The following is a 144179-nucleotide window of genomic DNA, read 5'->3' as shown; positions in this document are numbered from 1 at the left end:
AACAACAGAGAGACCTTATTCCAAAGTTCCACTGTGTTCTTCTTTCACAGGGTTTCAAAAAAGAAACACCTTTCTTCAAAGAAGAAAACTTCTCCAAAATTCCACAGTGTGTTCGTCCACTGTGTAGTTCTGGTAACTCAGATAAACTTACTTCATATATTTGAAATTTAATTTTCTAATTTGTGAAATAAAAAATAATTTTTGCAAACATTTAATAAGTCAAATCATAGACCTTTTCTAGCCTAGTGTCAGGGAGGTAACTTATTACTGTAGTTATTAATTTTCTCGCTATATTTATCAAACTATTATAGACCACATTATAGTTATAGTGACTATAGGGGTAAAAAAAAATTTGGATATATTTTCATTCACATTCCCTCACACAAAATACAACTTTTTGGGAATTTACATCTCTTAGGTCCAGCTTGATCACAGAGAAAACGCTAACAGAGCACTTTTGAACACAAAAGATAAGGAAAGATGGATGTAAATATTTACTTTCTATTCATTGCCCATCCCTATGCATACATTTTTCTTTTTGAACCTTGCTCTCAAACAGAATCAGAGAACACTTAGGGCAGCCAACTGCTTTCCCAACCTAGCAACCACCCCGGGAAGCTCTGACTTGCTCTTTGGCTATCACTTTGCTGCTGCTGTGATGTGCTGCGTTCCCTGGAAGCACTTCAGAACCTTTGCCTGGTGGCTTAGGCAGCAGTGAAGCAGAGAAAACAGGCGGCCTTAATGGGTAACTTAATGGTGTGTTAAGTGTTCCTTTCTGCTAAATTGAACACAGGCTTTGGTGTGAGTGTCTAGTTTTATTGGGTCACTGTCAACCGACATGCATAGAGCGCTAAATTTGGAGGAAATTTGGGGTTCGAGTGGAGCACAGCATGAAGAAACTAACGACAAGGATGGCATAAGGTGATCATAGGCAGCAGGGATAGAATATATATCTCCTCTGCCCCCAGGTATTTTTTGAAATTATAAGCATGTATCGGGTATTCTGCTGTGAAATTATTTCCTCCCATTGGATTAAGATTATCTAGAAATATCAGGTATTTGGCTTCCCTGGTGGCTCAGCTGGTAAAGAATCTGTCTGCAGTGTGGATGACCTGGGTTCGATCCCTGGGTTGGAAAGATCCTCGGGAGAAGGGAACAGGTACCCACTCCAGTATTCTGGCCTGGAGAATTCCATGGACTATACAGTCACCAAGGAGTCGGACAGGACTGAGCGACTTTCACTTTCACTTTTCAGAAATACTGTCTATCTTATTTTGCTTTGCTAGGCTTCTCTGAAGGAAAAAGTATCCAGTAATTATAAAAATTTTAAAATAGAAGTACTCCTTGTTTAATAGAAGAGGAACACTAGCATATTTATTATTTTATGAAATGCTTTTAAATATGTGATTTTCAAAACAAAATTAAAAATATAAAGAGTCTTAGTATATGAAGTATACTTCATACACTTAAACAATGGTAAGTCCATTGCTACTATATGGGCATAATACTTTTTGAAAGATGAAGCAAGCCATGATTTCATTACCTAAGCACCCCCATCTTTGAAAATAGACTGCTGATATGTTAGTGAAACCATAACTTTAGGATTTATTTGTGATGTTTGAATAATAAGAAAAAAACATTAAAAATATTAACAGTGACCTTGGTGTGATTACCATATTATGATCGACAAAGTACTGTTAAAGGAGAATGACACATGGGAAAAAAATACATGCTGTATTTCCGCTCATATTCTCCAAGCCCAAAATACTGAAAATACAAGCCCAAATACTGAAAGTCAGTGCTGTCCCCCATGATTGTCAGGTGAAAATTATAAATAAAATAATCATGATTATATATATATTTGATGCACTTTTTTTCCACTTGAAAGGCTCTAATTACCCACTGAAATCTTAGTATAGATTTATACTAATTGCAATAGCAGTGGAGTGATGGGAATTTTTATAACAATAGCATGAAGATACTGAGTATACTATGAAAGAAAAGTTTATAAATTCTAACTCCAAGATTTTAAAAAGCATAAAAATATAATGATAAATACTCTTTTCAATTATCTGATCAGAGTAATGGTGTTTTACATAGACACCTTCATGAGTAGTCACTCCCTCTTCCTCAGAGGGAGGTGGGATTCTTCTTTCTTTCCTTGAAAGGCTCCAGGGTTGGTGAAAGTTCTTAGAAAGGTACCAAGATCCTAGAAAAAAAAGCCCAGGATTTATTAAAGTTCCCTGAAGGGATCTGGGCACCACAATTGGGCTGCGATTGTTATGTTGGAAATATTACTATACAAAAGAAGGCAGCTATTGGGGACTCAAAAAGTTTTGAAGTAAATCCACAGCCTAAATCGCTGGACAACTTGGGAAAATAAGACAAGAAATTTGGACTGTTTTGACCATCAAAATCAAAATCTAAGTAGGTACAAGTCAATTAAAAGCCATCAAGGTATCTGCTACTATTAAAATGAAGAAATCTTTCTGTGAAAGGAATAACAGGTGTGTTGCTAATGGGGATTTGCAGCCAAAGCTGCAAAAGTGGTGGGCATGAGTCAGATGCTTAAAAGCTCTTAACACACTGGTTACCCAAACTTAAGGCTCCTGAGCTAAGACAAATTGGTCATGGAACCAATTTGTGGTTGGTTAACCACAAATTGTGGCGAGGTTAACACTAGGTCACCCCACAACTTGAAGAAAATTTCCATGCAGTAAGGTATACTGTTCAGCTCAGTTCAGTCACTGAATCATGTCTGACTCTTTGTGACCCCATGGACAGCAGCATGCCAAGCTTCTCTGTCCATCACCAACTCCTGGAGCTTGCTCAAACTCATATCCTTCAAGTCAGTGATACCATCCAACAATCTCATCCTCTGTCATTGCCTTCTCCTCCTGCCTTCAATCTTTTCTAGCACTAGGGTCTTTTCCAGTAAGTCAATTCTTCCCATCAGGTGACCAAAGTATAGGAGTTTCAGCTTTAGCATCAGTACTTCCAATGAATATTCAGGACTGATCTCCTTGAGGGTTGACTGGTTGGATCTCCTCTCAAGAGTTTTCTCCAATACCACAGTTCAAAAGCATCAATTCTTTGGTGCTTAGCTTTCTTTATGGTCCAACCATCACATCCATATATGACTGCTGGAAAAACTATAGCTTTGACTAGATGGACCTTTGTAAACAAAATAATGTCTCTGCTTTTTAATACGCTGTCTAGGTTGGTCATAGATTTTCTTCCAAGGAGCAAGCATCTTTCAATTTCATGGCTGCAGTCACCATCTGCAGTGATTTTAGAGACCAAGAAAATAAAGTCCGTCACTGTTTCCACTGTTTCCCCATCTATTTACCATGAAGCAATGGGACTAGACGCCATGATCTTTGTTGTTTGAATGCTGAGTTTTAAGCCAGCTTTTTCACTCTCCTCTTTCACTTTCATCATGAGGCTCTTTAGTCCCTTTTCACTTTCTGCCATTAATGGTGGTGTCATCTGCGTATCTGAGGTTATTGATATTTCTCCCTGCAATTTTGATTCCAGCTTGTGCTTCATCCCATCTAGCATTTCATATGGTATAGTCTGCATATAAGTTAAACAAGCAGGGTGGCAATATACAGCCTTGACGTACTCCTTTCCCAGTTTGGAACCACTCTGTTGTTCCATGTCTGGTTCTAACTGTTGCTTCTTGACCTGCATACAGATTTCTCAGGAGGCAGGTAAGGTGGTCTGGTATCCCCATCTCTTGAAGAATTTTCCAGTTTGTTGTGATCCACAGAGTCAAGGGCTTTGGCATAGTCAATAAAGCAGAAGTAGATATTTTAGAGAAATGAAAATCAAAACCACAATGAGGCACCATCTCACGCTGGTAAGAATGGCTGCTATCCAAAAGTCTACAAACAATAAATGCTGGAGGATGTAGAGAAAAGGGAACACTTTCACACTGTTGGTGGGAATACAAAGTAGTACAGCCACTATGGAGAACAGTGTGGAGATTCCTCAGAAAACTGGAAATAGAACTGCCATATGACCCAGAAATCCCACTGCTGGGGATACACACCAAGGAAACCAGAATTGAAAGAGACACATGTACCCCAATGTTCATCACAGTACTGTTTATAATAGCCAGGACATGGACGCAACCTAGATATCCATCGGCAGATGAGTAGATAGAAAGTTGTGGTACATATACACAATAGAATATTTCTGAGCCATTAAAAAGAATGCATTTGAATCAGTTCTAATGAGGTGGATGAAACTGGAGCCTATTATACACAGTGAAGTAAGTCAGGAAGAAAAACACCAATATAGTATACTAACACATATATATGGAATTTAGAAAGATGGTAATGATAACCCTGTATGCGAGACAGCAAAAGAGACACAGATGTATAGAACAGTCTTTTGGACTTTGTGGGAGAAGGCAAGTATGGGATGATTTGAGAAAATAGCACTGAAACACGTATATTATCATATGTGAAACAGATCGCCAATCCAGGGTGCTCAGGGCTGGTAACTGCGATGACACTGAGGAATGGGATGGGGAGGGACGTGGGAAGGGGGTTCAAGATGGGGAACACATGTACACTCATGACTGCTTCATGTCAATGTATGGCAAAAACCACTATAGTGCTGTAAAGTAATTAGCCTCCAATTAAATAAATTAAAAAAAAAGAAGTAGATGTTTTTCTGGAACTCTCTTGCTTTTTCGATGATCTGATGGATGTTGGTAATTTGATCTCTGGTTTCTCTGCCTTTTCTAAATCCAGCTTGAACAACTGGAAGTTCTTGGTTCACATACTGTTGGAGTTTTGCTATGAGAATTTTGAGCGTTAGTTTGCTAGCGTGTGAGATGAGTGCAATTGTGCAGTAGTTCGAACATTCTTTGGCACTACCTTTCTTTGGGATTGGAATGAAAACTGACCTTTCCAGTCCCATGGCCACTACTGAGTTTTCCAAATTTGCTGGCATATTTACTGCAGCACTTTCACAGCATCATCTTTTAGCATTTGAAATAACTTAGCTGGGATTCCATCATACCACAAAACCCCCAACTCAGAGCCTCATCCCTCTTAGGTATTAATATGGCTCAGAAACCTAACACTTAGCCAAGGAAATAGGGTTCTTAAGTTTCAAAGAATTGAGCATGCCATCTTCTGGCACACATCCTTATTTTATATCTAAGAACTGCGGTAACAGAAGCTATAGATAGCCACAGAAATGGTAAAATCTTATAAAGAAAACCTGAAATTATAATGGCTATTATGGAGAATGTTCCATTTAGACAAAATTGTTCATTTAAGTAATGCACTTGAAAGCAGGGGTTTCAAATGAACAAGCAAATTAACTGACATTCAGAAGCCACTGAAAAGCTTAAAAATTCCAAAATAGCTTCATTGATAGATTCACTGCAAAAGGCTTAAGAAAAACTAAAGATACAGAGGTATCTAAAACAAAAGACTAAGACTGATGTGACTCCTACTACTTGCCTCTACCCTCCTAATCTTCTGTCTGAATTGCCTTTCCACCTCAAAGAGACCAAAAGATAATGAAGAAAAGTCCACCAAGTTAGTGGCTTGACAAATGCAACAGCTCCAAGACCAGAAATCTGAAACACCTGGGACTCCCCTGCTGCACCCTCCTGGGGTCTGCCGTCTGAATCCCGGCCCAGAAACCAGTGCCTCCTTTGCATATAATGGAGACACTGGCTGGGGGGTGGGGGAGTTCTGAAAAGATTTTGTCAAATTCTTTCACACTAACACACATGCTTTCATATATATCTACCCTCTAAAAAGGGCTCTCATATGGGCCTCTCCCAGTATTCATGGGACTCTGAGGGATTTCCCCGTGATTTGCTACCAGATATTCTTTTAAATAGCCAAGGGGAAATGAAAGTTAAAAGTGATGGAAAATCTCACCAAATCCTGGTAGATACAAGGGCTACACTCTCTACTTTACATCCCTCTAGCTTTGGAAGCCTACAGATGAGATCCTGAGAAAACTGGGAGAAGTCAGTGAAGGGTGAGAATTCTTACCAGAGTCAGCCCAGATGGAGCTCTGCAGGGCTGGTGGACAAAGGAGATGATAAGGTTCGTTAGTATCTTGGAACCCATACAATAGAGGCTGGCCCAGTGGTTCAGTCTACATCACAAGACTAAACCCAATTCAGCCTGCACTTAAGGGAAATGCCTGTCGGCGAATCCTAACATACACCAATCACAGTACTCACACTCAGCTAACCTAGCTCACGGTACCCTAACAGAAAACAGGATCTGCTAGCCTTACAAGGAAATCCACCTCCTGGCCAGTCATGCCCTGTTCTGCATTTCCTCTTCCAACACCTATAAAACTGGCTCTTGCCCAAAATCCCCAGGGGAGAGTGCTCCACTGCTTGTGAGACACTACTCCCCCAGTTAATGGATTGCTTTCCCTTAGAAGAAGTGAGGCAGAAACTGTTAGACAGTATAAGACTTTGAGAACTCAATTTCTTTTTTTAATTTAATTTCAATTTTTCTCTTCTCAAGTACGCATCTCACTCTTTTTTTTTTTTTCATTTATTTTTACTAGTTGGAGGCTAACTACTTCACAATATTGTAGGGGTTTTTGTCATACATTGCCATATGACCCAGCAATCCCACTTCTGGGCATACACACTGAGGAAACCAGATCTGAAAGAGACATGTGCACTCCAATGTTCATTGCAGCACTATTTATAATAGCCAGGACATGGAAGCAACCTAGATGCCCATCAGCAGATGAATGGATAAGGAAGCTGTGGTACATATACACCATGGAATATTACTCAGCCATTAAAAAGAATTCATTTGAATCAGTTCTAATGAGATGGATGAAACTGGAGCCCATTATACACAGTGAAGTAAGCCAGAAAGATAAAGACTAATACAGTATACTAACATCTCACTCTTTGTTCCAATTTCCTGGCATTCAGAGGAATGCCGCCCTGGTCTGGAGGATCATAAAACATTCAGACCCAGGACTAAATAATCATTAACTGCTGTTCAGTTTATCAAAGAAAAAAAACTCCAAGAAGACCATTAGCTCTTAAAACATACATTTGGTCCCTAAATGATAGTCTGGAGTCTTGAAAAAGTGTCAAGAGATGGTGTTGTGATGTCTGGAGAAACTGGGGGATCTAAGAAAGCCATAAAATTGACAAACTGGACATTGCAACATTTAAACTAATTGGTCAAAAATGACATATATTAAAGTCATGAGCCAACCAAAAATGTACAGATCAATATGTTAGGTAGTTAGAATAAGGAAAAAAGAATCCAAAATAGCAGTGACTAAAAGACAAAGAAAGGAAAAAGCCCATGAAAATAGAATAAAGGAAGGTCTGAGGACCAGAGTGAGAACCTCAGGTGAAACAAATAGCCCTCCTGGCTAATCCAATTTAATAGAGCAGGCTCAGGGGGAGGAGTAAAAACATATACAAAGAGAAGACAAAATCTTCTCTTTGCTGGAGAAGAAAATGGCAACCCACTCCAGTACTCTTGCCTGGAAAAATCCCATGGACGGAGGAGCCTGGTGGGCTGCAGTCCATGGGGTCGCTAAGAGTCAGACACGGCTGAGCGGCTTCACTTTCAATTTTCACTTTCAAGCATTGAAGAAGGAAATGGCAACCCACTCCAGTGTTCTTGCCTGGAGAATCCCAGGGACGGGGGAGCCTTGTGGGTTGCCGTCTATGGGGTTGCACAGAGTTGGACACGACTGAAGCGACTTAGCAGCAGCAATAGCAGCTTCTCTTTGCTTCTTTTCGGTCAGCCTGCCCTCACGCCTCAAGGATGTATTTTCCTTTGCTTGCCAAATAAAACTGAGCTGTAACCAAGCTGTAACATGGGTCTGCCATTTAATCTGAACTGTAACCGAGCTGTAACACTGGTCCATATATCACTTCAAATTTTTGCTGCAGTGAGACAGAACCAAGGATATCACACACTCCCCCAACAAATACTAAAGATATAAAACTGCTGTAATCCCTGCCTTTTGGGGGCTCTTCACTTCCTCTCAGTGACTATGCTGAGGGCTTTATGTCTCTATCTTCTAAAATAAACTTTGCCTGTGTGAGTGTTTGTGAGTTTTCAAATTCATACTTTGACTCCATGAACAGAACTCGGGTTTCACACCCATTTCAAAAGGACATCAAACTTGTTACTAAATTGTTTTAGTGTCATTTGATGGGAGGTAAAATTTCACCTTTCCCCTTCCTCTGGGGTTCCCATTAATCATTAATCCTTCCTATCCCAAGGAAAGCTATTGTCTTCCTGTTTGTCTCATTTGTGTCCTGAGTACTTGGCTTGCCTTTCTGTCTGCTTAGGGCATGCAGGTTTTTGGTTCTTGCATATGCAGGCAGCTCAGCTGTCAGTGTGAGGGGCCCAAAAATACGGCTAGACAGAAATGTAGATTGAACTACGTTTGCAGCCAGCATCCTATCCATCATTTTGCTGCCAGTTCTTTAGGGCCTAAGTCTGTCTTTCTTTTGGCTATCTTTGGGAGTAGATCTGGATATTGGGAGGATAGTTTCTTCTGCATCCTCTCTGGGAATGCCTGTTTCACCCATGGGGCCATTCAATGCTGCCAAGAATGTTTACTATTTGTACCAGCTGAAATATGACAGGATATTTGAAGGAATTTTAAAAAAAACTTAAATAGCTCTATAGTCAGGATTTAGTAAAATTGGAAGTTGATACTCTAGAGACTGATAGAAACATTTTTAAGGCCTTCTTCCCTAGGCTAAATGAAACTATGTAATCAGAGGGAAAGAAAACCTTTCCTAAGACAAATGGCTCTAAATTTGGAACATAGGAATCTTTTTATTTCTATCTAAATGAAGATGCCCCTGATATAAAGAAGCAAACTGTAGATAATGTAGTTAGATGGAAGGATCAGTGCCTTGGAATCATTCAGGTTGCAATCCTATTCTTTGAGAAATTAGAAACAGCTGTTCTTCTCTTTTATAGAACCAGAGGTGTGGCTGCAGAAGCAATCAAAATCCACTTTATTATTTTTAACAACTTTCAGTCAGTTCAATCACTCAGTCATGTCCGACTCTTTGTGACCCCATGGACTGCAGCACGCCAGGCTTCCCTGTCCATCACCAACACCTGGAACTTCCTCAAACTCATCCATTGAGTTGGTGATGCCATCCAACCGTCTCATCCTCTGTCATCCCCTTCGCCTCTGGCCTTCAATCTTTCCCAGGATCAGGGTCTTTTCCATTGAGTCAGTTCTTCGCATCTGGTGGCCAAAGTATTGGAGCTTCTGCTTCAGCATCAATCCTTTCAATGAATATTCAGGACTGATTTCCTTTAGGATTGACTGGTTGGATCTCTTTTCAGTCCAAGGAACTCTTAAGAGTCTTTTCCAACACCACGGTTCAAAAGCATCAATTCTTTGGTGCTCAGCTTTCTTTATAGTCCAACTCTCACATCCATACATGACTACTGCAAAAACCATAGCCTTGACTAGATGGACCTTTGTTGGCAAAGTAATGTCTCTGCTTTTTAATATGCTGTCTAGGTTGGTCATAGCTTTGCTTCCAAGGAGCAAGCATCTTTTAATTTCATGGCTGCAGTCACCATCTGCAGTGACTTTGGAGCCCCCCAAAATAAAGTTTGTCACTGTTTCCACTGTTTCCCCATCTATTTGCCATGAAGTGATGTGACCAGATGTCATGATCTTAGTTTTCTGAATGTTGAGCTTTAAGCCAACTTTTTCCACTCTCCTCTTTCACTTTCACCAAGAAGCTCTTAAGTACTTCTTCCCTTTCTGCCATAAGGGTGGTGTCATCTGCATATCTGAGGTTATTGATGATTCTCCTGGCAATCTTGATTCCAACTCATGCTTCATCCAGCCCGGCATTTCACATGATGTACTCTGCATATAAGTTAAATAAGCAGAGTGACATTATACAGCCTTGACATACTCCTTTCCTGATCTGGACATACTCCTTTCCTGATCTGTTTTTCCATGTCCAGTTATAACTGTTGCTTCTCGACCTGCATACATATTTCTCAGGAGGCAGGTAAGGTGGTCTGGTATTCCCATCTCTTAAGAATATTCCACAGTTTCTTGTGATTTCAGCCCTCAACTTCCCCTATTCATTACAAAGGCTCAGAAGGTATTGTATAAATTCTAGCCTTAGGAAACAAAAGTTCTTCTTGGAGAACCAGCATTCTTTCTCTGTGTTTTTGAGATGCAAATATTCTACCTGGTGTTCTATAGAAACCAGGGTTCTCTCTTTGAAATGCAGACTTCAGGAAGGTCACTCTTATCAGAAGGGGGAAGAAGGGGAAATGCAATTTGGAAACTAACCAGGGACTTCCCTGGTGGTCCAATGGTTAAGAATCCGCCTGCCTATGCAGAGGACATGGGTTCAGTCCCTAGTCCAGAAAGAGCCCACATGCTTCAGAGCAACTAAGCCCATGCACCAAACTATTGAGCTGGAGTGCTGCAACTACTGAAGCCATCAAGCCTAGAGTCTGTGCTCTGTAACAAGAGAAGTCCCTGCATGCCACAACTAGAGAAAGCCTGTGTGCAGTAAGACCAGAGCAGCCTAAAAGAAATAAAAAATAAAATAATTAATTGAAAAAAGAAACTAGGCAATGAAAAACCTTAAGTCTTCTCTACCAAAATTAGTAAAAAATTTTAAATCATCTGAGCAGGTAACCTTAACTTCTTCCATCTACTAGAAACACAACTTGGATTCAACTTTTTAAAAATAAATCAGTGAGTCTTGCATTATCATACCTGTTCCATGGCTACAATTTTAGGCTGAAAGCTATAAGATCTTTTTTGTGTGTGTTCCTCTGTATGTTTATGAAACTGAACAGGACCCCAGTCAGGCCCTCCTGGGCACAAATGCCTTTCTGCCCTCCACTTCCCTTTTTCTCGTTTGTAGGAAATGAGCTTCATTCAGCCTCCTTGACCTTCCCTGATTTCCAAAGAGCAGATGTAGGAAGACCAAACGGAATGTAGGAAGAGCAAATAACGCCATGATAGGAGGCAAAAGCAGGAAGACCAGGCCCTCACCCTGGCAACTAAGGCGACTATCAGGTCACCAAGACACAACCAGTCAGAGACTATCAGGCCACCCAGATACAGCCAATCAGAACTTGTTTACGGAAAGATCCCGCGCGCGCGAATGTCTGACCAATGAAAAGACCCCCGCGAACATGTAACCAATCCGCTTCGCTAAATGACCCCTGCTTATGTTTGAAATTGGATGTTCTATAAATATGGGTAGAAAACCGGGCTCGGGGCTCTCAGCCTGTGCGCCACTGCGTTGGACACAGCGGGGGCCCTAGCTCGAGCTAGCAATAAACTCCCTTCTTGCGTTTTGCATTGTCTCTTGGTAGCTTTCTCTCTTCCCGCTCGGGGATTCGGACATCGGGCATAACACAGATTCAAGCTCTTTGCTGGGGAAGACTGAAGGCAGGAGGAAAAGGGGACGACAGAGGATGAGATGGTTGGATGGCATCACCAACTCAATGGACATGAGTTTGAGTGAGCTCCAGGAGACGGTGAAGGACAGAGAAGCCTGGTGTGCAGTCCATAGGGTTGCAAAGAGTGGGACACAAGTTAGCAACTGAACACCACCAACAACAAATCAGGGAACGGAGGGAATACAGAAATAAGGGAGGATCAGTCAAGGAAAAAAAAGCACAATCTTGAGGCAGGGTCCTGGTTCCTCCTCAAGGAATATACATAACAATATCTTTGATCTATTCTGTAGGAACTAAGGCCTCCACCCAAGTGGAGGATGGTGACTTCAGGCTGAGCACAAGATTTCTGGAACACCACTCTATTACTTACCACCAACCTATCAGAAAAAAGTCACAATATCCTGCAGCCCTCACCCCAAATTTTGCCTACAAAAACTTTTCTCTCAAAACCATCGGGGAGCTTTTGGTATTTGAACATGATCCACCCATTCTCTTTGGCTCTGCAATAAATCACTCTCTTCTCCACACTCCTTTGTTTTGCTTTGTTTGGCCTCACTGTGCATTAAGCATTCAGACATGTGCTAACAAAAAGAGCTAAATTTGTTCACACTTATGTAACTTTTTGTATTTTTAAAACTCTATTTTTATTACAGTTAAATAGATAATTAAGTATTATCTCATAACGACCTGTGATCCTATTGATCAAATAAACCTTTTGACATTTTGACTACTTCCCCAAATCAAATTCTAAACAGACTTTTTGACTTCAAAGTCACTTTGAGATTTCCCAGAGGACCCCTGGAAAATATCAAAGGATTTGTCTCTTACCCTGCTAAACTAATTTGGTTTATTTGATATGTTAAATTACATAGGATGCACTGTCAAGTAAAAAGTGATGTTTAATCTTCTTAAATAATATTTGTATAGGTATATGTTGTTAATATAAGTTTTCCAAAAATATATAACATTTCTAAAATTGTTATTTCCTAGTATAATGTTATCAGTCATAATTCCAGTTATCATCTTAAAATGTGTGTTACAGAAACAAGCAAATTCCCTTGTCAATTCGATTACAACAAACTCTTAATAGATCTTTAACAATGGAAATTTTCAAATCTTTCATCATTCACAGATTGTTAATGTATCCAATTGTTTTGCAAAAGTGAGATTTATGGAAAGAACCTACCCAGTATTTTTGACCACTGACACTGCTGCCAGCTTACAAGGTATCAAGCCTTGGGTGCATATTTCACAATTGAAGAGGGCTCCACTTGCTATCTGATTCTGTGCAAATGCTGAGGATTTGAAAATCAAATTGACTAAGAAGAGAAATAGCCCACATCTAGGTAGACCGATTCTTCCCAAGACATCAGATCAAGAGGATCAAGAATGCTTCTTTCTATTCCCCCTTCCCTTTTTGACCATCTTTTTCTTAATTCTTTTACTGTGAAGGTCTTTATAATTCTTTGTCCATCACCTTCTTCCTTGCCCTGGTCTACCTTGGGGACTCAGTCGGTAAAGTCTGCCTGCAAAGTGGGAGGCCTGGGTTCAATCCCTGAGCCAGGAAGATCCCAAAGGAGAGGGAAATGGCAACCCTCTCCAGTGCTCCTGCCTGGAAGATTCCATGGACAGAGGAGCCTGGGGGGCTGCAGCCCATGGGGTCGCAAAGAGATGGGCATGACTGAGTGACTAACAGTTTCACTTTCCTTGCCCTGGCCTGAAAGGATAATGCTGTTGTTTAGGTATCTCTGGCTTTGCAGAGGAGAGCAATCTAACCTCCAGCTGACACACTACTATGTTGGTGATCCTATAGTTCTTTCTGCCAGTGATAAACTATTTCCTGATTTCTAATGCCTCAGTTTCTCTGGAACACATTCTGTGGATAAACAATTATGGAGAAATAGAGAGATGGTTACACAATACACATAAACAGGCCAACTGGCTTAAAGAAGTAGCCCCTGTTTGGGATCATTTTTTGGTTTACTTGATTCTAGCTGGCTTGGGTCATGGGGACTCTGGCTCAGGAATGCTCTCTAAACCACAGGCATGGTTTTGTTGCTAATAATTATTATTGTCTCCCTAATATATTACATTCTCTCATGTAGGCAGCCATTGATCAGCCTACAGATGGTTTCCAGCTGACTGGAATGAAAAAATAGAACAGAAAAATGTAACCAGCTCTAAGAATAGGAGCCTGACATCATCTCTTGTGGATGACACACCAAGACCCAAAGAAGCAAAGATAATCAAGAGTCACAGTAAGACCAATATTTCTGATCAAATGTCTCAAATGGTCAAGAGAATGATCATAAAAAGGAAACTTGAAATAACTTTTTATGACCAATATGAAGCCAACTCTGCCCAGGGTACCACATCAACAGAACCAAAACTGAGATAATTTTTGTGTTCTTGTAAGCACTCAGAGCAGAAATACAGTATATTAAATCAACCCAGATGCCAGCCTAGCTCACTTCAGACAAAGTTGACTACGTGGCCTCAGCAAAGCAGATTATTTTCTATCTGTCTTTTCCTTGTTCTATATTCTCCATCCTATAAAGGCTTCTTGCCTTGTGCCCCATTGTTTGGTTCTCAAAAAGGAGATTGTCGATTTTATGAAGTGTTAAGATTTGTTTGTATCAACTAAACTGTCTTTAATCATTCTTCTAACCAAAGGTAACTTATTAATTCATATATGAAGAAAAATAATATACATATAACAAGTCACTATAAATCTGTCTCAGAACTCCACATTTTGAGCACCACTGCTCAGGACTACTTTCCCTATCTGTGAGGTGTTCACAAAAGGTGAGGTGAAGTCAGCGAGTCTTTAATTGAAATGAACACATGCTGGCATTTCATATTAGCACACAATCTGTTAAAATTTGCACTTTTGGCCCAACAAATATTTTCCACAAGATTTCAGTAAGCAATTTCCTTTAGCCTGTACCTCAGAATGAAGTGGTTTGTGGATAGTTATTCTGATATCATTGTGTTTGATGAAGCAACCATTTACACATGACTTGGGGTGTATTCCGGCATTTTCAGAGTAATTCAATTATTAATAGCATTATGAAGCTTTTCACTACACAGGCATGACTTGTGTCTTAATGAAAATAAGACAATCCCCTTGTGGTACACTGTCCAATTGCCTTATTGTTGAATAATGTCAAGGAATGATGCCTTAATGATTTGCAAGCATGAAAGTATAAAAACTCCAAACCATAATTTAAATCCACTGATTGAATTTAAGGAAAATTCCATGAGGGATCCAACATAATAACCATAAGCATGATATATTTTAATATTTATGGGTAAAAGTTATGAATAGAATATATACACACATTGTATAGAGCAAGGCATGAATTATGTGCCATTTAAAATATTTATAAACATCACAGAGGAATCTCCACAAAATGTCAAATCCTAGGAATTAATTTAATTGTCTGAGTAATCAGGGTTAAACTACCCTAGGAGGGAAATAAAACATTTCCCTTTTAGCCTAGATAAGAATCCGAACTTTTAAGTCTGTGCCCAGTGTGTGTGTGTGTGTGTGTGTGTGTGTGTGTGTGTATGTGTTCATTGTTTGTGAGTAGGGGACATGTTTTAGTAGCAAAACATAATAGTAAAACTGTTCTTCTACCCATTAACAATAGGACATGAACACTTGCCTGGAACCTTTCTATTGTGGAAAACTATCAAATCTCAAATTTGGGGAATACACTGTTTTCCTTACCAACAGTTTTTTTGCAGAGTGATGTTTCTGGTAGTGTTGACACAGCACAACCATTAAAAAAGATTGGCCCAGCTAACCACTACATTTTTTTGAATTTTGATCTAACCTCTATTACCAAGGAAGGAAAATGATAATTCTCCTTATTCTGGTTTTAAGAAATTCCAGCTGGGATTCATCTGACTTTCCATGTCGTGTAGAGAGCTTGGCTTAAAATATAATCCAGGAACTTTCAGTGGTTAAGGCTGTGCTCCCAATGAGGGGAGTGGGTGGGATCCCTGTTTGGAGAAGGAAGATCTCATATGCCACCTAGTACGGATGGAAAAAAAAAAAAAGAAAATGTAACCCAGCTTGTACTGCCACTAAAAGTCTCAGGATAAAATAAATGAATGAAAGTCCTTGGAATTTTTCTAAATCAGGGAGACTCTATTACATATTCAGAAGTAATGTTTTATTACTTAAGTATAATATCTAGTGAATCATTATTTAAATATCACTCCCATGTTTACCTGAAAATTCCTTTGTTTAGAATACCAACTCTGAGGCATTTTATTTATTATCAAAATAATACATGTTTATTCATAAAGCATACTACATTTACAATGGAAGAATTCTTACCTTGACATCTATAAGCATGTACAAATTGGTGTTTAGAGGTTTAACAATAAGTAAACCCTAGTGATTTTAAAACATACAGTGACAATGCTGTAGTAGTATGCATTTTGAGTAGGAGAGAATTATGCAGCTAAAAATTTAAAATTACTCAATGTAGCCACTAGATAGCAGTATAAGTCTTTGGATGCTCTCAATATGAAATACAACCTGAACAATTTAAAAATTTTATGTTTCATAACAGCTTTCACTAAATCACTCCAAAAGGAAAAATCAGAGGCAAAAAGTCACTCGTACAGTATCAAGTATTTCTGAGAGTTGTCCCTCTCTGATTCGGCATTTTCCTTTGTGAAATTAAACAGATAATTATCTAGTAAATTTTAGCTACAGTTAATAACTTGGGCTTCTCTGGTGGCTCAGATAGTAAAGAATCAGCCTGCGATTCAAGACACCCAGGTTTGATCCCTGGAGCAGGAAGATCCCCTGGAGAAGGAAGTGGCTACCCACTCCAGTTTTCTTGCCTGGAAAATTCCATGGACAGAGGAACCTGATGGGTTACAGTCTATGGGATCCCAAAAAGTTGGACATGATTGAGCAACTAACCCTTTATTTTATTTTACTTATTCATTAAATATAAAAACAGTAGAATGTATTCATTACTGGGCATGATATTCAACAATGATGTCTGAAAAATTATTATTAAGGATTATCATTCCTTAATATACACTGTCATTAAATTATATCAGTGAAAAAAAGTTGCTCATTTTAAAAATGTATGAGCATACTAGTTGCAAGTGAAGTGTTACCTTATACTTATATGGTAATCAAATGTAAAGGTTTAGACATTTGGTTCAATGATGGACAGAGCTCACATTCTCCAAATCCCATAAAAATGATAAAAGAAACAAAAATGAGAATTATCTAGAGCACTGTTGGAAAAATATAAGATGTTGCTAGTGTGACAGAGCTAACTGATTAATTGTTGAAAATTATAAAGTAGATGGAAATCAATGGAAAGAAAATTTTCTAAAATATATACAGTTGTCCCTTGATATTCATGGGGGATTGGTACCAAGACTCCCTGCAGATAACAATGTTTGTGGATGCTCAAGTCCATTATATAAAACAGTGGTGCTGGCATACCACCTACACACACCCGCCCATACATGTGAAATGATCTCTGTATGCTCACTCAGTCGTGTCCGACTCTGCGACCCCATGGACTGCAGCCTGCCAGGCCCCTCTGTCCACGGGGATTCTCCAGGGAAGAATACTGGAGGGAGTCGGTTGCCATGCCCTCCTCCATGGGATCTTCCCAACCCAGGGATCAAACCCAGATTCCCCACACTGCAGGCAGATTCTTTACCATCTGAACCACCGGGGAAGCCTGGTGAAGGCTTTGGCATATGAATGAATTCTATCTGCCAGTCCTCTCCAGGATGTCGTCCTGTATGCTATCAGCCTGGGAGAGCCAAATGGTTGTTACAGGGATTATTCTTTTGACAGACTTCACATCCTTTAACAATTTGGCTTATAGTTTTTACTAATCCTTTTCCCTTAAAAGACTCTTAGCAAGTTGGTAACCATTTTCAATTCTCAAATGGAAAGTTTGATGTAGAGTTTTAAGCATTTTCCATTGGGTGCTAGAGGACAATACAAGTTTTTCATCTTCTGTTTAAAGCCATCCAGAGGGGAGTAAGCTATCTCCATGAGAAGGAGAGTGTTGAAGTTCCTTAGGTTTAATACTGGGGTTTTATGTCAGTGGGGATCTTATCCCAGAGGAGGGGAGCCTGAGTGTTAAAAGTCTGGGTGGCTACCTTTTTCGCTTGTCGGTCAGCTCACCTATTTCCCTCTGCTATGTCAGAATCATCCCATTGATGGCCCTGGCAGTGTGTTACTGCCACTTCTTTGGGTAGTTTAATTGCATCTAAGAGGTGCATAATATCTTGGTAGTATTTTAATGGGACTGCCATCTGAGGTTAAAGTTTCTTTCCTTCCAGATAGCAGCGTGAGCCTAAAGGACTAAGTACGCATAGTTAGAGTCAGTATAGACATTCACTCTCTTATCAGTTCCCCAGCTCTAGGCTCTGATTAAAGCAATCAAAATGATCTAGAGAAATGATCTCTAGATTACTTACATTACCTAATATGATGTAAGTAGTTGTAAATACTATAAATAGTTGCCAGCATGAGGAAAATACAAGCTTGGGAATTTTCTGCTTTTTTTTTTTTCTTTTAATATTTTTGATCTGAGATTGGTTGAATCCTCTCATGTGGACCCATGGATATAGAGGGCTAATGGTATGTGCGCTGAGGAATCAAAGATAGGCCAAGAACACGGGCACCAGGGAAGTGAATAGTTTCTTTTCCCCAACATCATGGAAAAAGCTGAGTCTGGGAGCATGAATGGGGAGTCTAACATTTAAGTGGATTTTAGAGACTGTGGAGCTATGAGGGTATACAGTCACATGCAAGAATAGCTGGCTGTGGGGTTTAGTTACAGATTAAAGCTGGCCCCCCAATTTTCTCTGTGTTAAATAAATGATGCACCTTGGAAGATCCTACTTTGGGTACTGAAGTTGGAAGGAGACTCTGGCGATATATAAAGTATTTCAGGACCACTACAAAGTATTTATGAAATGAAATTACTTCCATAACAAGAAGGGAGAGTTCCAGAGTTTAACACAGGCACTTATTTTGTAGTTGTAACAACTGTGTTCTGGGTCAATAAATATTGTAGTTCACACTTCTGTGAGTGACAATGCTAAGAGAACTTTGGTTTCCTTAAAAGGGCAATGTGGCAAAGCAAAGACACTAAGTCTTTTACAGAATATTCTTCATTAGAAGTGCTATGCTTCAAAATATCTTCATTTCTTGAATTATACAATTCAACTTTTTCTTTTTAAAAACTTTTTAAGACTGAGTTAACAACTTAACTATTCATTACCATCATATGTAAAATAAGAAATAACTTTAATCAACGGATTTGTCAAAAAATTTAAGTACTACCAGGAGATTACTAAATTTTATTATTAGTAACAGTTTTGAAAACATGTGTGTGTGTGTGTGTGTGTGTGTGTGTGTGTGTGTGCGTACGTGCTAGTAACTTTAGTCACATCTCTTTGCAACCCTATGGACTGTAGTCTGCCAGGCTCCTCTGGCCATGGGATTTTCCAGGCAAGAATACCGGAGTGAGTTGCCATTTCCTCATCTAGGGCACTGCCATCCAGGGATTGAACCCATGTCTCCTGTGTTGGCAGGTGAGTTACCACTAGTGCCAACTGGGAAGCTCCTTTTGAAAGCTTATTTTGTGTCAAATATTATGCTAAAAAAACTCTTCAGATTTATTTTTAAATTATATAAATTAATGACACAGGTAGTATACTATCATCATAAGAGACATGTAGTAAAATCAAGTAAATTCTTACTGAGTTATAATCCAGTTATGTCAGTTTCCCAGTCTATGCCCATACAATTTGTGGCAGACAGAGTAACAGCCTTTCAAACCCCTGCCAAAGAGTTCTATGCCCTAGTTCCCAGAACCTGTGAATATGTTACATTACATGGCAAAGAGGAGAGAGGGTTGCAGATTGAATTAAGGTTACTAACCAGCTGACTTTACAATAGGAAGATTATCCCAGCTTACCAAAGTAGGACCAATATAAGCACAAGTGTTAGTAAAACGGAAAGAGGGAGGCAGAAGAGAAGCAGAGATGGCCGCATAAGAAGGACTTAGCCCACTATTGCTGGCTTTGAAGACAGAGCGAGAAGCTATAAACCATGGAATGTGGGTGCCCTTTAGAAGCTGGAAAAGGCACAGAAGCAGATCTCTCCCTAGACCCTCCAGACAGGACACAGTCCCGCCAACATCTTGATTTTAGTCAGTGAAGGAAACTTCGGATTAGTTAACTACAGCTCTGTAAGACGATAAATTTGTGTTGTTTCAAGCTATTAAGTTTGTGGTAATTTGTTCCAGCAGCAATAAAAAAACTAATCCACTCTCTCATTTTCTTCCCCTCTCTCACCAAAACAAATTACTGAGTCCACTAATACACATCAGAGGTGCTTTGCAACATAATTACTGCATCTGGGAAATTTTCCTGTGATGACTTTACCTACATAAAACCCTGAACCTTCCAAATGAGTTGTGCTTCATGAAGAAGCCCAGCTAATAACAAGTATCTATGAGAAAATAAGAATTATGCTCTCTAAGCACTGCTTGGTAAGAACTCTTGTTCTCCCATTACTGGGTTAAAGTACAACTTGAGTACATTAACACTCACCCTTCCAAAGGTCTGCCCACAATCCTATGTTCACAAACTACACTGCTCCATGGTCCTGGGCTGCTGGACTCTCTCAGACTGGTGACCGGAAGCAATCACTAGGCACCCCTGAGGATCAAAAATCATGTCTACTGAAATCACGGAACCTGGCTGTTGCCTCTTCATATTTGATGAACAAGTTCAGTTCAGTTCAGTCAGTCTCAGTCGTGTCTGACTCTTCATGACCCCATGGACTGCGGCACGCCAGGCCTCCCTGTCCATCACCAACTCCTGGAATTTACTCAAACTCATGTCCATTGAGTCAGTGACGCCATCCAGACATCTCATCCTAGGTCATCCCCTTCTCCTCCTGCCTTCAATCTTCCCCAGCATCAGGGTCTTTTCAAATGAGGCAGTTCTTCACATCAGGTGGCCAAAATATTGAAGTTTTAGCTTCAACATCAGTCCTTCCACTGGATATTTAGGACTGATTTCCTTTAGGATGGACTGGTTGGATCCCCTTGCAGTCCAAGGGACTCTCAAGAGTCTTCTCCAACACCACAGTTCAGAAGCATCAATTCGTTGGTACTCAGCTTTCTTTATAGTCCAATTCTCACATCCATACATGACCACTGGAAAAACCATAACTTTGATTAGATGGACCTTTGTTGGCAAAATAATGTCTCTGCATTTAATATGCTGTCTAGGTTGGTCATAGCTTTTCTTTCAAGGAGCAAGCATGTTTTAATTTCATGGCTGCAGTCACTATCTGCAGTGACTTTGGAGCCCAGAAAATAAAGTCTGTCACTGTTTGTCTGTCACTGTTTCCATTGTTTCCCCATCTATTTGCCATGAAGTGATGGGACCAGATGCCATGATCTTAGTTTTCTGAATGTTGAGGTTTTTTTTTTTTCCAAGCCAACTTTTCACTCTCTTCTTTCACTTTCATCAGGAGGCCCTTTAGTTCTTCTTCATATTCTTCCATAAGGGTGGTGTCACTTGCATATCTGAGGTTATTGATACTTTTCCCAGCAATCTTGATTCCAGCCTGTGTTTCATCCAGCCCAGCGTTTCACATGATGTAGTCTTCATATAAGTTAAACAAGCAGGGTGACAATATACAGCCTTGATGTATTCCTTTCCTGTTTTGGAACCAGTCTGTTGTTCCATGTCCAGTTCTAACTGTTGCTTCTTGACCTGCATATAGATTTCTCAGGAGGCAGGTCAGGTGGTTTGGTATCTCCATCTCTTTAAGAATTTTCCACAGTTTGTTGTATTCAAAGGCTTTGCCAAAAGCAATAAAGCAGAATTAGATGTTTTTTTCTGGAATTCTCTTGTTTCTTTGATGATCCAGCAATGTTGGCAATTTGATCTCTGGTTCTAAACTTTTCTAAACACAGCTTGAACATCTGGAAGTTCATGGTTCTCATACTGTTGAAGCCTGGCTTGGAAAACTTTGAGGATTACTTTACTAGCATGTGAGATGAGTGCAATTGTGCAGTAGTTTGAACATTCTTTGGGACTGCCTTTCTTTGGGATTGGAATGAAAACTGACCTTTTCCAGTCCTGTGGCCACTGCTGAGTTTTCCAAATTTGCTGGCATACTGAGTGAAGCACTTTCACAGCATCATCTTTTAGGATTTGAAATAGCTCAACTGGAATTCCATCACCTTCACTAGCTTTGTTCATAGTGATGCTTCCTAAGGCCCACTTGACTTTGCATTCCAGGATGTCTGGCTCTAGGTGAGTGTTCACACTATTGTGATTATCTGGGTAATGAAAATCTTTTCTGTATAGTTATTCTGTGTATTCTTGCCACCTCTTCTTAATATCTTCTGCTTCTGTTAGGTCCCTCCATTTCTGTCCTTTATTGTGCCCATCTTTGCATGAAATGTTCCCTTGGTATCTCTAATTTTCTTAAAGAGATCGCTAGTCTTTCCAATTATATTGGTTCCCTCTATTTCTTTGCAATGATCACTGTATTATTCATTTTGAGAAATGAAATTGGAAAACAACTAACAATATGGAAGAAACTTTAGTTAGGAAACCAGGAGATGCAAATCCTGGTTCTGATTCAGTCATAAGTAGTTCTGTCACCATCAGTAGTTATTTAATCTCCTTAAGTGAAAGACAGCACACTGGAGAAGAGCAGCTGTTCTAAAATTTTCAGTCGCAAGGCTCTTTCTCCTTGTGAAAGAGAAATCACAGGCAAATGAAACAGAGAGAGGCTGACATTTTCTGGCTGAAGGAAGGAGGTACTGGCTGCCCGGGTATCCACTCCCTCTGCCTCCCCTTGCACCTGCCTCCCAGGCCCCTGTGGGAACGTGGAACACAATTTGAAAGAATCACTGCATTCTCAGCTCCCTCAAATGTCTCCCATGGAACAATGCTCATGATACACAGGTGAAATGGAAGGATGCACAAGTTATGCTCTCTGTTACAGTGCATACTATGAGCAAGAATTTAGTTCTTTAAATATCAACTAAATGAAGCAAAACAATACACATTTTATTTAGAAGGTATTTCTTCTAGTATCAATGTAGAGAAAACTCTAGGAGAAACTGAATGTCAAAGGTAACTTCAGAATTGAAAATATAAATGTAAAATGTAGAAATGGAATAAGACACATGAAAAATTCAGTCAAGCGCACATAAACAGTGATTAAGTTGAAAAAACAAAACACCTTTACATTCTCCTCAGCATCTTTATGCTACTGCTACTAGCAACCACGCTTATTCCTCACATTAACCCTCCAATCTACCCACATAAAATCTGTATTGTTCCTTAAGGGTAGGACTTTTTAGTGCAGATTCTGACCCTACATTTGAGAAGATGCAAATTCACTGAATTGGAAAATGTCACCTTAAGGCTTGAGATTTTAATATAGAGAACAAATGTTTCCTAAATTATTAGCACTATAAACATCATTTTTGTGTTATTTCCTCGTATTAAAATAAGAAGAAAACAACAGTAAGAGGAATCTTGTACAGTCCTAAAGAAATATAGTTTAGAAGGTTTTGTGTGTGTGCTAAGTAGCTTCAGTCCTGTCCGACTCTTTATGATCCCGTGGACTGTAGCCCACCAGCCTCTTCTGTCCATGGGATTCTCCAGGCAAGAATACTGGATTGGGGTGCATGCCCTCCTCCAGGGGTTCTTCCCCATCGAGGGATCAAACCTGCGTCCCTTATGTCTTCTGCACTAGCAGGAGGGCTCTTTACCACTGGTGTCACGTGGGAAGCCCTTAGAAGGCTTCAGAACCACAGAAAAGTAGGTCGTTTTAAAAACATTATTTTAAAAGGCAAATATATTTATATCTCTATATTTTATCTGAGGTAGCAATCCCTATGTCTGTGAATTTATTACAAAATTCTAGGTTTAAAATGCACATATATAATATATGTATGACTTAGTTCTCCTTTTGATATTTTAAGGGTATATATAATGTTACCTAAAAACAAAGTATGATACTGTTTGAACATCTCTCTCTGTGAGAAATTTAGGAATTATGATCTCTAGGCACTGCTCAGTGTTAAGAACTCCATTCTTCTGAATACTGGGCTAAAGGATGACCCTAAAATACATGAGCTTTAAGACTTGAGCATCCATGGAATATGTTCATATGTTCAGAGCATATGCATATGTTCAGAGCATAGAACCCATTGCACTAAGTTCTGGTGAAACAACTAGCTTAACTCATGCTAGACATCAACATGAACAGATTAAATAGCTGGTTAAGTATTTTGAAACTTAAATGGATTTCCAAGAAAGAGGTAAAAGACTTCTAAAAGGAAATGGGGGGCAGAATTTGAAAGAATATATCAAGACTTAGGGTTCCCCGGCAGCTCAGCTGGTAAAGAATCTGCCTGCAATGCAGGAGATTCCAGTTTGATTTCTGGGTAGGAAAGATCCCTGGAGAAGGGATAGGCTACCTACTCCAGTATTCTGGCTGGAGAATCCCCATGGACAGAGGAGCCTGGCAGGCTACAATCCATGGAGTCACAAAGAGTTGGATACTACTGAGTGATTAAGAGTATACACAGAACATCAAGACAAGGTTACCTAATAAAAGGGGTCAGATATGTGTACGCCAGATGGAAATTTTCTAATCTTAAAATAAAACCTCCTCAATATGATGATGCCCAAATCAATCAATGATGATAACCCGATTTGGGTGTGTAGATTTTAAAGCTGTGATTTTTCTTTTTCTCAGTCAAAAATACTGTAAGCAAGACCCTTGAGCACTCAGAAGTCATCTAAACTACATTAAGAATCTCAAATCTTCAACAAATACAAAAAAGACAGATCAATATTTCAAGGCGTGTAATATATATTTGAGCTTAGAATAACATGTAAGAAAAAAACTGTACTCTGGACTCTATTTTGAATCATTTGAATTATATTAGAGAGTCTAACAACTATCATCATTAAAAAGAATTTAGTAAGTAGCTGTATGTATCTCTGACTATATACAAGAAGTTACATGAATAATGTAAGTGACAAAAGTTTGAGGAACTGACAATTTAAGATTCAGTGGTTTAGTTCCATGAACAGTACCTGAAGAGATTGATGAGGACTAATTATGTTATGGTTCCTACATATTTCCTATTAGAATAAAAGAATCATGATTTCTGAATAGAAATTTTACTTTATGTGATTATTTAGTTGAATCTCAATAGGAAAGGAATACTAAAATATCTTAGACCTGGAGTCCTGCGTCTATTTTATATGAACCTCAAGCTAGTAGCAGCAACTTAAACTATTTTTTTCTTGTGTACAACACATTGTCAAAACCATCCTGCTGTGAGAACAATGAAAAGTTGTAAATGGAGAGAGATTTTACTTTCTGCTTTCTATTCATATATCTGCATCTTAAATGCCTGCCAGAGTCTTTGACTAAGAAGACAACTAAAGCAAGATAAACAGGTCAGTAACCTGACCTACTTTCTTCATCATGCTGCCTAACAATGCATGGCAAAGCTTAAGAAAGTGAATCTCAGTCGTTTTAAAAATTTGAAAACTGTAGAAATAGGCAAAGAAGATGTACTCTAGCCTCAGGCATCATTAGAAAACAAACAAATGAGAAACAACTCTTTAACATTATGGTACTAGGGAAGATTTTGAGTGATGGAAATTTATAAATAGTTTTTTCAGAAAATAATTTATTCAATTATGTCTACTTAAATGGAGCAAAGAGAAATTCTAATTACTGGTTATTTTCTTTCTTAGTTATAAACTTTTAGTATGGAAACCTAATTCTTTTATTCATTTAACATAATTCGTTGAAAGAACTGTAGGACACTGGCTAAATATTAATTTATCACATGGTCTTAGTTCTGGAGAATTTTTTCTATGTAGTTACCATAATCACAATTGTGGTCCACATGATGAATGCTGATATAAGTATAATAACAGAAGCTGGGAACATTAACCAGTGTTAATATTTGAGTCAAGTTATAAAGATGACTTGCAATTTTCCAAGCATTTTAAGGTATGCAAACTGATGAATAACAAATTCAATGCAACAGTGATTGAGAGCACAGGGCTTTGCAAGATGATTTCAGAAGCTGGATCTACATGGGCCAGAAAGACTACTGAGTTGTGTATTAAAGTAATTAACAATAGCTGTTACAGTGTGTGTGTGCAAGTGTGTCTGTGTGTCTATGTGTGATTCACTTGTAGTCCAAAATGTTATTGCAGGTTGTGGTGGTAAGGGTGTCTGGTAAAGGTTATGTTTTGGGGATTTGGCTACTTTGAAGATCATTTAGGTAGAATATATAGAATATGATAAGGTAGGATAAGACTTGTAGGAGGGGAGCTAGGTCAGACACTGGCAGCATCATAGGAAAACAGAGGTAAAATACTTCTGAAATAGAATAAACCAGATTTGGCTACAGACTGAATACTGAACTGAAATATAGAGAAGGGTAGAAAATGACTGAACATTTTACTGAGAGAATGTACCAATGGTGACACTATTATATAGAGTCAGGAACATGTCAGTTGAAGCAGGATTACAAACGAAAAAAGAAAAAGGAGAGCAGTTTGGAAATGGTGAGTTGTTAGCATCAGCAGGACGTCTGAGTGGAGATGTCCAGAGGGAGAATGAAGTCATAGATCTGAATCTTAGACAAACACATGAGGTGTGCTTTTTGGGGGAAGAGCTTTCAACAAACAGTCTATAGCTATGGGATTAGAAGCAAACACCCAAAGAGATATCATGGAGAGAAATGAGAAGAATCCTGCAGATCTGAGTCCTCCTAAGTCTATGAAAAGTTAAAAACACAGTACTTTCCCTGTTGGAAATTGAAATACTATCTTCCTCATTCAATTGTTGTGGGGACTAAATTAGTCACATGATGAATTTAAAATACTAGTCTTGTAAATCCATGGCTGATTCATGTCAATGTATGACAAAAACCGCTACAATATTGTAAAGTAATTAGCCTCCAACTAATAAAAATAATGAAAAAAATAAAATAAAATACTAGTCTTGGTGTCCGACAAATGGGAAGAATTTAATAAATGGTATATGTAACTACTATATGAACGATAGGAAGAATGGCAATCACCAGTTGACTCTGTGTGCCTTTGACTGTGTGGGAAGGTCTCCACTGTTCTTGACATCTACCTCTGGTTTTTACTAATTTTGCTCTGTTCTACAAGCAATGCTTTTCCCCACACACTACACATAATTGTTCTGTAGTGATTTCTCTTAAGCTCAAGGCAACTGCCCCCTCACACTGATTGCAAATTCTAGACAATTATTCTTCACAGTGCTGCACCTACTGCCTGGGATTGTAATGGCCTCTCAGAGAATTCTAATGATAATATTCTTTATCAAGTGATTGCTTTGTCCATGGTTGCCACATTAAAAAACACAAAATTAAAGTGAAAATGAAAGTCAAAAATCTATGACAAATGTAGCAATAGTTTTTGTGATAGAAAGAACAATGTATCTAAAAGAGCTTTCATGCTGCTGTACAATGTACCTAAATTAGATTCCTCTTGGTGTTCAGTTAGTGTGGAAACAACAAATAACCATTTTATCTCCTTTCTTGAATTTTGCTATTGCACTGACCACTACTGATGCATTTTTTTGTTCTACCCAGGCTTCTCTCTGTTAAAAAAGAAATAAGCCATTCTATCATGAGATAATACATTAATAAAAAATAAGCTGGTTTTAAAGTGTTGTTCAAATTTTTTTTCATTTCAATGACTCACTGATGAATTCATTTGAGACAGTGATGATGATTTTGCCCATCTACTCAGTAAGTCTCTGCTGGGTGTAAAGAATATGTCCCCAGGAATTTGACCGCAGGGAAACAGAAGGGCTCTTCACTCTAAAATTATGTAAAGAACCTAATCTGAGATATATGAAATCTTGAAACTAACTTAAAAACACAGATTGACCCTATGAGCACAGCAAAACAAGACCAAAACTAGGGACTGAGTGGGTCATTCAGAAGAATGGATGCAGGCAGAGTGCCAGTCAGATAAGTTTATTTCTCCAGGTGACAGGAGATCTTGACAAAGACTATCTCAGTGACAGATATTATGTAAAGTGTGAAGACTGCTATCTCTGGCTATGGCCTGATGCCATTAAACATACTATGTACTTTTCTTGTTCTGATGGCATGATCATTCAGCCACCTTCTGGTGATAATTTGGCTTCTTGTGAATTTTCTGACAGAGAAGGGAACATTCTGACCAGAGGAGGCATATCTTTATCATCTATCCTCTTGGCAGATACACTTCTCAATATAAGTTAATAAATGAGGCAATTTAGTTATAGTTCATTTTATATGAGTGAGGTTGTGTGAATCTGTTTGAATCATCCTTTCTGTGATGACAAAAACCAAACTTCCGAGGCTGCAAAATAGCATCTCAAACCAAAGACCAAGGAACATACGGTTCTATAGGGTTTCTTGGGAGAAAGTCAACAAAGAAACTACCCTTCTAGTCACCCCTACAACCAAGGCCATTGAAGCATCAAGGTTGATAATGGAATAAAGTACAAAGGAATATTCAGTATAAAGGAATATTAACAATTTGCAAACCCAGGTTTAATTTCAGCATTATAATAGCCAACACTTACGGAATCTGAGCAAAATTAACTGCGTATCTCAAGCAGTTAGTAGAAGTTGCAGTTTTATGGGCCTGAACACTTCTCACAGCAGAAGTGTTTATTACTTCCCCAGCCAGAACATGGGCTTCCCTGGTGGACCAGACAGTGATGAAGTGAGAGTGAAAATGAAAGTCGCTCAGTCATGCCAGACTCTTTGTGACCCCACGGACTATACAGTCTATGGAATTCTCCAGGCCAGAATACTGGAATGGGTAGCCTTCCCCTTCTCCAGGGGATCTTCCCAACCTAGGGATCAAACCCAGGTCTTCCGCATCGCGGGCCGATTCTTTACCAGTTGAGCCACAAGGGAAATTTGCCTGCTGTGTAGGAGGCCTAGGCTTAATCCCTGGGTCGGGAAGATCCGCAGAGAAGGGAACAGCTTCCCACTCCAGCATTCTGGCCTGGAGAATTCCATGGACAGGAGCGTCTGGAGGGCTACAGTCCACGGGATCGCATAGAGTCAGACAGGACTAAGAGACTAACACTGTCACTTTTAGCCAGACCCTGGGCCCAGTTCTTAGTTCTCTCCCTTCCTTCCTTTCACCTGTAGCGAAACATGATTCTAATGTCTCCGGAAACAGCTCTATTACTTCGTCTAAAAACATTTTTTAAAAATACTCACCAAATATAAATTATTTTAGATATAACTGATTACTATCTCATTCACTTAAAAAAAACCCTCTTAAATTACAGTATTTAAAACCTTATTTTAAGAGAGTGAAAATACACAGAGTTTAACATAGCTCATTTATTCTTTTCTCTACCATCCACTCAAAACTGATAGCACAACAGTTGAGTAAAGACTCAGGAAAAAAAAAAGACTCAGGAAATTTCATAAAACTGTTTTGATCCATAATTATTGTTTTTCACCTTAACGGAATGTATTATATATAATTAAAAATTAGTTGAAGTACATTAATTTTAAATAAAACTGTGATAGGAATAAAATTAAGTTATTCTGATCATGTGTAAAGATGGAAAAATAAACATAATGGGTCTGATCTCTTAGTCTCCCAGTACTAATTATTTTCAGAAAAATTGTATGTACCTCTGATCACTGCTACTCAAGAGTCCATCTCATGCAGTAAACAGCATTCAAATAATCTAACAAACACATACAATTATATTTTTAATTTGTAGTTTTCAACAATTACCAGAATGGAAAAGCCAAACCTTTTTGGTATTTTTTGCAGGTGGTAAGCATTAATGTTTAATGCTTATAATATCTTTGAATGACCACAAGAATATAACACAAAGGAATTTGAAAATCAGATACATATTTCAGAATCATTGCATTTGTAATCTTTCATTTTAAGATCAGGTGGAACATTACGTTATATATTGTGAGGTTAAAAAATTTAATGATTCACATAGTTCTATTTCTCAATATAATTCTTGGATTTTAAAGTGACTACTTTGCCATCATTGCGTATTGATCTTGAAGAAGAATATTAATTTTGCATGAAAATACTGAGGGGGAAAACTGACATATATTTTAAAAATGGATACCAGATAATAAAAACAAGAAACTACAGTTATCTCTCAAACATTCTGACTTGTGACAGGTGGAAATGTGCCTGTTGTTAAGGTTTGGCACCAAGTTGTTTTCCAGTGTGTGTGTGTATATACATATTAGAATATATATTATATATATATTTGGTATCATTTATACAGCAATTCTTTCCTCAATTAAAAATTGTGAAATGAGATTTTAGCCTACTGATCTTTTTTCTTACTTCAAAAGTCATATATTATCTCATTTTCATAGAAATAATTTATAAAAATTAAAAATCAACTATTGTAATTATTATTCTTTTATTTTCAGGAATAAATCCTGAATACACAAAAGTGCAGTAAAACTTGCTGTGAGCTGTTTTTATATTCCCATTGCATCCTTCAATCGAAACATGAAGCAGTGTTGTGTGCATCTCAGAAACTCAATATTATACTTGAGGGTGGTTTTGTTACCAAATAAGCTATTGCTTGAATTCAATGACTAGCAAGTATGCATAGGGACAAACTAGGTTGTTTTGAATGTAGGTATATAAAGTCATTTCTGTTTCAAAATATATCTTTACAAATAATATCAATAGCTATATTTTGTTAAGTATTTAGACAGCCAGACACTGCATTAAGAGTTTTATAGGTGTGTTTTCTCATTTAATTCTAATAAAAGTTTTATAACAGAGCTCTTATTCCATCCCACTCCACACCCACAGTATGGTGGGAAAACAGGATGCCTAGAGATTAAAGTGTTTCACCTAAAGTCACGGTGCTAAGAAGTGAATTTAACTCATCCTCATTTCTGTGTACCTCTCAGCATGAGCTCTTAACGATGACTGCATTGTATTCAGATCTGTTACCAATGTCTCCACACACTATATATTTGTTGCATCTATGCATAAACACAGGTAGGGTATATTGAAAGAAAGATTTGTGTAAGTTTCAGAATCATTCCCATTATTTTGTATGAGCACCTCATATATTAGTGATAGATACAAAATGAATTTCTAAATTTCTTTCCATTCTTGGGGATGTTTTCAAAGAGCTCAGGGAATTATTACAACAGCAAGATACATGCAACATGGAGCAAAAATTTAGGTATTTGATGACTGAGAAATAACTAAAATCTCCCCAGAATATTATCTCTTTTCTTATAGGCAACAATTTACAATGTAGCAAAATTATGAAAAAAGTGCTCATAATGTTTAAAGTGAAGAGCCTTCTAAAGAAACAAGGCATGTGTATTTAGAATGATATCTCTTCTAAAACATACTTAAAATTGTCCTGCCTATATTACTCTTTTTTGAGAAAAAGAAAAATAGAAGCTATAGAGGATCACAGGGAAAGTAGAACAATGGGTGGGTGAGGGAAGCTTATGGGTGAGCAAGAGGGACAGAGAAAAATATATTCTCCATTCAAACTCTCTGCTTGCATTAAACCTTTGTGCCTCAAACAGAATCTATCACTGAGTCTAGGAGGGCGATTCTCAGTACATTCATTGTTACCTGCTCTCTAAATTGTGGCAATGATCAAAATGCCTGTGTACAACTCTTGACAAATGGAAAAAGAATTCTGTCACAGAGCTTCTAAATGGCTATTAGAAATATGTGTGAGTTGTATTGTCACACTGGCTTAGATTCTAAATCCTGTTGGGGGAGGGACTGATGTCTTTCCTATGAGGCTGACAGAATATGCTGCAACACTTAATAAAAATAGTAGCAGAAACACAGTGGAGGCAAATGAACCCCTCAATCCCAGATTACAAACTCTGAACAAAGCCCTGTACCTTTCATATAATTCCATTAACAGTGTTGGTATGAGTTTCAAGGGGAGCCTGCACTGAAAATCTATTTTCTGTGATACACATTCTAGTATAAAATGTTCACATGAAGCAAATAAGATTATTCACAGTAGAATTCTTAGTGGCTAATAAAATTAATCATTCTCTTCAGTGATATTAATCAGTAGTTGTTCCAATATGCTTGAACAAACAGAGCACCTGACTGTAGATTAACTGCACCTAAGATGGCTTGTGAATATTAGCGTATCTGCAAACCATATGGTAAATTAGACTTCTCTCTGGTAATTCACTGGAAGGAAGTCACAATAATTAGAAATCACTCTCAATAACTGCAGTTGCACACAACAACTCAGCCACTGAAATGAAATGGTTCTCAGAAATTTCTGTTTTGCAGGTGGGTTCCAACAACAGGCTACAAACTGTCTGCTGGCATGAAACATTATCATGTAAAATGGGCTTGCAGAATGAATGCTAATCCATGAGGTTGTTTGCCATCTGCTTTCTCTATTGATTTGACTTTGGAAGGTTTTATTTTTTGTTCAAGAAGAAAACCTGATCATGTCCTGATCATGAGGGTTGCCAAAAATGGTATATACATTTCCTTATAAGAGGTATCTATTGGAGGGTGATAGAAATCAAATGTCAGTTTATTCTTTCCAGGGATGTGCTCTCTTATATTGAGAATTTTAAAACAGTTTTAAATAGTTAATAGCATAAATATGAAGACACAATGGATCATTCCTTCTCAATTTTTTTAATATGCTTCTGAATCACTTGGGGACCTTGTTAAAATGCAGATTATGATTCAGCAAGTCTGGTGTGGGGAGCTCAGGAGCCTGCATTTCTAACAACTTTCCAAGCACTGCAAAAGCTGCTTGTCTGTGGGTCACAATTTGGGAAATAAGGCTGTAGATGCGCCATTCTCTACTAAACAAATAGAAGTGGTCACCAAAATGTGACATTTGCAATGCTTTCTTCACTAGAAGCAGTAGGTGGATGTTTTTCTATTTATTAACTTCCTGGTCTTCAAATTTTGTTGAGAATCAAAGATTACCTTACCCAACTCAAGCCCTGTATGTTACTAACCCCAAATGGCAAAGAAGTCTTAAAGTACTATTTATTAATGCATTTATTCCATAGAAAAATTGTCAGCTGGCCTAGGTGAGATACAGGAAGTAGACACACATGGTTAATGAACCAATGAATCTTATATGTAGTCTAGGTGAAAAGACGGATTAAATCTATAGAAATATGTATTTATTCTGAAAGAGGTTGCAGAATACTAAAGATGCCAGAGGACCTAACTGGGTAATGCTCCCCTGAGAAACTGACATTTAGCTAAGCTCTGAGATACACAGAGGTGTTATTCAGGAGAGTGGGAGTAACCGGGAAATAAATCCACAATCTTTTCAGTCATGCATGAGACAACTGACAAAGTAAGTGGCGCAGAGATGAGACTGGGATGGTGAGGAGAAATCCTGTCCTGGAGACGCTATACAGCCATCAAAGATTTTAGAGTGAAGCTGAGCGTAAAGGAAAAATGTTTTTAAGTATAAGCATTGTAGGATATACATTTTGAAGCACTCTTTCTTGTTGCAATGTACTGGATTGATTAGGGTAATAACGGATGTGAAAATTAGGCTACCGAAGTGCCCCAGGCCAAAGATAATGGAATTCAGAAAAGGTGGTGGTAAAGGAGATGGGGGTGTGTTGTTCTGTGCTGAGTCGCTCAGTCGCTCAGTCGTGTCCAACTCTTTGCGACCCCATGGACTGTAGCCCGCCAGGCTCCTCTGTCCATGGGATTCTCCAGGCAAAAATACTGGAGTGGGTTGCCATGCCCTCCTCCAGGGGATCTTTCCAACCCAGGGACTGAACCCAGGTCTCCTGCATTGCAGGTGGATTCTTTACCATCTGAGCCCCCAGGGAAGCCCAAAATGGGGATGGAGAGACAACTGTATGTATATGTGGGAGGTGTTTTGACTGATTAAGTGTAGGAAGTGAAAGAGGGAACTCAGTGATGTCTCCTGGGCAGAAGCAATTTTGATAGATGGTGGTACCATTTGCTGTGATGCGAACACTAAAGGAGAAACAAGTTTTGTGGGTAACACATTAAGATAATTTTTGGCAATTTTTTGTTACAGAAGTCTATCGACGCCTCACTGGAGTTTTCCTACTGTGATCATTAAACTATTGTGTAAAAGAAATAAATGCTTTGTTGAAACAAAAACTGCCTGTTTATTGTTTTTCTGTCACTTAATAATAACTATACAAACAATGAGTTGATCTTTTTATAAGAAGGAAATTTAGAACAAAAGACATAGACTTGAAAAATTACACAAGGATGGTGATAAAATTGGTCATAAAAATCTAGATATCTCAGTTTAATACATATTCCCCTATTTTACTTGTGAGTTTGATTTCTTAAGAAACAGTCATGGTGAAATATGGCAACATCTCAGAGAGGTGTCCAAACCCTCCCCACATGGGTTATCACTGATTTACTATGTATTTTATATTAAAGTCACCTTTCTTATTTAGAAATCTGGGGCTTTAACTTTTTAAACCAGAAACTATAGTCATAAGGATCTTTAGTAAGCTACCTTATATACTATAAATCTATGCTGATATTATAGCTATAAAGTGTATGTATGCTGGCTAAGCATACACTGATGATAACTAATCATTCTATACTGGCTGAAACAAGGGTATCCAAGTAAACTATTCATACCTAACATGGACTTTATCATCAGCTATGATACAATAAATATTTAAACTCCATTGTCTTGCTTCAACTGAGGAAACTTTACTGCCTCAGCATTTCTCAAGTTGCATGCTGCTGCTGTGGCTGCTAAGTCGCTTTAGTCATGTCCAACTCTGTGCGACCCCATGGACAGCAGCCCACCAGGCTCCTCTGTCCAGGCAAGAGTACTGGAGTGGGTTGCCATTTCCTTCTCCACAAGCTGCATGAATCGCATGTAATGTTAATACGTGCTAATAAGCATCCTCAGCAGCACTTCACCCAGTTGTGGATCCCCAGAAACAATTGTCCTATAATTGTTTACCCCAGTGTTTACCCCAGAAACACTGATGGCAGTTTTTCAAAGCAAGGTGTGAGTTTTGCGCTGATACATATAGCTCATGTATTAGATATATAGTGAAAGTGTTAGTCGCTCATCAGTGTCTGACCCTGTGATCCTGTGGACAGTAGCCTACCACACTCCTCTGTCCCAGGAATTCTCCAGGCAAGAATACTGGAGTGGGTTGCCATACCCTCCTCCAGGGGATCTTCCCGACCCAGTGATCAAACCAAGATCACCTGCAATGCAGGCAGATTCTTTACTGTCTGAGCCAGAGGTAAAGAATCCGCCTGCAATGTGGGAGACCTGGGTTCCATCTCTGGAGAATTCCATGGCAGGTCACAGTCTATAGGGTCACAAAGAGTCCGACACAACTGAATGACTAACACACAATATGAAATACTATACAGTCACAGGAAGTTGAAAAAAATGTACAGGACAGGCTATAAGGTTCAAGACGGTGGTGCAGAGAGACACAGAACTCATTTCCTCCCAAAGACAGATGGAATTTACCCCTACATATACAGCATTTCCTCCTGAAGATGAACTGAGGGCTAATTGAAGAACTTATGCACAACATGAGAGAGGGACCCCAAAGAGAGAGGTAGAAGAGACAGAGATAAGGTATCAATGGAAACCCCTCCCCATTGCCTATAACTGCAGGGAGGGACATCCCTGAGGGGCCCACACACAGAGCTGTTTCAGAAAATTCCCAAACTCTAAGTGAAAAGGCCAAGAGAAGAAAGGAACAGAGAAAAACTACAAAAACCCAGTAAAACAAAACAACCTAAGCAGTTTGAAGGGCATCTAGACTACAAATGAAGGAAACCATTTACTAACTTTAGCACATCTGCCAGAGGAACATGGAACTGCTAGAACTATCCCCAGGGTTGGAGGTCAGACTCCCCCAATCCCCCAAAAAAGTGATAGCACAAATAAATAAAATAAGAAATGAAACAGGAAAAGTTACAATCATACCATAGAAATACACGGAAGGAATCATAAAAGATTACTTTAAAAAATTATATGCCAATAAACTGGACAACCTAGAGGAGATGGATAAATTCACAGAAACACACATCTTCCAAGACTGAATCAGGAACAAATAGAAAATATGAACAGAGGGATTTATTACTAATAAAATTGAATCAGTAATCAAAAAACTCCCAACAAACAAAAGTCCAGAACTAGATAACTTTATGTGTGAATACCAGCAAACATTTAAAGAAGAGTTAACACTATTTGTTTCAAAGTATTTCAAAAAATTGAAGAGCGAAGGAATGCTTCCACATTGTTTGAGGAAATCATCACCCTATACCAAAACCAGACAAAGTATAAGAAAGAAAGAAAAGTACAGCCCAGTAGCCCTGATGAACATAGATGTGAAAATCCTCAATAAAATATTATCAATCTGAATTTGATAATACATTAAAAAGATCATACAGTATGATCAAGTGGGATTTATTTCAGGATGCAAGGATGTTTCAGTGTTCACAAATCAATCATTGGTAGATACTACATTAAGAAAACAAAGGATTAAAAGTATATGATTATCTCAGTAGATGCAGAAAGACCATTTGACAAATTCAACAAACATTTATGATAAAAACTTTCAACAAAGTGGGTAAGGAGTGAACATACTTCATAAGAAAGGCCAGATATTAAAAGTTCAAAGCTAATATCATATTTAACGGTGAAAAGCTGAAAAGTGTTCCTCTAAGATTTAGAACAAGATAAGCATGCCTATTCCTGTTAATTTTATTCAACATAGTATTGGAAGCCCTACCCAAAGAACTTAGGCAAGAAAAAAAAAGGCATCTAACTTGAAAAGAAGAAAAACTAGTTATTTAAAGATGACATGATACTATATGTAGAAGACTAAAAGGTTTCACACACAAGCACACAAAGTCTATTAGAACTAATAAATTCACTAAAGATGTAGGATACAAAGTTAATAGAAATACTTTGTATTTATATACACTGATAATAAACTATCAGAAAGAGAATAAGGAATTAAGAAAACAACCCCATTTACTACTGTATCTTAAATAAAAAAATTCCTGAAATAAATTTAACCAAGGAGGTGAAAGACCTGCACTTTGAAAACTATGAGACACTGATGAAAGAAATTAAAGATGACACAAGTAAATGGGAAGCTACACTATGCTCATGGATTGGAAGCATTAATATTGTTAAATACGTGCACTACCCAAAGTATTCAATGTAATCTCTATCAAAATACATAGGACATTTTCATAGAACTAGAACAAAAATCCTAAATTATGTATGAAACCACAAAGAAAAAAACCCTCAAATAATCAAAGTAGTCTTAAGGAAAAATAGCAAAGCTGGAGGCATCATGTTTCCTGATTTTAAAATACACTACAAAACTATAGCAATCAAAAAAGTATGGTACTAGCACAAAACAGACACATGGATTGAAGGAACAAAATAGAGATCCCCAAAATAAATCATCTTATATGATAAATTAACCTAGGACAATGGAGGCAGAAATATACAATGAGGAAAAAGTCTCTTCAATAAGTGATATTGGGGAAACTGGGCTATATGCAAAAATAAAGAAACAATATCACTGTATTATTGACACACCATATACAAACACAAATTCAAAATGGATTAAAGACTTATACATAGACTTGAAATGATAAATGTCTAGAAGAAAATATAAGCCATATGCTCTTTGACACAAGTCAGAGCAATAGTTTTTTGAATCTCTATCATTAGGCAAGGTCAAAGAAAAGCAAAAATAAACCAATGGGACTGTATCAAATTAAAGAGCTTTTGCATAGTGAAGGAAACAACAAAATGAAAAGGCAACTTAGTGAATAGGATAAAGTATCTGCAAATGATATATTCAATAAGGGGTTAATATTCAAAATATGTAAAGAAGTCATACAACTTAATAAAAACAATCATATTAAAAAACAGGCAGAAGACCATAATAGACATTTTTCCAAAGATGACAGACACAAGGCAGATAGGCCCATGAAGAGATGCTTGACATCACCAATCACCAGGGAAATATAAATAAAAACCACAATGAGGTATCATCTCACACTTATTAGAATAGCTATTATCAAAAAGAGAAACAAAAAGTGTTGGGAAGGGTGTGGAGAAAAGGGAACACTTGCACACCATTGGTGGGAATGTAAATTGTTACAACCATTCTGGAAAACAGTACGGGGGTTCCTCAAAAAATTATAAATAAAAGTACCATATGATCTGGAAATTCTATTACTGAGAATTTATCCACAGAAAATTAAAACATTAATTTGAAAAGATACATGTACCACAGTCATTGAGGTACTATTTACAATAGCCAAAATATGAAAGCAACATAAGTGTCCATTAACACATGAATGGATAAGGAAAACATATGTATATATATGTATATGTACATATACATACATACATATACATATATATGTATATATATGCATATATTGTATATATGTATGTATATACATATATGTGTGTGTATATATATACAATATATATGTATATATATATATATCTTATCACTGACTTAATGGACATATATATTGTATATATGTATATAAGCCTGGTTAAAGAGAGACTGTCCCCTGGCAGCCATTCTGTCCATGTTGCTAGACATTCTGATTTTTCTAAAACAATTAAAGTACAATTTTTCATTGGACACTCTCCTGATGTGTAAGTCAAAGTTTGAAAGAATCCAGCCTCCACAAAAGTCCCAAGGACCAACTTTGGCTTAAAGACAAATTACTTGAGAATTATCACTTAGAGAGGTGAGTAACCCACTAAAAAAGAAAATAAATGTTTAGCACTTTTAGACATCAGGAAGTTATTTTAGATTGAAGAAATAAAAAAAGCCTTTATAGAGTAGAATCGTGCTTCTCAAACTTCAAACTGCTTATGAATCATCTGAGGATCGGTCTTATTAATTGGCTTAGAAGGAGGGGATCAGGGATGTGGGCTGGGATTCTGCCTCACCTGGTGATGCTGCTGGTGCAGGGACCACTCTAAGTAGCAAGTATACAAGTAAACTTTGAGCTGGACCCTGCTGGTTGGGTTATGTTCTAGATGCAGAAATGGATCCTGGTAGAGAGAATGGTGCCACCAGTCATAAAGGTAGGAAAACTTGGAGACGAATGTGACATTGCAAAATCTTCAGTTCATGTTGTAAATAGTTTACACAAAAAAGAGCAGGAGGTAAACTTAGCAAGGTATATGTTGATATGGGACTGTGCTACATATTACGTTCCAGATTTCAGCAGCCTGTGAAACACATGTAGTTAGACCACTATCAGTAAGAAATGTCCATGATTCCTATGATCCCTCCTTTTGATTATAAATGGGTCTCTCAGTTATAATCATCTAGTCCCACCCAGCCACATGCCTTTCAGCTTAAGTCTTCTTCCCCAAATTTAAAGGCATGTGCACTGCCTCAGGGCTCACTGATGTCTGTAATGAAGTTTCTGTCTGTTTTATCTCTCAAATGCACTGCTTGCAAACCTAGCTGTGCTGGCTCCATGCTAAGAAGGGATACTTGCCTTTTTGTCTCTTATGGGAAAAGATTTTCACCTGAACTCCAAATTCTCTTAAAGAATTCTGAAAACTGATATTCGCTCTTCTGGTTGTCAGCGTATTTCTATCTATAGGTGCTCCATCCCAAGGGGTCCACTATCTTCTTTGCTCCTGTCAATTTGCCTCTCTTTGACTAAGAAATTTTAAAAGGCACAAACAAAATGAAACATAGAACACTTCTCTCTCTTTGGTCCAAAAACTGTCAAAGGCTATATGTTTATTAAATTATGCAAATACTTGTTTTCAGGAGTCCACTTGGTTCACATACAATCAAAACAAGAACTTCCATTCTCAGAAATAAAGGGATAAGCAAACAAATGAATGGGTAAATGGATGCACGTGTATTTTAATAGGAAGATGATGAAGGGATATAAAGGAGATGAATAACAAAAGTGAGAAGGACAGATGGAAGAGGCCTTGGGAAAGGGAGGAATAATTGACAAGGAGGGGCAGAGAAGGGAGATGGGTCTAAGAAGATTTCCAGGCTAGAAATCACCTTAGAAAGATCTGAAAAACGAAACCAGTGAAAAGCTAGGTATCCCTGCTATACCTACAAGCCCTGATCATCTGTGTTGCCCGATATCAGGCATCAAAATTATTTTTTCATTCTTTCTTTGTCTTACATTTTAATTAAAATATATCCTTATTAATTGTTCTGGGTTATTATATGGTTCTATTGTATGAGATGCTATAGAAATATTACAATAAAACTTTAAGGAAATTATTAAACAATATATTACAGAAATCCTTCTAAACAGATATCTTCTTTCTTTTCTAGAGGTGGCCTGGGATGCCCGCCATGACTATGTGGATGTGGCTACAGTTCATCGGCTACAGCAAGCGCAGATGACCAAGGAACCTAACAATTGTCTTGAAGTTCATCAGCACGTTTGCACGCAGGCCATGTTCCCCATGAGCTGCTTTCAGCCAGGGACTGAGTGTGGCAGAGAGAGTTTCATTTTTTCCTGGTTGACATGGCCGCTCTGATGGCTGAACTTGACTTGAAAATGCTGATGACCTTGCTGAGCGTTCCTCAGACGGTAGGGCAGTCCAGGATGCCGCCACCCAATCACCTCTCGCTCTCTCCATTCTGGGGGCCCACTTGCTTTGCAGCCTGATGGCTCTCCCAGCCTTATCGCCCTCCCAATTTCCCTTCCTACATGCATTTCCCCTAACGAAATCCTTGCCTTCCGCACTGCGGAAGACCCAGACTAAGCAAAGCCTACTCCATATTTTGTGAAACGTTCCCTTATTGATAGGCATTCAGCTTATTTTCAAATATTTTTGTTAACACAAAAAACATAGTAATAAATATCATCCACTTGTATCTCTATATCCTGGTGACTTTTTTCTTCTATTGAGTAAGTTCTGAGAATGGAACTGCTTAAAGTATATATATATATTTGAAATTTAAGCAAATGCAGTATAACTAATATAATGAATACAAATAAAACTTAGAAAAAAACCTTGGTTTTAATGAAGTACTTTTCTCATATAAGAAGAGACAATGTAGCAAAACTCCAGACTAATGAAATTAATCTCCTAATATGGTGTCTATAATCTACGTTATGGCTTAACAATAAAAACTCTGTAGTCTGTAAAATATCAATTAATAATTGATGTGTCTGTTAATTATCTTTAATATGGATTACTGCTTACCTTCTGATTGTAAGCACTTAAAGGGAAAATCAAGAAGAGATGTAACATGGAAATAAGTATAATGTTTATTTTATTCAGTAAGTTTTATAAGTTATTAATGTTCAAATGTGACATCCAGATGTTTGTGTCATCTTTATCCATATTTTACTCATTTTTCTGTTTTAAAATTTTCAAGGATTAGTAAAACTTGACAGTAGTTTCAAGTTTAAAATCCACTGGATTACATGGTACCTTAAAAATTATATAATATAAAAATTCATTGTGTTACATCTATCTCATCAGTATGCATTATCTGGAAATTTTCATTAACAATTGATCATATACATGAATTAGACAAATAGAAACCATGGTTATCTGGAACAAATATAATTTTCTATGATGTCTGTTGCAAACAGTACTGGTTAGCTAAATTCTTAGACTAAAAATGAATACTAGCATCACTGCCAACACCATTTGTGTTTAAATGGAATTCACATTTAAATTCCATTTGTTTTGTACATTTCCGAAGTAATTTTTCTATTTTTTATCAAAAAAGAATATCACACCATTTTTTTTTTCCTCTAACAGGCAAAGATAGTGTAATACAAGATCAGGATGTCATTTGATAACACTTAAAAACAACTACATGCATGTGTATGTATGGCTGAGTCCCTTTGTTGTCCATCTGAAACTATCACACCACAAGCTATATCATAATTAAAATAAAAAGTTAAAAAAAAACATAATATTTATGAGTTCCAGAAATAAAGAACAGGATTCATTTTAATACAATGTTTTGAGGCATGTTTTCAAGGGAATGTTGTGAAGAAACGTGATCATAAAATTTTATTTTTCTATAAAACCCTAAAATAACATGTTCAAAAACCTTTTAAAGTAATATATACTGCTTTGCAATCAGAGACAAAGATTAGTTTTTAGAAAACCACTACAGACCAATGGTCTTTTACACTAGCATTTCTATAAGTACTTCATATATTCTGCTAAAACATTAAAACACCATTTAATATATACACTTACACTATATCAAGTCAAAATTAAAATCTAATATATAATTCTACAGAGGAAGAAGAAAAAGATTTTAAATGTTCTTTTAAAGCTTGCTAATCTGGTGAGTTAATTAAGGGCACTTTAAGACACAAACTTTTACATTTTCTTAACCATTTACATGGTTAAGAACTGAGATGTATTTCACACTTACATTAAAAAATGTTTGAGAGGAATAATTCACACCCACACCATCTTATGTGTAACTAGATATGAAATTAACCACTAGCTATTTGAACTTTTTCTGGTTACAATGGACAATAGAAATAAGAGGGAAAAGTGAATATCCAATAGATTTGACACTGGAAGATTATTTCTATTTAAGCAAAACCACTCAAAGCAGAGAGCAGGAAATCATTAACATCTTTTCATTTTACTTTGGACAGTATGTATCCTTCCATCTTAAGTATTTTATTGGAAGTTCAAAATAATTATTTTAAGAGATACCATCTAGGACTTTCCTGGCGGTTCAATGGTCAACAATCTACTGCCAATATAGGGGACACAGGTTTGATCCCTGGTGTGGGAAGATTTCACATGCTGTGGGGCAACTAAACCTATGTGCCTCAACTGCTGAGCCAGTGCGCTAGAGTCCCCGAGTCACAGCTACTGGAACCTGCTCACCCAGAGCCCATGCTCTGCGACAAGAGAAGTCATTACAATGAGAAGCCCGCAGACTGCAACCAGAGAAAGCCCACGCACAGCAACGAAGATCCAGCACAGCCAAAATAATAACAAACAAATAAACAAAAAGATATCATCTAGACAGATTATCTTAAGTCCATGAAATGTACTTAGATCTTCCATTCATTTCATTTTTTCTTTCATTAAAGGAAAACTGGCAAACATAGCTATACACTATTTCAGAAATGGTCAGTCAAGAGCTTTCCCACCCCAAATAAACTTAGTAAACACTATATAAAATCATAGTGCACATACAATGTATATATATGCTAGACAAATATAGAAATATCTATATGCTAGATACAGAAATACACACACACACACATACTCACACACCACTCACTGTGCCAGCTGTCTTCTCTGTGCAAATCCATACCTACTCTTCAGCCTTATTTGTTCTGCTCTGTTGGGGCTGAATGAATAAGCTGCATCAATAGGTTGCCTTGTCCTCTGGCTTCTGGTTAGTTTCAGCTGATGGCTTTTGAGGATTTCTAGTGGGCCCGATCCTTTCAGCCATAATCTAGTGGGAGAAAATTCACAGTACCTAATAGAAAAAATAAAGGTGAAAAAATATGCATTGGGACAATACTTTCTAGTAATTGTTCACAATGCTTCAATTAGTCTCCTTCTAATAACTGTGGTATCGATCTACCTAGGCATTTTATTTTGATGTTACATGTTCTCAAATGCTTCTCAAGACCTCCAGAATTAGATTCCTATTATTACTAGCCAAGAAGCTGTTGGATCAATGCCAATGTATGCTGTTGTTCTTTAGCCACTAAGGCACTTATATCTTTTTATATCTTGGAAAAATTCAAGAGTTTTTAATTTCCCTATATATTCCCAAGAAGATGTCCACTTAATAGGGTCTTACTGCTTCATAAAATCTCACTAATCCCAAGGATAAATGATTTTTTATCAAACTTTAACATGATTTCTGATAGATGTTAAGTTTTTAAGGTACATTAAGATTTCAACTTTTTTAAAAAGCAGGAACAGTTATTTGAATATGTTAAACACAATTGGAATGGCCAACTTTAATAAAAACAATTAACAAATTAACAATTTCAATACTCAACCCCCCAAAACATTTGTATAAACTATGTAACTGTGAGAAACACTGTCACATATGCAAGAGCAGAAATCAAGATTTAGTACAATTTATCCTCAGTAATGAAATTAAAAGACACTTACTCCTTGGAAGGAAAGTTATGACCAACCTAGACAGCATATTAAAAAGCAGAGACATTACTATGCCAACAAAGGTCTGTCTGGTCAAGGCTATGGTTTTTCTAGTGGTCATGTATGGATGTGAGAGTTGGATTATAAAGAAAGCTGAGCACCGAAAAATTGATGCTTTTGAACTATAGTGTTGGAGAAGACTCTTGAGAGTCTCTTGGACTGCAAGGAGATGCAACCAGTCCATCCTAAAGGAGATCAGTCCTGGGTGTTCACTGGAGGGACTGATGCTGAAACTGAAACTCCAGTACTTTGGCCATCTCATGCAAAGACTTGACTCACTGGAAAAGACCCTGATGCTGGGAGGGATTGACAGCAGGAGGAGAAGGGGACGACAGAGGATGAGATAGCTAGATGGCATCACCAACTCGATGGGCGTGGGTTTGGGTAGACTCTGGGAGTTGGTGATGGACAGGGAGGCCTGGCGTGCTGTGATTCATGGGGTCACAAAGAGTTGGACACGACTGAGCAACTGAACTGAACTGAACTGATCCTCAGTAATCCAGGGTGTGGAAAGGGCAGGTAACTCAGCAGAAGGAGCCATAAATGTGCATGTGAATGAATGATCAGGTTTGCAGTGACATATATAGTGTATAATATACCCAAGTTCAAATGTGAAATGTATAGTGGAAGTGGCAGGAAATGAAGTGGTGATGAGGAGTTATTTTTTAAAGCTTTTTTTTTAAGCACTTGTTATATTCTGCCTCTGGGCATTCTGCCATACTACTCTCATTTATTCCAGAGGGCTAGTCACTACATGGGAAGTGTAAAATGTGTGCTTGTAAAACATACACCTTATCAAAAAGTACACCTCCTCATTGAATAAACTGATCAAACAATACCATAATCTTTCATAATTTTTTCTACTGTAAAGTTTTCTTGGAAGTTTCAAATTATTTTAGGGGTAAGTTTTCTAGATATTCTACACTTAGTTTTTCCAGCTGTATTGAGGTATAGCTGACAAATGAAACTGTAAGATATTTAAAGAATACAATTTCAGGATTTAATATACATACATACATACTGTGGAAAGATCCCCATAGAAGGAGTTAACAAGTCTATCACCTTCTTTGTGTGTATGTATGTGAGAAGATTTAAATTCTACTCTCTTAAAAAATTTTAATCACACAGTAATGCAGTGTAGCTATCATATAGTCACCATGCTATATATTAGGTCCTCAGACTTTACTCATAACTGAAAGTTTGTACTTTTTTTCACCAAGCTCTCCTTATTTCCCTCATCCCTAACCCCTGTCAACCACTCCTCTACTCTGTTTCTGAGTTCAACATTATTTTTTAAAAAAGATTCCACATATAGGTGACATCATTTTCTTTCCATCTGGCTTATTTTATGTGCTGTAATGCCCTCCAGGTTCATCCCATTGCTGCAAATGACAGGGCTTCTTCCTTTTGCCAGACTGAATAATATTCTATTGTTGGTAATATATATATATGCATGTATATATATAAAATGTCTATATATATATATGTATATATAATGGCTTCCCTGGCAGTTCAGGTTATGTACACACCATATTTTCTTGATTCACCCATGTGTTGATGAACATTAGGTTGTTTCTGTACCTTGGCTACCATGAATAATGTTGTGATGAACATGGCAGTACAGATTAGACACACCTCATTTCATCCAGAAAACAAATTCAATGACTATTCAGATTACTGTCAACCGTTAACCTCAAAGTCACTTATACAGTGAAGTGACTACAGAAGAGACTTATTCTAAAATAAGCTTAAAACAATAAAAATAATCATTGAAAAGTATGTATATATTCTTATATTTCTTTTTAATTTTTTTTTGGTTTCACATTATTCTAAAAGCAAAGATTTTAACTGTGGTCCATGTTCAGTGTTTTGAAATTAAGGCATCTCTCAACGAGCAGCAAACATCAATGGTAACTTTCCCACTGCTGGAAATACTTACTCCTTCCAATGGTATCTGTGTAAGGGAGTGCCCTTATCCCTCCCTGTTGCAGTAATGCCTATTCATTTTGTAAGGCTCAGTTTCAGTGTATTATCCTCTAGGAAAATTGCAGGGACCAATTAGGTGGGATTAGGTGGTTCTATTTGTGATCCTTAATGTCCTATACATTTAAAGATCAGTTGTGACCTCATATTCACACCTCCACCTACCATGTTATTTAATGATTTTTTACATGCTTATTTTCTCACTAGGGGGCTTCCCTGGTGGCTCAGATGGTAAAGAACCTGCCTGCAACACAGGAGAACTGGGTTCAATCCCTGGATCAGGAATATTTCCTGGAGAAGGGAATGGCTACCCACTCCAGTATTCTTGCCTGGAGAAGTCCAAGGACAGAGGCGCCTGGTGGGCTACAGTCCATGGTGTCGCAAAGAGTCGGACACAACTGAGCAACTAACACTTACTTTCTCACTAGAATGTGAACTCGTTAAAAAAGGACAGAACTGAATTTTATTTTTATTCATATTTCCAGTGCTTAGCATGATGTTGGTTACTTAGTAAGTAATCGATAATATATATTTCATAAATGAATGGAAAAAAAAAAGAATGAATTTCACTTTTCCATATCAAGACAAAGCCTTAAACAGTTGTCCAGTTGAGCCTAAAATCTCAGCAGAATAACTGACACTGAAAGTTGTCAGAGAACAATTCTAGCCTCATTCCAACAGTTAAATCTTTCTGGAAACCATCAGTTCTGGAAGCAGTCCTCAGGAGTTGCTGGTCCCAAATACAATCTAGTTTTGACCCTCTTTTAGCAATTTTCATTTATCTTACTTTTTAAATACAGTTTTTTGGTTTACTTTAAAAGGTACCTTGTTAACAAAACAATCCTTGATTAATTAATGATTACTAATTCTCATCTGATGTGAGGAACTGCGACCATGACACTAGGGAAATTTCACAATTAAGTGTCTGATTTCAGGTATCACGCCACTAAATCATGTCCCACCTATGAAGTATAATGGACTCATGGCTTCTCTAACCCAAAGAACGTTCTGAGCAAAGTATTACAGAATATAATAGCTTACTACTTGAACTTCTTTTTCATGTCTTAAGTACAGCTGGGCATAAGTGAAATAATGTAGCTAGCATCATTTCTCCAGCTTTGCCTTTTCTTTCCGACTTACTTTCAACTTTCTCATCCCCTGCACTTGTTTCTGACGACCCCCCGGTCATGGTCAGGGATCCCCTGCGGAGCTGTCCTCATGCAGACTTGACCCTAAGGTGGCCTCTCGGTGCCCATTCATACTCCACCATCACTGGGACTCAGCGTGCTTCACCTCCTATGACCCGAGTCCATCACTGCCAGGCTTTCTGACTCTGTTAGGGGAATGTTAGCGGGACTGTTCTGAGAAGGGAATTCCTTTTTTGGAGGAAGATTAAGAAGACATTTAAGGATTTATACTGTTGCAGTTGTTTTTCCAGTTCTATGGAAACCTACGTCATCATAACTGCTCTGAAAAGCAACAAGCCCTGTCAAGTCTAATTCTTGTCTCTTAAGTGTCTTCTCCCTTGCACCCGAACATGGCTGAAGAAACACACTCATGCAAAGCAGTCTCACTTTAAATCTTTCATTGAAATCTTTAAGTTGGCCCTCATTGCTGCCTGCAGTGCATTTTCTATTGCCTCAATTCATTCACTCTCCCACATTCCTCTTTCCTACCTTCTCATCTCTCTTCATTGTTTAAACATCACTTTCTCAACTGACTAGTCTTTTGTTTCATTGAGAAATGTGAAGCAATCAGGAGAGAAATCCCTTAAGCTCTCATACAACACTTATCCACCTACCAGCATTTGTAACAAAATCCTCCTTTTCTTCCTATTACTAATTCAACTGTATCATCCCTTCTTCCCTTCTACTCATTCATTCACATCAGCATACAAATATGTTATTATTCCTCAAATTAAAAAAGCAAACAGAGGGAATTCCTTCGTGGTCTAGTGGCTAAGACTCATTATGCTCCCAATGCCGGGAGCCCAGGTTTGATCCCTGGTCAGGGAACTAGATACCAAATGCCACAAATAAAGATCCCATGTGCCACAATTTAGGCCTGGCACAGACAAAGAAATAAAAAAGTAAACAAATATTTTTTTTAAAAACCCAAACAGATTAAAAAAATGCTTTCTATCTCCCCATCCCCCTCCTACCAGTTACAAATCCATTCCTCTGCTCCTTTTTTTTTTTTTTTTTTTAGAGGTTAGCTTATCTACATGTGCTGGAGTAGGAAATGGCAACCCACCCTAGTATTCTTGCCTGGAAAATTCCATGGATAGAGGAGCCTGGCGGGCTACAGTCCAAGGAGTCACAAAGCATCGGACATGACTGATCAATTAAGCATATATGCTAACTACACTTTCTTTCTATTTATTCTATATTAAAATTCACACTAATTGCACTTTCAAATTCAACCTTCCTCGAAACTTCTCCATATTACTAAATCCAATGGTTATTTTTAGCCTTCATCTTATTTATCAGCAGAAGCTGACCAATCATTCACTCCCTCCTTATTGAAATACATTTAAAATGTACCTTCCTAGACAACATGTCCTTCCGGTTTCTTTCCTTCCTCACTGGCTGTCTTTTTAAGTGTTATTTTCTGGCTCCTTCTCTTATTTATGAACATCTGGATATTTGATGATCTTATCCAGGTTTATGGCTTTGAATAGCATTTAAATTTGATGAGTACCAAATTTATATATTCCACTATAGCACCTTCCCCAGAGTTACAGATTCCTACATCTAATTTTTTACCGGACATTCTTACTTGGATATTCACCAGACATCTTAAATTTAGCATGTCCCAAACTGAACTCCTCATTTTCTCCAAACATGATTCTTCCAAGATCTTTGCCATTTCAGCTTATGGGAACTTCAATTTCTTAGACCAAAAACCTTGGAGTCATACTTAATTTTTCTGGTTTCTTCTACCATATATTCAACTAGTAAACCCTCTTGGTTTACCTTCAAAACATATCCACAGAATGACCACTTTACTGCCTAGCATCTTGGTCCAAATAAAATGGTTTCTCACCTAGATTATTGAAATAGCCTTCTAACTGGCCTTCCAGCTACCACCTTTATCCAAAATTTGTCTCAAAGCAGTGACCAGAGTGATACTCTTAAAGCAGGGTCAGATTATTTCTCTCTTCTGCTCAAAACTCCAGGCTTCACATCTCACAAGAGTAAAAGCAAAATCCTTATGATATTTTAAGAGGCCTGTGTGATCTTTCTCCCTTAATGTTCTGTCTTTGTCTCATACTTTTTCCCTACTGCTCACTTTGTTCCAACTATTCTAGATTTCTAGGCTGTGCTCAAATACACCTGTTACATACCTATCTCAGGGAATCTGCACGTGTTAATTTCCATTTCTAGGAATGCTGTTCTTCCATATAACAAGACTCACTCCTCTCACTCTCTTAAAATCTTCACTCAAGATTTTAAAGATCATTTTAGTGAGGATTCCTGATCATCCTTTTAAAAATCACAATGCTCAGGACTTCCCTTGGCCCAATGGCTAAGACTCTTTGCTTTCAATGCAGGAGGCTTAGGTTTGATCCCTGGTTGGAGAACTTGATTCCACATGCCACCACTAAAGGACCCACATGCTGCAACTAAAATCGAAGATCCCACGTGCCACAACTAAGACCTGATGTGGCCAAATAATAAAATAAAAATAAAAATAAAACACACAATGCTCTCTTTTTGCTGGTAATCCTTTTACCCTGCTTTATTTTCATTTACTTTATTATTGTATCTTTCCATGCACGAGAAAGTAATCATCACAAGAGTAAGCCCTTTTTTTTTTTTTCTGATCTGTTGTTCACTGCTCTATACCAAGAATCTAGACAACTGTCTAACATATACTGTTTATTAGTATCTATTGAATGAATAAATGCATAGAGGTTAATGAATAAAATATTTACACTTATGTAGCTTTTAGTCACATTTTTGACAAGTTACATTCTTTATATATATATATTTTAAGCTTTTCAGTTACTTTAGGCTTTATTTCTCAAAATATACAAATTAGCTGAATATTACTTTTACTATTCAGTATACTTTCATAAGATCACTCTGTCTGTGTTTCCTATGAATGTTAGATCATGATGCCCTATTATTTAATTAGATGTCACAAACTATGTCATTAACTAGCCCTTCTCTCAACTCTCACATTAAGTGAGGCAACATCAGAAAAGCAGGAATAAAATTATTTCCATGACAAAGCTCAGTAGATTATGGAATCACTTTTAATAAAATACTGGGAAAGTTTGCACATAGTAAAGGGGTAAAAGTTTTATATCCTACAAGTAACATTAAAGTAAATGCATTTGGGAAGACTTATTTCAGGCATTTTCAATGGACACTTTTATGAGGTGCTGTTGATCAACATTTCTAAAGTATCACATTGAGCAGTTTCATTTCCTATCACATTTCTTTTTTTAAAAGTAGTAAATAGCTATGATAATTCTTATTTCATCATGCCTGTCACATGTAACAAGGGATAATCCATCTTGCTTTCATTATTGAGTACGGGTACTGAATATTGAAAGACTAGCTATAACAACTCTGTCAAAGTCTTCCTCCTACCAGGGCAGTAATTTGTCTATGAGTAACAGCTGGATGTAAAAGAAACACATAATTTAACATCAGCTTCAACCAAGAACCTGCTTTTTTTTTTTTTTAATGTAACTATGGTGTTTCCCAAAATGTGTTTTGCATTCCCATAATTGCAAGTAAAATGACTTTTTAGGTAATGCATGGACAGACACTATTAATTAGCATCTTTATTGCAATGTCTGTAAGAAAATGTTAAGTAAAAACAGTATTCAGGAAATACAAAGGTGCTAACTTATATGAATGAAGTTTGGAAAATCCTTGTTTTCTGGTATTCGATTAGATCACCAACTAATACCTAAATATTATCTGGTTACAGAATGTTGACGCTTCCCAGGTGGTGCTGGTGGTAAAGAACCTGCCTGCCAAAGGAGACATAAGAAATGTGGATTCAATCCCTGAGTCGGGAAGACCCCCTGGAGGAGGGCATGGCAAGCCGCTCCAGTATTCTTGTCTAGAAACTCCAAGGACAGAGCAGCATGGCGGCTACAGTCCATGAGTTTGCAGTCAGACACAACTGAAGCGACTTAGCACATAGCAGGTAGCACAGAATGGTGACATAATTTTTATAAAAAGGGGCTTCCACCTGATATCCACTCTCCAAAGAGAACACGTATGAAAGTATTTGGCTCCTCATTAACAATTAAATAAGCAATAATGAGCAAGATAAGCATTGGACAGTAGTGCAATTTAAGACACACCATGTTGTCTCAGTTTTACTATTCCAACCCATTATCTGGCTCCTGCAAAATAAAACTTGGATATTTCTAACAGAATACCCAAGTTTTCTAAGTAACACTTAAAAAGAAGTAGTTGTCATTTTTCTCTCCTTTAAAAGTTAAATATGTACTCTGAACATACTCTGAACATTTTTCAATATTTGTGTGTGTACACATACACAAAAATAAACAGGAAAAAAATCTATTTCTCAAAACTCAGCATCTGTATGTACAAAGTTTAGTCACATCCACACTTTAGAACAGGACAAAAATATCCTTCTTCTGCTTAATATTTTTCCTTTAATCTTTCTTATGTAAACTCTAAGTAGAGTTTAATAATCAGATTCCTTGTTTGGATATTTTGTAACCATATTCTATAAATTCTGAGATTAGCACATCTTTGTTTTATTTACTTTCACACTAAAAATTGCCCTGTTTCTTCTATCCTATGCTTAAAATGTTTAACATGATGGAATAGGAAGAAAACAAGTGATTACTAGCTTAAGTTTAGTACTTGCTTCTCACCTTCTACTAATTATGTAATTTGTAACAAATTATATTATCTCTCAGAAAATTATTTTTCTCACATGTAAATTAAGAAAAAATACTTTCTTCTCGGTTTGTTTAGATATTATGTGAAATGACATCAAAGAATTTCATAAACTGAAGTGCCATACAAATGTTATTTTATGAATAAATGTATTTTGATAAATTTTAAAAAATGTATTTAATTTAGTTCAGATAGAATTTTATGCTTTTCTTTCTTCCATTTTAAGAGTGTTTATGTACAGTTGTTGGAAAAATTTTTTTTTCTTAAAATGTCTAGTCAAATATGTGTACTAATTATAAAGACTTGCTGGCCCTTTATTTCTGGTTGAAAACATTCAAAACCTTTCCAAAGAACAATGGGTCTCTAGTTTTATCTGTGTTGGGTTAATAGTTATCAGAATGAATTAAATTAGCTAATCTTATAGGGCTAAAATCAATCTTTATGATTTTGGACTCCTTAATTACATTAAGAAATTTCATTTCTTTTATTTGCTTGTAAATATATGCGATTCTAGAGTCAGTGACATTTAGGGCATACATCTGTCACACTCCTTGATTGTGATCTTTAGGACACAACTTTGTGAGCACTTTAAAATTGTTGGAAGAACATACAGAAGGAGACCTTTAAGATCTTAGAGTTGGCAGAGATTTAACAAAAATAAAGATGAAAAATCACAAAAGTCCAGGTCTGAATAAATTAGAAAAAATATTGCTGTTGTTGAATCACTAAGTTGTGTCCAACTCTTCTGTGACCGGGTGAACTGTAGTCCACCAGGTTCCGTTAAGGGATTTCCCAGGCAAGAATACTACAGTGGGGTGCCATTTCCTTCTCCAGGGGATCTTGCAGACCCCAGGATCGAACCCACGTCTCCTGCATTGCAGGCAGATTCTTTACCATTGAACCACCAAGGAAGCCCAGAAATAGTATGTTGAAAGTTAAGATGTCCTAGGAAAAGTATTCATGGAATACATAGCAAAGATATGAAACTATATTAAGAAAATCTACAAATCAGTATTTAAAAGATACATTTAAATATTAGCAAATGATTTGAACATAAAATTAATCAAAAAATAAACTCAAAAGTTCAGTGATTTATGAAGTGTTGCCCAATCTGAGAAACATAAAAACATGATGAAATAAAATTCTCAATCCATCAGATTCCTAAAAACTAAAACTTCAGATTAAAAAGGTTGGATGAGAATATAGAAATATTAATTTTTTGGAAGGGACTTTGAGATATTAATTAGTACAGGTAATTTGGAAAGAAATTTAGCAGTAAGCTATTAAAATAGTGCGTAATTTATGACCCAACCATTCTCTTTTAGGTATGTACTTTACATAAAGTTTTTCATCTATGTAAAGAAAAATGCAACTACTAGACAATTCACTCAAGAACTGTTTATAAATCAAAGAACTTCAAAATAATTTTCATTTACTTTGGAAAATAAAAGGATATAGAAGCTATCATATAATTAATAATAAATGGAAAATGTAGACAATATTCTATCTTTTACATGCCTGCATCTTAAGAACACACTGATTGGAAAAAGTGATTGTAAAATTATTTATGTACTTTTAAAAATGCATAAATTCACAAAATGCTAATTTAAAGGGCAAGTATAGTATTGGAAGGACAAATCAAATATAGGATAGTGAGTGTCTATGGGCTGAGGAAAGAGTAGGGAAAAGGGATAAATAAGACATAAAATAATAAGGCTGAATTAGATGATTACATGTCACTAGCAAATTATTCATATCAATCTGACTTTAAGATTCCATGTACAGAAAAGAAAAAAGATAAATTTAATTCAATGGGATTATATATGTAAAACACAGTACTTACTATATCACGGACACTCAATTTTAATTTGTTTCATTACTTTCTTATAAAGTTTAGTCACATTCAATTCTAACTTGATTTTCCAGTTTCTTAAAAATTACTATTTTCTCTCCTAACAGAATATCCCAGTTTTACTGAGCCTGTAAAATAAAATATGTGCAAAATATAGTAAATTTAGAAATCAGATTGCTCATAAGAAAATATTATTTTTCATATCTGAATGATAAATATGTGAAGATGAATAGCATTGATATTGACAGCTCCCTGAAATTAATAAATAAATCTGAAATTTATTTCCTGCATTAATCAAAGTTCTTTGTGCTTAGAGAAAATTTCCCTCAAGCTGCCTCAGAAGGTAAAGATTGAGTATCTGTCTCTAAGAGGATGGGAGTCAGGCAAACATTTTTTGTCCATGGACCAGTGTGAGGACTTTCCCACTGCACTGAAGATCTTTTTGAATTGATAATCATAGCTTGCCTACTTCTACACGCCTAAGCTTTCACAGCTAGGACCCTCCATCCTGGGTGAGTCTGTGAACTGCTAAGGGATGGCTGTTTGTAAGCAAATTGGGTCAGTGGAGGGGAGAAAATACTTCCTTACATACCTTCTGAGTTACTATTCAATTATTTTCCCTTCTAGGATCTATAAAGAACCTCAATCTATGCCAGAAACTGCACAGAGACAATTTCCCACAGAGTACAAGCAGATACTTAAAAACTATTATAAGAGAGAAGAAAATGTCAATGCCTTAGTAATGATCTTATTGTGCATTTCATACTTTCAGACCCTCATACAAAATGAATTGTGTCCCAATAATTTCACAAATGTAGAATTACAGAATTTTATCTATTAGATAATTTAGTCAAATCTTTATATTAAGGTGCCCAAGTTAATTGTTGAAGATTACATAGCATATCTCTAACATTTCTGATCCAAAGAAGAGTACTATTTGATTTTTGTCTTAGAACTACAAAAAGTAGAAGTATAGGGCTTCCCAGGCGGCGCAGTGGAGAAAGCATCTGCTTGCCAACGCATGCAATGGAAGAGATGCAGGTTCGATCCCTGGGTCGGGAAGATCCCCTGAAGAAGGAAATGGCAACCCACTCCAGTATCCTGGCCTGGAAAATTCATGGTCCAAAGAGTCGGGCAGGCTGCAGTCTATGGGATCGCAAATCAGACATGACAGAGCACAGCAACAACAAAGGTGGCTCAGTGGGAAGGAATCCGCCTGCGTGAAGGAGATGCAAGAGAGGGGGGGGGACTGGAGATGGGGGCTTGATTCCTGGGCCAGGAAGATCCCCTGGAGTAAGTATGGCAACCCACTCCAGTATTTTTTCCTGGAAAATTCCATGGGCACAGGAGCCTGATGGGCTGCAGGCCACGGGGCTCCAAAGAGTGGGACACGACTGAGCGACTGAGCACACACAGAGATAAAGACGATACCGACCCCACCCCACACACAAGGCTCATGGATCTGCTCCTCTTCACGCTACCAAATACTTTCATTAGCTCAGGATGAACTGTCACCATCTCCAAAATACAGACAGTTCAAGACATGACATAAAAAGTTTAAATATTGTATATTTAGCAATAAACTGGTTTCTTTCAGGTTTCCAGTCAAACATTCCTGGCAGGGACTTCTTTGAAGGGAAGGATTGAGTCACATTAATCTTTCTCTCTTCAAAATCTAATATGGTGCCAGGCTCCTTTTAGAAATTCTATAAATGTCAGATGAGAAGGAGAAAAAAAGGCAGGAAAGAAGGAAAGATGGGTTTGGTCCCCCTCTTTCTAATACTTCTGAGACTACTCCTGCTATTCCTTCAGCCACATCATACACACATGCTTGCTACCTCCTTACAGGTCTCACTCCACAGAGAAAGACCTGGTCTATACTTAGCTCTTTCTTATTAAAACACTTTCTCAAACAAGGACCCGTCTTTGGATATTCAGTAATTGCAACATACAGCCAAATTTTGAGTCATTGCCTAAAATTATTCAAATGAGATGCACATTTTTTCCTTTATTAAGCAGGCATCACCCTGGATTATTCATATTGCAAGCACTAGATGATTTGAACATTGTCTTTATTATATATTAATTGATATAATTACTATATACTTTTACTTATTTATTATACATCTAGTTGCCAGGCATAGAGTTAGATTTGGGGGTTAAATAGGTGAAAAGAAAATAAGACTTGATTAAACAGAACACAATACTTATTTTAGGGGACATCCTGCTTAGCCAGAGATGCATATAAATATCCATATATGGAAGTTATTATTGTTCAGAGAAAAATATCCTTTTACCACAGACCTTAGTGCTATGCAGGCCAGCTGTCCTGGAAACTATTTCCCTCTGGTCATAAAAGAGGCTACATAAAAATATTCATGTCACTACTAATTTAAAAATTTATTGACTGCCTCATGTTTCAGGCACTGTGCTTGGCACTTGGAGATCATTAATGAATGAAATGCATTAATTTATGCCTTTAAAAGTCTGCCTATAACCCAGGGAGAATCTGATATATATAAAAGATTATTTTCAGTGTGGAAACAAGAAAATCTGATAAATTTTTATTCACTGGAAAAAAAAAAATCACCTGGCATTATTTACTTAAATAAAATGCAAGCTTAGCAACAATTCCTGGGAAAAAGGTGTAGTTCTGAGTGGCTTAACCTTTTGGTAAGGAGTGCTAAATTTTAATGTCATTCCTTTTTCACAATTTTGTTTCTAATTATTCCCAAGAATGTCTTAGTGCTGCAAAACAGAACTAATTTATATTTAATGATTTGATATTTGCTTTCATTTTTAGATTAAAAATCTACAATATTCTAATATTGGTAAAATATCTCTCTATATTTTCATGTAGCTATGACATTTGGTGTGAAACAGTTAAACAGAGATAGCCCTCAGTATGGCAGTGGTGGAGGATGGGGTTGGAGCACCTAATGGTTCCACCTGGAAATTCTTATTGCAACAATGTTTGCCCAGGGCTAAGCAGAGGAATCAATTTAGCCTGGACCCTACTTAGTATGTGTAACCTTCCTTTCTTTAATCTTCCATATTTACTCCAGGGGCAGGGAGTGGTAGAACACAGAAAAGAACAGGAAGAAGACTGAGGTATGTGGCACAACACTTGGATATGAAAGAGACTATCCTAAAGCTATTAGGTAAATTTTAGCAGACAGTAGATCAGATGACGATAGCTCCTAACCAAGAATGCACCCAGTCAGAACTCTGGGTAGAGGGAATGAGATGAAAGTGAAAGTGAAAGTCACTCAGTCATGTCCAACTCTTTGTGACCCCATGGACTATATAGTCCATGGAATTCTCCAGGCCAGAATACTGGAGTGGGTAGCCTTTCCCTTCTCCAGGGGATCTTCCCAACCTAGGTATCGAACCCAGGTCTCCCACACTGCAGGTGGATTCTTTACCAGCTGAGCTATCAGGGAAGCCCAAGAACACTGGAGTGGGTAGCCTATCCCTTCTCCCGTGAGTCTTCCCAACCCAGGAATCGAACTGGGGTCTCCTGCATCACAGGTAGATTCTTTACCAACTGAGCTATCAGGGAAGCCCTATAAGAACAAATGGCGAAACCAAAAAATAATCAGCAGAACCTGAGAAAAATTGAAATTAGATTAAGACTGAGACTGACAATATTTCTAAATGTTTCTAAACATTAATTATGGCCAAGAAACTGTAAGTTTTTATTCCAATTTCATGCACCAATTTAAAGGGAAGGATAGTATTTTTACTTTGATTTTTATTTGTAGAGCAGAGCATTCTACATTCCACAGTCCACGAAGTGCACAAACAACTGATCCAAGATAACTGATAATGGGCCTGTAAGATTCTCTCTCTCACTTTTTGTCCTAATGATGGAAATGATATTTGTTATCAGCTTGAAAGAGATGATGGACTATTTTTTAGTTTAAGATAAACAAACAATGAGAATGCATTATTCCTTTAGTCATCACATTCCTTGAATATTACATGGAATTTCAACTTCCCTTTGCTATCCTAGTTCTTATACATTTTTTATTGAGACATCAAAAGCTGCACCTCATTAACTAAATAGTTCTTCTTTTGTATTCAAAATGATTCAGGGCCACAGCCAAGGATGTATTTCAAGTTGACTGCTGCACAAAATGTATACAAAGCTGGACCATAGTTTCTCAGAAACATATTTAAGCCAAGAAATGTACAACATTTCAAGATAAAGAGATGGGCAAATAGATTTCAGGCAAAAATATACAAAGTAAGAAACCACTAACAAGATAATATAAAACATAAAATTTAAGGTGACAAAAGAGAAAGAGTTATAACAAGAACAATTTATGATAAAGGTGTATGAAAAAATCTTACTGTACCAGAAACAGAATAGTCAAATATGTAGTGTAATTATTGTACATGAATGAAAAATAGCACAAAAAGCAGTTATTATGGGTGGTTTTAAATACACCTCTATCAACATTAGACAGATCTAGTAGATCAAAACAAGTACAGAATAGATAGGGCTTTTGTTTCTAGTAACATGGCAACCTAATATTACCTAAAATTCCAATAGAAAGTATTTAAATGCTGGACAAATTGTGAAACATTCTTGTAAGCGATATGAGCTTGAAATAAAGGTAAATCCCTAGGGACCAAAAACAAAGAAAAGACTGATTAAAAAAATTAGAAAGTATCTCTTGCTCTGGAGGTACTCGCATTGATAAAGAAGAGGCTTTTGTTTTGATGACCATGGAGAGCCAGGAAACAAAGCATTAAATTTAGGACAGATTCGTGTTTGTACTGAAAACCCTGGATAAAGCTGGAACCCACGAAGACCTACATGATGAAAAGCTGGATTAAGAAAATGTGCCCAGGAACTTCTCTGGTTGTCCGGTAGCTAAGACTTCACACTCTGAATGCAGGAGGCACTGATTCAATCCCTGGTCAGGGAATTGGATCTCGCACGCCACAACTAAGTCACACTTCAAAAGACCCCACATGTCACAGCCAAGACCTGGCACATCAAATAAATACGTACTTAAAAAAGAAAATGTGCTCGCCTAAAAGATAACTTGTTTGCCTAACCCAAGCCATACGTGTAAATTCCTCCTCTGAGAGTTTGTATTCACCATCCTGTCATCACAAAGATTAAGATTAAAATTTACACTCATCACACTTGGCTGAGGCACCACCAGCCTAACAATTAACATAAGGCGGGTAACACATTTGGAATACAGTTGGCAGGAAAACATGCTCCAGGAGATGGTGAAGGACAGGGAAGCCTGGTGGGTGGCAGTCCATGGAGTTGCAAAAAGTCAGACATGACTGAACAACAAAGCCTCAAGGTGTAGCCAAAACAAGGAAAGAAACAGGTGAAGAGGAAAAGGTGTGCTCAAACACTGAATAACAGAAATTACTCAGAATGCAGCAGAAAGAGAAAAAGGAAAAAGTATAAAAGGGTTTAGAAGATAAGGAAGGATGAGAGGGTCCAAAATATATGCATTTGTAATCCTAGAAGAGGAAAGTAGAATAAGAGAAAGGAATATCTGAAGAGATTAGGTTTGAGAATTTGCCAGAATTAATAAAAGAATCCTTAGATTCAAATCACATAAGTAAAATGCTATGCCAATATAGCTACGGAATCTATGAACAAGAAAAGAGAGAAATAATATCTTAAAACCAACTAGAGATAAAGACAGATATCACTTTACTCTTGTCATTATTGACAGTTAGATTCTTTCCTGCCTCCTGAGAAATCTGTATACAGGTCAAGAAGCAACAGTTAGAACTGGACATGGAACAACAGACTGGTTCCAAATTGGGAAAGGAGTATGTCAAGGCTGTATTTTGTCACCCTACTTATTTAACTTATATGCAGAGTACATCATGAGAAATGCCAGGCTGAATGAAGCACAAGCTGGAAGCAAGATTGCTGGGAGAAATATCAATAACCTCAGATATGCAGATGACACCACACTTATGGCAGAAAGTGAAGAGGAACTAAAGAACCTCTTGATGAAAGTGAAAGAGGAGAGTTGAAAAAGCTGGCTTAAAACTCAGCATTCAAAAAATGAAGATCATGGCAACCAGTCACATCACTTCATGGGGGAACAAAGGAAACACTGGCTGACTTTATTTTTCTGGGCTCCAAAATCACTGCAGATGGTGACTGCAGCCATGAAATTAAAAGACGTTTACTCCTCGGAAGAAAAGCTATGACCAACCTAAACAGCACATTAAAAAGCAGAGACATTTCTTTACCAACAAAAGTCTGTGGAGTCAAAGCTATGGTTTTTCCAGTAGTCATGTATGGATAACTGAATGCCAAAGAATTGATGCTTTTGATCTGTGGTGCTGGAGAAGACTCAAGAGCCCCTTGGACAGCAAGGAGATCCAACCAGTCAACCCTCAAGGAAATCAGTCCTGAACATTCATTGGAAGGACTGATGCTGAAGCTGAAACTTCAATACTTTGGCCACCTGATGTGAAGAACTGACTCATTGGAAAAGACCCCGATGCTGGGAAAGATTGAAGGCAGGAGAAGAAGGGGACGACAGAGGATGAGATGGTTGGATGGCATCACTGACTTGATGGACATGAGTTTGAGCAAGCTCAGAGAGTTGATTATGGACAGGGAAGCCTGGTGTACTGCAGTCCATAGAGTCACAAAGAGTCGGACACAACTGCGACTGAACTGACAGTGTCTATGAACACCTATGTAGTTCATATATCACCTCTGCTGCTGGAAAAGAAGAAGTTCCAGGGAACCTCTGCTCATTAGTTTTACATCAATCAACCAATACATAATCTTTTTTATGTGTGTTTCTATTGAACAATACTATTGAATGATTTAATATCCATATTTTTTTTACAAATTATTAATTGCATATTCTTTGAATGTTTTATAACCAGGTACTTTGAAGGTTATTTGTGTGCTATAGGTACATTTGCCAAGGTCCTTATAAAAGAAGCTAGTCTCAGTGGGTACTACAAAACCTTTAGAGGAAAATATAGGCAGAACACTCACTGACATAAATCACAGCAATACCTTTTTTTGATCCATCTCCCAGAGTAATGGAAATAAAAACAAAAATAAACAAGTGGGACCTAATTGACCTCAAAAGCTTCTCAAAACAAAGGAAACCACAAACAAAACGAAAAGACAACCTACAGAACGGGATAAAATATTCACAAATGATGTGACCAATGAGGGATTAGTCTCCAAAATTCACAAACAGCTCATGTGGCTCAATATCCAAAAAACAACCAATCAAAAAATGGGTGGAAGACCTAAATAGACAGTTTCTCATAGAAGACATACAGATGGCCAAGAGGCGCAAGAAAAGATGGTCAACATTGCTAATTATTAGAAATTGCAAATCAAAGTTATAATGAGATATCACCTCATACCAATCAGAATGGCCATAACAACAACAACAACAACAACAACAAATCTACAAACAACAAATGCTGGAGAGGATGTGGAGAAAAGGAAACCCTTTAACACTGTTGGTGGGAATGTAAGTTGGTATAGCCACTATGGAGAACAGTAAGGAGGTTCCTTAAAAAACTAAAAATAGAGATACCATATGAGCCAGCAATCACACTCCTGGGCATATATCAGCAGAAAAACATCATTCAAAAGGATACATGCAACCCAATGATCACTGTAGTACTGCTTAATAACCAAGTATGAAAGCAACAAAAATGACCACCAAGAGAAGAATAGATAAATAAATGGTACATGTGTACAATATAATACTGGACATGTGTGCTAAGTTGCTTCAGTCGTGTGAGACTCTTTGCAACCTTATGGACTGTAGTCCACCAGGCTTGCTCTCCATGGGATTTTGCAGGCAAGAAGACTGGAATGGGTTTCCATTTCCTTCTCCAGGGGATCTTCCTGGCCCAGGGACTGAACCTGTGTCTCCTGTGTCTCTTGTATTGCAGGCAGATTCTTTACCACTAAGCCAGCAGGGAAACCCAACATAGAACATTACTCAGCCATTGAAAAGAATGAAGTAATGCCATTTGCAGCAACATCGATGGACCTGGAGAGTATCATACTAAGCGAAATAAGTCAGACAGGAAGACAAATATCCTGTGATATTGCTTACATGTGGAATCTAAAAAAATGATACAATTGAACTTATTTACAAAACAGAAACAGACTCACAGAATTAGAGAATGAACTTATGGTTACCATGGGGAGGACAGAGGAGAGGAACAGAATGGGAGTTTGGGATTGACATGTACACACTGCTATTTTTAAAACAGATAACCAAGGACTTCCCTGGTGGTCCAGTGGCAAAGTCTCTGAACTCCCAATGCCAGGGGCCCAGGTTCGACCCCTAGTCCAGGAACTAGATCCCTCATGCTACAATTAAGAGTTCGCATATCACAATAAAGATCAAAGATCCCAAGTGCCACAGCTAAGATCAGGCACTCTCAAATAAATAAATAAAAATAAATATTAAAGAAATAAACAAGGACTTACTATAAAAATAATATAAAAATAAGTTTAAACAAAGATACATACAAAAAAAAGAAGCAAGTCTCATCAGCAATGAAACACTGCTCTTCATTATAACCCTTTTCCTATTTATATTTAACAGATATTATAAAAACTGTTTCACAGCCTCCTAATCTGCAGAATTTGGCTCACCTGCAATTTTTACATTTTTCATGCCATATGGCCTTTTGAAACATGAAAGCTAGTCAGCGCCAGCCAAGAAAAGTTTTATATTTTCCTGACTTTAGGTAATGTGACCGTAAATTTGTTTGGCTTTCAGCTCACAAGAACGCTGTCTGTTATGTTTTATTTTTTTTAATGGTGAGGGAGTTTGTTTTACTGTGTATTAAATCATTTCAAAGATAATGTAATTGAGCAATGTGGTAATGTAACAGAAGTGGACCAATTGTTCACTGTAGTAGAAAAAGCTCATGATACTTACAGAAATTTAGTATATGTAAAAGCTGGTATTTCAATTGATTGGGAAAGGATATTCTATTGAATAAGTTATGCTAGCATAACTGACTACTTCTCACTTGGGAGAAAGTAAGAGTTGAACATTTACATAACATACAAAAAAATATAAAAAGCAAAAAAAATTACAAATGGATAAAATAAATGTACAAAAATATAATTTTAAAAATAAGTGTAATATACACCTATAATTTGGGGGCAAGCCAGAATATCATAACTGAACTTATAAAGTTCAGTTTAAAGTGTGAAACTTTATAAAGTGTGAAAGAGTTTTCTCTTTCACAATTGGAAACTAAAGAGTTTTTGAGAGACTGGTTCCAGTTGAACATGGATTTCTGGTTCACAGTAGTGTGCCTTACTTCCCGATCTCTGTCACTCACCATCTCTGTAGTTGTGCTCTAGCTAGAGTAAATGAGTTATCCAAGAGGCTCCCCTACCACGTGTGGCTGGTCAGAACTCTTACAGTTTGAGATAAAATTATCCATCTGGACCAGCCTTTTGGGGTAAACGGTAGTTAAAGGTCTAATCATGCTTTTATAGTACTGAAATGCGTCTGAATCATTCTTGATACTATGGAAAAAGAACAAGGATAATAACCCTTTTTACATTACTCTGCTGAGTTGCCACAGGGATCAGGTGTTAAATCACAGGCAGCAAGTCCACGCAAACTCAACCTCCATCGCTACAGATGAGAGCAGAAACATGCTGTCACTGTCGGGTGGAACTGACAAAGAACCTAAGACTAAGGAACATAAAATACTCAATACAGACCTGTGGTTAACTTTTCAAAATGTGAACTTTTAAACTATTTTGATAGAAACAGATGACAATATCTAGATTCTAAACCTGAAAGAATTGTCTATTTATATGTGAAAAACGTTTTTACTTTTGGAGAAAGATGACACATAGTTTTCATGAATTCAAAGTTCATATTAAGATTAGGTTCCCTATGAGCATTCAGAAATACATTTGTTTTATTAGGAGCTCATTTAAAACAAAGACTAATTCTGTTTTCTCATGCAAATACAGGATAGTTACAGAGATTCAACCAAGAATTTTGAAAAATCGCTCTCTGTAAATTAATACTGAGTATGATCACTTGAGATGACATAAACATAAAGGATGAGTGATGAGAACATCTGACCATGTATTAACACTTAATGAACAGATGCCCAGAGCTGCAGAGCTTATCAAACCAGAGAGCTTTCAGGTTGGCAGAAGAATAAAGGAATTTAGTTCTTCTCCCCTCCTTCCTTAAGACAGTTAAGTTTCAAGGTATAATATATAGTTAACTTTGATTCATTGAACTCAGTGCAGTGAAACTTGATGAACTGTACAAGCTCTTTGATTTTTTTTTCACTCCCCTCATGCTTATGGGATACATGATTTCCATTTAAAATTTTATTCTGAATTATTTTCAAACTTTCATAACCTTCTGTCTCTAGGATGTTTTTTAATCCCAGATCATACTTTAAAATTTTTGTCTCTTTTATATAAATGCTTTTCTTTTTTCCTAGAAAAAGAGACAGTGAGAAGTAAGGAAGCAGTGAAGTATTATATTCTGAATATTGCAGTTCAACTAATTTACCTGAACATATGAAAAACTGAAATAAATAACAGTGATAGAACTTTTATCAACTTGGACCTAAAACTGGACTTAATTAAAAAATCATTTATGTCCTTGCTATTGTAAATAGTGCTGCAATGAACACTGGGGTACATGTGTCTTTTTGAATTATGGTTTTCTCAGGGTATATGTCCAGTAGTGGCATTGCTGGGTCATATGGTAATTTTATGCCTAGATTTTTAAGGAATCTCCATGCTGTTCTCATAGTGGCTATATCAATACACACACACAATGAAATATTACTCAGCCTTAAAAAGGAACAAATTTGAGTCAGCTGGACTAAGGTGGATAAACCTAGAGCCTGTTATACAGGGTGAAGCAAGACAGAAAGGGAAACACAATTATATATTACCATACATATATGGAATCTAGAAAAATGGTACTGATGGAGCTATTAGCAGGGCAGGAAGAGAACCACAGAGATAGAGAACAAACTTGTGGACACAATGTGAGAAGAAAAGGGTGAGACATATTGAGAGAATAGTATTGAAACATATATAGTACATATATAAAACAGATTGCTAGTGGAAAGCTGCTATATAACAAAGGGAACCCAACATGGTGTGCTGTGACAGTCTAGAGGGGTGGGGCGCGGGATGAAGTGGAAGCGAGGTTCAAGAAGGAGGGGATATATATATATATATATATATATATATATATATAAGTATATATACTTATGTCTGATTCATGTTGTTCTATGGCAGAAACAAACACAATGCTGTAAAGCAATTATCCTCCAAAGAAATATCAATTTTAAAAAGTCTAGTTTTCAGATAATCAATGTCCTGTAAATGTGAAAAGCTCACTTTTAAACTAGCTTTTGGATATTTGAAATATAAATGTGTAATCTTATCTACTTTCTCCACCACCTTAACTGAAGTATAATTGACAAATAAAAATTATATATATTTAAGGTGTACAACTTGATGCTTTGATATACATACATGTGGTAAAATAGTCACCATGACCAACTAAAGGACAGGGGAGCCTGGTGTGCTGCAGTCCAAGGTCACGAAGAGTTGGATATGACTCAGCAGCTGAGTAACAACACATCACCTCACACCCTTAGCGTTTTCTTTTCTTTTTTTCCTAGTGTGGGAGAACACTTAAGATTTACTCTCTTAGTACATTTCAAGTATACAATATATTAATCGGAGAAGGCAATGGCACCCCACTCCAGTACTCTTGCCTGGAAAATCCCCTGGACGGAGGAGCCTGGTAGGCTGCAGTCCATGGGGTCGCGAAGAGTCAGACACGACTGAGCGACTTCACTTTCACTTTTCACTTTCATGCATTGGAGACAGAAATGGCAACCCACTCCAGTGTTCTTGCCTGGAGAATCCTAGGGATGGGGTTGCACAGAGTCGGACACGACTGAAGTGACTTAGCAGCAGTAGCAAGCTATATTCCTAAGACACTCATGTTAGGAAACATGTGGCTAAGCTCCAGCAAAGGCTAGATGCTATGTGGGCAGGAAATTATGTACATAAGTTCTAGGAGGCCTAGCAATAAAAATTTCCATAGACATTCTCCATCCTTCTCTTTCATGGCACACTTGGAGGGAAGCCTCATGTTGAAGATGGTGATATTAAACAAAAGAATTCTGGGTCTTTTGAATAGTCATGCACAGAAGAGAATTCTCCCCTGCCACAGACAACCACAAATGTAGAAAATAAATTTTAATTGTGTTCAGTTGAAATGTGGATGTTGCAGCCTGTCCTGATTAATGTAAGGACTACTGACAGCAGAAGCAGTATAATGAACAACTAAAGTATCGAGCTTCAGCATCACACAGCCTGGGTATACATTTTAGTTTATTTCTTACTATCTGTAGCTCTACATAAATCACTTAATATCTTCGATTTCTTAAGGCTAATAGGGAGTGGATTAGGAATGGTTAACTCATTACAGTTGTTAAGATAATGAAGTTCTTAAAAATTTGAGCTATTTTTACTATTTTATGGTTGCTTCTAAATTTCTAAATTATTATTAGTCAGTTGTTTCCAAGTTTTTTTTTATGAACATAAAACATAAAACCCTAAATCTCGTAACTGAATACTATTAGTTTACATAGGATGTGCTGAAATATATAATGAATGACAAAGATAAGGGAAGTAACTGTTTTCAAGTTAAAATTCATACAGACAGTGCCCAAGTCATATTTTACAGAAATACACACTAGAAAATTAATGCTATGAAATTCATCTTCTGGAGAGGATAATATAGTAGCACACTTCTCTAGTCAAAGTTAATTAGATATTTTAGTTACCACAGGACTCACAGTAATAAGCTTTATCAGCATTTTTTGCAGAGTAATAAATAATACTCATTAAAATTTTCAGATATCTCCTACACAGTATTCAAATGTCATTCTTCATCATGGTTATACATGACATACTTAAAAATATTTTGTCAGCCTAAAGATTTATTGTAATTAAAAAGTTTTAAGATAATTTTTCACAGTTAAACTAAAGATTTTAGGATCTATGTAAAAATCAATACTGCAGAAGATTGCTTACAGACATTATCCAGGTGGCGCTAGTGGTAAAGAACCTGCCTGCCAACGCAGGATACCTAAGAGGCATGGGTTCAATCCCTGGATCCCTGGATGACACTTCGATCCCTCCTGCCACTGCAGGAGACATAAGAAGCACAGGTCCCCTGGAGTAGGAAATGGCAGCCCACTTCATTTCACTTTCCAGGATTTGCCTGGAAAATCCTATGGACAGAGGAGCCTGGCAGGCTACAGTCCATGGTGTCACAAAGAGTTGGACGTGACTTAAGCAACTCAGCACACAGCACATACATGATACATGGTACACTAAAATCTAGGAAGATTTTTACAGAAGTGTTATTCCAAAAACAAAAAAGCTTTAGTGCATGTGATCTTCACCCTTTTCAAGCAGGGCACAAAGGAATTATGCTAAATAATTGGTCCATCAGCACAACAGTAGAAATTATATTTCATTATGTTGGGAAAAGCTGAATTCTACTATAACTTTTAAAACTTTAAGGCTCTATAATCTGCTAAACATTATCTGTCAGTAAACTCTGAGGATTTCAGGATATTTATCAAGTAAAGGTGTAACTACAAGGTTTCCAAGAAGTTTTTAAGAACATTCTTCAGATGGACTTTTTCCCCTAAGTGAAACTACTGACTCGATTGACAAATGTTGATAACTGTAAAAGCTGCTGATGGGTACATTGGCTTTTATCATACTAGTTCTTTGAGACCGAAATCTCCTAAACCAAAAGTTTAAAAATGATGAATTAACATACACAATTTTTGTTTGATTTTGTTTGTAAAATGATGGAAAAAATAGTGAAGAATAGACAGTAAACAAACGTCAGAGCCCTAATTTATCTTCCTCCAGCCTCCTAAATCATTAAGGTATACTATTTAATTTTAGGCTATGATTTATGTGTTTAAAGGGATTCTTTTCCAGAGAGGTTTTGGGGAGCTGTTTTTCTATTATAGTAAGAACATTTCTTCGCATCTGTGAAGAAATTGGAAATCCTGTACCAAATCCTGTTGGTAGGAATGTAAAAATGGCACAGCCACTATGAAAAACAGCATGGAGTTCCATCAAAAAATATTAAAACTATAGAACTATAAATTTTTAATTTGAAAACATTAAAATTATAGAACTGTAATGTGATCCAGCAATCGCACTTATGGGTATACACCCAAAGAAAAGGAAGTCACTACCCACTATCTTGAAGAGATATCTGCACACCCATGTTCACTGCAGCAATTTTTACAATAGTCAAGATATGAAAGCAACAACCTAAATATCCATCTACAGAAGAATGAATAAAGAACATGTTGCATGCGTGCTCAGTCATGTTCAACTCTTTCTGACTTCATGGACTGTAGCCTACCAGGTTCCTCTGTCCATGAGATTTTCCAGGCAAGAAATACTGGAGTGGGTTGTCATTTCCTTCACCACTGGATCTTTCCAACACAGGGATTTAACCCACATCTCCTGCATGGGCAGGCGGATTCTTTATCACTGCGCCCCCTGGGAAGCCTGCAAAGAAAAGGTCTGATTTGTATACACACACACAAACACGCACACACATGCACACACACACACATACACATACACATGATGGAATATTTATTTATCCCCGAAATTTATTTATTATTTATCCCCGAAAAAGAAGGAAATCCTGCCATTTGTAACAACATGAATGAACCTGGAGGATATTATAATTAGTGAAATAAGACAGTCACAGAAGGCAAAATGCTGCATGATTGCACTTATATGAGATATCAAAAACAGTCAAATTCATAAAAGCGGAACACAGAATGGTGGTTGCCAGAATCCAGGAGGAAGGGAAATGGGGAGTGGGTGTTCAAATGATACAAAGTCATGCAAGGTGAACAAGTTTTCCTGATCTATCTGCTGTAAAACATAGTGCCTACCATTAGCACTGCTGTATTGCACTTAAAATTGTCAAGTCGATAGATCTCATATTAGTGATTTTTTTTTTAAATGGGGATGAATTACAGCAGTTGAAATTCATTGAGTTTCCAAGCTTATTTCAAAAAGACAGTGGGAAGTCAGTAGTTCTTCCATGTTCCTTGCTTCAGTGAGCAAGTGAGGAGTATCCCCCAAAGTGTAATATATTAATACTTTGTGGGACACCTACTTAAATCTCTGGCAATTGTAATAATTATTAACAAATCATCATTATGTGTCTACAATGGACATGGTGGAGCTATTTTTTCCCTTAAAAGGTGGTATATAACATTTAGTCTCAGGAACACCAATAAATTCATTATTGGTGCTAGCAATCTTCTGAAATCTTCAAATATTTTTATAATATAGAACTTTTTCTTATAATTCTGAATGAGATTTTATAAAACTTGTGCTTTGGATAAACAGTTCTAAAGGATATCTGAGAAAATAGTGCTTTTTGTAATCAGTAAGTTTAAAAATAACCATGCGCAAGAAACACTACATGAGATCTAAAACATATTTTAGCATATTTAGAGTGCTATGTTTTTCACGTGTGTGTGTATGTGTGTTAGTTGCTCAGTCATGTCCGACTCTTTGTGACCCCATGGACTGTAGCCCGCCAGGCTCCTCTGTCCATGGAGCAACGATGGCAAGAATACTAGAGTGGGTAGCCATTCCCTTCTTCAGGGGATCTTCTCCAACAAGGGATTGAACCTGGGTCTCCTGCATTTCAGGCAGATTCTTTAGCATCTGAGCTACCCCTATTTATCTCAGAATTGCTCAAATTTACTTGTCACAGAGTCCTTTCAGGTTCCCCCTGGCACAAATTTTGGAAGTTTCCATGGCACAAATTTTGGAAGTCTCTGATATATAAAGAGAGCATTACTCATTTTCCTACTAAATTTTATTACTGAATAATTGACTAGCCACCTGTCCAGAAGTGAAATATCAGGTACACAATAACTATCACATTGTCACAATTCAGCCTCTACCTCTGAGATGTCTCTGATGATTCATCAGAAAGTTTTAGTTATGAAATTCAAACATTATTATTAATTTTTGGTAAAAATCTATTATTTAATGTTAACTAAGAATTTACAATGTTTCTATAAAATATACATTTTGTAATTATAAATATGAAGTCGTTTTTTTAAAATAATTTTAGCATCAAAGAGGAAAGATTTGTCCTGGCTATTTCTTTTATGATTTATCCTAAATGGTCTAGTCTCTTGAAAACATAAGTAGAACTGTCTCTGACATAAATCTTAACAATATACTTTTTGACCCATCTTCCAGAATAATGGAAATAAAGCCCAAAATAAACAAATAGGATCTAATTAAACTCAAAGGTTTTTGCACAGCAAAGGAAACAATAATCAAAACAAAAAGAAAATCCATAGGTTGGAAGAAAATACTTGCAAATGATGTGACCAACAAAGGATTAGTCTCCAAAATTTACAAACAGCTTATGTGGCTCAATATCCAAAAATAACCCAATCAAAAAATGGGTAGATGACTTAAAGAGACATTTCTCCAAATAAGACATACAAATAGCCAAGAGGCACATGAAAAGATGTTCAACAGTGCTAATTATTAGAGAAATGCAAATCAAAACTAGAATGAGCTATCCTCTCACACCAGTTAGAATAGCCATCATCAAAAAATCCACAAACAATAAATGCTGGAGAGGGTGTAAAGCAAAGGGAAGCCTCTACACTGTTGGTGGGAATGCAAATTGGTACAGCCTCTACGGAAAACAGTATGAAGGTTTCCTTAAGAAACTAAAAACGAAGCTACCATATGACCCTACAGTCCCACTCCTGGGCATGTATCAGGAGAAATACACGGTCAGAAAAGATACATGAATCCCAGTGTTCACTGCAGCACTGTTTACCATAGGCAAGGTGTGGAAGCCACCTAAATGCCCATTGGCAGAGGAATGGATAAAGAAGATGAAGAAGTAGTAATGGAACAATACTCAGACATTAGGAAGAATGAAATAATGCCACCTGTAGCAACGTGGATGCATCTGGATATTACCATACTAAGTAAAGTAAGTCAGACAGAGAAAGAAATATGATATGATACCACTTATATGCAAAATCTAACTTAGTTGCAGGGCGGGAATAAAGATGCAGATGTAGATAATAGATTTGTGGACACAGTGAGGGAAGGAGAGGGTGAGGCAAAGTGAGAGAGCGGCACTGACACACATACAGTATATACAATAAGGTGTGGAAGACAGAGAGCTGGCGGGAAGCGACTGCACAGCACAGGGCATTCAGCCTGGTGCTCTGTGATGGCCTAGAGGCCAGGGAGGGGCGGGAGGGAGGGGGGCGCAAGAGGGAGGGGCTGCACAGCAGAAACCAACATTGTAAAACCTCCTCCAATGAAAAATAAATTAAAAAAAGAAATGAAACAAACTTATTTAGAAAACAAAGACTCACAGATTTAGAGAGCAAACTTTTGGTTATGGGGGAGAAGGAAAGGATGGGGAGAAAGCATAGTTAGGGAGTTTGGGAGTGACATGTACACATTGCTATATTGAAAGTGGATAACAGCAAGGGCCTGCTGTATAGCGCAGGGAACTCTGCTCCATATAATGCGGCAGCGTGGATGGGAGGGGAGTTCGGCAGAGAATGGATACATGTATATATATGGCTGAGTCCTTTTGCTGTTCACCTGAAACCATCCCAACATTATTGTCTATACTCAAATATAAATTGAAAAGTTAAAAAAATAATTTAGCCTCTCATTCATTGCTTTTGCATGTAGGAAAGCACTTAACTTTTGTGTTAACTATTAATGAAATTGTGTTCCCCTATTAAATTCTTTTCTTCATCATTCTTCATTTCTATTTCTTTTCCAATCCTCTTATTTCTTATAAGGAGTGATGAGCAGGATGCAGGTTTTTCAAGTGTAGAAGCATATGTTTGTACAGGGGTGGAAATATATACATATATTTTTTCCTTTCCAAAGTCCCAACTATATCCCAGCTGTAGTGCTTCATTGAAAGTTTAACATAATATTCTCAGTCAATCTCTGATTCATTTCCTGGGCTATAACAGAGAGCTCAAATTCCATTACACTGGAATTAAAGTTTGGATATTTTTTCTTAAATGAATTATATGCTATTACATACACTAAATTTCATTATATTTTCAAAATGTTAAGTCTGCTAGCAATTTTAATTTACGAGAGAAATAAAGAGTCTTTCAAGTATGTCTTTTAGTATCCCATTAGACATGAACATTATATTTTTTAATGTTTCAGAAACTACTAATTCTCATTGGAAAATGTTCACATATCAGTTTACCAACAATCTTTTATTTAGTAATTAAAGAAGTATGATATAGAACTCTCTTGCTTCTAATTTCTTATATAATATTCTTATAAATTTGTGCGCATATTTTATACAAAGTTTTAACTTGATATGAGAATATGTTAAATTTATTGATTTGTTGTTGATATTGTTCTCACATCTTAAATTCTCAGCACAGTTATATTCAGCCTAGAATTTTTTCTTAGTAATTAAACCACTTTCAAATTTGTTTTAATTTCTTCTGGTTGAATATAAAAAGTCTGTAATCATTTAACCTTATACCTATTTTAACAAATTCACCAATAGAATGTCCCAGTATCTGCAACACATGAGCAAAAAGAAAAAAAAAAAATGTATGGGCTCAGGTCTGTATGCTCATGGCTGGGCGACAGGACTTGTAATCAGTGAAGGAAGATGCCAGATGTGCCATTAGTCTAGCAGCCACTGTTAATGACAGAGGCGGGTGTTGGTATTTATCAACTGGGGCTTTCTAACTGCCAGTCTCATGAGTCAGAGCAAATCTGCACCTGCTCAGGAAATATGCAGAGAATCACAGAGCTAGGAACATGTTCAAGTTTGAGGTCTCCAGTGACTATGTGGAAAGCTTCCTTCATTTGCATTTTAGCAGCGTGCATTTCTCTGGGAGATATATATGCAAAGAAAGGTGATGAAAGAAGAGAGGTTTTTGAAAGGAACTCATCAAGGTACCAGGAAGGTTATTGTGAATGCTTCTGTAAATTGCTTCTTTACAATGGCTCTTTACTCAGAAGGATCTGAAGAGTGGACACTGCTGTTGTCTACCTCCTAAATAAATCATTATATATCTGAAAATAAATACATCCACTTTTTTTTTCTTTCACTGGAAACAAAAATCTTTCAGGCAAATATTAAGATTTAAAAGCTACATCAGAGTAAAATAATGACTGCAGTCTCTCCAAGTCTTCATGACTATTTTATCCAATTTGATATACTTTTCACAGGAAGAGTATACCTTTGCTACCCTGAGGATGTGTTCAGGCAGCTACATGGTATTACAGTAGTATGCCTCAGGCCACGAGTATCCTGAATTTAGTTTGAGCACTAAGGACCAGTCAAAAGTCATGGAAAGAAATATTGTAGAAAATATACAATGAAAATAGTTGCAAGACTGAAAGCATAACAAAAATACATGGGAACACGTTAAATTGCAACTTCAAATTACAACTTCAAAACAGAAAACTAACAGAGAGGGTTTAAAGCACTGTAAAGTGATTCTTTAAGGCCCTAGCTCTATTGTTTTACTGGAAACACATACTTTGGAAATCTCTGAGGCACTTACGGATAGGACAGATTCCTGTATTGATGTAAGACTTACTGAGCCACAATCTGACAACCCAGGGGCCCAGGAACATGTATTATCACAAGTCCCACAGGCAGTTTTTATGCTTACTAAGGTTATGAGCCAGTAATATAGGGTAGTCGGAAAGGATATTTTGAGGGTACATATTAAAAACGAATAATTGATTTTTAGAAATTATATGCATAGTTTGTATAAACTTTTCTGCCATCTCTGTCCAACATAAGAATATGACAAAGTAACAAAAGATGTTTAATTCTGTTTTGTTTTGTTTTAAAATAAATACTGGGTTGACTCAATGCAAGGAGCAGGGTTAGGAGTGGAAAGGCTATACTTTATTCACATTAGGTCCAGTGAGAGAAGATGAACTTTATTCTGAACTCTAAATTCTCAGCTTTAAGAATGAGAAATTAGCAGAAAGTGGACAGAGGTTCTACCACTTTTAGTTCAGTTCAGTTCAGTTCAGTCGCGTCCAACTCCTTGTGACCCCATGAACCACAGCACACCAGGCCTCCCTGTCCATCACCAACTCCCATAGTTTACCCAAAATCATGTCCATTGAGTTGGTGATGCCATCCAACCATCTCTTCCTCTGTCATCCCCTTCTCCTCCTGCCCTCAATCTTTCCCAGCATCAGAGTTTTTTCAAAAAAGTCAGCTCTTCGCATCAGGTAGCCAAAGAATTGGAGTTTCAGCTTCCAACGAACACCCAGGACTGATGATCTCCTTTAGGATGGACTGGCTGGATCTCCTTAAAGCCCAAGGAACGAACTCTCAAGAGTCTTCTCCAACACCACAGTTCAAAAGCATCAATTCTTCGGTGCTCAGGTTTCTTTATAGTCCAACTCTCACATCCATACATGACTACTGGGAAAACAACAGCCTTGACTAGATGGACCTTTGTTGGCAAAGTAATGTCTCTTCTTTTTAATATGCTATCTAGGTTGGTCATAATTTTCGTTCCAAGGAGTGTCTTTTAATTTCATGGCTGCAATCACCATCTGCAGTGATTTTGGAGCCAAAAAAAATAAAGTCAGCCATTGTTTCCACTGTTTCCCCATCTATTTGCCATGAAGTGATGGGACCAGATGCCATGATCTTAGTTTTCTGAATGTTGAGCTTTAAGCCAACTTTTTCACTCTCCTCTTTCAGTTTCATCAAGAGACTCTTTAGTTCTTCACTTTCTGCCATAAGGGTGGTGTCATCTGCATATCTGAGGTTATTGCTATTTCTCCAAGCAATCTTGATTACAGCTTGTGCTTCTTCCAGCCCAGCATTTCTCATGATGTACTCTGCATATAAGTTAAATAAGCAGGGTGACAATATACAGCCTTGATGTACTCCTTTTCCTATTTGGAACTAGTCTGTTGGTCCATGTCCAGTTCTAACTGTTGCTTCCTGACCTGCACACAGGTTTCTCAAGAGGCAGGTCTGGTGGTCTGGTATGCCCATCTCTTTCAGAATTTTCCACAGTTTATTGTGATCCACACAGTCAAAGGCTTTGGCATAGTCAATAAACCAGAAATAGATGTTTTTCTGGAACTCTCTTGGTTTTTCAATGATCCAGCGGATGTTGGCAATTTGATCACTGGTTCCTCTGCCTTTTCTAAAACCAGCTTGAACATCTGGAAGTTCTCAGTTCACGTATTGCTGAAGCCTGGCTTGGAGAATATTGAGCATTATTTTACTAGCATGTGAGATCAGTGAAATTGTGCAGCAGTTTGAGCATTCTTTGGCATTGCCTTTCTTTGGGATTGGAATGAAAACTGACATTTTCCAGTCCTATGGCCACTGCTGAGTTTTCCAAAGTTGTTACCACTTTACTTTATCCATTTGTCTGCAAATTAATCTTTTCATTAGGCCCAACTTAGGTCAACAATTCCTATTGTACATAGAAAAATTCTAAGGTCCTTAAGAACAATTCCTCTGCAAACTTTACAAAATAAAAAGGGAAAATAACTAGTGGTTTATATTCCAAATACCTTGCAACATTTTGGGGACTTGAAATATGTTATCATCAAAACTGTACTTCTTCTACTGTTTGTGTTAGTTTTATTATCAATACAGTGATTGACAACTTTGGTTGTATAGTGGCCCATATTAGAACTCTTAGAATCACCTTTATTTCCTCTCTTCTCACTCCCTCATAATCAACCAACCAGTTGCCAAATTTAGGAAATTTCACACACACTTCATACGTCTTTGATCTGTCATCTCCTCTGAGCTCCTCTGCTACTGCCGTGGGGGCTGAAGGCAGCAATGCCTTTGACGTGATTGCTGCTGTCTTTTGTTCAGTCACGCAGTGTCTGACTATCTGTGACCCCCATGGACTGTAGCACGCCAGGCTTCCCTCTCCTTCACCATTTTCCAGAACTTGCTCAAACTCGTGTCCACTGAGTCGGTGATGCCATCCCATCTCATCTTCTGTCATCCCCTTCTCCTCCTGCCCTCAATCTTTCCCAGTATCAGGGTCTTTTCCAATGAGTCAGTTTTTCGCAACAGGTGGCCAAAGTATTAGAGCTTCAGCATCAGTTCTTCCAATGATTATTCAGGATTGATTTCCTCTAGTATGGGCTGGTTGGATCTCCTTGGTGTCCAAGGGACTCCCATGAATCTTCTCCAGCACCACAGTTCAAAGGCATCAAATTTTTAGCGGTCGGCCTTCTTTGTGGTGCAAATCTCACATCTGTACATGACTACCAGAAAAACCGTAACTTTGACTATATGGACCTTTGTAAGCAAAGTGATGTCTCTGCTTTTTAATACTGGAGCATTATTTTAACTATTTTCTCATTCTTCACTCTGGACATAATCTAGCAGATTCTGTAAACTGATATTCAAGATACTCTTCTAAATGAAGGACTGAAGATGTTGCTTACCTACTGAAAAACACTCCCTAGCTCTTACTTTCCTTTAAGATCATGTCCAGAACTTCTTAGTATGTCATGTATTTCCACAACCTGTCTTGGCATATATTTTCAGTACCTGATACCTCTATTCCACAAAAAGTTGAAATGTACTGTACTGTAACCTAAAGAAAACTACTATAGTTTTCCAAACAAAGATGGTATATCAGGCTTTTTGCCATAGGGATCCTCACAGTACTTGGGAGAAACCGACCCCGCTGGTCTGTTCCCAAACAATGGAGCTATAATTTTCTCCAGCAGAAAGAATTTTATTTCTTGGTGTTTTCCTATTCAACATCTGTATTAACAGGAACACTCAGAAATAAATTGAGGTCACAGGGAACTAGAAGATAAGCATTTAGATGACAAAATATTGATTTTTTTCAAGGCAAAAGTGATTTTATAAAAGAGTAAATAAAACTCCTTGTGATAATTTACAAATGAAATACATGAGATTGGCTTTTTTTAAACCATATATTGATTTGATGTTCATAAACACTTTTACTTGGCCATACAGTGTGATCTTTGCTTGATCTTCATGAACTACAAAAGGACATAACTACCCAATTAAATTTAAGTGAAACATTATTTATGTCAGATTAGCAATTAGGAGATGAGCTTCTTTGTAAAGTTTGAATGCAAAATGTCACATCTAGACATTTTTCTTTATATCACGTTGAGTTTATTAATTTTATTTGTGTCTGATGAGAATTATATTATGAGAAAAGCTTTGCTTATATAAAGACACACCTGTGCATCACAGTACTTAAATGGAAGCAATGTAAAAGGTAGTTGACATTTATGTAATACTTGCTATATGCCAGATCCTGTGTCTCTGATAATTTTCATTTGCTCAAACTTGGTGAGTTACTGTCCTTAGTTATATAAAATCTGTAATTTATGACTCTTAGAAATACATATTTTACATTTCTCTAGAAAGTAAAAGATAAAACCTTAAAACATAATATTTTGGGAGACTTCCCAGGTGGTCCAGTGGCTAAGACTCCAAGCTCCCAATGCAGGGTGCCTGGGTTGGATTCCTGGTTGGGGAGCTAAGATCCAATGTGCAACTAAGACCCAATACTGCCAGATGAATAAATACGTTTAAAAAATAGATAAAATATTTTAGAAACTAGTTCTGCAAGTCACAGATTGGGAGGAAATCTTTACAAGACATGTATCTAATAAAGACTATTATTCAAAATACAAAGCGGCTGCAGAAGTTGGAGTGTGAGGAGAGAGGAAGGGGGAGAGCACAGAGGATTCTCAGGACACGGTAATGATGGATGCATGTCACTGTGAAAGGCGAAAGTGTCAGCCACTCAGTAATGCACAACTCTTTTGTGACCCCGTGGACTGTGGCCCACCAGGCGCCTCTGTCCATGGAATTCTCCAGGCAAGAATACTGGAGTGGGTAGCCATTCCCTTCTCTAGGGGATCTTCCTGACCCAGGGATCAAACACAGATCTCCGGCATTGCAAGCAGATTCTTTACTGTCTGAGCCAGCAGGGGAGCCCCCATGTCACTATATGTTTCTTCAGACTCACAGAGCACAAGATAACAAAAACATAGTACAAGCGAACTGTAACATATCAGCATTGGTTCAACGGCTGTAGCATTATACCCACTAGTGAAAGATGTCACTAGTGGAGGGGACTCCATGTGTTGGGGCCAGAGTAATATGGGAACTCTGTAATTTTTGCTTAATTTTTCTGTAAACCTAAAATTGTTCTAAAAAATAAAGGCTACTAACTAACAAAATTAGTCCCAAGGCTAGTAACAATAGAGATATAATACTTTTTTTTATACACTTAATTTTTCTGTTCTGCTTCTTATTCAACTGAGTGATTTAGATAAGAAATTTCTCCTAAGCAGCATAAGCCCATTTCATTACCGCCCACTGCATATTCTCAGCTGTCTGAGAGCCATCTCTTACTGTTCCATCTAACTTGGGGTTAATCTTCTGCTGGCTTCATTTAAGTGCCCAGAGGCCAGCTGACATAAGGGTGACAGCAAAGTACTAGAACTTGGCAGCTTTCAAATTCATTTCAAAAAGTATATTAAATACTCCTCTTGAATGTTAGAATACTCCCCTTGAGATGCCTCATTGCAGATTCTTTGGAGCTGATTCTAAGAACAGCCTCTGGGAGGAGGAAGAAGCACCCAGCAGGAAATGTTCTCATGGGGAGTATCATGATAGCCGCCCCGCCTCCCTGTGGGGCTTTATTAGGAAGGCCTGTCCTCATATTGGCATTGCTCTTCAGGCAGTTGGTGATGCTCACATTCTTTATGTAAAGTCCAATAGAATAATTGATGTTACCAGAGCTAAGCTATGAAAACAAAGAAGGCTTGGTAAAAATGTTTTTCTAAAAATTGAAGCCAGATTAATTTCTAAATTGTTTGATTCTGAGATGAATTTTTTGATATTCATGATAACATTATTAGAATTGCAACTAATGTAAATGTTTAAAGAATTATTAGATCAAACCTACTTTTAAATTAATTAATAATATAATGCACAAACCTTTACTTGAATATTTTGGTTCAAAGTACACATTAGAAGAGTTTTAGACTGAGGTTTTACAATTTAAGGATATATTAATATATTCCTAGGGTTATAGGCTGTTAAATTTAACTAGAAAGTACAATTTTTGTTATGATAGGCACTGAAATTTCAAACTGAATTTAATGTGTTGAGGGCAATTCTCAAATATGTACAGTGGCAATAAATATTTCACTGGGATAATTATGAGTAAATGAGAATTTTTTGAGTTATTATCAAGGGCTGGATTTTAATATGAAGATTTGAAGTAAAAATGAAATGAAATGAATGAAAAATGCCTCAGCTCCTGGTCTCATGGACCTCTCTGCTGGGCCACGTGAACATCCCTGTAACATGGCAATTGGCCTCCATCAGAACAAGTAACTGAGAGCAAGGCAGAAACCTCTGACACAGCACATCACCACTGCCAGCATGTCCTCGTAGTTGTGCAGACTGACCCTGGTACAGGCTGTGAGGGGAACACAGGCGGCGTGAATTCCAGAAGGCAAGGACCATTGCGGGTCATCTTGGAGGCTGGCTACCACATGACTGAATGGTTTGCGTTTGAAATAATTGTGCAGTCTTTGGAATAAGCTACAGCTAATCCAGCGGTTAGTGATAGCTGAAAGCACATGGCAATCGGTGTACATAATGACACTCTTTTTCACACTTTACAATAGTATAGACTTGTAGACATGGGGAGAAGGGGGGAGAGGGTGAGATGTATGTTGTGAGTAACATGGAAACTTACATTACCATATATAAAATAGTCAACAGGAATTCGCTGTATGTCTCAGGAAACTCAAACAAGGGCTCTGTATCAACCTAGCGGGGTGGAATGGGGAGGAAGATTGGAGGGAGGTTCAAAAGGGAGGGGATATATGTATACCCATGGCTGATTCATGTTGAGGTTTGACAGAAAACAACAAAATTCTGTAAAGCAATTATCCTTCAATTAAAAAGTAAATAATTAAAAATAATAATAATATAGTAAACCTTGAAGATGAAAAACTAAATACAGTTTGTAAATTTAAAGTAATTTCTTTGGATTTATAGGGGCTCCCCTCATAGCTCAGTTGGTAAAGAATCCGCCTGCAATGTAGGAGATCCCAGTTCGATTCCTGGTCCAGAAGATCCTCTGGAGAAGGGATAGGCTACCCACTCTAGTATTCTTGGGCTTCCCTTGTGGCTCAGCTGGTAAAGAATTCACCTGCAATGTGGAAACCTGGGTTCGATCCCTGGGTTGGGAAGATCTGCTGGAGAAGGGAACGGCTACCCACCCCAGTATTCTGGCCTGGAGAATTCCAAGGACTATGTAGTCCATGGGGTCGCAAAGAGTCAGACACAACTGAGTGACTTTCACTCACTCATTCACTCACTCCTTGGACTTATACATAGTATTGACAATGCTAGTATTCACTAAAGGATACACTTTTTCATTCGGAAATTAGTTGAGAACATCAAGTCACTTCATATACCATAGAGCTCTCAGAAGAGTGTGTATTTAAATTGTTAATCTACACTGTGTAGCAGTTTAGAGGTGACAGGCTTCAATTAATGTCCTTCTGTGATTCTTCTACTTAGGTTCTTATCTTTCTAATTTCACCTGAAAATTGTACTCAATCACAGAAAGAAGAAACTCTAATTACAGATAGATTTTCTGCCAGGCTCATTCAGCAGAACATTTTACATACAAACTGACTTTGCCCAAAGAAAGAAAGGAAGTCTTAATTATCACCTTTTAAAAAACAATACTGAGATATTAAAAGGTTGTGGAAGGAGGCATTATGATTATAAAATTTATTTTAATTTCTGGGGTGATATATTTCTGACATTTCAGAGCCCAGTTACTATCATTTAAATTCTTCCTTTAAGTTGTTACTGAAATTTACTTTCAAAATCATATTTGACAGTAGAACCTGTAACATTTTACACAAGTAATCTATTTCATATTCACTCATTTATGGTTCAGACCACTGGCCCTCAAGACCAAATTGCTTAACTGTACTCTTCACCAGTTCAACACCAAAGTATAGTTGAAATTTGAGTCTTTGAACACATTTAAACACTTTAGTGATTTCAGCATTATATTTATTCCCTGTCCTTATACTCATATTGGTTTGGTAAAACATATCATGTTTATAACTAAAACGAAAAGATGAATGTCCCATAGAGTTTTGTGAAGATTCAAGAAATATAAGTGTAAAGTTAAGAAGAACAAATGTTTAGTAAATATTACTTATTCTTATAATTTTAATTTTAATTACAATTTAAAAGATATTTTAATTACAAATTTCTGCTATACTATACTAGTCTCTATACTAATTGAGTACATGCAAAAAGCATTGTGTAAAAACTGCAAAAATGTGAAAATGAGGCATTAACTTAACTATAATATTTAAATGACAGGGAAAAAAAACCACTTTGGAGGAGCTGGGTGAAAGTAGAGATTAGAAAGGGAAGTGGCAAGTAACTGATCATGAAACCAAGAGAAATATAAGAACACTGTGGAACCCAGGAAGGAGTCTGAGGTATGAAGAAAGTGGAATTCAGTCACTATGCAGTTGTAAGGCTTCTGTAGCAAAATGAATAATTACTCCCACTTTGAATGATCAGCTTGTGCATTTTAACTTTTACTCCTATCATAAAATCTAGCTGACTCACCCAGTGCATGCGTAGTCTGTATTCTCACAGGATAAGCCACAGGACACACTTATCTGCCCCCAAATTCCACTATACCACTTGTCCTGTCCTTTTAAACACAGACCTATATGTTCTGTGGAAATTCACAAAGGCACAGTTTCTGTTGCCTAGATTATAAATTTGCTCCTAAAAGAAGCTTTATTTTAATTTATAGTACTCAACCAATATTTCCCTCTAGGTTATCAGTCAAAACAGAGAAGTTAGTTACTCAGTCGTGTCCAACTCTTTGTGACCCCGTGGGCTGTAGCCCACCAGGCTCTTCTGTCCATGGAGTTCTCCAGGAAAGAATACTGGAGTGGGTCGCCATTACCTTCTCCATCAAAACCATAGAACACAAAGTTAAATTCTAATTTCAGATAAGCAACATATACTTTTTAGTATAAGTATATCCCATAAACTATATTTTTTGTTTATCTGAAATTCAAATTTAATGGCATCTTGTATTTTTATTCCATGCCATATATATATATATATATATATATATATTGTTCTTTTTTTTTTTTTGGAGGGAATGACAGTTACTTGCTGTAATTGATCTACCAAATGGTCCAGAACAATAGCATTTAAAAAGTGCCTACAGCAATTCAGTCACTGGTTTCTGTAAAGAAGGTAAGGGACCAAAAAAAAAAAAAAAAATACTAGAGGGACAAAGCGAGTGAAAATATTATGCTGTCTTTCCCTTATATAATTCAAAACAAAACTATCACTAAGCTATAAGATAGGTGTTAGGGAATCCAATAAAATTCTGATTTTCAATATATTGACTACGGGGTTTAAAATGAACCATCAAATGTCATTTTTGCAAAAATATTTTTTCTTTCTTATTTTTTTTCCCTACCCCACATTTGTAGGAGCTCTAAAGTTGAGCCTGCTCTGATTATACAGTAATTCATTGTTGCACACAGAATAGAGAAGATATCAATGATTTTATGATGAATGAATAAAAGAATGAACAAAGATGGGATCTAGTAGAGGAAATAGTCAGTGATATAATATCTTGTTAAGAGACAAGAGAGAATGTAAATTCTGAACTATAGATACAAACAAAATACATGGAGACCAACAGGATTTCATAATGCATGAGTATATTAAGAAGAACAGGAAAATTTTTGACAGGAGGCCATGGGACAGGAAACACTGGATGACTATGAGCTCTTGTACTAGACTATTAGATTGTTAACATAGGATTGCATTTTCATGTTTTGGTTTCAGGATCTAAAACAGTGTTTGGTACATTTTTAGTAATAAAAATCTATTTTATAAAGTACGAAAAGAGAAAAGAAGGGAGGAAAGAATGAAGGGAGAAAGGAAGATAAGAAAAAAAGAAGGAAGAATATAAATAGTAATTGTTGGGGCCTGGTGTAGAGATAGGAAACTGCATTAAAAGTGCAGGGCAAAGAATAGGGTATATTGAAAAAAATATAAAAACAGAAATGAAATTGGGTCAAGAATAGGCAGAAATTTGAAAGCAATGGCAAACAAATATTTTAGTTTTTTAAAAAATTGTTATGATATTACAATAAATCATTTGGATGAATTTTATGGCAACTTTATGGAGAATGTATTAAGAGACTTTTTGAGCATCCCCAATAGATGGCATACCATAAGTATGTACATAGAGGGCTACAAAAATATTCTATATGTTATAAAGCATACGGTTAAGCATACATTTAAATAAGGAGATAAGAAGAACAGAAGAAGTCACGATACTGGTCTCTTGGATCAATATGATCTATGGGGTCATCGTGCTCTTCCCTCTGGATGTGAGCATTTCATGTGGCAAATCTTCACACGGAAGAACTGTCTCTCATACCATTTACATAAACTGATTTTCTAACTACACCCAGGACAAGAACTGTGCATTTCAGCTTCTATGATTTTGTTCATGTCATTTCCCTTTTAAAATTTAAATGTGTCTAGCTGAAGTCTGTTTATAAAATAAAACCTTCCTTATGAACCTCATAGTAAGTCACTTCCTTCTCACCTGAACAACAGATAATTTTCTGGCTTATCCAAATATTTGTTACTTAGGATAAGCTGTCTTAAATTATATTAAACAGGTTGCGTTGTTTTTGTGTGTGAATATGCCACATATTTCCATTAAATAGAAATCTTTTTTCTAGAGCAGGAATTTTTAATACATTTTTTGTTAAGTCTATAGATTGATAACCCAGTGCTCTATTTACTAAAGACTTACTGTTTGATTGTAGTAAACAACAAAAGCATTTGTAACTCTCCTTAGTAATTCCTTCATAGATGTTTCATTTGGGATTCTAGAGTTGAAAGACATGCTGATTAAAATAAAGCAAAATCCAAGTGAAAGACAGAAAGGAGAGTGATTCTGACTCAAGAAGAGACTGTTACAGCAGGAAAATCTCATGAAACATTTTATTATTTTCTGTTCTATGTCACATGCTGAAGATTACAATTTTTATAACACAAACTATGAAAGGCTGACTTTTGACACTTGCCTGATTGTATTCTATATGACATGCATTCCTGTAATCAAAAGTTGAAAAAGGTGAGCTTCACCAAAAAAGTGAGTGTGGATTCTGGGAAGGTATTAATACAAACAAATGTGTCCCAAACCATATGAAACAAAGAATGAGACATATTGTCTACCTAAAGATGATAATTCTGAGATCACAAAAAACATCTACATGATGATAAAGCCTCTGAGCTAGAAGATTTGAAAAGTCATCTGGTCTCTGCATCTCCTGTGGATGGGGTGGAACCCCCAGACAGCTTTATCTCAGTCCCTACCTACAGGAAAGAACTCTTTAGCTGAGCAATTTAGAGGGGTCAGGATGTGTCTGAGACAAGAAGCCAGAGGTGGAGGAGGTAATGAGACTCAAATCCTTGGGTATCTCTACCATCACACTCCACTCTAACCTACAAACCAGGAACCCAGACTTTCATTTGTGGGAACAGTACCACAGTTGACCATAAAACTCTGCTGCCTAGTGGCCATTTCATGTAGAAACTTTAAAAATCTGGCCCAGAGGGGCAATGAAGAATCAGCAGGAATATCTGGCTGCAGTGGTCAAGAACCTGCCTGCTAGGGCAGGAGACGTAAGAGATGGAGTTTCGATCCCTAGGTTGGGAAGATCCTGTGGACAAGGAAATGACAACCCACTCCAGTATTTCTGCCTGGAGAATGCTATGGACAGAGAAGCCTGGCGGGCTACAGTCCATAGGGTCACAAAGAATCGAACACGACTGAAGTGACTTAGCAGGCACCTGGCTGTCAATGACAGTTGACCCAGGAAACATCCCGAGACAGGAATTAGAGAAAATATTCAAAACAGGCCACACATCAGGGTTCATTTTGAGTGGTAAGCTTTACCCACACAGTTTATTTAAAAAAAAAGAAAAGATGCTCCACATTAGTAATTCTTAGGAAAATGCAAGTTAAAACAATGACTAGATTCACCTGGCACCAGTCAGAAGAGACAGCCTCAAAAGAGTCTCCATCACTCCCCATGGGAGAGAGCAGAAAAAACAGAAGTCTCCTGCAGTCAGTGGAAGCATAAGTTGGTAAATATCACAATGAAGACCAGAGAAAGGGTCCCTGTAAGATTAAAAACACAGCTACCCTACGATTGGGCAATCCCACACCTGGCTGTATATCTGGAGAAAACGACACATCAAAAAGACACATCTGGTCCTGTGTTCAATTTAGCACTATTTTCTTTCTTTTTTTTTTTTTTTAAAGTTGCTCAGTTGTGTCTGACTTTTTGCGACCCCATGGACTACACAGTCCTTGGAATTCACCAGGCCAGAATATTGGAGTGGGTAGCCTTTCCTTTCTTCAGGGCATCTTCCCGACCCAGGGATAGAATCCAGGTCTCCCGCATTGCAGATGTATTCTTTACCAGTTGAGCCACCAGGGGAGCCCAGGAATACTGGGGTGGGCAGCCTATCCCTTCACCAGCGTCTCTTCCCAACCCAGGAATCGAACCAGGGTCTCTTGCATTGTAGGAATATTCTTTACCAACTGAGCTATCAGGGAAGCCCCTGGCACCATTTAGAATCCCAAATATATGGACATATGGAAGCAATGAAAATATCCACCCAACGTGGAATAGAGAAGAAAGTTGCATGCCACACGTACGATGGAATATTACACTGCCCGCTGCTGCGACAATGATGCACCTGTGATCATACTTAGGGAGTCAGTAGGACGGGGAAAGTCGAACATATGATCTCACATACAGGTAGAATCTCAGCATTGATAGGAATGGAAAACTTCTAAAACAGACTCGCAGTCACAAATATCAAATAGTTAGCAAAGGAAACAGGTCTAATGGAAGGATCTCTTAGAAGTCAGAGTGACATGTAGACACCAATGTTTATGTATTACGTAGATAATCAACAAGCACCTACTGCACGGGCAGGGCACATTGCATTCAACTGTCTGTAATAACCACTACAGAAAAAAATATTTCAAAAAGGACTAGACAGGTGCCTATGTATCCCTGAGTCAGGCTGTTATACACCTAACACCAAGAGAATATTTCCTCCGCAGCTGAAGGAAAAATAAATAAAACTGAAAAGAGGGGGTTAGGCGGTGGCTTGGTGGTAAAGAATCCCCCTGCCAACGCAGGACACACGAGTCCCACTTCTGATCTCAGGTGACCCCACATGCAGGGGAGCAACTAAGCCTGTGAGCCGCAAGCACTGACCTGTGCTCTAGAACCTGGAGCCACAGCTACTGAGTACACGGCTGCAAGTACTGAAGCGCCTGTGCCTGAAGCCGGTGACCTCCAACAAGGGAAGCCACTGCAGGGAGAACCTGGGCACCCTGACTGAAACATAGCCTCCGCTCTCCTCAACGTGAGACAAACCTGTGCAGGAATGAAGATCCAGCAGAGCCAAAATAAAGACATAAATGCAATTTAAAAAAGAAAAAAACTGAAAAATAAATGCCCCTCAGGCCTCTGGGAGCTGGGCTTATGTCACACCCATGGCGCCTGAGCAGCCCCGGTCCCAAGACCGGACAGGAACGGGGACAAGGAGGCCGGCGAGGATGTACCAGCAAACGAACCACTGCCTGAACCTGTACCGCCTGGTCCCCTTTCCAAGAAACCACAACAGCCAGATTGACACAGGCCCAACTTCAGGTAATCCAAGCTTCGAGCACCCCCAAATTGCTCCATTCCAGAGCTGGAGAGCTGTGAAAACTCACCTGGTCTCCTCGCCTCCTGGTGGCGGGGTTCCCACCTCCAACCAGCTTCCTTGCAGTCTCGGTACTGCAAACAACATCACCCACCGTGGAGCTGTTTGAGGGCATCGGGATGATTCTGGGACAAGGCGACAAAGCAAGAAGTAATGATACACGAGCCCTTGTGCGTGTCTTCTGGCACCTTCCAGTCTAATTCACAAACAGGAAACGACTTTCAGGAAGGCCCTGCTGCCCTGTGACCAGAGGCGGCAGGAAGAAATGCAGCGCGGTCCTGAGGGGCCCTTCAGGGCTTCCCGGGTGGCTGGGCGGTGAAAAGTCTGCCTGGCAATTCAGGAGAGAGGGTTGCATCCCTGGGTCAGGGAGCTCTCCTGGAGGAGGAAACGGCTACTCACTCCAGTATTCTTGCCTGGAAAACTCCATGGGCAGTGGAGTCTGGGGGGCTACAGCTCACGGGGCTGCAAAGAGTCAGACACGACTGAGCGACTGAGCAGAGGGGCCCTTCAGAGTCAAGAGGCCTGTGAAGCTGTCAGTGACAGCTGCCCTCAAGCAATGTCCTGAAATAGCTAATGGAAAACAAATTTAAAACATAGCGGAGGATTAGAGGTCCATTTCAAGTGGTGAATTTTCCTCGCACTGTTTGAAGGGGAAAAAGGAGAGGAAAGGATGCTCCATACTAGTGATGATTTGGGAAATGCAAATCAAAAATGACGTCAGACTCACCTTGCACCAGTCAGAAGGAATAGCCTCATAAAGTCTTCTAGAATCCCTGTGGGAGAGAGCAGAGAGAAAACAGAAGTTTCCTGCACTGTTGGTGGAAACATAAATTTGTAAGGATCACAACAAGGGACAGAAGAAAGGGTCCTTGTAAGAGCACCAATAGAGCTGCCCTATGATTGGGCAATCCCACACCTAGCTGTATCTCTGGAGAAAACCAGACACGAAAAGACACATCCCACCAGGGGCTCAGTGCAGCACTGTCTAGAGACCCCAATGTATGGAAGCAATGAAAATATCCACTGGAGTGTGGAATGGGGAAAGAAGTTGTGTGCCACGTGTACAATAGACTATTACTCAGGTAAAAAACGAGGAAACACTGCCAATTGCAGCAGCACGGACACACTCAAAGGTGTTCACACTTAGTCGGACGGAGAAAGACAATGAGCAAACGATATCACTTACAGGTGGAATTTAAACATTGATAAGAGTGAAATTACTTCTGAAACAGAATCATGGAAATCCAGCTAACAGTTACCAAAGGAAAAAGGCTAAAGGGAGGGTTATTTAGACGCTTAGGATTGACACATTGACACTGCTGTATGTTTTATGTAGATACTCATTAAGCACCCACTGTATGGGCAGGGCATGTACTCAATCTTCTGCAATAAACTCCTTTGCAAATAAAATATGAAAAGAAAAACCAGGTGCATATGTATCACTGAGTCAGTCTGCTATACACCTAAAACCAACACATATTGTAAATTCTTTCCACTTCAATCAAAGAAAAGAAAATTTAAAAAACCCAAAAAACTGAAAAGGAAGGACTTCTCTGGTGGATCAGTGGTAAAGAAGCCCGCTGCCAATGCAGGAAACAGGAGTACCGCCTGAACAGAAATGACCCCACATTGCCGAGGAGTAAGTACATCTGTGAGCCACAACTATTGAGCTTGTGTTTTAGAGCCAGGAGCGGTAATTAATAGCCCACTAGCCCCAACAATTGAAGCCCCCGGGCCATAAGCCCTTACTTCACAGTAAGAGAAGCCAGCGCAGTGAGAAGCCGGCTCACCGCAACTGAAAAGTTGCCCCCTTTCTCCGCAGAGAGAAAAGCCTGAGCAGTAACAAAGATGAAAAAGAGCCAAAAATAAAGGCATAAGTAAATACATTTTAAAGAAGAAAATAACCTGACATTAGAAATGTTTCGAATATTCCGCTCAGACTATGGGAACTGGGCCGGAGTCACATCCCTGGAGCCTGCGCAGCCCTGGTCTCAGGGCTGGACGGGAATGGGGACGAGGAGGCTGCGGAGGATGCGCCAGCAAAGGAGCCTCTCCTTGGCGTGCAGTGCAAGTCCCCTAGAGATGAAACCACAATATCCAGAGCAAACCAGGCCCGGCTTCAGCAGAACCGAACTTTCTGCACCCGCTAAGTGCTCTATACCCGGGGGTAGAAGAGGTTGGAAAAGTCACCTGTCTCCTCGTCTGCCGGAGGCGGAGCTCCCACTTCCGGCCAGCTTCCGGCACTACAAACCAAGGCACCCACAGCCGAGCGGATTGAGGGCATCGGGGTTATTCTGGGGTAAGAAGCTAAAGCAAGAAGTAACGAAAAACAAGCCTTGGGTGTGTCTCGTGGCGCATTCCACTCTAACTTACGACCCAGGACACTGGACTTGCAGGAGGGCGCCTGCTGCCCTGTAAGCAGAATGGGGCGTGAAGAAATGCTGCCTCCTCGTGGCCAATTCCTGGAACTGCAGCTTCAGACCAGGCCCTTGAGGCCCCGCGGAGTCCTGAGGCCTGTGAGGCTGTCAATGAAGCTGCCCTCAAGCGACGTTCCCAAATAGGTGATGGAAAACATTTAAAAAGAGAGCCGACTACAAGAGGTCCATTTCAAGTGGTAAATTTCCATCTCACCGTTTAAAGGGATAAAAAGAAAGGAAAGGCTGCTCCATATTAGGCAAGATTTTTGGGTGTGTTTGTTTTGCGTGTTAGTCGCTCAGTGGTGTCCGACTCTTTATGACCCTATAGGCTAGCCCGCCAGGCTCCTCTGAATACTGGAGTGAGTTGCCACTCCCTTCTCCAGGGGATATTCCCGACCCAGGGATCAAACCTGGATCTCCATCATTGCAGGCAGACCTTTTACTGTCTGAGCCACTGTGCTATGCTTAGCCAAGAGTGGGGAAATGCAAGTCAAATGTACTACCAGACTCACTAGTCATGAGGAGCAATCTCAAAAAGTCTACAAACACTCCCTGCGGAGACAGAAGTCTCCTGCACTGTCAGTGGAAATATAAACAGTAAGGATGACAATGAAGACCAGAAGAAAGGGTCCCTGTAAAAGTACCAATAGAGCTCTCTACTTCAGGACATCTGGCTCTATGTGAGTGATCACACACGGGTGAGTTATCCCGTGTCATTAACACCTTTTTTTGTACAGTTCTCCTGTGTATTCTTGCCATTTCTTCATAGTATCTTCTGCTTCTGTTAGGTCTTTGCTGTTTCTGTCCTTTATTTTATCCATATTTGCATGAAATTTTCCTTGGTGTCTCTAATTTTCTGGAGGAGATCTCTAGTCTTTACCATTCTTTTGTCTTCCTCTATTTCTTTGCATTGGTCACTGAAGAAGGCTTTCTTATCACTCCTTGCTATTCTTCGGAAATCTGTATTCAGATGGGTATGTTCTTTTTCTCCTTTGCCTTCTACTTCTCTTTTCAGCTGTTTGTAAGGCCTCCTCAGACAACTATTTAGCCTTATTAAAATCCCATACCTGGTGGTATACCGGGAGAAAACCAGACATCAAAAAACAAACACATCCAGTCTCCTGTTTAATGAGTCTCTTGATGAAACTGAAAGAGAAGAGTGCAAAAGTTGCCTTAAAACTCAACATTCAGAAAACTAAGATCATGGCATCTGGTTCCATCACTTCATGGCATATAGATGGGGAAACAATGAAAACAGTGACAGACTTTATTTTCATGGGCTCCAAAATCACTGCAGATGGTGACTGTAGCCATGAAATTAAAAGACACTTGCTCCTTGGAAGAAAAGCTATGACAAACCTAGACGGCATATTAAAAAGCAGAGACATTACTTTGCCAACAAATGTCCCTTTAGTCAAAGCTATAGTTTATCCAGTAGTCATGTATGGATGTGAGAGCTGGACTATAAAGAAAGCTGAGCTCCAAAGAATTGATGCTTTTGGACTGTGGTGTTAGAAAAGACTCTTGAGAGTCCCTTGGACAGCAAGGAGATCCAACCAGTCAATCCTAAAGGAAATCAGTCCTGAATATTCATTGGAAGGACTGATGCTGAAGTGGAAACTCTGATATTCTGGCCACCTGTTGTGAAGAACTAACTCATTGGAAAAGATCCTGATGCTGGGAAAGAATGAGGGCAGGGGAAGGGAACTACAGAGGATGAGATGGTTGGATGGCATCACCTACTCAACGGACATGAGTTTGAGCAAGCTCCGGGAGGTGGTGATGGACAGGGAAGCCTGGTGTGCTGCAGTCCATGGAGTCTCAAAGAGTCAGACATGACTGAGCAACTGAACTGAACTGATCTCAATCATGTCCGACTCTTTGTGACCCCATGGACTGTAGCCCACCAGGCTCCTCTGTCCATAGAATTCTCCAGGCAAGAGTACTGGGAGTGGGTTGAATTCCCTTCTACAGGGGATCTTCCCAACCCAGGGATTGAATCCTGGTCTCCCACATTGGAGGCAGATGCTTTACCATCTGAGCCACCAGGGAAAGTGAAAGTGAAAGTGAAGTTACTCAGTCGTGTCCGACTCTTCGACCCCATGGTCTGCAGCCCACCAGGCTCGTCCGTCCATGGGATTTTCCAGGCAAGATTACTGGAGTGAGTTGCCATTTCCTTCTCTAGAGCCACCAGGGAAGTCTCTAGGAATTTCAAACCTGGTCATTACCAGCCCTTTAGAGTCAAGAACCTTTGAGGCTATCAGTGAAGTTGCCCTCAAGCAATGTTCTGAGATAGTTAAACGAAAACAAATTTAAAACAGGGTCGACTATTAGTGGTCCATTTCAAGTGGTAAATTTTGGTCACACTATTTACAGGGAAAAAAGGAGAGGAGTGGATGCTCTGTGTCAGTAACAATTAACGAAAGTAAATGAAAAGCACCACCAGACTCACCTTGCACAAATCAGGAGGGACATCCTCAAAAAGTCTACAAACTACCCCTATTGGAGAGACTGGAGGGAAAACAGAAGTTTCCTGCACTGTCGGGGGAAGCGTAAACTGGTAATGATTATAAAAAGACTAGAAGAAAAGGCCCCTGTAAAACAGAGCTACCCTATGCTCAGGCAATCCCACACTTGGCTGTATCTCTGTTGAAAACCAGACATCGAAAAGACACATCCAACCCCATGTTCAATGCAGGACTGTTTGGATCCCCCAACACATGGAAGCAACAAAAATATCCATCCAATGTGGAGTGGAGAAAGTAGCAGTGTTCCACATGTAATGAAGTATTACTAGGTAAAAAAAGGAGGAAATACTGCCTGTTTTGCAACATGGATGCACCTATAGCTGATCCTACTTAGTAATTTAGTTAGACAAACACAAACAATGAGAATGTTATGTCATTCATAAGTCGAATTTAAACATCAACAGTAATGAAATAACTTTTGAAACTGACTCACAGTCACAGAAATCACACTTATAGTTACCAAAGGAAAAACGTCAAAAGGAGAAAAAGTTTTTAGACACTTTGTATTGACATGTAGACACCAATGTGTATGTCTCATGTAGATATTCAGCCTGCACCTATGTATGGACAGGGAACTGTACTCAACTCTCTCTAATAACCTCTAATATAAGAAAATTCATAAAAGAATAGACAGGTACATATGTATCACTGAATCGGGTTGCTCTACACCTAAAAGCAACACAATATTGCAAATCCTTTTCTCCTCAATGGAAGAAAAAAAAAAGGAAAAAAAAACAAACACCCTGAAAAAGAGGGTCTTGCATAGTAGCTCTGTGGTAAAGAATCCCTGAGCCAAAGCAGGAGACATTGGTCTGATCTCTGATGCAGAATGAATGATCCCATATACCCAGGAGTAACTAAGACCCCGGGAAATACTGAGCGCGCTCTAGGGCCTGGAGCCACAACTACCTAATCAGTCAATCACCACAACTAAGGCCCCTGGACCCTAGAGCCCATTCTCCACAATAAGAAAAGCTGCTGCAATGAGAAGACTGAACACTGAATATGGCAATTAAAAAGCATCACTTCACCCATTCTCCACAACTAGAGAAAAGCCCACCCAGCAACAAAAGTCCAGCAGAGTCAAAAATAGAGACATTTGTAAGTAAAAATTTGAAAAGACAATAAAACTGAAATAAAATGTTTGGAATATTTCCCTCAAGCCTCTGGGTTGGTACCACATCTGTGGAGCCTGAGCAGCCCTGGTTCCAAGGCTGGACAGGAACAGGGCCGGGAAGCTGGCAAGGATGTGTCAGCAAATGAGCCCCACTCTGGGCCTGCAGTGTGTGGTCCCCACCAGTAAAAGCACAATATCTAGATCAGTGACAGGTACAGTTTCAGCTAAACCGAGCTTACTGTGCCCTAGAATGGCTCAAACCCTGGGGTGAGAGGGGTTTGGAAAGTCACCTGATTTCCTCATCTCCCGTCCATGGGGTTCCCCCCTCCAGCCGCTTTCTCCCAGTCCTGGCACTAAAAACAAAAGCACCCACAGCTGAGCTGTTTGAGGGCGTCGGGATTAGTCTGGGGCAAGAAGACAAAGCGAGGAGAAGTAACGGAACACAAGCCCGTAGGTGTAACTCCTGGCACATTCCACTCCAGTTTACAACCCAGGACACAGGCCCTTCAGGCCTGTTGCCACTGTAACCAGAGCGGGGCATTGGGAAATGCTGCCGCCTTGTGGCCATTTCCCAGAACTGCAACCTCAAATCTGGCCCTTAGGGGCCCCTGAGTCAAGAGGCCTGCGAGGCTGGCACTAAAGCTGTCCTCAAGCAATGTCCAGAGTAGATAATGGAAAACTCATTTAAAACAGAGCCAGCTGCAAGAGGTCCATTTCAAATGGTAGATTTTCATCACAGTTTAATGGGGAAAAAAGGAGAGGAGAGGATACTCTTTATTAGTAATGATTGGAGAAAAGAAAATCAAACCACCACGGACTCAGCTCACACCAGTCAGAAGAGACTTCCTCAAAAAGTCTACAAACACTCCCTGAAGGAGAGAGCAGAGAGAAAACAGAAGTCTCCTGCACTGTTGGTGGAGGTGTAAATTGGTAATGAGCAGTATAAAGACCAGAAGAAAGGATCCTTGTAAAACTAGAAAAAGAGCTACCCTATGATCAGGCAGTCCCACACCTAGGTGCATATCTGGAGAAACCATTCGTCCAACAGACACATCCAGCCCTGTGTTCAATGCAGCACTGTTTAGAAAGCCCCATATATGGAAGCAACGAAAATATCCATCCAATGTGGAGTGAAGAAAGTAGTTGTGTTCCACATGTACAATGGAATATAACTCAATGGAAAAAATGAAATACCGACAGTTGCTGCACCATGGATGCACCTAAAGATGGTCACAGCTAGGAAATCAGTCGCACAAGAAAGACAGTAAGCACATGCTGTCACTTACAGGTGGAATATAAACATCCATAGAATGAATTAACTTCTGAAACAGAGTCATGGAAATCCAGCTAACAGTTACCAAAGGAAAAAGGCCAAAGGGTGGATTATTTAGACACTTAGAATTGACACATTGACACTGTTGTATATGTATTATGTAGGTATTCAGTAAGCACCTACTGTATGGGCAGGGCACTGTACTCAACCTTCTGCACAAACTCCTTTGGAAATAAAACATGAAAAGAACTACCAGGTGCATATGTACCACTGCGTCAGTCTGTTATACACCTAAAACCAACACATATTGTAAATTCTTTCCAGCTAAGGCCTCTGGGAGCTGGGCTGGTGTCACATGCATGGAGGCTGAGCAGCCCTGGTCCTAAGACTGGACGGGACGGGGCCAAGGAACCTGCGGAGAATGTGCCCGCAGATGAGCCCCTCCTTGGACCTGTACTGCCTGCTCCCCTTGAAATGAAACCACAGTATCCAGATCCACACAGGCCCAGCTTCAGCGAAACCAAGTTTCCTACACCCGAAAATTGCTCAACCCCCGGTGTGGAAGAGGTTTGAAAAGTCACCTCGTCTCCTTGTATCCTAAGGGTGGGGGTCCCACCGCCAGCCAGCTTCCTCCCAGTCCTGGCACTACAAACAACAGCACCCGCAGCGACCCAGGTGAGGGCGGCGAGATAATTCCGGGGCCAGAAGACAACGCAGGAGCAACGAAACACAAGACCGTCGGCGTGTCTCCGGGCGCTTTCCACCCTGAGTTACAACTCCAGCCGCAGGGCTTTCAGGGAGGCTCCTGTGGCCGGGTAATCCCCTGCGGGGCATGAGGAAATGCTGCCGCCTCGTGGCCGTTTCCTGGGACGACTTCAGACCTGGCCCTTGGAGGCCCTGGAGTCGAGAGGCCTGCGAGGCTGTCAACGAAGTTGCCCTCAAGCAATGTCCCCAAACAGGTAATGGAAAATAAATTTAAAACAAAGCAGACTACTAGAGGTCCATCTCAAATGGTAAATTTTGGTCACTCTGTTTAGAGGAAAAAAGGAGAGGAGCAGATGCTCCATATTAAGATTGGGGAAAAGCAAATGAAAATCACCAGTATCCACCTTGGATCAGTTTGAATGGACATCCTCAAAGAATTTACAAAAAAAAACCCCTGCAGAAGAGACTGCAGAGAAAACACACCTTTCCTGCACTGTCGGAAAAAAGTGAAAGTGAAGTGAAAGTCACTCAGTTGTGTCCAACTCTTTGCCACCCCATGGACTATACAGTCCATGGAATTCTCCAGGCCAGAATACTGGAGTGGGTAGCCATTCCCTTTTCCAGGGGGTCTTCCCAACCCAGGGATCGAACCCAAGTCTCCCTCATTGCAAGGGGATTCTTTACCAGCTGAGCCACCAAGAAGCCCTGTACTGTTGGGGAAGTATAAAATGGTAAGGATCAAGATAAAGACCATAAGAAAGGGTCCCAAATAGAGCTACCCCATGATCAGGCAATCCCACACCTGACTGTGTCTCTCTTGAAAACCAGACATTGAAAAAAACACATCCAGCCTGTTGTTCAATGCAGGACTGTTTAGAATACACAACATATGGAAGCAATGAAAATATCCATTCAGTGTGGAATGGAGACAGAAGTAGTGTTATACACATACAATGGAATATTACTCAGGTAAAAAATAAAATGAGGGAATACTGCCAGCTGATGCCACATGGATGTAGCTAAAGATGATCATCCTTAGTAAGTCAGTCGGACAGAGAAAGACGAGCATATGATATCCCTTATAAGTGGATCTTCAACACTGATAGGAATGAGTTAACTTCTGAAACAGATTCCCAGTCACAGAAATCAAGATCATAATTACCAAAGGAAAAAGGTCAAACGTTGGGATATTTTGGAAATTTCAAATTGACAAGTAGACACTGATGTATATGTCTCACAGAGATATTCAGCAAACACCTACTATATGGATAGGGTACTGTACTCAACTGTCTAATAAAATCTATCAGAAAAAAATTTGAAAAGAATAGACAAGTGCACAGTTACCAATGAATCAGGCAATATTGTAAATCTTTTCCTCATCAATGGAAGTAAAAAAATGAACTGAATTCAATAAGGCAAAATACTGCAAATGAGGGGCTTCCCCGTGTCTCAGGGGTAAGAATCAGTCTGACAATGAGGGAAACATGGGTTGCCTCCCTCATCTGGGATGACCCAACATGCAGAGGCGCAATTAAGCGGTTGGGTGACAACTAAGAGCCTGTGCTCTAGAACCCTCCAGCGGAAACTCTTAACTCATGAGACTCAATTATTGGAGCACCTCCCCCCACCCTAGAGTACACAGTCCACATGAGAGAAGCCAGCGCAATGACGAGAAGCCTGAACACCGCAACCAGAAAGTAGCCCTTGGTTTCTGCAACTAGAGAAAAGTTCAGGCAGCAGTGAAGGACCAGCAGAGCCGAAAACAAAGACATTAGTAACAAAATTTTCAGAAGAAAATAAAACTCAAATAGAAATGTTCCGGATATTCCCCTCAGACCACTGCGAGCTGGGCTGGTGTCATATCCAGGGAGACTGACCAGCTCTGGTCCCAAGACTGGATGGGAATGGGGACAAGGAAGCTGGCGAGGGTGTCCCAGCGAATGAACCCCTTTGCACCTGTACTGCCTGATCCCCTCGAGATGAAGCCACAATATCCAGATCGACTTAGTCTCAACTCCATCGAATCCAAGCTTCCTGCACCCCCGAACTGCTGGACACCGGAGGTCTGAAAAGTCACCCAGTCTTCTGGTGGTGGGGTTCCCACCTCCCCCCAGCTTCCTCCCAGTCCAGGCACTACAAGCAACAGCACCCGCAGCCGAGCTGTTTGAGGACATTGGGATTAATCTGGGGCAAAAAGAGGGAGCGAGAAGTCACAGAACACAAACCCTGCGTCCCACGGAAGCAGAGAGGGGCTTGAAGAAATGCTGCCGTCTCGTGGCCGTTTTCTAGAACTACAACTAGAAACCTGGCCTTTAGGGGTCCCTGAGTCAGGAGGCCTGGGAGGCTGTCGATGAAGCTGCCCTCAAGCGATGTCCCTAAATAGGTAATGGAGAACAAATTTAAAACAGAGCCAATGATTAGAGTTCCATTTCACGTGGTAAATTTTCATTGCATTTTTTTTTAAAGGAAAATAGGAGAGGAGCAGATGCTGCATATTAGTAATGATTAGGGAAAAGCAAATGAAAAGCACCACCAGACTCACCTCCCATCAGTCAAAAGGGACATCCTCAAAATGTCTACAAACAACCCCTGAGGGAGAGAATGGGGAGAAAACAGAAGTTTCCTGCAATGTCCGTGGAAGTGTAAATTATTAATGATCATGATAAAGACCAGAAGGACGACAACAACAAAAGACCCCTGTAACAGTGCAAATAGAGCTACCCTAGAACCAGGCAGGGGGCTCAGATGGTAAAGAATCTGCCTGCAATGCAGAGACCGGGTTCAATCCCTGGGTAGGGAAGATCCCCTGGAGAAGTGAATGGCAACCCATTCCAGTATTCTTGCCTGGAAAATTTCATAGACAGCATCATTTAGAACCCCCAACATATGGAAGCAAGGAAAATATCCATCCAACGTGGAATGAAGAAAGAAGTTGTTGCACATGTATAATGGAATATTGTGTGTGTGTGTGGTTAATCATTCAGTCATGTCCAACTCTTTGGGAGCCCATGGACAGCACACTGCCAGGCTTCTGTGTCCATGGGATTCTCCAGGAAAAAATACTGGAGTGGGTAGCCATTTCCTTTCCATGGAATCTTCCCTACCCAGGGATGGACGGTGAGTCTCTTGTGTTTCAAGCAGCTTATTTATCATTTGAGCCACCAGGGAAGCCCCACAGTGGAATATTACTCAGCTAAAAAGGTGAGTAAATACTGCCAGTTGCTGAAGCATGCATACACCTAAACACGATCACATTTAGTAAGTCAGTCAGTCAGTCAAAGACAACGTGCATAGGATATCACTCACTGGTAGAATTTAAGCATCGATAGGAATGATAGATTCAGAGTCTTGGACCCAGCTTATGCTGGGAAAAGGAAAAACAAAGGAACAACAAAGGAAAAAGTTCAAAAGGAGGTATAGTTTAGAAGCTTTGGGCTGACACGTAGACACCAATGTTTGGGTATCACACAGATCATCAGCAAGCACCTAATGTATGGGCAGGGTACTCAACTGTACTAAGCTATATAATAACCTCTGAAATAAATTCTAAAGAATAACCAGGTGCACATGTATCACTGAATCAGGCTGCTGTACACCTTATAGAATATCAATAGTATTGTCAAACCAGCACAATACTGTCAATCCTTTCTTCCTCAATTCAAGAAAAAAAAAAAAGTGAAATAAGAACAGAAAAAAAAAAAAAAAAAAACCACCCTGAAAACGTGGGCTTTCATAGCTCAGTGGTAAAGAATGCCCCTGCCAATGCAGGAGACATGGGTCCTCCCAAAAGAAAATGTTCCCATATGCCCTGAAGTTATAAGCCATAACAATTTTGTGATTGCTAGAGAGGGTGGAGCTGCAATGTAGAGCTCACCAGCCCCCAAAACTGAGGTCCCTGGACCCTAGAGCCTGTACTTCACAATAAGAGAAGCCACGGCAATGAGAAATGGGGCACCCCAGATAAAGACTACACCTGCTCTATGCAAAGGGAGGAAGGCCAGAGTGGCAACAAAGACCCAACAAAGCCAAAAATAAAGACATAAAAAAATTTTTAAATGAAGAAAATGAAATAGAAATGTTTCAAATATTCTCCTCAGGCCTCTGGGAGCTGGAGTGATGTCACACTGATGGAGCCTGAGCAGCCCTGGTCCCAAAGTTGGACTCTAATGGGGCCAAGGAAGCTGGCATGGATGCACCCATCTAAATGAGCCCCACTTTGGAACTGTATTCCCTGGTCCATTCAAATTAAACTACAACAATATCCAGATCAACACAGGCCCAGTTTCAGCCAAACAAAACTTCCCACACCGCCAAATTGACCTCCAAGATTGCCGGGAGAAATATCAATAACCTCAGATATGCAGATGACACCACCCTTATGGCAGAAAGTGAAGAACTAAAGAGCCTCTTGATGAAAAGTGAAAGAGGAGAGTCAAAAAATTGGCTTAAAACTCAACATTCAGAAAACTAAGATCATGGCATTCAGTCCCATCACTTCATGGCAAATAGATGGGGAAACAATGGAAACAATGGCTGACTTTATTTTTTTGAGCTCCAAAATCACTGTAGATGGTGATTGCAGCCATGAAATTAAAAGACGCTTACTCCTTGGAAGGAAATTTATGACCAACCTAGATAGCATATTAAAAAGCAGAGACATTACTTTGTCAACAAAGGTCCATTTAATCAAGACTATGGTTTTTCCAGTAGTCATGTATCATTGTGAGAGTTGGACTATAAAGAAAGCTGAGTGCAGAAGAATTGATGCTTTTGAACTGTAGTGTTGGAGAAGACTCTTGAGAGTCCCTTGGACTGCAAGGAGATCCAACCAGTCCATCCTAAAGGAGATCAGTCCTGGGTGTTCACTGGAAGGACTGATGTTGAAGCTGAAACTCCTATCCTTTGGCCACCTGATGCAGAGAGCTGACTCATTAGAAATGACCCTGATGCTGGGAAAGATTGAGGACAGGAGGAGAAGGGGACGACAGAGGATGAGATGGTTGGATGTCATCACCGACACAATGGACATGGGTTTGGGTGGACTCTGGGAGTTGGTGATGGACAGGGAGGCCTGGGTGTGCTGCGGTTCATGGGTTCGCAAAGAGTCAGACACGACTGAGTGACTCGACTGAACTCAACTGAACCAGGGTCGGAGAGGTTGGAAAAGTCACGGTTCCCCTCATCTCCTGGCCGTGGGGTTCCCACCTCCACCCAGCTTTCTTGCAGAACCTGCACTACAAACAGCAGCACCCACAGCCGAGCTGTTTAAGGGCGTCGGGGTTATTCTGGGGCAAGAAGACGAAGTGAGAAGTAAGGAAACACCGGGCCTTGCGTGTGTCTTCTGGCACCTTCCGCTCTAATTCACGACGCAGGACACGGGAGTTTCAGGAAGGCGCCTGCTGGCCCTGTAACCAGAGTGGGGCATTGGGAAATGCTGCCACCTTGTGGCCATTTCCCAGAACTACAATTTCAAACCTGGCCTTTAGGGGCCCTTCAGAGTCAAGAGGCCTGTGAGACAGTCAATGACAGCTGCCCTCAGGCAATGTTCCGAAGTAGGTTGTTTATTGTTGTTCAGCCCCTAAGTCATGTCCGACTCTTTGCAACCCAACGGACTGCAGCACGCGAGGCTTCCCCGTCCGTCGGTGCTCAGAGTCATGTCCACTGAGTCAGTGACGCCATCCAAACATCTCACCCTCTGCTGCTCCCTTGTTCTCCCGCCCTCAATCTTTCCCAGCATCAGGGATTTTTCAAACGAGTTGGCTCTTCAAATCAGATGACCAAATTATTGTAGTTTCACCTTCAGTTTCAGCATCAATCCTCCCAGTGAGTATTCAGGGTTGATTTCCTCTAGGATTGACTGGTTCCATCTCCTTGCTGTCCAAGGCACTCTCAAGAATCTTCCCCAACACCACAGCTTGAAAACTTCAGTTCTTCAGCACTCAGCCTCCTTTATAGTTCAACTCTCACATCTGCACATGACTACTGGAAAAAATATAGCTCTGACTTTAGGAACTTTGTTGTCAAAGTGATATCTCTGCTTTTTAAAATGCTGTCTAGGTTTGTCATAGCTTTTCTTCCAAGGAGCAAGCATCTTTTAATTTCATGGTGACAGTCACTGACTGATGTGATTTTGGAGCCCAAGAAACTAAAATCTGTCACTGTTTCCACTTTTCCCTTCCATTGCCATGAAATGATGGGACTAGATGCCATGACTTTAGTTTTTTAAACATTGAGATTAAGCCAGCTTTTTACATTTTCCTCATTCACCCTCCTCAAGAGTCTAGTTAGTTCCTCTTCACTTTCTACCATTAGGTATCATCTGTATATATGAGGTTATTGATATTTCTCCCAGTTATCTTGATTTCAGCTTGTGATTCATCCAGCCTGGCATTTTTCTTGATGTACTCTTTCAGTTCAGTTCAGTTCAGTTGCTCAGTCGAGTCTGACTCTTTGCGACCCCATGAATCACAGCACACCAGGCCTCCCTGTCCATCACCAACTCCCGGAGTTTACTCAAACTCATGTACATCGAGTTAGTGATGCCATCCAGCCATCTCATCCTCTGTCGTCCCCTTCTCCTCCTGCCTCCAATCCCTCCCAGCATCACGGTCTTTTCCAATGAGTCAACTCTTCCCATGAGGTGGCCAAAGGATTGGAATTTCAGCTTCAGCATCAGTCCTTCCAATGAACACCCAGCACTGATCTCCTTTAGGATGGACTGCTTGGATCTCCTTGCAGTCCAAGGGACTCTCAAGAGACTTCTCCAACACCACAATTCAAAAGCATCAATTTTTCGGCACTCAGGTTTCTTCACAGTCCATCTCTCACAACCATACACGGCCACTGGAAAAACCATAGCCTTGACTGGACAGACCTTTGTTGGCAAAGTAATGTCTCTGCTTTTTAATATGCTGTCTAGGTTGGTCATAACTTTCCTTCCAAGGAGTAAGTGTCTTTTAATTTCATGGCTGCAATCACCATCTGTAGTGATTTTGGAGCCCCCAAAATTTAAGTCTGTCACTGTTTCCATTGTTTCCCCATCTATTTCCCATGAAGTGATGGGACCGGATGCCATGATCTTAGTTTTCTGAATGTTGAGCTTTAAGCCAACTTTTTCACTCTCCTCTTTCACTTTCAGCAAGAGGCTTTCTCGTTCCTCTTCACTTTCTGCCATAAGGGTGGTGTCATCTGCATATCTGAGGTTACTGATATTTCTCCCAGCAATCTTGATTCCAACTTGTGCTTCTTCCAGCTCAGCATTTCTCATGATGTACTCTGCATATAAGTTAAATAAGCAGGGTGACAGTATACAGCCTTGATGTACTGCTTTTCCTATTTGGAACTAGTCTGTTGTTCCATGTCCAGTTCTAACTGTTGCTTCCTGACCTGCATATAGGTTTCTCAAGAGGCAGGGCAGGTGGTCTGGTATTCCCATCTCTTTCAGAATTTTCCACAGTTTATTTTGATCCACACAGTCAAAGGCTTTGGCATAGTCAATAAAGCAGAAATAGATGTTTTTCTGGAACTCTCTTGCTTTTTCAATGATCCAGCAGATGTTGGCAACTTGATCTCTGGTTCCTCTCTCTCGTCTAAATCCAGCTTATACATCTGGAGTTCTTGGTTCATGTGCTGTTCATTATCCAATATGCTACTGAGGAAGAGTGGAGAAATAGCTCCAGAAAGAATGAAGAGGCAGAGCCAAAGTGGAAGGGACACTCAGTTGTGGATGTGTCTGGAGGTGAATGTAAAGCCCGATTTTGTAGAGAATAATACTGCATAGGAACCTGGAATGTTAGGTCCATGAATCAAGGTAAAAAAGATGTGGTCAAGGAGGAGATGGTAAGAGTGAACATGGACATTTCAGGAATCAGTGAGTTTACATGGACGGGAATAAAAGAAAACGAAGTGAAAGTGTTAGTCACTCAGTCATGTCTGACTCTTTATGACCCAATGGACTATAGCCCACCAGTCTCTTTTGCCCACGGGATTCTCCAGGCAAGAATACTGGAGTGAGTACCATTCCCTTCTCCAGAGGATCTTCCCAACCCAGGAATCAAACCCAGGTCTCTAGCATTGCAGGCAGTTGACCACAAAAGGGTTATTTCATGTGGTAAATTTTTGTGGCGCTGTTTTAAGTGAAAAAGAAAAAGAGGAATGATGCTCCTTACTAGTGAGGCTTAGGGAAAAGCAAATCAAAAGTACCATGAGACTGACCTTGAATCAGTTTGTAGGGACATTCTCAAAAGTCTAAAAACACTCCCTGCAGGAGAGAGTGGAGAGAAAACAAGTCTCCTGCACTGTCAATGGAAGTGTAAGTTGGTCATGATCACAATGAAGATAAAAAAAATAGGGTCCTTGTGAAAGTATTCCTAGAACTACTCTATGATTGAGGAATCACACACCTGGCTGTATATCTGGAGAAAACCATACCTCAAAAAGACACATCCAGCCCCATGTTCAATGCAGCACTATTTAGAACATGCAATATATGGAAGCAACTAAAATATCCATCCAGTGTGGAATGGAGAATTGAGTTCCACGTGTACAATGGAATATTACTCAGCTAAGAAAATGAGGAAATGCTGCAAGTTGCTTCAACATGGATGCACCAAAACATGATCATAAAAAGTAATTCAGCTGGATGGAGAAAGACAATGAATATATGATATCACTTATAGGTGATACCAATAGGATATTGAACATCAATAGGAATGAAATAACTTCTGAAACAGACTCACAGTCAGTCATAGAAGTCAAACTTAAAGTTACCAAAAGAAAAAGCTCAAAAAGAGGGATATTTTAGAAGCTTCCGACTGACTTGTACACACCAATGTATATCTACCACTTAGATAATAAACATGCACCTACTGTATGGGCATGGCACTGTACTCAACTGTCTGTAATAACTTCTATTGGAAAAAAAAATTCGAAAAGAATAGACAGATGCATATATATCACTGAGTCGGGCTGTTCTACACCTAAAAGCAACACTATATTGTAAATCCTTTCTCCTCAATTGAAGGGGAAAAATGAATTTAAAAATGGAAAAAAAAACCTGAAAAAGAAGGGCTTCCCTGGTGGCTCAGAGGTAAAGAATCCTCAAGTCAATGCAGGAGACTCTTTTCCCATCCCTGATCTGAAATACGTCTACCTGCCCAGGAGCAACCAAGCCTGGGCACCACACTACAGAGCTTGTGCTCTAGAGTCTGAAACACAACTACTCAGCCAACCTGCTGAGGATCTGAGCCCTGCACCCTAGAGCCGGTGCTCCACAGTAAGAGAAGCCCCTGCGACGAGAAGCCTGGGCACCGCCACTAAAATAGCCCCTGCTCTCTGCAGTGAGAGAATAACCTGCACGGCAAGGAAGATGCTGCTGCTGCTGCTAAGTCGCTTCAGTCGTGTCCGACTCTGTGCGACCCCATAGACGGCAGCCCACCAGGCTCCTCTGTCCCTGGGATTCTCCAGGCAATAATACTGGAGCGGGTTGCCATTTCCTTCTCCAATATGATGCAGCAGAACCAAAAATAAATCAACAAACAAAATTAAAAGAAGAAAATAAAACTGAAAAAGCAATGTTGCAATATTCAGCTAAGGCCTCTGGGAGCTGGGCTGGTTTCACATCCATGGAGCCTGAGCAGCCTTGATCCTAAGGCTGGATGTAATGGGGCCACGAAGCTGGCAAGGATGTGCGAGTGAAGAAGCCCCTCCTTGGACTTGTACTGCCTGCTCCCCTCGAGATGAAACCACAATATCCAAATCGACGCGGGCCCAGCTTCACCTAAACCAAGATTAGTGCACTCCAAAATTGCTCGACTTTCTGGACTAGAGGCGCTTTGAAAAGTTACCCGGTTTCCATGTCTCCTAGCGGTGGGGTTCCCACCTCCAGCCAGCTTCCTCCCAGTCCTGGCAGTAACAAGGACCGCATCCACAACTGAGCGGTTTTGAGGGCAGTGGAATTATTCTGGGCAGCAGAGGAAGGAAGATGAAGGATCGAAATAGCAGCCTTTGGGTGTATCTGCTAATTTACAAGCCAGGTGTGTGCGTGCGTGCACGTGTGCGTGTGCGTAGAAATGCTGCCGCCTTGTGGTCGTTTTCTGGAACAACAACTTAAAAACTGGCCCTATCCACTCCAGTTTTCTTGCCGGGAGAATCCGCTTGGACAGAACCAGGCAGGCTACGGTCCGTGGGGTCGCATATAGTCAGACGAGACTGAGAGACTCACATTTTCACTTTCAGGGGCCTGTGGGAGTCAGTGAGGATTAAGAGGCTGTCAAAGACAGCTGCCCCCAGTCAGTGTCCTGAAATAGGTAATGGAAATAAAATTTAATACTGGGCAAGTGTCAAGATGTCCGTTTCCAGTGGTAAGTTTTCCTTGTACTGTTTAAAGGGGAAAAAGGAGAGGAAAGGATGCTCCATATTAATATAGATTAGGGAAATGCAAATCAAAAGCACCACCAGTCTCACTTTGCCGCAGACAGAAGGGGCATCCTCAAAATACCTACAAACAATCCCTACAAGAATTGCAGAAATATTGGTGGAATACAGAAATTGGCGGAAATATAAATTGGTAATGATAGCGATAACAAACAGAAGAAAGGGTCCTTTAAATCTACAAACATATCTACCCTATTATTGGGCAATCTTATACTTTGCTGTGTATATGGGCAAATCCTACATAGAAAAGACACATCCACCCATATGTTCATTGCAGCACTGTTTACAATCCTCAAGACATGAAAGCAAAAAAAAAAAAAAAATGTTCATCCTCTGTATTTTGGAGAAAGATGTTGTGTTCCATATGTACTTTGAAATACTATTCAGCTAAAAGAAAGTAGGAATAATGCCAATTTCTGTGACAATCAGGGTCGAAGTGAGGCTCAAAGTAAATGCAGTTAGTGAGAAGAAAAATGTAAACAGCATATGCTATCACCTATTGCTGGAATCCCAAAATTGATACCAATGAACTAATATAAAAGCAGAAAGACACTCTAAGACATAGAATTAAACTAATGGTTAACAACAGGGGAAGGTAGAATGAGGGATAAATAGAAGTTTGGGATTTCTATTGATACACACACACATACATATATGTGTATGTATAAACATATAAAACATAATTGATATATATCCATTGGGATTTATATATATATATATATATATATATATATATATATATATTTTGCATGTGTATATATATAAAACATAATTAGCAATCTTGGTCTAGAGAAGGTCTACTCAACACTGTCAGTTCAGTTCAGCGCTCAGTCATGTCTAACTCTTTGTGACCCCATGGACTGCAGCACGCCAGGCTTCCCTGTTCATCACCAACTCCCAGAGCTTGCTCAAATTCATGTCCTTTGGTTTGGTGATGCCATCCAACCATTTCATCCTCTGTACCCCCTTTCTCCTCCTGTCTTCAATCTTTCCCAGCATCAGGGTATTTTCTAATGAGTCAGTTCTTCATGTCAGGTGGCCAAAGTATTGGAGTTTCAGCTTCAGCATCAGTCCTTCCAATGAGCATTCAGGACTGATTTGCTTTAGGATTGACTGGTTGGATTTCCTTGCAGTCCAAAGGACTCTCTAGAGTCTTCTCCAACACCACAGTTCAAAAGCATCAGTTCTTTGGCACTCAGTTTTCCTTATAGTCCAACTCTCACATTCATACATGACTACTGGAAAAACCATAACTTTGATTAGACGGACCTTTTTTGGAAAAGTAATGTCTCTGCTTTTTAATATGCTGTCTAGGTTGGCCACAGCTTTTCTTCCAAGGAGTAAGCATCTTTAATTTCATGGCTGCAGTCACCATCTGCAGTGATTTTGGAGCCCACAAAAATAAAGTCTGTCACTGTTTCCATTGTTTCCCCATTTATTTGCCTTGAAGTGATGGGACCAGATGCCATGATCTTAGTTTTCTGAATGTTGAGTTTTAAGCTAGCTTTTTCAGTCTCCTCTTTCACTTTCATCAAGAGGCTCTTTAGTTCCTCTTCACTTTCTGCCATAAGGGTGGTGTCATCTGCATATCTGAGGTTATTGATATTCCTCCTGGCAATCTTGATTCCAGCTTGTGCTTCATCCAGCTCAGCGTTTCTCATGATGTACTCTGCATATAAGTTAAATAAGCAGGGTGACAATATACAGGCTTGACGTACTCCCTTTCCTATTTGGAACCAGTCTGTTGTTCCATGTCCTGTTCTAACTGTTTCTTCTTGACCTGCACACAGATTTCTCAGGAGGCAGGTCAAGTGCTCTGGTATTTCCATATCTTTCAGAATATCTTCTGCTTCTGTTAGGTCCACACCATTCCTGTCCTTTATTGTGCCCATCTTTGCATGAAATGTTTCCTTGGTATCGCTAATTTTCTTGAAGAGATCTTTAGTATTTCCCATTTATTGTTTTCCTCTATTTCTGTGCACCGATAACTGAGGAAGGCTTTCTTATCTCTCCTTGCTATTCTTTGGAACTCTGCATTCAAATGGGTATATCTTTCTTTTCTCCTTTGCCTTTTGCTTCTCTTCTTTTCTCAGCTATTTGTAAGGCCTCCTCAGACAATCATTTTGCCTTTTTGAATTTCTTTTTCTTGGGGATGGTCTTGATCACTGCCTCCTGTACAATATCACGAACCTCCGTCCATAGTTCTTTACACATTCTGTCTATAAGATCAAATTCCTTGACTCTGTTTGTCACTTCCACTTATAATCATAAAGGGTTTGACTTAGTTCATACCTGAATGGTCTAGTGGTTTTCCCTTGTTTCTTCAATTTAAGTCTGAATTTGGCAATAAGGAGTTCATGATCTGAGCCACAGTCAGCTCCCATTCATATTTTTGCTGATTGTATAGAGCTTCTCTATCTTTGGCTGCAAATATAATTAACCTGATTTCAGTATTGACCAGCTGGTGTTGTCCATGTGTAGAGTCTTCTCTTGTGTCCACTCAACACTGCAATATCCTCTACTTGTAAAAACCCACCAGAAATAGATAGGTGTATATGTATCAGTGAATCATGTTGCTGTATACCTAAAACAAACAGAACGTTGTTGATCAACTATATTCCAACAGAAAATCAAAATGAAATTAATACATAAATAGCAAATTAGAAGCAATGACTACTACATTCTCATCCTGCTTTGTGATTTGGTCTGATGTCACATCCCCATTGCCCTTGCACCCTTGGGTCCCAGTGCTAGACTGTAATGGTACTACAAGGAAGTGTCACCTCCCACTAGTGAGAACGACCATTGTGAAAATATCTACAAATAATAAATGCCTGAGAAGTTGTGGAGGAAACAGAGGCTGCCGACCCTGTTGGTAGGAATGTAAAATGGTATAACTCTTGGGTAAACCATATGAAGATTCATCAAAAACTGTAGGTAGAACTACCATTTGATTCAGCATTCCACTTCTGTGTCATTACCCAAAGAAAGGAGAAATACTAATTTCAAAAGTTATATGCATCCCAAAGCTCATCACAGTATTATTTACAATAGCCTTAATATGGAATCAGTGTGAGTGCCCATCAGTAGATGAATGGATAAAGAATGTGATATGTATTACATTATATGTAATGGAATGTTACTTGCTGCTGCTGCTAAGTCGCTTCAGTCGTGTCCGACTCTGTGCGACCCCATAGACGGCAGCCCACCAGGCTCCGCTGTCCCTGGGATTCTCCAGGCAAGAATACTGGAGTGGGTTGCCATTTCCTTCTCCAGAAATTTACCTATCCATTAGAAAAAGACATCTTGCAATGTGTCTCAACATGGTAAGATCTAGATGGTGTTATTCTAAGTGAAACAAGTCAGAATGTGAGATACTAATGCTGTTTGATTTCACTTTTTTTTGTGGAATGAAACAAATCAGAAAATATAAGACAACAACAGATACACATATGCAGAGAATAAAGTAGTGGCTGCCTGAGAGGAGAGAAGTAGGGAGATGAGCAAAATAAGAGAAAGGGATTTAGAAGTACAAACCCCCAGTTATAAAATAAGGAAGTCATGGGATTTAACTAGAACATGTGGGATATAGTCAACCTGTATTATAAAAACTTTGTGTTGTGATAGACAGTAACTAGATTCATAGTAGTGATAATTTTGTAGTGTTTAAAAATACTGAGCCAGTATGTTGCACACTTGTTACTAACACAATATTGTAAGTCAACTATATATCAGTTTAAAATGTAAAGTTTAACTAATATTATATTTCTCAAACATGCTATTGTTTTCTTTTAGTGTGGAAAACTATAGAATAACATTTGTTTCAGACAATTTATTTCAATGATATTTTAAAAACTAATAATAATCAGTTGGCTTGAAAAGAGATAGAAAATAGATATAGTCATATCTAGTTATATTTTTATAAATACCCACCACTGGGGAAAAATAACAAAATTTCTGAGTACAAAAACAAAAAGATCTCATAAGTTGAAACATTTGTAATGTAATTAATGTCTGTAAATATTTGAAGGAGTGAGAGGAATGGTAAAGGACATACTTGTTTCTGAGACATGTGCATATGAAGTTAAATCTATAGAGATCTGAGGTTATAGAACTTTATATTAATACTAGGAGGTGTAAAACCTGTTTGGTTGAAGTAAATACTGAAATAAAATATTTAAATTGGACAATGCTTCATTTTTTACTAGTTTATCCTTGAATGGCTAGAAATTCATTTATGTCCTGTTTTATTCTCATATAATCAAATTTGAAACTTTGAGGTCCTTATAGTTCTCTTGTGAATTATGGAAATAAAAAATAGGAAGAAATATGAATGTGTGTATATATTTTTATTTATTTATTTATTTTTAGTATATTTATACAATGTCCCTAGTTTAAGATTTTGGTGTGTGTCATTATGCAATGAAAATCTTCCCTATCTTATTTAGATATAATATGACTGACAGAATTAGAGGGATATTGGAGAAACTACGATATATTGGCACTTATAAAAATCTTTGCATAAATTTATTTTTCTTTTTTTAACTAAAGACAGTGGCTTAATCCCATGGCTTAGTGGATGGCAGTTGGTCTATCAAATCTCATAAGATGTTTTGGGACTAAATGTCTTTTTTCCTAACTTAAATAGATATTCAAACTGAGATGTGAGTACAGATTTCATGGTGCTTCCACTTAAAATCCACATTTCTGTGTCCATCTCTAGAGATTCTAATTCAGTAGTCTTCAGGGGAACTTGGGAATTTAAATCATTTTGTAAAATAGCTAAGAAGACTTTGATATAGGTAATCTAGAGGTCACACTTGAAGAAATACCACTATCTGACTTATGACTTTCCCTTGATAACCAGTTCCTCTCCCTCTTCCTCCTCTTGATGGTGATGAGGGTAATTACAAGCCACCTACCGACAGCTCCTCCAATCAACGTGCCATAACTTTCCCAGATGGGAGAGCAGTGATGAAGAAGATCCAGTGCTGTTTACATATCACTGCAAATTGACTTTTATAATAGAATAGCTGCTCTTAGCTGCATCTCCCAAACCTTACTTCTATTGATTGTTAGTGGATGTTCTACATGAAACACGGTCAAGTAGTCCACATATTATGTGACAATACTTTGCCCACAAAATCATGTAGCTGTGGTTTAAGCAGGCTTCCCATGATTCTGACTCCGAAACCTTATGAATAAAGGACAACTGTTAATATCTTGCAGAAATACTGTTTCTTGCAGAGAGTTAAACCTCATCTTGCTCTCTTGCCAAACCTAGTATCTTTTCAAAAATTCGAACTACTGCTTTGGTCTCAAAGTACTCTCTTTGGCGTGCTTGAAGCTTCCATGGAGTAAGATTAGTCAGAAATGGCAGTGCCAATAGCAGCTAAGAACAAAGTATATTCCAAACTAAATCTGATTATAGGGACTAAAGGATTTTCATGTGGCTAAAGATGACAGGTGCAGGGAGTATAAGAGATCCTTCCAAATTCCTCTTTTTATGTGACCTGGAAATAAAATCAGGTAGGTTCTGAGTGAAAATAAAGAGTTCAGCATTTAGTGGATGAAATCAAATATACATAAAGTCACACCTAGTGACTGTTAGTATAGACAAGACCATGGTCAAATAAACTTCATAAGTATATTTGAATAAAGGTTCATTTTTAATCATAGGGTCTTGGAAAACAATGAACAGGAAAAAAATTGTCTATGTGCTCAGTGTTCAATTGGAGAGAGAATATTTTGTCAATAACCAGGAGTAATACTATCCAGCAAGTTTGTGTCTTTCAGAAGCTGTTTAGAATCATTCACATTCCTAGTGTTGGTTCCTTGAATAACAAGCAAATTTCTGTTTTAGTTTTCATGTAATTCTGCCATAAAGAAAGCAATGTATACATTCTGGTCAGAATAAAGCAATAATTCTCATTGCAAATGAATAAGTTGGTATTCTTGTTTACATTTCAGTCTCTCATTAATTTAATTTAGAGTAAGTTAACATCCCCGAGTCTGATCACATCTGAGGAACTACACAATTGATTTTCAGGTAAAGAAGATTCAATGAAATTCAGACTGCCATGAAATCACCTCTTAAATGCTACCCTGAGAGATTTTTGGTAGACCAGTAAAAAATACTTGCTGGGGAAATCACCTAGTTTTCTATTTGCTTCTCTTCAAAATGCAACATATTCAATATAAGATTTTAATGAGGATACTAGCTTTGTTTTGAGTGAGGGTAATTTTCTTGTTTCGAGAAGAAGAAAGTAAATTTAGTTCCCCCCATTTGCTATTAGCTCCATGTTTATTATGCTTTACAAAAGGGATTGTTCACTTAAGAATTGGTGTCTTCCTTAATTGCATTTTTTTCTCAGAACACTGGCAAAATGGAGGAATAAATGGAAGTTACTTTGGGTAAATATCTTACACTCTGTTCTTAAATCTTGCAAATGCAATTCTCAGTGTCCTTCATTCAGAGTGACCAGGTAAACTTGGCTCATTCATGCAGGTCCCACTGAAATCTGTTGGGACTGAGGCTGCAGAGCTAAGTGTTCAGCTTACAATTCTCCCTGGACCTTATTTTAACCCAGTGGAAATATATGTAGTTATCACAGTAACTGTAATGCGAATTAAAGTGTGTATAACTTTTTAATACTTTCAACAGTGAGTTCTTTGTCGGAACTTCCTGAGTGAGATAAGAAAGTTTCTTCTGCTTTTTCTCCCTCTAATCCATCATTTGCAATGTTATAAATTAAAAGATTTTAACACATATTACAAAATATTAATCTCTCATATTTGATAGGAATTAGGAAAACCTCTTCACATATAAATACATAATCTCAAAGCTGTCTTTATCTTCTCACACATGTCAACTGAAAAACTACTTCATAGTCTCCCTTTTATCAATACTTTTTATTGTGGTTTCTGGTTATTATTTTTTTTTAAAGAAATATCTGCATTCCTAATTTTCTAATGTACATATCTTAAAACTGGGCAATGGAGACTTTTTTCTCTTTACTTCTCTTAGCTGGGTTAATGGTAAATATCACTAGAGTATTAATCAGTTCCAGTAGCACAGAGACTTGTCTATAGAGCAATTTAAATTAACTATTACTCTGATAATGCCTCCAATTCTATGATAAGAAAAGTTTTGTAGCTCTTCTAGTAGACAGGGATGCTCTTAATCTCCTCCTATTCCCTACCAGCTCTCTGGAAATATAACATGTTTTATTTCATGTCAAAATGTACATTTGTTGTTTTCTTATGCCATGTTATAAGTAACTAAATTCAAGTGGAATGAAAATTAATGTTTACTTGAATCAACACACCCATTTACATATTAAAACAAATATTTATAATCAGCTGCAATGCTTGTCAGAATTATTTATTTTGCCATAATCAGGTAAAACACCTGGGATACTTGCCAGTTGAAAAACTTCAAAAATACTTTTTTTCTTAGTCTCATTTAGTGTGGTTTCATTTTCACTGTGAAAAATTACTACCCTTTTAAGAAATGAGGGGATATTAAAAAATCAATAGTTAGACCACACCAATAATTCATGACTTACGTTGAAATGAATCAGGAGACTATCTCTTTAGTCAGTTTTCATATGAACTTTGATAGGTATTTACTGGGTACTCACTTCAGGCCAAGTGCTGAGTGTGGCAGTAGCCTGGAGATACATTAATTGATCATGGTCAATTGGTTTTTAAAAACTACTGGAGGAGTCAGATAATCACATAATTATTTATACCATTATTAATTACAAAGTCCCTTGGAAGAAGCATCTATTAACTTTGTAAGAACTGACGAAGAAAAGTATAATTAGAGATAATGTTATATGAAGATAAATGTCATTCTATGAGACTTTAAGTTTCAGGGAGTCATCCATGCATATAGAAAATTTATTTGTTGTTGTTTAGTCACTAAGTCTATAAAAAGATACATGCATCCTAATATTCACTGCAGCACAATTTACAATAGCTAGGACACGGAAGCAACCTAAATGTCCATCAACAGAAGAATGGATAAAAAAGATGTGGTGCATATATACAATGGAATAATACTCAGTCATGAAGAGAAATGAGATAGAGACATTTGCAGAGACATGAATAGACATATGCAGAGTGAGACTGCCATGCAGAGTGAAGTAAGTCAGAAAGAGAAAAACAAAATTGTATAATATCTCTTGTATGTGGAATCTAGAAAAATGGTACAGATGACTGTATTTGAAAAGCAAAAATAGAGATGCAGATATAGAGAACAAACTTATGGATACCACGGTGGGAAGGGGGATGGGGTGAATCGGGAGACTGGGACGGACACATATAGACCACTATGATTAAATTAGATAACTAGTGAGAACCTGCTGGATAGCACGGGGAACACAATTCAGTCCTCTGTGTGACCTAAATGGGAAGGAAACCCAAAGAAGAGGGATGTATGTCTGTGCATAACTGATTCATTTTGCTGTGCCACAGAAACTAACACAACATTGTAAAGCAAGTATACTCTAAAAAAAAAATTAATTAAATAATAAGTTAATCACAATATTCTATTGTATAAATATATGACAGCTCATTTACTCATTTCCTGTTGGTGTTTACCTGAGCTGTTTCCAATTTTGGCTCTCATGGACATTTTAAAATAAGGCTTTTAGTAAAAATATATATATATACATATATATATATACACACACATATTTATTGCTCTTAGGTAAATATCTAGGATTGAATTTCTTAGTCGTGGTATTAAGAATATGCTTAGCTTTATTTCTTAAAAGTCAGACTTTATTCCAAAGTGATTGTATCACAAGCTTAATCGTTTTAAAAATAATGCTGCCTGTAAGGATAGAGAAGGACTTGGCAATAGGTAAAAGTAGATAAGGGAAGACCAATCAAATGTTGGAACATTACTGGGACCAGTGGAAATAGAGAAGAGTGAATATAATTAAGATCCATTTAGAAGGTAGAATAAAAAAGACTTCATAGTGGATACGATTTGAAGGGAGAAAGATGGATTAGTCAAGCTTCAGGCATGAACAAATGGTTGATGGAGGTGTGATTTACCAAGATGGAAAGCGCTGATGGGGTACCAGGTTTAGAGGTAAAATCCTGAGCTCCATTTTGAACAGGTGCAGTTTAATGTGACTGTTTTCTCTCTTGGAAAAATGATTAGCCAATTTGTTACAACTTATATACTTTGAGAATCAGGAGAAAAATAAAAAACAAATGCAACCCACTTTGAAAATGGAAGTGTTAGTCGAGTCGGTCATTTCTGACTCTTTGCCACCCCATGGACTGTATCCCCACCGGGCTCCTCTGTCCAGGGACTTCTCCAGGCAAGAATACTGGAGTGGGTAGCCATTTCCTTCTCCAGGGAATCTGCCCAACACAGGGATCGAACCTGGGTCTCCTGCATTGCAGGCAGATTGTTTACCATCTGAGCCGCCAGGGATGCCTGCAACCCATTTTGCTAAGCACCAAATAAACTTGTGTTTTCTAAACTTACCCTTTCTTTGAATTAAAACACTAAATAGTATTATCTTCACTTACGATTTACTCAAGAAATGGGAACATAGATCTCTATTATCTGTTCAAGAAAATTGGAGATACCAAGGAACATTTCATGCAAAGATGGACACAATAAAGACAGAAATGGCAAGGATCTAACAGAAGCAGAAGAGATTAATAAGAAGGAGCAAGAATACACAGAAGAGCTGTACAAAAAACTGTCTTAGTGAGTCAGATATCCACAATGGTGTGGTCACTCACCTACAGCCAGACATCCTGGAGTGTGAAATCAAGCAGCCATAGGAAGCATTACTATCAACAAAGCTAGTGCAGGTGATGGAATTCCATCTGAGCTATTTCAAATCCTAAAAGATGATGCTGTTAAAGTGCTGCACTCAATATGTCAGCAAATTTGGAAAACTCAATAATGGCCACAAGACTGGAACACTTCAATCTCAAAGAAGGGCAATGCCAAAGAATGTTCAAATTACTGTTAAAATGCACTCATTTCACATGCCAAGAAGATTATGCTCAAAATCCTTCAAGCTAGGCTTCAGTAGTATGTGAACTTCCAGATATACAACCTGTTTTTAGAAGAGGCAGATGATTCAAAGGTCAAATTGCCAACATACACTGGATCATAGAAAAAGCAAGGGAATTCCAAAAGAAACATCCACTTTTGCTTCATTGACTATGCTAAAGCCTTTGACTGTGTGGATCACAATGAACTGTGGAATATTCTTAAAAAGATGGGAATATCAGATCATCTTACCCTTTTTGAGAAACCTGTATGCAGTTCAATAAACAACAGTTAGAAACTTACATGGAACAACTGACTGGCCCAAAATTGGGAAGGAGTACTTCAAGGCTGTATATTGTCACTCTGCTTATTTAACTTCTGTGCAGAGTACATCATGCAAATATTCAGGCAGGAAGAATCACAAACCAATATTAAGATTGCAGGGAGAAATACCAACAACCTCAGATATGCAGATGATCTCATTCTAATGGCAGAAAATCAAGAGGAACTACAGAGCCTCTTGAGGAGAGTGAAAGATGAGAGTGAAAAAAACTGACTTAAGATCATGGCATCCAGTACCATCACCTCATGGCAGATAGATGGGGAAAAAGCAGAAACAGTGACAGATTTCATTTTCTTGATCACCAAAATCACTGCAGACGGTGACTACAGCAATGAAATCAAAAGACTCTTGCTCCTTGGAAGAAAAGCTATGACCAATCTAGACAGTGTATTAAAAAGCAGAGACATCACTATGCTGACAAGGGTCTATGTAGTCAGAGCTGTGGTTTTTCCAGTAGTCATGTATGGATGTGAGAGTTGGACCATAAAGAAAGCTGAGTGCTAAATAATTGATGCTTTTGAATTGTGGTGCTGGAGAAGACTCTTAAGAGTCCTTTGGACAGCAAGGAGATCAAACCAGTCAATCCTAAAGGAAATCAATGCTGAATATTCATTGGAAGGACTGATGCTGAAGCAGAAGCTCCATTTGGCCACCTGATGTGAAGAGTTGATATATTGGAAAAGACCCTGAAGCTGGGAAAAATTGAGGTCAGGAGGAGAAGGGAGAGACAGAGGATGAGATTGCTGTATGGCATCACTGACTCAATAGACATGAATCTGAGCAAATTGCGAGATAGTGGAAGGCAGAGGAGTCTGACATGATGCAAAGAGTAGCAAAGAGTCAGACACAACTTAGCAACTGAACAGCAACATTTAAGTTATATTCATGTCAATACCTTGGAATGTATGACTTTTGCTTGAAAAAAATCATAGCACTTTTACTGGACAAGGAGATGATGTATTACAAAAGACTTAAGTAGGATAAATGAATGGATGGTACAATATTTTCACACATGGTTGCAATCACTTTGGGAAAAGCTTGGATTCATGTTCATCTATATAAGCTGCTTAGAATAATTCAGATGTAATTCAAAAGAAGTAAGTTTACTGGTAATTTAAATCACTAAGCTTATAAACAAACACAAACAGTAATTATAATTCTTTTTTAAGGTGCTGCAGAACTAAAACTCTCTAAACAGTGAAGTTAAGTAAAACCTTTAAAGAAACTTTTAAAGTTCTTTGTAATTTGTGTTTTGCTGAAAAATAATATGGTCCCTTAATATTAACAAGGGTTCTAATTGAACTGATTTTAGACATGATTTTAGCTGTAACACATGGTTCCAAGTTAGTTATCCTTTAAACAAGATAATGACATTTTTAAAAATATAAGCATTATGAAAGATATTAATAGTAAAAATGATAAATAGACTTGCTCCATGTATGAAAGGGACATCTACTATCCATTTAATCATTAAATGTGTTTTTATTATTTGAATGTTATAAATGTTGAGAAAAACAATTCAATCTGCATTAGCAGTCCCTAACCTCATGTTACCACCTAACACAGTTATGTAAAATAATAAGAGTTGTCATTAAAATGTAATTAAAGAATCACATTTCATGCCAAGCTGTCAACAAGCCTCATTTTGCTAAATTATCTAGATTTTCAGGACCACCTGTCTTCCTGAGGGCTTTTCACTTCCAGGAGGTCAATGAAAGGAAAGGAAAATGAAGATTTTGCCAACCTCCTTGTTTATAACCCATTTGATCCTCACTGAAGAATGGCTCTGGCTTTCCTTCATGCTTTGTATTTCACTCTGAGCTAGTCGTCAAAGGCTTTTTACAGACAGGTGAAAAATCTAACTAGAAGCTACAAAGAAAAGGGAGAACTATTTTAACAAACACAATTTAAATACTGTAAGATACAATTTAAATACTGTAAATTTGGTAATAATTTGTTTTTCAGCCCACCAAAGGCCCCTGCATTTCTTCCTTTAAAATTTTTTTTCTTTTCTTTTTTTTTTTTACATTTCTTTCTTTCTGTTAAATATTTCATTCTTTAGTGACTCATTGTTTCCAACTTGCTAATGTGAAGTCTGATAACATATAAGTTTTGATTAGAAAGATTATATTAAGTTTCTAATGATCTATATGTATATTATATTTAAAAATAGACAATACTAAATGGGTTATTATATATAAGAATTGATGCTAAGAGAAAAAGAACCCTGGCTTACATAAAAAAATAATCTGTTGTGACTGACTAGTCAGTGTTTTGCTTTCTTTTTTTCCCCAGTATAGTTAGAGACTTATTGGCATTTAGAAAGTAAGTACTTACACTTATTAAATCACACATCATAGTTTTCCTTTAAATTTCTTAAAATAGTACATTTCTTACGGAAATGCCATGTAGGACAGTGGTTAAAACTCATGCTTTATGGCCAAACTGCTTTGTTTTTTTTAATTGGTGGAAAATTGCTTTACAATTTTGTGTTGGTTTCTGCCATACAACAACAGGAATTAGTCATGTGTGTATGTGACATATATGACATTAGATATGTATATATATGATTATGTACATATATATTTATGTATCTTCCTTCTTCAACCTCCCTCCCCTCCCACCAGCCCACCTCTCTAGGTCATCACAGAGAGTCAGTGGGCTCTCTGTGTTATTTTGCAACTTCCCATTAACTATTTTACTCATGATAGTGTATATACGTCAATGCTACTTTCCCAATTCATCCCACCCTCACCTTCATCTGCCATGTCCACCAGTCTATTCTCTAGTAGGTTCATAAGTACCATCTTTCTAGATTCCATATATATGGGTTAAAGGTCCGTCTAGTCAAGGCTATGGTTTTTCCAGTAGTCATGTATGGATGTGAGAGTTGGACTACAAAGAAAGCTGAGTGCAAAAGAATTGATGCTTTTGAACTATGGTGTTGGAGAAGAATCTTGAGAGTCCCTTGGACTTCAAGGAGATCCAACCAGTCCATCCTAAAGGAGATCAGTCCTGGGAGTTCATTGGAAGGACTGATGTTGAAGCTGAAATTCCAATACTTTGGCCACCTGATGTGAAGAGCTGATTCATTTGAAAAGACCCTGATGATGGGAAAGATTGAATGCAGGAGGAGAGGGGGACAGTAGAGGATGAGATGCTTGGATGGCATCACCGAATCAATGGACATGGGTTTGGGTAGACTCCGGGAGTTGGTGGACAGGGAGGCCTGGTGTGCTGTGGTTCATGGGCTCGCAAAGAGTCAGACACGACTGAGCGACTGAACTGAACTGATACGAGATTTGTTTTTCTCTGTCTGAGGCTCTAAGTTCTCTCACTACAACTGATACAAATGTATTCCTTTTTATGGATGATAATATCAGTTCAGTTCAGTTGCCCAGTCGTGTCCGACTCTTTGCAACCCCATGGACTTCAGCATGCCAGGCTTCCCTGTCCATCACCAACTCCTGGAGCTTATTCAAACTCATGTCCATCAAGTCAGTGATGCCATCCAACCATTTCATCCTCTGTCGTCCCCTTCTTCTCCCACCTTCAATCTTTTGCAGCATCAGGGTCTTTTCCAATGAGTCAGTTCTCACATCAGGTGGCCAAAGTATTGGAGTTTCAGCTTCAGCGTCAGTCCTTCCGGTGAATATTCAGGATGATGATATTCTACTGTATAAAAGCACCATGACTTCTTTATCCATTCATGTGTTAATGGACAGGTAGGTTGCTTTCATGTCTTTCTTATTGTAAATAGTGCTGCAGTGAACATCGGGGTACATGTGTCTTTTAAAATTGTGGTTTTCTCATAGGGCTTCCCTGGTGGCTCGGGCGGTAAAGAACCTGCCTGCAATTCAGAAGACCCAGGTTTGATTCTGGATCAGGAAAACTCCCGGAGAAGGGATTGGCTACCCACTCCAGTATTTTTGCCTGGAGAATTCCATGGACAGAGGAGCCTGCGAGCTGTAGTCCATAGGGCTGCAAAGAGTTGGACATGACTGAGTGACTAACAATAACTAACTAACAGGGGATATGCCCAGGGGTGGGATTGCTGGGTCACATGGTAGATTTATTTCTAGTTTTTTAAGGAATCTCCATACTGTTTTCTATAATGGCCATATCAGTTTTCTCCCCACCCTCTCCAAAATTTGTTTGTAGACTTTTGGAAGATGGCCACTCTGAGTGGTGTGAGGCGATACTTCACTGTAGTTTTGATTTGCGTTTCTCTAATAATGAGCAATGTTGGGCATTGTTTCATGTGTATATTGCCAGTCTGTATGTCTTCTTTGGAGAAATGTTTGTTTAGGTCTTCTGCCCAGTTTTTGATTGGGTTATTTGCTTTTCTGATACTGAGTTGTATAAGCTGCTTATATCTTTTGGAGATTAACCCTTTGTTGCTCCATTTGCAATTATTTTCTCCCATTCTGAGGATTGTCTTTTAATCTTATTTATAGTTTCCTTTGCTGTGAAAATGCTTTTAAGTTATATTAGGTCCCATTTGTTTAATTTTGCTTTTGTTTCCATTAATCTAGGAGGCGTATCTGAGAGAATCATGCTGCCGTTTATGTCAGAGTGTACTACGTTTTCCTCTAAGAGCTTTATATATTCTGGCCTTGCATTTAAGTCTTAATCCATTTTGAGTTTACTCTTGCCTATGATGTTAGGAAGTGTTCTAACTTTATTCTTTTACACGTTGCTGTCCCAAACTGCTTGGCTTTGAATTGCAGCATTTTCACTGAATTTTCTTTGGTCTTCACTAAAAATGACTTTGGGGCTTCCCTGGTAGCTCAGCTGGTAAAGAATCTGCCTGCAATGCAGAAGACCTCAGTTCGATTCCCAGGTCAGGAAGATCCCTTGGAGGAGGGCGTGGCAATCCACTCCAGTATTCTTGCCCAGGGAAATCCCATGGACAGATGAGCTTGGCAGGCTACAGTCTATGGGGTTGCAAAGAGTTGGACATGAATGAGCGACTAAGCACACAAAAATGACTTTGGGCAAGTTGCTTAATATCTCTGCAATATCTTTGCAGAAGGGGAACCCCTTCCAGGTCCCTAGAATGGGCTCTTGTCTAACACTTGGAAATGAATTGTCCAAGGACACACATGTACTGACAAAGCAAGAGACAAAGCATATCAGTAAACAAAGGATATCATAACCATCAGGACTGCAGCCATGCAGCCACCACCCAAGGTGAGCCTGTGAGCCCTTAGGGAACTTGGGAAAGAAACAAAGAATATCTCTCATCTATCAGCCACCAGACTGCAGCCACTCTGTAAGGTGATCCCTGAGGAAACTCAGGATGTGAAAACACAGGATACTGAGATAACTGAGGTGCATATCGAAGGAATGATTTCAGGGAGCCCAAATTTTTGCATCTTCCCATACATAGAAAAGTGCTAAATTTCTTAACTTGGGATTTCTGGTTTTCTTTAATTAACTGTAATCTTTTGATGTTCTGACTACCTGCCCTTTCACTGAAAAGCTCCTATGTACCCCCACTCTCCCCCTCACTTCCTCAGAGCTGGAGACACAGGGTTACTAGAAATACTGCCTTCCAGACTTGAAGTCCTAAAAATTCCTGATAAAAAAACATAACTCTCAACTTTCAGGTTGTGACTATATTATTTTTTTAGTTGACATAGATCAGAAGGAGATCATCACTTCCTCAGCCATAGGTGGAAATACATTTCCTTGGGCATATCAACCAGAATGACACATTCAGGTGGGCAAAATGGAGTTCACCTTGGGATCAAAGAAAAGCTGGGGATAAATCTGAAAATGGAGTTGAAAGTGTGAGGGCTCCCAGATGAGGGGAATCTGCCCAGAAGAAAGCAAAAGATTTTGGTTGCTGTGGCTAGTGAGTGTGTGGATCAATGGAATCCACAAAATGAAGGTTACTTTAAAATTGGCTACTATTAATATATACGTAGAACCCTGGTAAGCACAGGTAAAATAATGTAGAATATGCTGAAGTACCAGGAGTTACCCTGCAGTGGAGGGGACAGACATATAAACAAAATTACAATATAATTTAGCTAATGCAGACAAAGAAGTCTGCAGAAGGAGGTTAACTTCTTTAGGCAGCTTGCTCAAAGTTATATAACTAACTCCTTATACAGATGGCCAAGAGGCACATGAAAAGATGCTCAACATTGCTATTAGAGAAATGCAAATTTCATTGCAAATGCAAAAATACAATGAGATATAACCTCACACCAGTCAGAATGGTCGTAATAAAAAAATCTACGAACAATAGATGCTGGAGAGGGTGTGGAGAAAAGGGAAATCTCCTACACTGTCAGTGGCAATGTAAGTACAACCACTGTAGAGAACAGTACGGAGGTTCCTTAAGAAATTTGAAACTGAGATACTGTATGACCCTGCAATCCCCTCCTGGGATTATATCTGGAAATATATCCTGGGCATATATCCAGAGAAAAACATACAAAGATACATGCACCCCAAATTTCAATGCAGCGCTGTTTACAATAGTCAAGACATGGAAGCAATCTAAATGTTCACTGACAAATGAGTAGATAATGAAGTTGTTATTATGGACTTTACTCAGCCACTGAAATGAATGAAATAATGCCATTTGCAGCAACATGGATGGGCCTGGAGATTATCACACTAAGTGAAGTGAGTCAGACAGAGAAAGACAAATACATGATATTGTTTCTAGGAAACTAAAAAAGTTATGCAAATTAGTTCAGTTCAGTTCAGTTGCTCAGTTGTGTCCGACTCTTTGTGACATCATGGACTGCAGCACGCCAGGCTTCCCTGTCCATCACCAACTCCCAGAGCTTATTCAAACTCATGTCCATCAAGTTGGTGATGCCACCCAACCACCCCATCCTCTGTTGTGCCCTTCTCCTCCTGCCTTTAATCTTTCCCAGCATCAGGATCTTTCCCAGGGAGTCAGTTTTCTGCATCAGCTGGCCAAAGTACTGGAGTTTAAGCTTCAGCATTAGGCCTTCCAATGAATATTCAGGACTGATTTGCTGTAGGATGGGCTGGTTGGATCTCCTTGCAGTCCAAGGAACTCTCAAGTGTCTTCTACAACACCATAGTTCAAAAGCATCAATTGTTTCTTTATAGTCCAACTCTCACATCCATACATAACTACTGGAAAAACTATAGCTTTGACTAGTTAGACCTATGTTGGCAAGTAATCTCTCTGCTTTTTAGTATGCTGTCTAGGTTGGTCACAGCTTTTCTTCCAAGGTGCAAGTGTCTTTTAATTTCATGACTGCAGCCACCATCTGCAGTGATTTTGAAGCCCACAAAATAAAGTCTGTCCCTGTTTCCATTGTTTCCCCACCTATTTCCCATAAACTGATGGGACCAGATGCCATGATCTTAGTTTTCTGAATGCTGAGCTTTAAGCCAACTTTTTCACTCTCCTCTTTCACTTTCATCAAGAGGCTTTTTAGGTCCTCTTCACTTTCTGCCATAAGGGTGGGGTCATCTGCATATCTGAGGTTATTGATCTTTCTCCCGGCAATCTTGATTCCAGCTTGTGATTCTTGCAGCCCAGCATTTCTCATGATGTACTCTGCATATAATTTAAATAAGTAGGGTGACAATATACAGCCTTAATGTACTGCTTTTCCTATTTGGAGCCAGTTAGTTGTTCCATGTCCAGTTCTAACCCTTGCTTCCTGACCCACATATAGGTTTCTCAAGAGGCAGGGCAGGTGGTCTGGTATTTCCATCTCTTTCAGAATATTCTATAGTTTGTTGTGATCCAGTCAAAGGCTTTGGCATAGTCAGTAAAGCAGAATTAGATACTTTTCTGGAATTCTCTTGCTTTTTTGATGATCCATCAGATGTTGGCAATTTGATCTCTGGTTCCTCTGCTTTTTCTAAAACCAGCTTGAACATCTGGAAGTTCATGGTTCACCTACTGTTGAAGCCTGGCTTGAAGAATTTTGAGCATCACTTTACTAACCATGTGAGATGAGTGTAATTGTGCAGTAGTTTGAACATTCTTTGGCATTGCTTTTCTTTGGGATTGGAATGAAAACTGACCTTTTCCAGTCTTGTGGCCACTGCTGAGTTTTCCAAATTTGCTGTCATATTGAGTGCAGCACTTTCACAGCATCATCTTTTAGGATTTGAAATAGTCCAACTGAAATTCCATCACCTCCACTAGCTTTGTCCTTAGTGATGCTTCCTAAGGCCCACTTGACTTCGCATTCTAGGATGTCTGGCTTTAGGTGAGTGACCCCCACATCGTTGTTATAAAGATCTTTTTTGTATAGTTCTGTGTAATCTTGCCACCTCTTCTTAATATCTTCTGCTTCTGTTAGGTCCATACAGTTTCTGTCCTTTATTGTGCCTGTCTTTCCATGAAATGTTTCCTTGGTATATCTAATTTTCTTGGAGAGAACTCTAGTCTTTCCCATCCTATTGTTTTCCTCTATTCTTAGCATTGATCACTGAGGAAGGCTTTCTCATCTCTCCGTGCTATTCTTTGGAACTCTGCATTCAAATTGGTATATCTTTCCTTTTCTCCTTTGCTTTTTGCTTTTATTCTCTTCTCAGCTATTTGTAAGCCCTCCTCAGACAACCATCTTGCCTTTTTGCATTTCTTTTTCTTGGGGATGGTCTTGATCACTGCCTCCCGTACAATGTCATGAACCTCCATCTATAGTTCTTTAGGTACTCTATCAGATCGAATTCCCTAAATCTTTTTGTAACTTCCACTGTATAATCATAAGGGATTTGACTTAGTTCATACCTGAATGGTCTAGTGGTTTTCCTAGTTTCTTCAATTTAAGTCTGAATTTTCAATAACAAGTTCATGATCTCAGCTACAGTCAGCTCCTGTTCTTGTTTCTGCTGACCGTATAGAGCTTTTCCATCTTTAGCCGCAAAGAATATAATCAATCTGATTTCGGTATTGACCATCTTGTGATGTCCATCTGTAGAATGTTCTCTTGTGTTGTTGGAAGAGGATGTTTGCTATGACCAGTGTTTTCTCTTGGCAAAACTCTGGTAGCCTTTGACATGCTTGGTTTTGTACTCCAAAGCCAAATTTGCCTGTTACTCTAGGTTTCTTTTGACTTCCTACTTTCGCATTCCAGTCCCCTATACTGAAATGGACATCTTTTTTGGATGTTAGTTCTAGAAGGTCTTGTCTTCATATGAAGAAGGTCTTGTCTTCATAGAACTGTTCAACTTCAGCTTCTTCATCATTACTGGTTGGGGCATAGACTTGGATTACTGTGATAGTGAATGGATTGCCTTGGAAATGAACAGAGATCATTCTGTCATTTTTGAGATTGAACCCCCACACTGCATTTTGGTCTCTTTTGTTGACTATGAGGGATAATCCATTTCTTTTAAGGAATTCTTGCCCCAGTAGTAGATATAATGGTTATCTGAGTTAAATTCACCCATTCTGGTCCATTTTAGTTCACTGATTCCTAAAACGTCAATGTTCACTTTTGTCATCTCCTGTTTGACCACTTTCAATTTACCTTGATTCATGGACCTAACATTCCATGTTCCTATGCAATATTGCTCTTTACAGCATCAGACTTTACTTCCATCATCAGTCACATCCACAACTGGGTATTGTCTTTGCTTTGGGTCCATCTCGTCATTCTTTCTGGAGTTATTTCTCCACTGATCTCCAGTAGCATATTGGGCACCTACCGACCTGGAGAGTTCATCTTTCAGTGTCCTATCTTTTTGCCTTTTCCTACGCCTCATGGTTTTCTCAAGGCAAGAATAATGAAGTGTTTTGCCATTTCCTTCTCCAGTGGACCACGTTTTGTCAGAACTCTTCACCATGACCTGTTCATCTTGGGTGGCCCTACAGGGCATGGCTAATAGTTTCACTGAATTAGACAAGGCTGGGCTGTGGTCCATGTGATTGGTTTGATTAGTTTTCTGTGATTGTGGTTTTCCTTCTGTCTGCCCTCTGGTGGATAAGGGTAAGAGGCTTAGGGAAGCTTCCTGATGAGGGGAATGGTCTTGTTCTGACGGGTGGGGCCATGCTTAGTAAATCTTTAACCCAATTTTCTGTTGATGGGTGGGGCTGTGTTCCCTCCCTGTTGTTTGACCTGAGGCCAAACTGTGGTGAAGGTAATGAAGATAATGGAGACCTCCTTCAAAATGTCTGGTGCACACACTGTCACACTCAGTGTCCCTGACCCTGCAGCAGGCCACTTCGGACTCACACCTCCATTGGACACTCACGGTCAAGTCTGGGTCAGTCTCTTTTGGAGTCACTGCTCCTTTCTCCTGGTTCCTGGTGCACACAAAGCTTTGTTTGTGCCCTCCAAAAGCCTGTTTTCCCAGTCCCGTAAGTTCTGGCTGCTCTGTGGTGGGGTTAATGGCAACTTCCTCCAAGAGGGCTTGTGCCATACCCAGGTCTGCTGCACCCAGAGCCCCTGCCTTTGTGGCAGGCCGCTGCTGACATGTACCTCTGCAGGAGATGCTCAAACACCCAAAGGCAGGTCTGGCTCAGTCTCTGTGGAATCTCCTGGTGTGCACAAAGTTTTGTTTGAGCCCTCCCAGTGTCTCTGGTAGGTATAGACAATATAGAGCTATATAGTGATACTAAATGCGATTTCACCCCTCCTGCCATCTTGTTGGGCTTCTCCTTTGCCCTTGGACATGGGATATCTTTTTTTGGTGGGATTCAAAAAATCCTGTTGACAGTTGTTCAGCATCAAGTTGTAACTTTGGAGTTGTTGCAGAAGAAGAAGAGCCCATGTCCTTCTACAAACTTATGGTGACCGGGGGAAGGGTCAGGGAGGAGGCTCAGATTGATAGTTTTGGATTGACATGTACACACTGCTATACTTAAACAGATAACCAACAGGGACCTACTGTATAGGTACTGTATAGGAATGCTGCTGTATGTTCTGTAATAACTTAAATAGGAAAAGAATTTGAAAAAAAGAATAGGTACATGTATATGTACAACTGAATCACTTTGCTGTACACCTAAAACTAATACAATATTGTTAATCAACCGCTCCAAAAAACAAAAACAAAAACTAACTCCTATCATGAAGGGAAGAGAAAGTTTACTGTTCTTTGGATAAAGCTACTTAGGAAATCCCCTTCATGGATTACAGCCTTGTCATGGTAAAGGGGCTTGGGTAACTCAATGAAGCTATGAGCCATGCTATGCAGGGCTACCCAAGACAGATGGGTCATAGTGAAGAGTTCTGACCAAATGTGGTCCGCTGGAGGAGGGAATGGCAAGCCACTTCAGTATTCTTGCCAGGAAACTATGAAAAGACCAAAAAAAAAAAAAAAGGCATTGAAATATGCGTCCCCCAGGTTCAAAGGTATCCAATATCCTACTGGTGGAGAGCAGAGGACACTTACTAAGAACTCCAGGAAGAAAGAAGCAGCTGGGCCAAAAGTGGAAATGATGCTGGTGGTGGAAATAAAGTCTGATGCTGTAAAGACCAATACTGCATAGGAACCTGGAATGTTAGGTCCATGAATCAGGGTAAATTGGATGTGGTCAAGCAGGAGGTGGCAAGAGTGAACACTAACATCTTAGGAATCAGTGAACTAAAATGGACAGGAATGGGTAAATTTAATTCAGATGACCATTATACCTACTACTGTGGGCAAGAATCCCTTAGAAGAAATGGAGTAGCCCTCATAGTCAACAAGAGTCAGAAATGCAGTACTGGGGTGCAATCTCAAAAATGACAGAGTTATCTTGGTTCATTTCCAAGGCAAAGCATTCAACATCACAGTAATCCAAGTTTATGCCCCAATCACTGATGCCAAAGAAGTTGAAGTTGACTGTTTCTATGAAGACCTACAAGAACTTCTAGAACTAAGACTAAAAACAGATGCCCTTTTCATCATAGGGGATTGGAACGCAGAAGTAGGAAGTCAAGAGATATCCAGAATGACAGGCAAGTTTGTCCATAGAGTACAGAGTAAAGCAGGGCAAAGGATAACAGAGTTTTATCAAGAGAATACCCAGGTCATAGCAAACACCCCTTTCCAACAACACAAGACAACTCTACACATGGACATCAGTAGACAGTCAATACTGAAATAAGATTGATTATATTCTTTGTAGCTGAAGATGGAGAAGCTCTACATATTCAGCAAAAATAAGGCATTGGAGCTGACTATGGCTCAGATCGTGAACTCCTTACTGCAAAATTCAGGCTTAAATTGAAGTAGGGAAAAACCACTAGTCCATTTAGATATGACCTAATATCTGAAATCAAGACCCTTATGATTATATAGCGGAAGTGATGAAGAGATTCAAGAGAATAGATCTCATTGACAGAGTGCCTGGAAAACTATTGTTAGAGGTTTGTAAGACTGTACAGGAGACAGTGACCAAAACCATCCCAAAGAAAAAGAAATGCAAGAAGGCAAAGAAGTTGTCTGAGGAGACTCTACAAATAGCTGAGGAAAGAAGAGAAGGGAAAGGCAGGGGAGAAACAGAAAGAGATATCCAACTGAATGCAGAATTCCAGAAAATACCAAGGATAGATAAGAAGGATTTCTTAAATGAAGAATGCAAAGAAATAGAGGAAAACAATACAATGGGAAAGACTAGAGATCTCTTCAAGAAAATTAGAGATATCAAGGTGACATTTCATGCGAGGATGGACATGATAAAGGTCAGAAATAGTAAGGACCTAACAAAAGCAGAAGAGATGAAGAAGAGGTGATAAGAACACACAGAATAACTATACAAAAATGGTCTTAATGACTGGGATAACTACTTTGGTATGGTCACACATCTAGAGCCAGAAATCCTGTAGGTAAAGTCAAGTGGGCCTTAAGAAGCATTACAACAAATAAAGCTAGGGGAGGTGATGGAATTCCAGCAGAGCTACTTAAAATCTTATAAGATGATCCTATAAAATGCTGCACTCTTTATGTTGACAAATTTAGAAAACTCAACCATGGACACAGTACTGGAAAAGTTCAGTTTTCATTCCAATCCCAAAGAAGGGCAATGCCAAAGAATGTTCAAACTACCTTACTATTGTGTACATTTTACATCTAGCAAGGTTATGCTCAAAATATTTCAAGCTAGGCTTTAGCTGTATGTGAACTGATAATTTCCAGATGTATAAATTGGGTTTCAAAGAAACAGATCAGTCAGAGATCAAATTGCCAACTTCTGTTGGATCATGGAGAAGGCAAGGCAATTCCACAAAAACATCTACTTCTCCACTGACTATGCTAAAGCCTTTGACTGTGTGGGTCACGACAGACTGTGAAAAATTCTAAAAGAAATGGGAGCACCAGACCATCTTACTTGTCTCCTGAGAAACCTATACAGGTCAAGAAGCAATAGTTAGAATTGGACATGGAACTATGAACTGGTTCAAAATTGGCAAAGGAGTACGAGGCTGTATATTGTCACCCTGCTTATTTAGCTTCTATGCAGAATATATCATGTGAAATGCTGGGCTGGATGAATCACAAACTGGAATCAATATTGCAGGAAGAAATATCAACAACCTCAGATAGGCAGAGAATGCCACTCTAATGGCAGAAAGTGAAGAGGAACTAAAGAGACTCTTGAGGGTGAAAGAGGAGAGTGAAAAAGTTGGCTTGAAACTCGACTTTCAAAAAATTAAGATCATGGCATCCAGTCCCATCACTTCATCAAACAGAAGGAAAAAAGTGGAAGCAGTGACAGATTTTCTTTTCTTAGGCTCCAAAATCACTGTAGACAGTAACTGCAGCCATGAAATCAAAAGATGTCCCTTGGAAGGAAAGCTATGCCAAACCTAGGTAGCATATTAAAAAGCAGTGACATCACTTTGCCGACAAAGGTCCATATAGTCAAAGCTATGTTTTTTTTTCCAGTAGTCATGTACAGATGTGAGAGTGGGACCATATAGAAGGCTGAGTGCCAAAGAACTGATGCTTTTGAATTGTGATGTTGGAGAAGACTCTTGAAAGTCCCCTGGACTTCAGGTGATCAAACCAGTCAATTTTGAAGGAAATTAGTCTTGAATATTCATTGGAATATTCCATATTCATGGAAGGAGTGATGCTGAAGCTGAAGCTTCAATAGTTTGGCAACTTGATGTAAAGAGCTGACTCATTGGATAAGACCCTGATGCTGGAAAAGATTGAAGGCAACAGGAGAAGGAGGTGGTGGAGAATGGGATGGTTAGATAGTATCACCAACTCAATGGACATGAATCTGAGCAAACTCTGGGAGATAGTGAAGAACAGGAGAGCCTCGTGTGCTGCAGTCCATAGGGTCACAAAGAGTCTGACAGAACTTAGATACTGAACAATAACAACAACTTAGGAAATACAAGGTGCCTCCACCTTACATCCCAGAGATGCGTGTCTGAACTTGATTTGTCATCTCTCGTCATCACTTGCAATACTACCAGAATAAGATATACTTTTGTTTGCTTATCTTCTCCAGTGACATTTTCTCTAGCATTTGCCAATACATTTTGCCAATTCTTTTTCAAAATGTCTTAAATTGTATCATATTTCATTTACCCCCCTTTATAGATACTGAGTTTTTTTTGTTTGTTTCATTTTCCTTTTTTTTTTTTTTTTAATGCAGTGAAGAAAGTGTTCATCCTCTACTGAAAAAAATCCGTTTCTATTTTTGCTCTGATTCCTATCCTTTCTCACTTTTTAAGAAAAGGTTTATTTACTGATTTGATTTTTTGGCAGTGCTGGGTCTTGGTGGCTCCTGGGGGCTTTCTCTAGTTGCGGTGAGCAGGGGCTAGTCTTTGTTGTGGTGCATGGGCTTCTCACTGTGGTGGCTTTTCCTGTTGCAGAGCATGGCCTCTATGCACGCAGACTTCAGTAGTTGCAGTGTGTGGACTCAGCAGTTGTGGCGCACAGACTTAGTTGTTCCACAGCACTTGGGATCTTCCTCGACCAGGGAACAAATCAGTGTTCCCTGCATTGCAAAGAAGATTTTTAACCACTGGACCACCAGAGACATCTCCTCTCTCACTTTTAAAGGACTTTGCTCATTCAGTCATACATTTTCTTTCCTGCAACACTGATGCCACTAAATATACTAGAATTTTACAAATGGCCTATAAATGTACTTGAATAGCTTCCATTTTAAAAACAAGATCCTGTAGACTCCCACTCTTGTCCCTTTTGTCAGATCACCATTTACAGAACAAAGTTCTCAAGAGTTGTGAATCCATTTGTTGAGCTACCATTCACTTTGCAACTGACTTCTATCTCACTTTGGCCATCATTTATTCTCTAAAACTGCTGTCGTCAAGATCATCAATGATTTCCAAGTCCAGTGGAAACTTGTCAACAGTCTTTGAGACATCTAGGCAAATTTTCCATCCAAAACTCTAGGTTCTTACTTAGTTTAAATTCTACCTTAGTGATCATACTCACTTCCATAGCTTCAAATACAAATTCACATCTGCAATGTATCACTTTCTTTAGGACTCAATATCCATATGTTCTCTGATTATCCAAACAGTCCTATTTAGATGTTTTATAAATATCTTAAATATAAGATATCCAGAAACAAACTTTTTATTTCTACCTGTAATTCCCTTATTTAAACATTTTTCTCTCAAGTCTATTCTTTCCCAAGAATGACAATATCATTTCCATAGCTTTTCAGGCTGCAAGCTTGGGATTCATTCTCAATTATTCTCACACCATCTTCATGGTCATCTCTCAATCCAAAGCCATGATGCCTGTTAATTAACAGTGTCAAGATATATTTCAAATCTATCCACTTCTCTTCATATCTATTGCATATCTATTACAACATATCTATTACATATTTATTACATTCTAGTGTAAGCAATTAGTTCTGACTTTTCCCCCAATTGACATTACTAATCAATTCAATTAATTTCCACATAGTGATCACAGTGATGTTTCTAAAACACATATTTTATCATTTCATTTCTCTGCCTTAAATCTTTCAGTGGCTTTCCTAGCATTTAGAATAAATTCTACAACCCTATTGAGGCCTATAAAGCACATGATGCCCCCACCTCCAACAGAATAAAAGTTATTTCTCCATTCTCTTCTTTTTCTCTTATTTCCCCATGATTACCATTAGTCAGTCATACAGATCTTTTCATATCCTATATTCAACCCCAGGGCCTTTGAACATGTTCTTACTAAGATAACTCTTCTCCACTCCACTCTTCACTATAACATCATAAGTTTTACATCAGCCTAAGTAACTGTTTTTATCAGATATATCCAAACTAATTCTCCCTATACTTACTATCACAGAAAACTGTTCATTTTCTTTATATCATGTATCATTATTTTGTTTGTTTGTTTATATCTGTATCATTTTCTGTTTGTTTGCTGCCTGTCCACTTCCCACACCTGACTAGCCATGAGATTTGGGACTGTGTCTGTCTCCTTAAATAGTGTATCTCCCTCACCCACCATGCTGTCCAACACATTGGGAATGCTCAGAACATTTACTGTCTGAATGAATACTTCTGTCAGAAATCCATTTCTGGCTCTATGTGGGTAAATTTTACACTAATATGTGTGGTCTAAATGGATTCACACTAAGAGGGTACAAACATTAGTTCAGAATATTCTTTCTAATTTTTTGATCTCTTAAATCAGAAGTCACCATAAGACAAGAAATGCCTTTTCCTAAACTGGTTTCTGCTTTTAGTGGTCTTTAAAAACTGTGCCTAACCAAGTTCTACTAAGATTATATTTTATAAAATTATCCTGACTGAGTGAAAATGGGCAAAGAATGGGCTGAATTTGGCTGCTGCTCTACACAAATAAGAGTTTAGCTATATACTCGAGATCACATGGGATGTGCATTCACAGCCACAGCTATTCAGTGCTGTTCTGTGGCTCTATTGAGATCATAAACAATAAAGAGACCAGAATCAAGGCTTCCCCAGAAAGAAACAGGAAACTTCAAATCTACTAAGTCAGCACAACTCTTGGAAAGTGTTCCCTTGGAGAAAGCAAATGCTCAGGAACACAAATTAGTTATCAAAAGAGATTTATGGTAAAGCAATGTAAGAGAGTATTATACACACACACACACACACACACACACACACAATATATATATTAGATGTACAAACATAAACCCAAACCCACTAAATAGCTGAGTTATGTCTAGAAATAAATTTTACTTAGTATTCAGCACTGTGATATTCTGTGAAGGAGCTAAAATTTTTATAAGAATTTTATTTTCAGATGAGTCATTCTTTTATCTTGCATATGCACTTTTCTGTGATTGTCCACAGAAATGAATGGGTACGAGCAACAACAGTTTACACATTAGGTTAAAAAAATCAATTAGTTTGACTTGAAATTGTGTCCCCATTTTTGACTGTATGACATGTAAGCATATATGAGCTGAAAGTAAGAAGGTTATATGCAGCTAGTTTTGTCTGTTTCTAAAAATAAGTATTGCCCTCAAATTAGTTTTTTAATACTCACATAGTCTAAAATGAATCTTATAAGCTCAGAATAAATAAATGTTCTATTTTGCTCAAAGCTTTTCTTAAACTCCAGGGTCTCAGTTAGGCACTCATATCTCTGTGTTCCATAATGACTTGGACACATATGCTTTATTTTTATGTTTAGCCCCTGATGTATTTTACAACACTTGAAAGCAGAAAGAATATATATATATATTTTTTCCATGCTCCAATTGTTTTTTCTTTTTTTTCCATTTATTTTTATTAGTTGGAGGCTAATTACTTTACATCATTACAGTAGTTTTTGTCATACATTGAAATGAATTAGCCATGGATTTACATGTATTCCCCATCCCGGTCCCCCCTCCCACCTCCCTCTCCACCCGATCGCTCTGGGTCTTCCCAGTGCACCAGGCCCGAGCACTTGTCTCATGCACCCAACCTGGGCTGGTGATCTGTTTCACCCTAGATAATATACATGTAACCCTCTTACACTGTTGGTGGGAATGCAAATTAGTACAGCCACTATGGAAAACAGTGTGGAGATTTCTTAAAAAGCTGGAAATAGAACTGCCATATGACCCAGCAATCCCACTTCTGGGCATACACACCAAGGAAACCAGATCTGAAAGAGACACGTGCACCCCAATGTTCATCGCAGCACTGTTTATAATAGCCAGGACATGGAAGCAACCCAGATGCCCATCAGCAGACGAATGGATGAGGAAGCTGTGGTACATATACGCTATGGAATATTACTCAGCCATTAGAAAGAATATATTTTACATGTAGGTTTCTATGGCCCAAAGCAGATGCCAAATGAAAATTTTCAGTTTGGTTTATTAATAATATTTCCAAAAGGTTTTTACTTTTAAAGAGTCATTGTGTGCAATATTATATATTTCTAACTCACTCTATCTGTACGTATGGTGAGAAATTGAAATTGCGATACTCAACTTGTAAGTAAATAATTTACATAGAAATCAAAAAGTCCAGAAAAATTCTGAAACATAAGCACACATATATGTATGTATATATACACATATATACATATGTGTAAAAATCTATCAGATATACTTTCTTAATAACAAAACTAAATGCTAGGGAGAATACAGTGAAAGAGCTATTACTATTGGTAGAAATATGAATTTTTTCAACCATTTTTGAAAATAATTGAGAATTCTGTAACAAAAATTAATAAGTGATAATCACAAAGATTATTGCTTAAAAGTATTCATTGTATTTATTGTAGTAAATACTACTTAATGAGGGAAAAAATCTTAAGTATCCAACAATAATACTTATGATGCTCTAAAATGAATTTTGCACCATTATTAGTCTTAGGTTTACAAATAATTTTAATAACAGGAAATACTCATGAATTAAAGTTATGCTTAAAATAAGCATATGCAATTATTTGTGTGAAAGTGTGTGCATGCGCATGCACTTGTAGAATTTCTAAAAATTAATATAAGAAAGAAAATAAGCCTCCTGTTAAAAATAGCAGAATGATTTTTTTTTTTCATTTATCACTGCCTTACTACAGCAATTTTTAAATAAGAATAAAGGAAATAAACCTAGAGACAGACATCCTGGAGTGTGAAGTCAAGTGGGTCTTAGAAAGCATTACTGTGAACAAAGATAGTGGAGGTGACGGAATTCCAGCTGAGCGATTTCAAATCCTAGAAGATGATGCTATTAAAGTGCTGCACTCAATATGTCAGCCAACTTAGAAAACTCAGCAATGGCCACAGGACTGGAAAAGGTCAGTTTTCATTCTAATCCCAAAGAAGGGCAAAGCCAAAGAATGTTCAAACTAACATACAATTGTGCTCATTTCACATGGTAATGCTCAAAATTGTTCAAGTCAAGCTAGGCTTCAGCAGTACATGAACCAAGAACTTCCAAATGTGCAAGCTGGGTTTAGAAAAAGCAGAGTGTGTGTGTGTGTGTTGTGTGTTCAGTCACTTCAGACATGTCCAACTCTTTGCGATCTTATGGACTATAGCCCGCCAGGCTCCTCTGTCCATGGGATTCTCCAGGCAAGAATACTGGAGGCAAGAATTCTGCAGGAGGTCTTCCTGACCCAGGGAATGAACGAGTGTTTCTTGCATTTCCTGCATTGCAGGCAGATTCTTTACCACTGAGCCACGAGGGAAGCCTCAAAGGAGGAATAACCAGAGATCAAATTGCCAACATCTGTTGGATCATAGAGAAAGCAAGGGAATTCCAGAAAAACATCGACTTCTGTTTCATTGTCTGTAAGAAAGCTTTTGACTGTGGATCACAGCAAACTGGAAAATTCTTAAAGACATGGGAAAACCAGAGCACCTTATCTGTCTCCTAAGAAACGTGTATGTGGGTCAGGAAGCAGCAGTTAGAACTGACATGGAACAACAGACTGGTTCAAAATTGGGAAAGGAGTATGACAAGGCTGTATATTGTCATCCTACTTATTTAACTTCTATGCAGAGTATTCAATTGTGCCCAACTCTTTGCAACCCCATGGACTATAGCCCACCAGACTCCTCTGTTCATGGAATTTTCCAGGCAAGAATATTGGAGTGGGTTGCCATTTTCTTCTCCAGGGGATCTCCCTGATCCAGGGATGAAACCCACATCTCTTGAGTCCCCTGCATTGGCAGGAAGATTCTTTTACCACTAGCACCATCCATGTGAAAAGCCAGGTTGGATGAAACACAAGCTGGAATCAAGACTGCCAGGAGAAATGTCAACAATCTCAGTTATGCAGATGATACCACTCTAATGACAGAAACTGAAGAGGAACCAAAGAGCCTCTTGATGAGGGTGAAAGAGGAGAGTGAAAAATCTGGCTTAAAACTCAGCAAAAAACTAATATCTTGGCATCTAGTCCCATCACTCCATGGCAAATAGAAGCAGAAAAAGTGAAAGCAGTGACAGATTTTATTTTCTTGGGTTCCAAAATCTACTGCAGCCATGAAATTAAAAGACACTTGCTCCTTGGAAGGAAAACTATGACAAACCTAGACAGTATATTAAAAAGCAGAGATATCATTTTGCCAATAAAGTCCATGTAGTCAAAGCTATGGTTTTTCCAGTAGTCATGTATGAGTGTGAGTTGTACCATAAAAAATGCTGAGTGCTGAAGAATTGATTCTTTTTAATTGTGTTGTTAGAGAAGACTCTTGAGAGTCCTTTGGTCTATAAGGAGATCCAACCTTATAGGTCAGATCAGCCAATGAACTCATAATCAAAAGTCACCAACCATGTGAGGAGGCAGAAGAGAAATAATAAGCACTAGATCTAGGTACTTGCATACTACGTGTATTAGAATTGACAGCTATAGAATACAGAAAAAATAAGTAAGAATGTTTAAATAAGCAAAAGATGGAGCCTCAGAGATTAGAATAAAATCAGGTATGAACAGGTAGTTAAAAAATAAATATATTTTAGAAATGCAAAACATTATTGGTGACATTTTAAATCTAAAGAATGGGTTAAAAAGAGGAAATTTATGACCTAAAGAAATATCTGAATAAATTAACCAGAATTTGCAATTTAGAAAAATAAGGATATGGGAAATATTGAAAAGAAATTAAGATATATTAAAAATTGAATGAGAAAGTTCAATAGGCATTTAATAAGAATAGACAGAATGGTCTTCAGTTATGACTAAGATGACTTAGTCTACTAGATCCTGTGCTTCCCACTGATTATAATGAAAAATTCTATATAAAATACAGAAAACAACTACCTGAGGACTCTGAACAATAAACAAAATCAGGCAGACCAGGAAGGGAAACCCAAACTTGGAGAAACAATCCATCTGGGTGTGAATTTCTCGTTTGTTTTACAAATTTTTCATGGCTTTGCCTCAGGGTAGGCCTAGATTTGCGCTTAAAACAATACAAATTTATTATCTCACAGTCTATAGATCAGAAATTTAGGAATGATAGTACTGGATTCTCTGCCCTGGTTTTCACTGGATGAAAAATCAACCTGGGCTTTTATCTGGAGGTTCTGGAGTAGAATTCACTTTCAGGCTAATTCAGGTGATTGTAAGACTAAAGCCCCCATTTTCTTCCTGGCTATGGGCAAAGACCCATTCTCATTGCTTCTTTGATTCATGGTCTCCTGCATCTTCAAACCTGGCAAAAAGCTCACTAAATCCTTCAAGTGCTTAAGATCAGACTTTCTTCTAATGGCTCTCCTTGACTTTCACTTCTGTATTTAAGAGCTTATGTGATGACATGGGGCCATCTGAATAATTCAAAACAGTGTTCCTATTTTAAGGGCAAGCAGTATTGTAATTACATCTCAGTTTTTAGAGATTAGAGCCTGGGATATTTGGGAAGCTATTTTAGAATTTAATTTATCACACTTCACAAAACCATTTAGAGATAATCCTTCAATTCTCTGAGTTTGTATAAGGCTGTAATTAATCATTTCTTAAATATTTGATATAACTTACCTTACCTATAATGTATTTCTGATCCACTGCTTTCTTATTGTTTCTCTAATTTATTTACTTATTAGTAAAATATTAAATATTTATTTCTTATTTATTACTAGTATATTATTCCACTTATTCAGTATTAATATATTATATAGTTTATCACTTTTTCTAATCTGTTTTGAGATATTTATTAAATTCATTAGTCACTTTGAAGTATCACCTATTAGCAGTTTTGCTTATTTTTTTTCATTTATTTTTATTAGTTGGAGGCTAATTACTTTACAATATTGTAGTGGGTTTTGTCATACATTGACATGAATCAGCCATGGATTTACATGTATTCCCCATCCCGATCCCCCCTCCCACCTCCCTGTCGACCCGATCGCTTTGGCTCTTCCCAGTGCACCAGGTCCAAGCACTGGTCTCATGCATCCAACCTGGGCTGGTGATCTGTTTCACCATAGATAATATACATGTTTTGATGCTGTTCTCTTGAAACATCCCACCCTCGCCTTCTCCCACAGAGTCCAAAAGTCTGTTCTGTACATCTGTGTCTCTTTTTGTTTTTCATATAGGGTTATCATTACCATCTTTCTAAATTTCATATATATGTGTTAGTATGCTGTAATGTTCTTTATCTTTCTGGCTTACTTCACTCTGTATAATGGGCTCCAGTTTCATCCATCTCATTAGAACTGATTCAAATGAATTCTTTTTAATGGCTGAGTAATATTTTTTATATATTTTTTCATTTTTTTATATTTTCAGAATTAATTACTATATATATACATATGTATATATATGTATATATATTTTTTCTTTTGGTTGCATTGTGCAGCATGTTGGATCTTAGTTCCCTGCTCCTTGCATTAGAAGCACAGTCTTAACCACTGGACCACCTGGGAAGTGCCACTATCTCTTTTATTTCCTTCTTTCTACTTCTTTTAGGCTAGTTCTGCTGTTCTTTTTCTAACTTTTTAAGTTAGATTTTAGGTTTAAAAATTTTTTTTCAATCACGTTAAAAACATATAATTATATATGTCCCTGATGCATATTTTTCAGCTCTTATGCATAATTGATATGCAGCCATTAGATAAAGTTTAACTGTTTAAATATTTTCTATCTTTGTTGATAATTCTAAAAACAGATATAGCCATCTGTTTCTTAAAAGTTCATTAAAATGTGCTACTATGAATGTCTCAGTTTTTCCTTGTAGTACTTTTAATGTATTTTGAAATCATTTTATCATACATAAAATATTACAGTTTCTTACCTTGTAGTACTAGGTAGTTACCCTTTCTTTTGTTCTCTCATAATAATTTAAGTCTCAGAACAACTTCATCTAATACAACTTTAATCTAGAAGTTTTCTGTAGTATTTTCTTCTTCACACCAATCTTGTGTGGACATTTCTTCTTTTTGTTTTAATCATGTCTATCGGGCTTCGGTGGCTCAGATGGCAAATAATTCGCCTGCTATGCAGGAGACCCGGGTTTGATCCCTGGGTGGGGAAGATTCCCCTGGAGAAGGGAATGGCAACCCACTCCAGTATTCTTGCCTGGAGAATACCACGGACCAAGAAAGTAGGTGGTCTGCAGTGCATGGGGTTGCGAAGAGTGGGACACAACTGAGCGACTAACACTTTCACTTTCATTGGGCTTCCCAGGTCGCTCTAGTGGTGAAGAATCCGTCTGCCAATGCAGGAAATGTGAGACTGCAGGTTCTGTCCCTAGGTCAGGAAGCAGGAGGGCACAACTATCCACTCCAGTATTCTTGCCCGAAGAATCCCATGGGCAGAGGAACCTGGCGAGCTTCATACAGTCCATGGGGTTGCAAAGAGTCGGACAAGACTGAAGCAACTTAGCACCTATTATGCACTGCAAGTATATGGGTGTTGTTCTTAAAATCCTTAACACAATTTTCAACGATTAACTAGTGCTCAGTCCATTAAGGTGCTTCCCTGGTGGCTCAGATGGTAAAGCGTCTGCCTGCAATGCGAGAGACCAGGTTCAATCCCTGGGTCAGGAAGATCCCCTGGAGAAGGAAATGGCAATCCACTCCAGTACTCTTGCCTGGAAAATTGCAGGGACGGAGGAGCCTGGTGGGCTACAGTCCATGGGGTCGCAAAAAGTCGGACCCGATTGAGCGACTTAACTTTCTTAGTCCATTTATACTAATGATGACTACTCGTCATTCAGTTCATACTTAACATGTTAGTGTTTCTCCTTTTTGCTGCTTTTTCTGTTTTCTTTCTTTTTCTCTTGTTTTCTTTTGGATTGACCTATTTTCTTTTTTTCTCCTTTATTTGTTTTTTCACAGGAGCCTGGCAGGCTACAGTTCAAGGGGTGGCAGAATTGGACACTACTGAGCAACTGAGCATACAATACTTTGGAAGCTACATACTCTATTTCTGTTCTTTCAGAGTTACCCTATAAATTTTTGCAAGAATACTTTGCAAAGACTTACTTTACACAGTCATATGAATTTGTTCTTCTTTTATTACAGACTCAGAAATATTTTTAAATGGATTGTTTATAATTTACTTAGCATTTTATTGCAATTTTTGCTGGGAAATATTTTAATAACTTACTGGAAGCAGTAGCCCCTAAAGCTAGTATTTTTTTACTGTGAAAGAAATCCTCACTTAAAACATATATAACTTGTTGAGACAGACATATTTTTTAAAGGAAGGATTATGAACCAAGTAATATGTCTGAAAAACTGAGTGAAATGTTAAAATACTAAAAAGAAAATGGATAAATACTAGAAAGATTAAAAAGTGCCAAATATGTTCCAAGTGGAAATAGAAAATGTAAAAGGATTGATACAATTTAATAAATGGAAGTAAAAACAGAGTCCTTTAGAGATAAATTCTATCAAAATTTTAAGAAATAATTCTATATTAAACAACTTATTTCAGAAAAAAGTATTTTTACTCTAAGGTATTTTTGTATATTAATTTCTTTTCCTACTATACTCACTTTATTTTAGGTCATTGCTTTATATTTGGAGATTCGCCTGCATTGCAGGAGACCCAGTTTCAGTCCCTGGGTCGGGAAGATCCCCTGCATATTCTGCTTTTCTTTTTTAACTTCTCGAGTTAGAGTTTAGGTTAAAAAAGTTTTTTCAATCACATTAAAAACATATATATGTCCCTTATGGATATTTTGCTTACACTAATCTGAAAATCTTTGTCCTTTAAAAGAGTAGGGAATAATTTCATTGTTCAAATAAAAACCAACACATTTTTAATGACTTCACTTCTTTCAGCTTTGGAGCAAATTGTTTTTAAAAATTAAAGATATTCCAGATATTCATCCCCTATAGTTTCTGCTCTGTGATCATATTTTTAATCAATTGATTTAAAAAATGGCCTGTGTTCAGTGACTCTTAATCCACACTCAATGTTGTAACTAATTTATCATCTTGGGTTCACAAAGATGATCTGATTAAAGTTTATAACATACTGAGGTTTTCTATGGCTTTGGTGGACATTAGTTCTACTTTAGAATCTTTCCAGGCTAAAATCAAAGATGCCAGAGTGTGAATGTTAATTTTTGTAGTCCTGATCAGTTATGTATTGAAATTGACCCCAAATTGGGTTTTAAGGGAAATCTTGGTTTTGGTATTAATATCATGATCACCTGTTGTTGTTGTTGAGTTGCTAAGTTGTGTCTGACTTCTTTTGCAACCCCCTGGGCTGTAGCCTGCCGGGCTCCTCTACCCATGAGATTTCCCAGGCAAAATACTGGAGTGGGTTGCCATTCTCTCCTCCAGGGGATCTCCCTGACCGAGAGATCGAATCCACATCTTCTGCATTGGCAGGTGGATACTTTACCACTGAGCCACCGGGGAAGTCCCATCCTGATGGCTAGGTAAATATAAGTTAAATAATGAACTTTTTCTCTTCCTTCTTTGGGACAGTTTAAATAACATTGCAAAATCTATTTTCTGAAGGATCAATATAATTTACCTATCTAGTACAATTTACCTACCTAGTCCATTTTGGGGGAGTTAGTGTGTGATTCATTTAATAGCCCTTGATCTATTTGAAGTTTTTTAACATCTTAGGGGTGAATTTTGGTCATTTTTGTTTCCTGAAAAATTATTAATTTCATACAGTTTTTAACTTCTTTTGTATAGTTTTTGTAACAGGACCAAAGTATCCTTATTATTTTAAATGTTATATATATGGTTATTCCCTTAGTGTTTATTTGTGCCTCTATATATGATTTTTAAAATATTACATTATTTAGAGGTTAATTTATTTCATTGCTTACTTAATAAATGGTTTTATTATTTTTTATTGGTTCTACTAATTTCCTGTTTTCTAATTTTCAATTCCTTGTCACTGTTAAATCCTTCTGATACCTTACCTTAGAGTAATTTTCTAACTACTTCTATTAAATAGTCAGATCAATTATTTTCATATTCTTTGTTAGTTTTCTTATGAGCCTTTTAAACTATATGCCACAAGTTCTAATATACAATATATTCCTTATAATTATTTTTATTATGCCTTTTGTTTCTATTTGAAACATCTTTATTTTCAGTTTGCTTATTCAATAGAGTTTAAAATAAACTTTATTGAGATGTAACCCACATAATATATAATTCACGCTTTCAAAGCATATAATTTCTTTTTTATTTTTATTTATTCTTTGGCTGCTCTGAGCATTACATGGAACCTTAGTTCCCTGACAAGGAATTGAACCTGTGCTCTCTGCAGAGGAGGCAGGGAGTTCTTTCTTCTTCCATTGGAGAATTGCTTTACAATACTATCTTGGTTTCTGCCATATATTAACATGAATCAGCCATTTCCCTCTTGAAATTCAAGAGGGAGGGGACATACCACTTCCCACCCTATCCCACCCCTCTAGGTTGTCACAGAGCACTGGATTTAATCAGGGAGTCTTAGGATTGCCAGGGAAGTCTGAGTGTTTTAGTGCTTGTATTTTTTATTTTAATTTCTAGTTTTAGCTTATTTTAACCACAAATGACATGTAAACTTTTTGAAATTAGTTAAGATTTCCTTCCTGCCTTAAAATGTGGTCAATTTCTGTTAATATGCCTGCATGCTTGAAGAAAAGGTAAATTATTATTTTTCAGTGTATAAAATTTGTTTTTGTTATCTGATTCAATGTTTATTCCTTGATTCCTTTTAGTGACAGATATACTTGATCTGTGGTCTGTTTTCATATTTTTATTAGATTTTTAAATGTTTCTATTTTTAGAAACTCTTTAATTAGTTTGCCACAATGTCGCTTCTGTTCTTTGCTTTGGTTTTTTGGTTGCAAGCTATATGGGATACTAGCTCCACAACCAGGGATCGAACCCACAATCCCTGCATTGGAAGGTGAAGTCTTATGCACTGGACCACCAGAGAAGTCACTTGAATGCTTCTTTTGTCTTTCTGTAACATTCTTATTCTTACTGTTTGCCTTTCTACTATTTTGGTTCTATGTCTATACTTAAAAGAATTAAATTCTTATTCAATGATTTTTTTCTTTTTTCTTCCTTCCTTTCTTTTTGGCTGAAATTCATTATTAATTTTTACTGTCAAAAGAGGCTATATTCATCATTGCTATATTTCCCGAAATACTCTCCACTAGAAATTGCTGATATAAGTAGAAAGGCAGATGTAGAACATGCTTCAGTATTAGTAAAATCACAGTTTTCCCATTTATCACCCTTTATCCTTGTGCCTGGAAATGGCTATAAGAGTTCCAGGCTTCACATCTATATAAAATTATAATGTCCAGAGGAAGAGAAACAGCCCTTTTCTCTTTTAGCAGCAGTCCCTCAGGACAAAGATAATAATTCCTCCAATACTCCTACCAAACCTCTCTTGGCATATCACTGATTCAAATTGTGTCACATGCCCATTGCTGAACCCACTGGTGATTGTAGGAGAAGGTGATAGCTACACATGACAGATTCACTCAACCTATCACTGATAAGGGAATACAGACTTCCACTAATATGGGAGATGCATAGGCTAAGGTTACTTAGGAAAGTTGCTGGGTAGCATTTGGAAATAGGGAAATGGATGCTGGTAGGGAACCAGCAATTGTCTCATGTTAGTTTCATTTTAATTATTTATCTACTTTGACATGGGGGAATTCATTCTGCACCAGCTAGTAATTGAAGTTTAGTGCTAGAGAAAAGTTGAGGAATTTGCAGAATCAGCATGAGGCTTGGATTTAGCCATGGTTTTCTGATCATTATCTTCTTATCGCTACTGGATACTCTGCCCTTAGAAGAGTCTCTTCTCTTAGAGTTCTCTGTTACTTTCCTTTGAGGTGAGCAGATACATTGGATCTTGTGTGATGTGCTTGTATGTATATGTGTGTTTTGTTTTAAGGTTTATTCCTACCCATAAGATGGGTCATGGTGGAGAGTCTGACAGAATGTGGTCCACTGGAGAAGGGAATGGCAAACCACTTCAGTATTCTTGCCTTGAGAACCCCATGAACAATATGAAAAGGCAAAAAGATAGAACACTGAAAGATGTACTTCCCGGATCGGTAGGTGCTCAGTATGCTACTGGAGATCAGTGGAGAAACAACTCCTGAAAGAATGAAGAGATGGAGCCAAAACAAAAACCATACCCAGTTGTGGATGTGACTGGTGATGGAAGCAAGATCTGATGCTGTAAAGAGCAGTATTGCATAGGAACCTGGAATGTTAGATCCATGAATCAAGGTAAATTGGAAGTGGTCAAACAGGAGATGCCAAGGGTGAATGTTGACATTTTAGGAATCAGTGAACTAAAATGGACTGGAATGTGTGAATTTAACTCAGATGACCATTAAATCTACTACTTTGGGCAAGAACCCCTTAGAAGAAATGGAGTAGTCATCATAGTCAACAAAAGAGTCTGAAATGCAGTACTTGGATGCAATGTCAACAATGACAGA

The 144179-nt window shown here is 38.4% G+C and overlaps 1 long non-coding RNA gene across 1 annotated transcript; it reads right to left on the bottom strand.

Annotated features, from left to right (window-relative positions):
• Window positions 1-42008: 42008 nt before the first annotated feature.
• Window positions 42009-87344, bottom strand: LOC139036985 (uncharacterized). Its single transcript, XR_011489774.1, has 3 exons — window positions 87295-87344; window positions 86578-86692; window positions 42009-43087 (listed from the first exon to the last, which is right to left on the bottom strand). It is a non-coding gene; the product is annotated as an uncharacterized lncRNA (long non-coding RNA).
• Between the last annotated feature and the right edge of the window lie 56835 nt (window positions 87345-144179).

This window comes from Odocoileus virginianus, chromosome 1 (assembly GCF_023699985.2).
Source record: "Odocoileus virginianus isolate 20LAN1187 ecotype Illinois chromosome 1, Ovbor_1.2, whole genome shotgun sequence".
NCBI lineage: Eukaryota > Metazoa > Chordata > Mammalia > Artiodactyla > Cervidae > Odocoileus > Odocoileus virginianus.
The sequence above is the reverse complement of the archived record's forward strand: the minus strand, read 5'-3'. Positions and strand labels throughout refer to the sequence as shown.